General features: G+C 43.2%; 1 protein-coding gene and 2 long non-coding RNA genes across 4 annotated transcripts; 1 reads left to right on the top strand and 2 right to left on the bottom strand.

The window, feature by feature from the left end:
• Positions 1 to 46,870: 46,870 nt before the first annotated feature.
• Positions 46,871 to 80,929, top strand: LOC142830774 (uncharacterized). Its single transcript, XR_012906244.1, has 2 exons — positions 46,871 to 47,186; positions 80,560 to 80,929. It is a non-coding gene; the product is annotated as an uncharacterized LOC142830774 (long non-coding RNA).
• Positions 80,930 to 98,083: 17,154 nt separating this feature from the next.
• LOC142830860 (uncharacterized) lies at positions 98,084 to 111,388 on the bottom strand. Its single transcript, XR_012906391.1, has 3 exons — positions 111,295 to 111,388; positions 99,353 to 99,503; positions 98,084 to 99,221 (listed from the first exon to the last, which is right to left on the bottom strand). It is a non-coding gene; the product is annotated as an uncharacterized LOC142830860 (long non-coding RNA).
• Positions 111,389 to 135,334: 23,946 nt separating this feature from the next.
• P2RY1 (purinergic receptor P2Y1) lies at positions 135,335 to 138,599 on the bottom strand. Of its 2 annotated transcripts, none has more exons than XM_025181167.2 (2): positions 138,443 to 138,599; positions 135,335 to 136,896 (listed from the first exon to the last, which is right to left on the bottom strand). In XM_025181167.2, the coding sequence occupies exon 2, from the start codon at positions 136,824 to 136,826 to the stop codon at positions 135,735 to 135,737; it is 1,092 nt and encodes a 363-aa protein (XP_025036952.1). In that variant the 5' UTR covers positions 136,827 to 136,896; positions 138,443 to 138,599; the 3' UTR covers positions 135,335 to 135,734. The 2 variants fall into 2 exon arrangements, with proteins under 2 accessions (XP_025036952.1, XP_075793859.1); XM_075937744.1 differs by lacking the exon at positions 138,443 to 138,599 and adding an exon at positions 137,992 to 138,403.
• Between the last annotated feature and the right edge of the window lie 5,580 nt (positions 138,600 to 144,179).

Here is a 144,179-nt window from a genome sequence, read left to right as displayed (position 1 = left end):
CTGTATGTAACACTTAATGATGACAGCTCTTTAGAGAGTTCCAAACTCACATGCTAAGGACATGTGTATCCAACAGGTATGTCTCTGTGCAGACATTCTACTTGAGATATAGCTCCTAGTAGACAATCTATTTTATTTATAATTTAAACTGCAAAATGCTGACAATATCAGTGGTTTTTCCTTAGAATTTGTTAGGATTTTTTTCTTAAGTCTGAAATGAACTATTCACACATATGTTGAATTTTCCCAATTTCATACTTATACAGTCTGCAAAACTGAGAAGAGACAAAAATACCCAAGTCAGGAATTATCATGGTATATGTTGTGAAAGGCCTGATGAATTTTTAACTTTAATGAAATCCTTTAAATATCGCATCTTTCTGCTAAAACACTTTCCCCATTCCATATATAATCTAGATGTTCTACATTTGAGAACAAATGCAGAGACAACCCAGTACATTTTCAACCTGACTATATGAATCTGTTAGTAATTTTGACTGATGATTGTATTCTTGGACACGTACCATGAAGTGGCTGAAATGTTTTGAATAACATGCAAATATGCTGCTTTTGGGCAATTATCCAGGAACAAATGAAACCTCATGTATTCAACTGTACTTAAGATATCCCCAAGGACAGAATGAATTGCACTAGAAGCACTTTAATATTCAGTATTATTGATTGAACAGACTAATATTATTTTAATAACTAATAGAATGTTCAGTGCTCTATCAAACCATTATAAGTGTTCATTTGATCTACTTAAAATTTTTATCAGTGCAATATTATACATCTATTTACATTTTAAAAATTGCATAAGGTACCTATCCTCATTCAGGGCACTTTTTACATAGATTTAAAACATAGTCACACAAAAGAAAATCCAGCAGCTTCTCTTCAGCCTCAAATCCAGAAAATGGTCAACAGTATAGTCCAGCCCCAAGCGTAGTACTTGCTTGACAAGCAGAGTGATGTAAAGATAAACCTTTTATTATTTATTATGAACAGAACTATATACAGAACCAAATCATCGAAACTTCCTACTCTGTGTAGCTGAAGTCTGGAAATCCTGTACGGGGTTTCTTTGTTGCTGTCCCAGGAGGAAGTATCAAAGGCAATTAAGGACTGCATAAAGTCACTGCCCTATGCTTACTCTATGCAGTGGTCACCAACCATTAGATCAGGATCTACTGGTAGATCTTAGAGCCTCTGACGGGTGATCCTGTCTAGTTTGGCTGGGAGGCTGTCAAGTGCTGGCACTTCAACTGCCCCTCCCCCCACTGCTCTGCTGTCCCTGCCTAGAGCCTCAGAGCTACCCCCTGGGGCCTCCTGCTTGTCGTGCAGGGTGGGAGAGACAGAGGCAGGGGGATGCCAATGTCACTCTGTCCCCCTCCCCTGTACTCCATCTTCACAAAGTAAGGAGGGCGGGGCCTCAGCAGAAAAGTGGGGCAAGGCAGAGCCTCGCAGAAGGGGCTGGGCAGGGGTATTTGGGTTTGAGGTAGATCCTGGACCGACAAATTTAAAAAGTGATCTTGTGCTTAAAAAGGTTGGAGACCTCTGCTCTATAGCACACCAACAATAAACCCCCTTTCCCACAAATACCAGACCTTATTGTCCCTCACCTTTCCCATGATCCTTTAAAACAGCCAGGCCTTCCTGCATGCCCAGAAGATCAACAAACACCTCCACTGACCAAAGCTGTGGCAATATTACAGTGAGAGGTACCGTCACTCAAATAGGTTCAAAGAGCTCAACCTATTTAGTTCATCAAAGAGAATATTATGGGGTGATTTGATCATAGTCTATATACACCTACATGGGAAGCAGAAACTTGATAATACAGGGCTTTTCAATCCAATAGACAAAAAAATAAGAGAAGCCAGTGAGTGGGCATTGAAACTAGACAAATTCAGACTAGAAATAAGTTGCAAATTTTAAACAGTGAAGAAAATTAATCCATGGAACAACTCAACAAGGATTGTATTGGATATATCATCACTGGCAAGATTTGATTTTTCCTCCTAAAAGATAGGCTCTAATTCAAACAGGATTTAATTCAGTGAAGTCCTATGGCCTGAGATATACAGGAGGTCAGATTAGATTATCAGAAGTGGTTCGTCCTAGCTTTATAATCTCTGAATCAGGCAGATTTCCAAGTAATATAGGACAAAATCCAATACCTTAAAGGTCTGGAGTTTGACAGGCTACCAATGCAAATAACAGCACTAGTACAAGTGCTGTTGTTGAGATAAACCACTTAGCAGGTCTGATCCTGCATCCAAGGAAGCAGATGGCTTGGTCCAACCTCACTCAGTTTTTTTTAAATAAATTAACAAGAAGTGTTTTAAAAACAGGAGGAAGTTCTCTCACTGCCACTAAGTGAAAACAGCTTGAATTAATGTAACTTGAGTTAATGGGTCTGATGAAAAAGGGAGCCAAGCTTGTTGCTAGGTTGATGAGAGATGAGAGGAAGACTGCAGTGTATTCAAATCACCTTGCCATTAAGGGGTGAGGTTGGATCTTGAGCCTTGTGATTGGGTGAACACTGGGGGATTGAAGGCTGACTAAGCCAATCAGGAGTGTGTGCAGGGGATCTCCCAGCTATTTTCAACTGTTTGGATTTAGAAATGCTACAGACTCCCCCTAGGTCATGGAGATTCGTTCCTCTATTGCTGATGCAGAGTTAGTGCCCTGAATGAATAAGGACCCTCAACAATTCACTATACTCAAACATGTTCAGGCCTGCAAACCTTATCAATCTACGTGTGTTCCTCCATATTATGTAATCAACTAGCACAGAATAAAGTGGATTCAAGAATCCAGGGAAATCTTACCCTGCGGTAGTTTTATGCAGGGGTTGTCTATCTGTCTATCTGCCCTTCCTTTTATGATGGCTGTGTCTATACTTGCCAGCTGTCTATACTGGCCGCTTGAATTTCCACAAGAACACTGACTTCCTACTGTCTGCAATCAGTGCTTCTTGTGCAAATACTATGCTGCTCCCGTTAGGGCAAAAGTCCTTTTGTGCAAAGCTTTTGCGCAAAAGGGCCAATGTAGACAGCTCAGATTTGTTTTGCGCAAAAAATCCCCGATCGCGAAAATGGAGATTGGGGCTTTTTTTGCGGAAAAGTGCGTCTAGAGTGGCACAGACGCTTTCCTGCAAAAAGTGCTTTTGCGGAAAAGCATCCTGCCAATCTAGACGCTCTTTTCGGCAAATGCTTTTAACGGAAAACTTTTCTGTTAAAAGCATTTGCGGAAAAACATGCCAGTCTAGACGTAGCCATTCTCTCTTCATATTTTTCACTATGGAGGTGTCAGCAGAGTACACATTCGAGGTACTGGACTAGTCCCAAGAACAAGTACTGGGTTGGAGACAGAAATCACAGAGAGGTAAGGTAGGGTTTCCTGAGTATTTTAAACAATCAGGTCAAGGCACAATCAGTTAGCAGATAAGAACACAGACCATTGGAACCCACTGCAGCTGAAGCAGAGGGACAACACCCTCTGCAGCCTCTGTGGAAGATTAGTTGCCTGGAGGGGTATGGTGACCAGTGTTCCCTCTAAGCTGTGGGGCACAGCTGACTGGCTGGGTGGGGCTGATTAATCACCTGTGAAGCTCTGCTGCCTTAGTGGGAACACTAATGGTGACTCATAAATCCCCCTTACATTGACCATGCTGTCCAGTGCTCAGAACAAATCTATTGAGCAGCACTTTGCAGATACTATGGCAGAAGCAAAATTCGTCCTACACAACCACAGCCTTGGATTAAAAAGCAAATTATGGTACATTTAATGCTCAAACCATCTTCTTCATTCCCCTGTCTCAGATTATTTAGAAAGCCAGGTGCTCTGTAATGCCAAAGCTGCTTAAAGGAGTTCCTAGAAGTCACCCTATTAATGGCTTATGTCACATGCACAATTTCTTCCAACATTGTATATATTAACCCCCAAAATTGAGGAAACTAAGTTACCAACCATTTCTTCCAAGGCTAACACTGGACGTGTGACTTCCATTTACTAACACTACATAGTCCCATCTGACAGCCACATGCCAGGAGCCATTAAAGGGGGTGCAGCCCAGTGCCAGGCAATCAAAGTAGTCCCACACACCCACCCATTCCCCCTGTGCTTCTGAAGCACAACATTTTCCAGTATCATTGCAATGGTATTCCACCGAAAAATTTGCAGGTTGTCTATTCCCTTTTACCCTACTTTATCAAATCCAGTAGCAGAGTTACCAAGCATTGCCGGGGTCCTTCAGGGCAGGATCTTGGGGATATGCGGATGTGACAGAAGCTGGGGGCTAGGGGCATGTTCACTCCTTCTGGCTGCCAAGGGCCTGTTCTCTCCCTCCCTCTGCCACCCTCTCAAGTTGCTCGGGGCCTGTTCTCCCCACCTCCTGGCCACCCACCCATCCTGCCTGGGGCCTATTCTCCTCCTAACCTAGGCCACCCCAGCCACCAGGAGCCTGTTCTTTCCTCCCCACTTCTTTCCCCTGGCACTGTGGCCAAGGGCTGGGAGGGAAAGGGTTTTGGGCAGGGAGGCTATTTACTGGGGTGCTGGCATGCAAGATGGCAGAGTTCCATCCCTGCTGGCCACTCGCTGGGCGGTATGACTGTCCCCAGTGGCCACTCTCATATTGCGTCCCTCAGAAAGCAGCTCCTCCTTTTGCATGGCATGGAAAACAGTACTTTCTCCAGGGCTTCCGATTGTCCTGACACAACCAAACGCTGACCTTGCTTTAAGTTAGGAGACGAGGAAGCTGCCTACTAAATTTGGTAGCCCTAGCTCTTACCGTTTAGGAGTTCTTAAACAAATAGACTTGCAGACAGACAGACAGATGCAAATATATATAGTTATATAGATAATGTTTATATAGATAATTTCTGTTTAAATAAGCGTTTGTTAACATTTCCAGAATGATCTAAGATTTCATTATTAATAGAGTAGATTCCAAGGCATCTTGTACACCAGAGTGAAGAAAAGTAGCAGTAAAGAAGCAAAAGGAGGAGATTTGCTGTAGCAGGTGAAGAATGGGGAAATAGGGGCAAAACATTTTCTGATGGCTCTCTCTAATGAACTCAAAGGAGGACTTTGAGACTTGAAGATTTGAGATATAAGAGTGGATGGCCAGGCCTTCTATCCAGCAGATGACAAATGGAGCAATGGAAAAGGTGAAAACTGGGCTTGCCAACAAGAAAAATGTCAATGAATTTTCAGACCCCCAAGTTCTGTAAAACTTGTCAACAGGCAATATGTAAATTTACCTTCGTTCTACACAAACCTGATGCTCTTTCATTTGTTCAACCATTAAGTATTTACAGATTCATGAAACTGAGGTGCTATGTATGCCTAAGAAATCAATTCTTTACCATTTTAAGTTCTCTGTGGCAGATTGAGAGGGACAGGCCAGGACATTTTAACACCATTTCTACTCTTAGTGTGCAAATAAAACATGTTTAAAGATTGATACTCTGAGATTGCATATTATAAAGTCTATGTAGATATTATTAATCTCCTCCTCCTAACTCTGTAAGACAAAGGGACCATCTGTACCTCAGAACAGGTTGCTTTACTGCATCATTAAGCTCAAAAACCTTTCAAGCCTTTGCCCCTCAGATCAGACCTCCCCACCTGCCTGCTCCACAGCAGTCCTTTGATGAGGCTTTTGCTTACTCATCTGTGGCTGCATCCAGGTATTGTAGGCTTTAAGTGGCTTGGGAAGAAGCGATGGCCACTTCTCCAGATGGTCACAGACAGAAAGGCCAAATGCCAAGCTGTCATGGATAAAACCTGATGTGTGACATATCCGTCAGTCTCACAGGTTCTCAGAAATCCAGGAACTGGAAGCTCCTGGTGTTTCAAAGTCATATCTAAATACATTGAGCGTCTTGAAGCATGAGGTCTGGTCTGGCCCAGCCAGGCCCACGTCAGCTAGCAAAGCAACATCTGTGGTGAGAGCATATATTGTGGGAATCTAGGGCCACTAAGAAACAGATGGAATGTATGAAGCAACTTAGGCTATGTCTAGACTGCAGAGTTCTTTCAAGAAAGTGGGCCCATTCTTTCAGCATCCCTGTATTCCTCTTTTTATGAGGACTAAGGGATGTTCTGAAAGAGGAGGTTTTTCTAACATTTGGCCCAGTGTAGACGGGCCAAATGTCGGAAAAGCCTTTTCTGAAAAAACAAGCGGAAAAAGATACGCAAATTGCAGTTCGAAATTTGCGTATCTTTTTCCAACCCCTCCCCCCCCCCCTGCGGTGTAGACATAGCTTTAGCAATTTCTCTGTAGAAAACAGGGAATGGGGAAAGACAGGAACATCTTGAGTGACTTGCAAGGTAAGGCAGCATAAAAATATGTTGCACCAAAGTATTAATAAGTATTGCCCGCCTTTCTACATCCAATGTATAAACAAAAGTCTTTGACAAGCTGCATGTTTAGGAAAACCAAGAACGTGAATTAAATCCACTAGGGGATCACCACTACGTTCTTTTCTTGCTTGATACATTTCACTATAGATGGGCTAGGATTGAACCAAACTGCAGCTCTCAACACACACTGACACTGGTGACCTGGTTTTCAGACCCAAACCTTGTGGCCTAAGCGTATTTTAGAAGAGAAACCTCTGCAAGAAGATTGAATGATGCAAAACATCACACTCCTGCTTTTTGTTTTTCTTCATTAGCATGTATCTCAAAGAAGAGAAAGGAGGCTTTTCCCTAAACTTTTTGAGAGAAGTTTTGGGCAGTCCTTGGCTGCACTATGAAAGAAAAGTACTAAGAATCAGGTCTAGTGACACCTGCCTGGATTTTCTTTCCCTTCTTCTCTCTGTCCCCAGTTACTCATCTTCCGTTCTCACTCTCCTTCAGTCTCTTTTTCAGGGTTTCCAATGTTTTCCTGTTTCTGTTTTCATTCGATTGAAAGAAAACCAGATGCCTTTGGTGCCATCTAGTGATATTTTTGAAGACTGTTTTTGATAATAACACTTTGCTCTGCTAGCACTAATTAAAACACCCTTTTCTGAATTGCTGTCCGTTATCTTCCTGTACCTGGCATTGAAATGAATGCCTCCCTTATCTCTTTTTGGTTCACTGGGGTTATGGAAGCTGGATCTGTACATAAGTGTTTTTCACATTCCCCTCCTCCCCCCCAAGAAGAGCAATTTTTAAAAAGTCCAGTTCTGCCTCCCTGCTGAAATGTATTTTGAACATACAAGAATGCAGGGGCAACACAGTCAGACTGATTCTGCAATAACAAATGAAAGCTTGCTGGACAGTGTACACACATTTTAACTAAAGATAAAAAAGAGTTCTATGCACTGTCATATAGGAACGTCAGTATTTAGGAGATCATAGAAAGGGAAAATACAGATTTTAGAATTACTCAAAGCAGAAGGCTTACAATACTTAAAGGCCTGACAAGGTTACTACCAAAATCATTGGCAAAACTCCTATTTACTTAAATGGGAGCAGGACCAAGTCTGCTGAGCGAAACTGGAAAGCTAGCCTCAACGGAACAATGGAGGCAATAGGGTGACTTCACAATCAGAAACGCTTTTTCTCCCAAAATGCTAGAGCCAGCATAATTTTTTCTCTTTCCAACTGTAACCCTTCTGCCAGGTAGTGCCAGCAGCAGCCAGGGCCGGGTTCAATATCTAGGGGTTCCATTTTATCCATCTCATACATAATCGTCTTGAACCCCCCCCAGTAGCTGGGAAATTAACACACATCTGGGTGCCTCTGAGAGGCAATGCTTCCCCACTCGCAAGCACAAAGTGTAAGCGTAGAAAAGAAACTTTTAATGAAAGAGGGAGAGAAGTCACATGGCATTAGCTTGGGGAAAATACTACAAACAGAGTTCATAACCAACCCACAAGTAACCATCCCAGCTCAAATGGTTTGAGCAATGTTCTTCCCCTTTCAGTCTCACCAGTCCAACAATGTAAGGGTCACATTCGCATACCCAAACTTTCTCTGTACCCTGCTTCAAACGCCCTACTTACAACTCTATCCAGTCATTGCAGACCCAGACAGATCACCCTAATGACTTTACTCATTGAGCCTGAGGCAATACCACCTTTGTGCTGCTCCTGTGGTCCGCTTGCTCCTGCTCCTGCCAGCCACCCCACTGGCCGCCTGCTGCTGCTCCTACTGGCCGCCCACCAGTCGCTCCCACCAGCTGCCCTGCCACTTATCCTACTGCTCCTCCCCCCCCCCCCACTGGTTGCAATGGCTCTGGTTCCAGGCCAAACTAGTGACTTCAGCTCTTAGTGATTTCAGCTCTTAGCCACCACCTAGGCTGGCCAAAATATTCCAGCTTCCACTGGAACAACAAAGACACTCCTTATGGAGTCTGTTTTAGGTTTATCGTTAGAATGGGGGGGGGAAGGATACAGGTTAAACCAGTCTTATAGCTCACACCTGGAGGGCATATAGCTGGCTGGCTCAAGCCCCTTCCTCCCCTCCTCCAGGTCAGTCCACTCAAATCTGGAAGGGGGAGGCTTGTTCATCTGAGACCCTAAAGTTTACAATGACTCTCTCCTGAAAGCACTGGTGTTGTATTTTACAGTTCCTACATATAGTGATAGCATGGTTTGTGACCCCACATCAGCCAAATTATTTACAATACACCACATTCCATTCCAACAATTGACCATCCATCAGGTCTAGCTGAATTGAATTCATAACCACACGGTGGACTCCTTTCCCATTCCAGCGTGTATTTATATATCAACAGTTAATTATCTTGCAGGGCTAAACAATTTGAGTGAGCATACCCACACCCAGGGCTGCTCTCCCCTTTCAGCTGGCTGCACTGGAAAAAGTGGCTCAGACCCTGCTTACAAAACATAACATGGAGACAGCTTAAGCAGTAGTCATTTTAATTAGGAGTGAGGGATAGGTCAGAAGAGGCAAGCGGTCCCCTTGGGAAAAAACCCACAGGAATATGCAGGGATATTGTGCTAATGAGATACTGATGCAAAAGACATAGATGAACTAAATTCACATGTAGTAAATCTACCAGGTCCAATACACAAAGGTTACATCTAGACTGGCCCCGTCTCTGGAAGAGGCATGCAAAGCAGGCAAGTCAGAATAGGGAAATCCGCGGGGGATTTAAATATCTCCCGCAGGATTTAAATAAACATGGCCGCCGCTTTTTTTCCGGCTTGGGGAAAAGCCGGAAAAGAGCGTCTAGTCTGGCGCGATCCTCCGGAATAAAGCCCTTTTCCGGAGGATCTCTTATTCCTTGCAAGTAGGAATAAGAGATCCTCCGGAAATGGGCTTTATTCCGGAGGATCGCGCCAGTCTAGACGCTCTTTTCCGGCTTTTCCCCAAGCCGGACAAAAAGCGGCGGCCATGTTTATTTAAATCCTGCGGGAGATATTTAAATCCCCCGCGGATTTCCCTATTCTGACTTGCCTGCTTTGCATGCCTCTTCTGGAGAAGGGGCCGTCTAGACGTAGCCATTAGGTATAATTCTGAAGCCTGTCATTAACAGTGGCTCGTTTGAGGGGCAAATACTGGCTCTGACGTTGCTCTAGCATATCTCCTGTTACGTGTATTAAGATAGAACTATTCCAGTATGCACTACTGTTCATTCTATTTCCGCTGCTTTTCCTCATACATGACACAATCCACACCTTTCATGGAAGAACAATTTGAAGGGGGAGGTCATACAGTAAGTGGCAGGCCATATATTCAAAGACAACCTGAACATGGCTGGGGACCTAGGCTATCCCTGTTTATAGATAGAACTCTCCATGAAGAAAAGATAGTGCTGTAATCCCTGGTCAGAGAAATCAACATTGATTTTGAAGATTAAATTTGTCAGAGTCCAAAATACCAATTCTGAACCCTTTGGCTAAATAATTATTTACATTTTTATGATGCTTAATCTGGCTAGGAAAAAAGACTGATGTTTTGTCTAGAATGCAGGCTTCTTTTGGAAGTAGCTTTTTTCGGAAGAGATCCTTTGAAAAAACTTCTTCAGAAAGAAAGAGTCCACACAAAAGAGCATCGAAAAAGAAAAGAGCTTTTTCGAAAGAGAGAGTCCAGACTGATTGAATGCTCTCTCACATAAAAAGCCACTTAGAACCTCTTTAGCCAAGCTGGACCACAAGATCATCCTGGGGACCTCTCCCTGGGTGCGGGAGCTACACTCTGGCAACCGCACCCTACAGTGGAGAGGCATTTTTGGAGGCTCAACACCAGTTCGGACTGGTGGGACTAGCTCGTCATGGAGCAGTGGGACAACCAGCATTGGCTCCAAAACTTCTTCATGCAGAAGGCCACCTTTTTGGAGATATGTGCCTGGCTTGTCCCCCCCACCCTCCGGTGAAGTGACATCCACCTGCGGCCTGCCATCCCCCTGGAGAAGCGGGTTGCAATAGCCCTCTGGAAGCTTGCCACCTCCGACAGCTACTGGTCGGTGAGCAACCAGTTTGGCATGGGGAAGTCCACCATCGGGGCCCTCCTTATGCACCCTGGACTGTCCCTCCATAATGGACTCCTGCACCCTGGACTGTCCCTGCTCGGGGAGAGGGGAGTCCTGGAAAAGGGGGACCTTAGGGAAAAGGGGGTTATGGGTTGTGGGGGGGTGGAGTGGGGATGGTGGGGAAGCCCCGTCCCTGGGGGATTGTGCCGTCTCACCCTCACACAGCCCTGCTGCTGGGGAGGCAGCCTCATAGGGGGTGGCTCCTGGGGATTTGGGGGGGGAGGAAATGCGAGGGGGACAGGCACCTCCTAAGGGCTCAGGTACTCCCTCTCTCATTCTCTGTTTTGTGTGTTTGTTTTGTCTCCTTCTGCAGGTGGTGAGGGCCATCAACTCAATCCTGCTGTGGGGGGGTCATCAACCTTGGACACCTGGACCCGATCGTGGCTGGATTTGCTGCCCTGGGATTCCCAAACTGTGCCGGAGCCATTGATGGGACCCACATCCCATCGAGTGGCTCAGTACATTAATAGGAAGGGCTACTTTTCTATGGTGCTGCAGGCCCTGGTGGACCACCATAGGCAATTCACAGACATTTTTGTTGGGTGGTCGGGCAGGGCACATAATGCACGCATGTTTCATAATTCCAGCTTGTGCGGGAAGCTGGAAGCGGGCACATTCTCCCCCCCCCCCCCCGTGAATTTGCAGCTGGGAATGTACAGATGCCACTGTGCATCATGAAGGATTCAGCCTACCCTTTCATGCTGTGGCTTATGAAACCCTATACCAGCCACCTGGACCCCAGCAGGGACCAATTTAATGCCCGCCTGAATTGGGCCCGGATTCAGGTGGAGTGCACTGTCAGCCGCCTGAAGGGGCATTCAGGTGCCTGCTGACCCACCTTGATGTGAAGGACCACAATATCCCCAAGATGGTCGAGCCATGTTGTGTCCTTCACAACATTGTGGAGAGGAAGGGGGAGGCTGAGAACAGCTGCCATCCGCCAGGCCCATCAGGCTGGGGTGCGCATCAAGGACCCCAGTAACTCTCCCCAGGGCCTCCCCAACAGGGGCCTCTCAGTTTCTCCCCTATCCCTTCCCCACCACCACCCCTCCCTTCATCCCTTCCCTGACCTCTAAATAAAAACATGTGTTTGATTTCCAACAAAATGAACTCTGTATTTATCTTTCATTACAAACAGGTGGGCGGCGGGGGGGGGGGGGGGGGGGGGCTCGGAGTGGTGTTGGGGCTGCTAGACGTGCCACCTCGAGTGTGGTGACTTCGTCGGGCTTGTGTAGCTCCGGGGACCACAGGAGAGTGGACAGGAGGGGGTGGGTCTGGAGCAGGGGCAGGGATGAGGGATAGCAAGGGGCAGGGAGAGAGGGCATGGGCATCACCTGGGGAGTGGGGCATGGCATCTGACGAGGCCTGGGAGATGTCCTGGCTGACCGGCACTGGCTCCAGGGACAGGGTGATGGTTTCCATTGCTTCTGCCTCTGGATGGGTGATGACAGGGGTCTCGAGGCTGGAGTCCATAACGATGGGTGAGGAAGACGTTTCCACACCCCTGAGGATTAGGTGCAGCTCCTGGTAATAGGGGCAGGTGTGGGATCCCACCCCTGAGTGCGAGTTGCTCTCTCTTGCCCCGACTTATCCCTGATGGAGCTCTTTTACCTTACTCCAGACCTGTTCCAAGATCTGGGGTGCGTGTCTGTGCTCCGCCAGGCACTCGGCTATGAGCTCGAATATTTCTGCATTTTGGCGCTTGAAGCAGAGATCCTGCAAGGTGTCCTCCTCACCCCACAGCTCGAGGAGGGACAGGATCTCCACTCTAGAACAGGAAGGTGTGCATGTCTTGGTCCCCCTGGGTGGGTCCTGGGACCCCTGGAGCTGCTCCCTGTGAGGGCTAGGGGAGTTGCGGGGGGCTGGAGGCTCTGCCATGGGTGGCAAGACCTGTAGCAGAGAGAGCCGCGTGGTGAGGTGCTGCTCTCAGGCCAGCTTCCTGCCACGAGGCTTGTCCAGGGTGCCTGAAGCATTAAGAGGTGCCAGGAGACAGAAACTAGAGTCCTGATTACTTTGGACAGAATGTCCACCAGGGCAGCTGTGTTATTTCCTGGAGGCCTCCTCTTTTGGAAAAAAACCTTCCTCCCCGTCCAAGCCCGCCTTTTGGATAAAGGCTTCTTCCTCGTAGAAAGAGGATTACTAACACCAGAAAAACCCCTCGGTTCTTTCAATTTACTTTAAGAAAAATACAATTGCAATGTGGACGTAACACAGGTTTTGTCGGAAAAACAGCCGTTTTTCTGACAAAACTCTGTAGCGAATACATACCCCGAGGGTGCATCTAGACTGGCAAGATTTTGTGCAAAAGCGGTTGCTTTTGCGCAAAAACTTTCCAGTTGTCTACACTGGCCGCTTGAATTTGTGCAAGAGCACTGACTTTGTAATGTACAAAATTAGTGCTTCTTGCGCAAATACTTTCATGCTCCCGCTCGGGAAAAAGCCCTCTTGTGCAAGAATACTTGCGCAAGAGGGCCAGTGTAGACAGGGAAGAACTGTTTTGCGCAAAAAAGCCCCAATGGCTAAAATGGCGATCGGGGCTTTCTTGCACAAAATCGCGTCTAGACTGGCCACGGATGCTTTTGCGCAAAAACGCTTTTTGCGCAAAAGCATCCATGCCAATCTAGATGCACTTTTGCGGAAATACTTTTAATGGAAAAACTTTTCCGTTAAAAGTATTTGCGCAAAATCATGCCAGTCTAGACGCAGCCTGAGTTTTTCAACTTAGAAAGAGAGAGAGAGAGATGTTCTCAGCATAAACTTTTATAATACATCTGGAAAGGTTATAGCTAAGTTTGTTATATCAGATTAGAAGAACAGGAAAATGTGAATGAATTTGTCTCTTGTAGCTTCAGAACTAAATGCTGACAAACCTGATCTTGTTCTCTGTAGTAATTATCAGCAGTCTGCGTTCATTCTTGTCAATTTGTCTGAATTTGACCTTAAAATATATTTCATCAATATTGATTTTGAAGTTAGCATTAAAGGAGGATTATTGCACAAATTCTTTAAGGGTACATCTACAGAGCAGGTCTTAATTCAAAATAAGCTATACAAATTGAATCACGTCAATTGCACAGCAATTTTGAAATAGCTTATTTCAAAACTGAGAGTATCTACACAGCACTTATTTTGAAATAGAGCACTCTTCTCTGACTTCCTTGAATAATGAGGGCTACAGGAGTCAGAGTAAGAAGTCCTCCATCTTGGCAGTATTTCAACATTATTTTGAAATCACTGCGTGCTGTGTAGATGCGGACTAAGTTATTTTGAAATAATGTTGCTGTGTAGATAATGTATAATTCCCTCCAGGATTCCAAAGATTCACTTAGGGATTGAATGGGATTATTCAGTTGATAAATCTTGTAAGGCCCCAGGTTCAGACTCTACATGATTTGCTCAAGGTCACAGACTAGTTTTGGAATACCTTGTTAATAGCCCAAAGTGTCCTAGCTCCCAGGCCATGCTCTGGTCATTATAATGGATAGCTGTCAGAGTAAGAAGGTGAAATTCTCCTTTTACTAAAGGTCATAAGTTTCCCTACTATCTTCAGCAAAGCTAGGATTTCACCCATCCTGTCTCAAAGTCAGTGGCAAAACAGCTAAAAAAGAATCACTAAATTAGGCCACTGGAGAAGTTCTACGAGGCGTACAGCTAGTTCGGATTAGAAGCCTAATCCGAAGTAGCTAGTCCGTGCTGCGTGTAGCCGCGCGGCACGGGGTCCGACCTAGCCGGCATTTAAAAATGGCGCCGGCCGGCTTCATACAAATGAAGCCCTGGAAATTCAAATCCCGGGCTTCATTTGCAACTGCAGATGACTACATTACCCCCGCTAGTTCGAACTAGCGGGGTAGTGTAGACATACCCTGGGTTTTTTATTTGTACTGTTTTTAAGAGAAGCTGGAATAGTTAAGGGAGTACCAAATCTGCTGCCATCTGCTTCCTCGTGCCTGATAGATATGGCTTGGTCCCTGCCCTCATGATCTCCTTTCTCTCAGATGTAATACTTGCATAGGTCATGATATAAAATGTTATAAGAATAATTATCATATGCAGCAATAGAAGAATCATTGATAAACTTTCCCAGGACAAAAACTATTGTAGCATAGGTAAGAGATGGTCCATAAGTTGCCTTCCATGGTTTTTTGCACTACCCATTAAGTGGTACTGCATCTAAACTGGTTCCAAACTGCCCTTGCAGTTTATGAATCTCTCTTGATCCCTTCCCTGTCATTGGCAGCATTTTTAAAAATTATATTATATTAATGCCTTCAGGATTCACTGTGCTAGACATTGTGTAGTGTAATGGATAGTCCTACTCAAAGGGTTTACAAGGCAAGTAAGATTATAAAAGCTTGGTGGTAGCACATTTTTTTTCATCCCACTTGCTCTTCCTTTACAGACACTCGGTGGGTCATATCTATCCTAGGTAACTCTGCCCATCTGTCCCATTTTCTCCTCAGACTCTCAATATAAGGTCAGAAATCTTCACTGCCATTTTCTTCCCCATGCCTGAAACATAAGGCTAGGTCTCTGCCCTCAGGATATCCTTCCCTCCTCCCAGAGTGAAATTTCTCTTTGGTTGAGGAGATGTCCTACATCACTTTTGCCTGCAGGCAGATCTAGTCCCAGGAAAGCATCAAGTCCTTTACCTTTTCTCTTTATTCAGTGTTTGGAGTACAGTGTGTGATGGGGTGCAGTCACAGAAGACCTCTTGGGATTGTTCTCCGGTATGCTGATTATTCCACGGACACCCACCTTCTGTCTCTTTGGTGCTCCCCACCACTCTGGTCTGCGGGCCAGATTCTCTGGTCTCCTCCAACCAAGACACAGAGTTGTGGTTACTCCTCCCCTTCCCCAATCCCCCCTCAAAGAGCAATGAACCACTTCAGCTTTGAGAGAATGTAGTTCCAGAGCACAACATCTAGGAAACCAACCTTTTAAAGGGATCAAATAAATCCATCTTTCTTTGAGTAAAAGTTTTACACCAACAAAGCTCAAGAGGATGTTCACTCTCTTTAGCAATGAAAAAGAAACATGCACACTGATCCATCCCCACCTCCCGGTAAATAGTAAACAAAGTGTTTTATTAAATACAAACAATCCACGACCTCCGCACTAGGCACAGGAAAGTGGCCGTCTAGGGCAGGAGAGCTGCCAGCCTGGCCACCCAGGAGCAGGTGTGCATGAAAGTCAAGGTGGTCCACTGAGACCACCGACCCTGAGCCCTGACCTTACAATGGCTGTACTGGGTCAGACCAGAGGTCCATCTAGCCCAGTAGCCTGTCTGCAGACAGCAGCCAACCCTAGGGACCCTGGAGGGGATGGACCAAAGACAGTGACCAAGCCATTTGTCTCGTGCCATCCCTCTCCAGCCTTCCACAAACTTTGGGCAGGGACACCACTCCTACCCCCTGGCTAATACCACTCCATGGACCCAACCTCCATCACTTTATCTCACTTCTATTTAAACTCTGTTCTAGTTCTAGCCTTCACAGCCTCCTGCAGCAAGGAGTTCCACAGGTTGACTCTTTGCTTTGTGAAGAACAACTTTCTGTTACTAGTTTGAAGCCTGCTACCCATTCCTTTCCTTTGGTGTCCTCTAGTCCTTCTATTATGGGAACTAATGGAGAACTTTTCTTGATGCACCCTCTCCACCCCACTCATGCTTTTATAGACATCTATCCTATCCCCCCTCAGTCTCCTCTTTTCTAAACTGAAAAGTCCCAGTCTCTTTAGCCTCTCTTCATATGGGACCTGTTCCAAACCTCTGATCATTTTAGTTGCCCTCCCCTCTCCCACCCTCTCTCTTCCCCTCTCCCACCTCCTTTTCCCAGTCTCCCCCAGTTTTGTTCAATAAAGAGAGATTCTATTTTTGAACACACATTTTCTTTATTTTGTGCATCAGGAAGGGGGGCTAGGGAAGGGTAAGTGGAAGGAGGTGAGGGAGGAATGGGGTACGAGCCCCCGTGGGGAGGACTGGGCTGGCTCTGAGGGCTTCTGGGGGTGGAAGCTCTCCTGCAGCCCCCCAATTGTCCCCTCTCCCCAGATGGCAGCCTGCGGCAAGTGCAGCCAGTCTGATGGCCTAGTGCTGTGATGTGCCCAGTGTGGGCACTCAGGGCACTCCAAGCCAGGACTGCTTTGCAAGCAGGGCACCCCTGAGAACTGTCTGTCCGGGGTGGGGGTCGGGTCCCTTTAAGCACAGCCCTCGGCTAGCCTGAGGCAGCAGCTCCACGCTCTAAGTCCTCATCTGATGCCCTGCCGGCACTGCTTCTGGCCATCCTTAACCCCGGTTCAGGGTCCACTTAATGTGGACATGCTAGTTGGAATTAGCAAAACGCTAATTTGAACTAGTTTTTTAGTCTGGATCCGTTAGTTCGAATTAGGTTAGTTCGAATTAACTAATTCGAACTAAGTTAGTTCGAATTAGCACTGTAGTGTAGACATACCTCCAGAGACCTACATCTACAAGATCTTCAACAAGCATTCTGGAAACTACGATACCCACATGAGGAAGTGAGGAGACAGATTAACAGAGCCAGACGTGTACCCGGAAGCCTCCTGCTACGGGACAAGCCCAAGAAAGAAACCAACAGAACACCACTGGCCATCAACTACAGTCCTCAGCTAAAACCTCTCCAACGCATCATTAGTGATCTACAACCCATCCTGGACAATGATCCCTCACTTTCACAGGCCTTGGGAGGCAGGCCAGTCCTCGCCCACAGACAACCCGCCAACCTGAAGCATATTCTCACCAGCAACTATACACCGCACCACAGTAACTAACTCAGGAACCAATCCATGCAACAAATCTCGGTGCCAACTCTGCCCACATATATACACCAGCAACATCATCACAGGACCTAACCAGATCAGCCATACCATCACTGGTTCATTCTTCTGCTCATCTACTAACGTAATATATGCTATCATGTGCAAACAATGCCCCACTGCTATATACGTCGGCCAAACTGGACAGTCCCTACGTAAAAGAATAAATGGACACAAATCAGATATTAGGAATGGCAACATACAAAAACCTGTAGGGGATCACTTCGATCTCCCTGGACACACAATTGCAGATCTAAAGGTACCCATCCTGCAGCAAAAAAACTTCAGGACCAGACTTCAAAGAGAAACTGCTGAGCTACAGTTCATCTTCAAGTTTGACACAATCAACTCAGGATTAAACAAAGACTGAATTGCTAGCTAACTACAAAAGCAGCTTCTCCTCTCTTGGTATTCACACCTCCAGATCAGCTACTAGAAGTGTTTTTGTCCTCCCTGATTGGATCCACCTCATCATCTCTAGCCTGATTCTGGCCTGCATATTTATACCTGCCTCTGGAAATTTCCACTACATGCATCTGACGAAGTGGGTCTTTGCCCATGAAAGCTTATTCTCCAACACTTTGGTTAGTCTATAAGGTGCCACAGGACTCCTGCTTTTGCAGATTCAGACTAACCCGGCTACCCCTCTGATACTTGAAATCCTGTAGTTATTCACAGAAAAAATAAGGTTGTAATGGTGGGCATAAAAAACTTCAGAGCCAGCCTCTTTCAACCTTTACCTCCAGGAACCTTTTCCTGTTGCTGAGAGGTACAATTCAATCATTGTTTTCTCCTTTTGAAACCTCCAATTTTTATAAGTGATTGCACCCTGTAAGCTAGATTTAGACTTCCAGTGAGTAGCTGTTTGGGATTCCATTTGAAAAGAGTGCCAAGAGTTTTTTAATGGCTTTGAAGTACTTGTTTTTTCTTTCAAAAAGGGGGCAAGTCTGGTTCATCAAGAACCTGCCTACAGACATGAAGGATGTTCAGCCATTTTTGGCAGAGAAGATGGCAGCAAGTCTGTTTCTACAGAAATGGGATTTAATACTAATTTTCTGTGTCAGTTCAGAAAAGTGCTCTGTGATTAGATTTAAATCAGTAGTAGGATTAATTGCAATCAAGAGGTACACTGATTAGGTGACTTCTCTCAGGTATTGTACATTTCCATCCATTACAATGGGGGTTACAATGGACTGATGCCTAGCTCCCACATTAATAGGTAGCAGTGTAAAATCCCCAATAAAAATAAAGTGCCATTTGCTAGTACACTTTACATTCTTTAAAAATACATATTAAAAGAAAAAGAGTAAGTCAGAAACAAATACTTGTGTATAAGGCAACAGATCAAATCAGTGTCAAATAGTGAAAGAGATAGGTGCCTATGATATCTGCCCATTACATGTTACAGTTTGCTGAGTGTGCTGCTAGAAAGCATATTTAGATTCCAGCAAAACATCACAACTCCTTTGTTAATCTCCTTAGACCCACTTTGTTCTGTTTCACAGCAAAAATTGCTCTATTTATTGTACCTGTATGACAACAATATTGTGGCCTTGCTCTTTGCTACGTGACTAGCCTTTGAGTGTTTTTAATCCTGGCTGTCTCATCTGGTACTCGGACAATCTCTTCTGCATTTTTCCTCTCCAGTCACATCACATTATTTCCAACACACTCAAGACTTTTTGTCTTTCCAGTCCACTGATCCAGAAATAATTTCTCTATAACATTACCTTTTTCTGCTTTTTCATTCCCACTGAAATAGGCAAATCAAAGTAAATGAGTTTAAGAAGTTGTATAAATTTATTTTGCATTAAGATCAGCATTTAGATCTTTAAGACAGATCTATACAGCAATTTGTAAAGCTTGCGTGACTTGCAAAATTATATATTTAATTACTATGATTAAAATTGGTATGTGTTTGTAATACCTCCCTGAATGAGAGTAAATCTCTCCTTAATCTTAGTATCAGCTAGATATCTGTAATTATTAGTTAAATATAATAATAGCTAGTATTGCAGAGGGGAATGCAAATCTAACGCACATAAATATAAGTATGGTTCTGGAGCCTTAACATTGCAACTAGCCACTATGGAATAGGCCTTCTGCCCTGCAGAGTTAATAGCACTGAGTAATACTGAATTCATGTTAGAAAAGGAAGGCTTTAAAAAAATCCAGGTAATCAGCATTATTCAATTATATTCACCCTGTGGGCAGAAGGCCTGTCCCACACTGGCTAGTTACTATTTTAAGGCCCCTAAACTATCTTAACAAAGAGACCTATTTATCTCTCCTGCCTCCTAATATATTTTTGAGCTTTCATTTCCCCCTTCACTTGTAATAGTGCAATACCTTACAGTTTTAGGAGCTTATAGTCTTCGTCCCCATATCGATAAGCCTTTGCTTACTAGCTACTCTTTAAAATCTTTAGGCTAGACCCTCAGTTCATCATGTTTGACTTTTCCTATTTGCAATTTTATTCAGCCCCTGGAAGTAAAATTATGTGCAAAATAGCTATCCACGAAATTTTCTGTTCATTTCAAATTGTTCCAAAAGAGCAATGGCAGAAGGCAGAACAAGCTTTACAAATTAAAGCAACAGCAATGATAATGCTGTCTGTAATGGTTCTGTTTATTTATGACTATTTTTAGTACTTAGCACAGAAGAAATCAAATTAATTTGCACCTATACTTTTTTAAAAAAAGCTATCAATGACTCTAGGAATGGAATATGGGATAGAGCTTTTACTGTCTCGGTAACCCATTTGAATCTGGGTTGGGTTGGTAATGATTTGAATTAATTTCTATTTGATGCTTTTTCAATGGTGTTAATGAAAACCATAAGTAGTTTCAGTCCATTGGCTGGTGAAGAAGGGTCCAAATCCATGTTAGGTAAAGAACACCACCATAGTTGCCATTCCTATTGTCAGAGAGATCAAGCATTAACTGAGCCACGGATACTGCAGTACTCCTAGAAATCTCCTCTTTGGGTAAAGGATGAGATATACATCAATAGGCTGATATAGGGACAGCTTGCTCTGTCACTGCCCATACTGTGTAGACAAGGATTTCCATTTTTCACTGACTGGATTTGCCACACACACATTTTCCTTCCCCCTGACCTCACACTTCAATTTTTGGTCCACTCACAAGCATTCCACTATTGGCTGCTAGTTGCATGCAGCGATGGGCATTGTGGCTTTCCAGACACATATGTGAAATCAGATATCGGAAATCCACTCTTCATTGCAATGCAGAAAGTCTCTCAAGGATGCCTTTGCCAGTCAAACATCAAGAAGGAAATCTACTTTGAACAGGTAGAGAACATGCCCATTGCTGCTATGCAAGTTAAGAGAGCAACTCATGTTGACTCAGTACTTTCCCAAATTATGGACCTAGTAATGCATGGACGATTTCTATGGAACTCCAAGGTCTCACCAGACCTTGTTCCCTACATGTCCAAAAGGACGTGGTTATTGATCCATTCTGGGTGCTTGTTGTAGGTAATGCATGTCATTATTCCAAAGATATTGAGACAACAAACAGATGTTAGAACAGCTGCATCCAGGTCAATGTGGAATAGTGCACATGAAAGAAATTGCACAAAGCTATTTTTGGTGGCCTGTCTTGGACTGTGCCATTGTAGAGAAGGCAAGAACTTGTATTTCATGCCACAGTGTGAGGAATGCAGCTGAGTTGGCACCTCTATCCCATGGGACTGGCCTGAAAAACTGTGGCAATGTATTGCTACCACCAAAATATCCTGGACCTTTCTAATGATGGGATGTCAGCTATGCACTTGCTTTGATCTTCTGAACCACAACAAATTGTGCAATGTCAACTGCAAGGTCGAGTCCTCAGGTGTGCATCCAGAACAAAAGACTGAACCTTTAGTCCTGGACTGCTGGCTTTGGCTTGGAACTATGCTTCTGGAACTGAATGGGTCCCTGTCACCATCATCGCTCAAACAGGACCTTTTCCTATATTGTCCAGACTGCAAAGGATCTCATCCAGCTGCAGCATGTAGATTAGTTGTTGCCAGGCAATGTTTGTCCCCAGGACACATCTCCAGTTGACTTGCCTGACCTCGCCACTACCAGTGAGTTATCGAGTCAAGAGCTGTCTGTTCCTGACTTGCCTTCTCCATTATCGCCTGCAGTGAACACAACCCCCCTCCCTGAGCGGGCTGATACAACAGCTTCACCTGTTGATGCTTCAAGTCTCAAGCCCATTGTCAGGCCCACACCCATAACACCTTTGGGTGCAAAAACACCAGACATCCTCTGTAATCCACCTAGAGAAAGAAGGCCTCCTCAATGGCTGTAACCCACAGTTACAGGGCAAAATAATCCCCGGGGTTAGCTGCGAACTGAGACCCTCATAGTTTAGTGTTTGTCCTGTATTGGGTTGTTGTAGTGATAGATCTTGTTGTTATAGTAACTGAGTTAGGTCATTAGGGGTTAGCCCAGTTGGTTTTGGCTGGTTCTAGCTAGCTCTATGTTATGGAATAAAATGGAAACTTGCAATTGCTGCAGCTCTCTGTGTTTTAAGGAATTTCTTCCTAAGCTCTGTAACTTCAAACAATATAACAATCTGTGTGACCATTCTCCTTAATAGCCATATTTACACTTAATCCTTCCAGACAAAACCTCTGCCACAATATAGGGAAATCAGTTTTCTTCCTTCCTGGTGTGCAGGAGAACAAAACTCAAAACAACCTGCAGGAATAGTATGGAAGGAACAGAAAGGGAAAGCGGGTACATGGAATGGCTCCCTACACCTTCCATGTAGCTGAACATGCTCACACCTCACTATGTCCATAAGCCAGACATCGTGCGGTTTGACAGAAGGTGTCAGAATTAGAGCTGGAACTAGTCGTTTGCTTAGACCATACTGCCTCCCGCACTGTTGAGCTGCCTTCCTTGTGACCCAGGGGTCATTCTGGTTGCCCAGTGGAGGACCAGGCTCTAAAAGATCATTGTTAGCGCTCTGTTGCCACTGAGTGATAGCCTGGATGGTACCGTGCCCTAGAACTGACTTCAGGAAACAATTACTTGCAAGCAGTCTCCTTTTCCTTTTCCCACCAGTAGTGAACTGGTTAAAATAAATTCACAGCCGTTGCCATGACACATGGGGAAAAAAAGATCTTTGCAGGGCAAAGTTCTTAATGATAGACACACCTATCATGTGCAAGAGAAACGGTAAATCTTTGAATATATACAATAGCAATACTTTGACAGAACAGCTAAATTTCTCCTTCTCTTTCACAGATAAATGCTGTTAAAATTACAAGTGAAGGTGGTACATGGGGAAATGAGGACATTTCTGTGACTAGAATTTGTCAGTAAAGACAAGGAATTTTGTAGAAATCAAGAAAACCAATGAAAAATTAAAGGCTTATTCAATTTGGAAATGCACAGGAAAGAAGCACAGAGACTGACAATTTCTGAAAGCTGTCAGCTGATGGGATTGTTTGAAAATCTCAGTTTCAGATGTTAGCTGGAATGAGTTTTAGCTGGTACCACAGACATAGCAAAAATGACAAAGCAAAATAAGCAGCAATAGGATAGAAATAATTTATTCAACAACTCAAGAGTAGTTGAGGAAATGAAGGTAGAAATATTAGACACTGAAATACTTGTATTGATAATAGTGCTAAGTCCCAAAAACAATATATCTATTTCTAAAAACATCAATACTCTGACATGATGAGAATTTCCACTACTTACTGAAGTAGACTTGATAATAGAGGACACCTAGTGGTGGTTACGGATAATTGTATAACTCACAATTGTACTTGTGAATTCATAATGGAATCTGCTTATACTAGAACAATGCTGGAGATATTTTGCTGCATCAGCATTTGTCCTTCCGATAACTCTAAATACACATAACAAAGTGACCAGAAAAACATATACACACATTTTCACGGATCATGGCATCTGAAGAAGTGGGTTGTGCCCACAAAAGCTCATGATACCATCTACATGTTTTATTAGGCTTTAAGGTGCTACTAGTGTACTGGTTGTTTTTTAAGTTTTTCCTGAAAACTATTGTTAGGCTTAGCACAGAGTCATTTAAAAAATTCATAAGCAATAGATATAAACTGACAATGAAGACATTTAATCCCAAATTGTACAAATTATCCTGAATTGGGGATGAGTGGGCACAAAAAAAGGGACCTACCAACATTCAAAAATTACTTGTGTGGTTGAATTTCATCAAAATTTCACTTTTATGTATTTCACAGAATCACAGAATGCTAGGACTGGAAGGGACCTCGAGAGATCATTGAGTCCAATCCCCTGACCTTATGGCAGGACCCAGTACTGTCTAGACCATCCCTGATAGACATTTATCTAATCTATTCTTAAATACCTCCAGATATGGAGATTCCACAACCTCCCTAGGCAATTTATTCCAATGTTTAACCACCCTAATAGTTAGGAACATTTTCCTAATGTCCAACCTAAACCTCCCTTGCTGCAGTTTAAGCCCATTGCTTCTTGTTCTATCCTCAGAGGCCAGGAAAAACAATTTTTCTCCCCCCTCCTTGTGATACCCTTTTAGATACCTGAAAATTGCTATCATGTCCCCGCTCAGTCTTCTCTTTTCCAAACTAAACAAGCCCAATTATTTCAGTCTTCCTTCATAGGTTATGTTCTCTAGACCTTTAATCATTCTTGTTGCTCTTCTCTGGACCCTCTCCAATTTCTCCACATCTTTCTTGAAATGCGGTGCCCAGAACTGGACACAATACTCCAACCGAGGCCTAATCAGCGCAGAGTAGAGCAGAAGAATGACTTCTCGTATCTTGCTCACAACACACCTGTTAATGCATCCTAGAATCATGTTTACTTTTTTAGCAACAGCATTACACTGTTGACTCATATTTAGCTTGTGGTCCATTATAACCCCTAGATCCCTTTCTGCTGTACTCCTTCCTAGACAATCGCTTCCCATTCTGTATGTGTGAAACTGATTGTTCCTTCCTAAGTGGAGCACTTTGAATTTGTCCTTATTAAACTTCATCCTGTATAACTCAGACCATTTCTCCAATTTGTCCAGATCATTTTTGAATTATGACCCTATCCTCCAAAGCAGTTGCAACCCCTCCCAGCTTGGTATCATCTGCAAACTTAATAAGTGTATTCTCTATGCCAATATCTAAATCGTTGATGAAGATATTGAATAGAACCAGTCCCAAAACAGACCCCTGTGGAACCCCACTTGTTATACCTTTCCAGCAGGATTGTGAACCTTTAATAACTACTCTCTGAGAATGGTTATCCAGCCAATTATGCACCCACCTTATAGTAGCCCCATCTAAGTTGTATTTGCCTAATTCATTGATAAGAATATCATGCGAGACCGTATCAAATGCCTTACTAAAGTCTAGGTATACCACATCCACCGCTTCTTTATCCACAAGACTTTTTTTTTCCTATCAAAGAAAGCTATCAGATTGGTTTAACATAATTTTTTCTTGAAAAATCCATGCTGGCTGTTACCTATCACCTTACTATCTTCCAAGTGTTTGCAGATGATTTCCTTAATTACTTGCTCCATTATTTTTCCTGGCACAGAAGTTAAACTGACTGGTCTGTAGTTTCCTGGGTTGTTCTTATTTCCCTCTTTATAGATGGGCACTATATTTGCTCTTTTCCAGTCTTCTGGAATCTCTCCTGTCTTCCATGATTTTCTAAAGATGATAGCTAACGGCTCAGATACCTCCTCTATCAGCTCCTTGAGAATTCTAAGATGCATTTCATCAGGCCCTGGTGACTTGCAGACATCTAACTTTTCTAAGTGTCATATGGCCTCTAGCCTTTAGCCTTACCTGTACACTACTTCCCTCTGGCTCCGTGACACAGGTAGAATTTGCTATGGTGATGTAGCATATGTTTTGCTTGGAAATCTACCGTTAGTTCCAAGGAAGAATCTTGCACATTGCTAACATCAAGCTTCAAGCTCCCCAAAATAATGAGATTTTATTAATAAAAAATGTTCAGCCCTTTTTATTTGCTTTCTGGGCTGATGTTTTCAAGTTTTTCATTCCAACTACAACAGCTAGAACTTTCATTTTGCAAAATGAAAGCTGACCTTCTCAGCCATTTGGCACTAGGAGGTTGGGCTAGAAGACATATACCACAAAGTCATTATAAATTCAAAAGCTGGCATCCTTGTATAGATTAAGTGTTCTGTGGTACAGAGCCACATCTGGACATTATGAGGAATATTTAATCAGAGAATTCTCATTGATTATGGGGTGGGATGATGGAATGGTTTATAACCATTTTATAATCTTAGCCATTATATTTCTAAAGCATTTCCAGACTCTAGTGTCTCATAGCAGACAGAGTTATAGAGCAGATCTAATTCAAGATGGCTGCCACTACAGACTGAATCTTCCTTGTGCCCTCTGTAACAAGGAGACTTTGTATTTATTCATTCATGGGGTCTCTCCCATATAAGCTAAAAGTGATTCCATATGAAAATATGTTTTCTCTTGTCTTGTACATAGTGTTGCCAATCCCAAGCATTTAACACAATCCTTCATAAAGTAAAAACTTAAAAAACAACTAATGGTTCTGTTGCACCATAGAGACTAACCAAAAATGTAGATAGTATCATGAGCTCTCATGGGCACAATCCACTTCTTCAGATGAATGGAGCAAGGGGTCCAGAAGTACAAATAAATAGCAGAAAAAGAGGGGATGGGGAGAGAAAGACAAGAGGAAAAAACCTTGTCAGTTAGAGGGTCTGTGCTAAATGAGGCTAATAAAGTGGGCTGTAAGTGCCCGATACTTAACATTTGATGTTGTAGAGGCCTATCCAGTTAATATCTTTATTCAAACCTTGATTAAAGGTGTCAAATTTGCAGATGACGGCAATTTTCACAGCTTCTCTTTCCAGATGGTTTTTAAAATTGCTTTGTAATAGTATAGTCACTTTTAGATTCATTAATGAGTGCCCGGGCAGGTTAAAATGTTTCCCCAACAGATTTCTGTGTGTTACCATTTCAAATATCTGATTTGTGTCCGTTAATCCTTTGTTGTAGAGACTGTCCTATTTAGCCATTATACATGGCAGAGGGGCATTTCTGGCACGTGATGGCATATATTACATTGGTGGATGTGCAGTTATATGAGCCTCTGATGTGTTGGTTTATATGATTAGGTCCTGTGATGATGTCACTTGTATAGATGTGTGGACAGAGTTGGCACCGGAGTTTATTGCTGTATGATGAGCAGGGTTTGACAATCTATGTAATCTACTCACCCGTAGTGAGTAGATTACATCCCGGAAGAGCCGGGTTCGTGTGATCTGCACATGCGCAGAACGCCGGACAGCGCAGCTGGCGAGCGGAGTTCGCCGCGGATCGGTGAGCCCTGATGATGAGTATAATGGAAGAATTTGTTTCAAGTTCAGGGATTGTTTGTAGGTGTGGACTGGACTGTCCCCCAAAGCCTAAGAGAATGAGGGGTCATTTTCCAGGATAGGTTGTAGATTGTTAATAATGCACTGGAGGGCTTTAAATTGGGAGCTGTAGGTGATGACAAGTGGTTGCTTGTTGGGCCTGTCTTGAAGAAGTTGATGCCTGGGTACTCTTCTATGAATGTAAAGTTTTAACTTTAAAATGATGAATGGTTAAACAGATAATAGACACTGGATTTTAAGATACAAATCAAACCATAGCTACATCACTTAAAACTGTCTGCATATTTGCTCTTATCTCTGTGGCTCATTTTGGGATTTCTTCTATAGTTTCTACTATCTGATCCTACACTATACTCGAGAACACTAAAAGGACCCTTTGAAAAACTAGTTCCATTTGAGTCCCATACTGTTCCCACTGAAATTAATAATAAATTAACAAGTATCAGGCAAGATCCTACTGGCACATCTAACATATTTCCTTGGAGCCCATTTAACAGGCGATAGCTCCTGAAGATGTGCTGTTACAGATTAATTTCATGTATTATTAAACTTGAGTGCTGCCTCAGAAAGAAGTATGCAAATGATAAGCTAGAGTGCTGAATGTTGATCTAACAAGTCAGGGCTGGACCTAGGTTTTGAGACTGCACTGCACTACTGAGCTGTATGTCTTGTTAGTGAGATGACTATCGATACTAACAATCCCTTCATTGGGATTGGACAGCTTTGTGAACAGAACATCACATGGATATCAAAGTCTAAGCCAACCATCTAGCCAGGTCTAGGTCAACCATTTGATGAGGTAATTATCAAAAGTTTAGTGGGGCCTGCCAGTCTCTTTCTCTGGCTTCCAAGGAGAACCCCAGGTCACTCAATGTCAGTGAAGGAGAAGAACATCCCAACAATCAGCACTAGCACTTTCAAGCTTACTTTAGAGGGGAGAGAAATAAATGGAAGACAACAGTGTGAAAGGAGATGGAGGGAGAGAGCATGAAAATGGAAAGAGAAAGAAGGGAAAAAGCAGAAATCAAGATGATATTAGAAGTTAGAAACTCCACTACCATTTTAGATTCATTTGATTCTTCAGATGAACTTCCTGTATGCCAGCCAGAAGGAAGGAATATGCACCTTGCAACACTCCTGCAGTTTTGCTATCTTAAGGCTGTAGATACTTCTATCCCAAACTGAAAGGCTACGTCTAGACTGGCCCCTTCCCCGGAAGAGGCATGCAAAGCAGGCAAGTCAGAATAGGGAAATCCGCGGGGGATTTAAATATCCCCCGCGGGATTTAAATAAACATGGCCGCCGCTTTTTTTCCGGCTTGGGGAAAAGCCGGAAAAGAGCGTCTAGACTGGCGCGATCCTCCGGAATAAAGCCCTTTTCCGGAGGATCTCTTATTCCTACTTGCAAGTAGGAATAAGAGATCCTCTGGAAAAGGGCTTTATTCCGGAGGATCGCGCCAGTCTAGACGCTCTTTTCCGGCTTTTCCCCAAGCCGGAAAAAAAGCGGCGGCCATGTTTATTTAAATCCCGCGGGGGATATTTAAATCCCCCGCGGATTTCCCTATTCTGACTTGCCTGCTTTGCATGCCTCTTCCGGGGAAGGGGCCAGTCTAGACGTAGCCAAAGAGTCAGTTAACAGGAAAAAATGCTGGGAAAGAAAAGGTTCCTGTCAGAGGGTGAACTCGCAGCAGGGAAAAGTTAGTCAGAGAAAGGACTCCCGAGACCCAGGGAATACTGAAATGAATTAACTCAAGTTTTATACTCCCAAGACACTTCTGAAAATCCTACTCTGAGAACTAGTCATACAGGTGTGAAATATCCTGAATTTTCCAAATCCCAAGCCACGGGTATTTATAATATGTCCATTTGTTTTACTTATGGCATTACTAGAAGACTTACCCAGCATTGCCCGGGTCCAACCCAAAGCAGAGGTGGGGCTATGCACCCTGTCTGCCGATTTCTTTCCGGTGGTGGCCAGGTGTGGGCCATGCACCCCAGCAGCTGGCTTCTGCCCAGGGCTGGCTTGCAGTTGTGTGTGGGGGAGCCATGAAGGCTGCTTACTGGAGCTCTCTGAGCCTGATCTGGGGGTGGGGATGAGGGGCTGTGAACTATCCAGGCCAGAGGCAAGGGGGAGGGGCTGTGCAGGCCAGCTGCCGGTGCTCTCCGGCCCAGGGTGAGGGTGGCTACCAGCAATGGGGGCCACGCAGTGCCCAGGACAAGCCGGGGTATTGAGTGCTGACAGTCAGCGGCTTCTGCCTGGGATGCTTGCTATCCCCTGAGGTCATTCCATAGTATTATTGTTCTTCCTGCCAGTCCCCTCCCTTTCCATTTTATGAGAAACAATTGAATCCCAGGCACATCCCATTGTCCTGGAACAACCAAACTCTGACTTTGCTTTAAGTTAAGATAAAAGGAAGCTGCACGCCAAATTTGGTGATCCTAGCTCTTATGATTTAGAACATTGGTCCCCAACCATTAGAGGCTGCCGGGTGTCAGGGGGCGTGGCCGTTCGCCTGCTGGGCGCCAGAGGGCGGGGACACATGCACGCCCGGGGGTGGGCCCCCCCATAGCCGCGAGCTCGGGGGCGGGGCCCCCCCACAGCCACGTGCTCGGGGGTGGGCCCGCCCCGCAAGCGCCGTGCTCCCGGGGCCGGTGCTCCTCCCAAGCGCCGTGTGCCCAGGGCCGGCGCCCCCTCCAAATGCCGCGCGCCCGGTACCAGCGCCCCCTCCAAGCGCCGCGTGCCTGGGACCGGCGCCCCCTCCAAGCGCCGAGCGCCCGGGACCGGCGCTCCCCCCCAAGCGCCGCGCGCCCAGGGCGCAAGCAGCCAATTCGCGGCGCTCCCGGGGCCGCTGCTTACCATGCACCTGGGCCGGCTCTGGCACCATGCATGCACCATGTGCCCGGGGCCAGGCCAGCCCCGAGCACTTGGCGGGCGCACACAAATGGCCCCGCGGGCGCCATGGCGCCCGCAGGCACTGTGTTGGGTACCACTGATTTAGAAGGAGTGCTTGAACAAACTGACTCACAGACAGAGAGATGCAAATTTTTTAAATATATAGATAGATGATCACTCTGGATCAGAATGGGGTTTTAAAAATGCATTATGCATTGGAGGTGAAATTGCAGGGTTAACCCAAACAAGCAGGTATTTACTACGCCAACTGGGTGAACATTTCTATAAACAAAAATCCAAACCACCTTCAACTATTTGTTAGAATTCTTTTAAACACATATTTTTGACTGTTTTGTGCCTTTTTTTTTTTTTGTCTTTTTATTCTACAGATAGTTTGGTCAATTATATCAGGCAGTCATGGCTGAAGAAAGAGTGATTATATTCAATGTTAAATATTCACAGCATTCTGAATTCATTAATGTATTTGTTCACAAACTATTTATGTAGGAGCTATATTCCCCCCATCTGGGAACAGTTTGTTATATTTTTCTGTGTTCAATCTCTCCTAACCATTGCAGCTCAGGTATTGAGTATTTGCAACAAACCACTCACAAATAATCTCAAAATCAGGAATTGCTTAAAGTTTGGCAAATTTCAGATAGGGACTATATTCAAAGATAGTTCATGGAGAGGCAGGAGAAGGAGTAAATGTTATAAATTATTCTCCCACATCTATTTAGCAGAAAGGGTTAGTATTGTTTCATCAATTCAGCTTACTAGCCAAGCATTCGGTACAGCTTAAGACCCCAGTGCTACAAAATACTACACACGTGCTTAACTATATGCATTGTGACTAGCCCTGTTGAAGGCAATGAGACAACTCAGTGCAGACAACATGTAGGCAGGCCTTTGGAGGATTGGGGCCCAAGTTTTCAGAGTTTGGATGGGCTAGTTTGGTTCTCTAAGATGGGACTCAGCATTCTTTCAAGTGTTTGGCTGGCTGGTTCATGCTCATGTGCCTGGAGACTGTGTTCATCATAGGTGGGGTTAGAAAGAAATTGTACCCCATGTCTGACTCGCAGTAAATCTGGGAGGTTTTCACCTGAAAACAGAAGCATGTAGAGCTGGGTTCATCAGGGTAAATATCTCTCTCTCTCTCTCTCTCTCTCTCTCTCAATCAACTCCATGCCTTTGAATGGATCAGAAGCTCTGGTGCACCTCAATCCCTCCTATTCTTATCTCGTGGCACATAAAAGTCTAGCCTCCTATGATCTAATTCCCATTGTTGGCTTTAGTGTGTGGGTGGTGATGACCTGTGATATATTGGTGCTCAGACTGGATTATCTGGGCCCCCTCCTCGTCTTAAACTCTATAATGCTATCATAATTTGCAATACAGACGGATTTTGGCTTATTTCCCATTAGTATCACAATTCTCATATGCTGTCTGAAGTCTCATAATTCTGATCTGTAATGAGGGCAAGTATCTTCATTTCAAAGCACTTGAAAGTCTTTTACTTCAGAGCTTTGCTGCAGCATAATCAAGTGGATTATTATAGTTTACATCTTCTCCCAGAGGTAATTGTTTGATTATAATGAGAACTGTTTTAATTATCACTAAATTCATGGTGGCTATAATCAGAGATATCACAATGAAAAAATGATATGCCACAATCAGAAAGTTCATAACTATGGGCAATGTTTCTATTATTTTGTGAACTGTAACTGTTTCTGAGTCTCATAATTATAATAGGAAATAAAACCCTATTAAGGAGTAAATTACTTAGACACTGTTCACTGTATCTTCCCATTAGTACAAGCCATGCTGTCCTCTAATGGTTTCAAGCAAAAAAAAAAAATTAAACAATAATAAAATTATCAGTATACTACTATTGTAACACCTCACTCGCTCTCTTCATTCTGCTGTGTTAAATAATCAAACCGTCTAACTGGGTAATTAGCACATCAGCTTAATGTTGGAGCTCTATAAAGGCATTTACAGGTGGCATACTTACTAGATAGCTGGAGCTGTGGTTTGTACATGTGGCAATTTCGAATCTAAAACAGCACTAGAATTGCTTCAGCCTAGTATACATTTCACCTGGAACTCTGCAGTTGTCACTGCTGAGAGCTGAGTGATCTTTCCTTTTATTTCTTTATTTATATTTATGATCCATTTAAAGCAATGAAAATAAGTGGCTAGACTGTTTCAAAAAGTATTTAATATGCTGAACACTTTTTGTAGAATCTGGTCATAAGCCACCTGAGCTGAAAGCCTGCTCCCACATCCCATTACCTCTTTAGGGTTCCAATCCTGAAAGTAACTTAGTACACCTGTCTTCAGGTCAGTTCGTATAACCTAGGATTAATAAAGTAACAAGAATCTGTTTGCTGTTCTACAAAATAAATGTCATTGGGCTGGATTAGAAACAACAGATTGAACTGGGAATTTTGCCTGTTTTTGCTCCCCTAATGTAGTTTCATCTTGTTTATTGGCTGATTCTCTGTATCAAAAGTAAACCTCAAATACTACCTATCTTACAGGGGAGGAATCACAAAACCGTTCATTTCAGACACTTTTCCTATGAACTCCTTTCATCTTAATCAAATGTATATGGGAAAGCAGGTTACCACCAAAGTCGTAGCTCTGCTGTTGCTCTCTCCTGTGTTAACAGAGAAGCATTCATTAAGAATGACAATTGTGAAAGCTATTGTTATCGATCAGGCCTGGAAAGGGCTTGCTGTGGAAGGAACAGCAGCAGCAAAGCTTTCCTTCCCTTTACTCCTCTGCCACTAAAAATGGGTCAGTGCAGGGGGAAAAATTCCAGAACCTGCTGTCAAGCTGAAGAGACTTTAAAAGAAGTGCTACTACCTGAGTATATCTAATTGAAGCCAAAACAATGAATTATCTCAGTGTGAGGAAGGAAGGGTAACCTGTTTTCATCTCATTCATGAGAACTAAAAAGAGAAACATGGATCTACTGTGGGTCACAAGTCTGGCTGTGCTCATTAGAGTTATGAAGGATTATTTTATTGAAGTTAATGCCAAAGAACCACTAATGTCATTCTCCCTTTCCCCAAAAATATGTAAAACTCATCACATATTTAATCATTAAATATGAGTACATACATAAATTGTCATTTGGCTTGGCCACCTCGATTAATGGGAAGCTAACAATATTTTGACTTTTCTTACTCCACTTGGAATAAGGAAGAGAGAGCTGACTGAAATTTCACTAAGGGCTGTCAAAGATGGAAGGTTAGTGGAGTGAGAGGAACATAGGCGTGTGCAGGACATTTCCTTAGGGTGTGCACCCAAAGAATTTTTAAAAAATGTACTTTGACCCTCTTTAGCCACACCCCTGACCCCCATTGGCCACACCTCTGGAGGTAATACTCTTCTGGGAAGATGGACACGTGACCAGAAGTAAAAGGTGTCATGTGACCCCCCTCTCTAAGGACTTTTCCCACCAACCTCCTACCAATAGGGATTAATTTGCCCCCTCCCCCAAACTCCCCTCATGCAACTATCGTGCGGTTGCATTACCCCAATGTGTGTGACATTAACTCAGGGGCAGAGAGGCTGGGGGAAGTGTTTCCTCTAAGAGTTTCCTCCCACGAGCAGAATGAATTTTGTGTTGTGCACCAGTACTGAGTTTGCATGTGCCACTGTGGCACCCGTTATTAATAAATATCTCATAAACCTCTACATTTTCCCTCTGCTGCCATGTCTCCTCCCCTTGCTCCATCAGCTCCCCTGGTGCCTGCTGCCCCCCAACCCCTCACCCTCCTCTGCTGTCCTGACTCCTGCCCTTCTCACTGCCCTCAGCCCTCCTGCAACCTGCCCCCCTCTACCAGCCCTTCATTTCCCCTGTACCCACTCCTCCAGTAGCCCCATTCTGATCATGTGAGCTATCCCTCCTCATCCCCTCTCCTAACACCTCCCTCTACACACCTGCCCTGCCTCTCTCCTCTGGTGCTGGTCCCTCTCCTGCAGGTGTCTGCCCTTCTGCTTCACCCCAGAATCCCCTGGCACCTGCACCTTCCCTGACCCCTGCACTCTCCTGGTGCCTCCCCCTTCCCTCACTGCCCTTGCCCCCTTTGCCCTCTTTTTCCCTGATGCCCACCCCCTCACCACCCTCTGCCCCTGTTCTCCTCATGCCACTGTACCCTCACACATACCTTGCTCCATCCCTACCTTTCTCATGCCCACCCCTCCTTTCAAGCCTTCTCACAGCACCTCCCCTCCATCTCCCCCCTCTAACCACCAATGCCTTTACTCTCTCCTCTCCCTGCATCACCCTGTCCCCCTCCCACTGACACCCTCCCCTCCTGCCCTTTTCCTCATTGTCTCCACTTGGCCCCCTGTCATTTGCCTCTCCTCTATCCTGTCCCTTGGTGCCTTTGCCTTTCTTCTCCTGACCTGCCCCCCTCCCCTCAGCACAAACCCCTTCCTCTTATTTTTCCCCGCTCCCCTCCCCTCCCCTACCTTCGGCTTCTCCCTTCCGATTCCTGGGGCTGGAATCAGAGCTGGCCCAAGCTACAGGCCAGCCAGGCCCTAGCCGGGTGCCCCCGGGGTGCCGCGCAATGCTGCCAGGCCGGGCAGGGGCGTCCCTGGGGCACCTCAGGGGGGCTGCGCAGTGCCGATGGGCCAAGTGGGGATGCCTCAGGGGCGCCGCACAGTGCTGCCAAGCCGGGTGGGGGTGCCCCCGGGTGCACAAAGGGCGGTGCTGCCGGGCCCGGGGCGCAAAAATGGCTTGGGCCGGCCAACATTTGTAATCAGGCCCCAGCTCCTTCTGGAGCTGGGCCACATGGTTTGAAAGTCCCAGGCCGTGACATCATGCCATGCCTGGGCGTCTCCCCTCTCACCTCTTGTGCAGTGTTTGAGCACGCCGCGCATGTGCTCTCTCTGCCTCACAGTGCCCTGTTGATGGCCACAGGGAATTTAAAGTGAGGGTCTGTGGCACCCTGTCACAAATCCCTCTCTTCCTCCAGCAGCTGCTAGCTAGCCCGAGACATTAGGGTGTGCCTGGGCACACCTGGCACACCCCGTGCGCACGCCTATGGAGAGGAATGACTGACTGACTTCACAGCTTTGCCTTCTACAAGAGACAGAAGCAGAGAAATTGCAGTTGTAAAGAGTACTCAAAGACTAGACTTACATCACATTTTCACTTCCTGGAAGATTGACACTGTGGAAATCGATCTTCCAGAGTTTAATTTAGAGGGTCTAGCAAAGACCCTGTAAATCAAATGCTGAGGGCTCCCCTGTTTATGTTGGAACTTCTACTTCTCACAAGAAGTAAGGGAAGACAACGGGAGCACTTATTCCATTGAATCCCCCCCCCACACACACACACAGTGAGGATGGTGCTGAAACTCAGCTTTAAGTATATCAACTCCTGCTATATTTTTTATGTAGCTGGAATTGCGTACCTTAAGTCAACCTTCAGCTGTAGTGTGGACCTGGCCTATCTGTGTTAGGGGCACATCTAGTTAGTAATGTATGTTTTAATCATTGGATACTGTTAGGAAATTTACATGGGCGAGGTGAGGGCAGGGGCTTGGTCAGCTTCAATTGCATTTTCACTTAAGTTATTGAGCAGCCCCTTATGGGTAACTGTAAGGGTCAAATCATATCCTGTCATTAGCTTCACTGAATAAGGACTGACCACAAAATTTTGATTCTAAAATATAAAAAGGTAACTTAGACTGGGACTGAGGGCAACGCTAAAAGTAAATTCCAGAACAGTCTGTGTTCTTTGTTGACATAATTCAGTCTCTATTTTCATGGTTCATTTAGTTTGGAGTCTTTTCTTTGACCATGATGAGTATGGGATATATAATTTATGATAAAGATAGAAAACACTGATGCACCGAGCTAGTTATGAAACAGGGAAACAAGAAAATAGCAACATAGCAATACCTCAGAAAAAACAATTGAAGATAGTTGGCAGGTTTTTAAACAGACATTGTTAAGAGCAAAAGAGCACACTATTCCACTGCAGAGCAGAGATAGGAAGTATGATAAGAGACTACTCTGGCTTAACCAGGAAATCATGAATGATCTAAAAATAAAAAAGGAGTCCTACCAAAAATGGAAAATAGACCAAGTTACAAAGGATGAATACAAACAAATAACAAAACTATATAGGAGCAAAATTAGAAAAGCCAAGGCACAAAATAAACTCAAATTAGAGCTCAAATTTAGAGACATAAAGGGTAACAAGAAAACATTCTACATGTATATTAGATGAGGAAGACCAAGGACAGGGTAAGCCCATTACTCAATGAAGAGGGAAATACAATAACAGAAAATGGTGTTTAATGACTTCTTTTTTCATCAAACCAACCCAATAGCTTTCTTTGATAGGATAACAAGCCTTGTGGATAAGGAGGAAGCAGTAGATGTGGTATACCTAGACTTTAGCAAAGCACTTGATGCATTATAGTATGACTAGAGAAATACAACTTAGATGGGGCTACTACAGGGTGGGTGCATAATTGCTTCCCAGAGAGTAGTTATCAGTGGTTCACACTCATGATGAAAGGTCATAACGAGTGGGATTCCACATGGATCAGTTTTGGGGCCAGTTTTGTTCATCAATGATTTAGATAGTGGTCACCAACCGGTCGATCGCGATTGGCTGGTCGATTGTGAGGCCTCGATCAGTCGATCGTGAGGCGTTCGGGCAACCCCACCCCCATTTTCTCCCCACCCCCGAGAAGCCCCACTACCTACCTCTAGTGTAGTACCGGCTTCCCGTGGGGTGGACGGAAGTCCTGTCTGAAGCCCGTGTCACTTCCAGGGGTTCCGGAAGTGCACGGGCTGCTCCCCTCCCACAGCTCTTTTGCGTGCAGGGGGAGAGGGTGTCGGCCCTGAAGGAGGAGTGCGGAGGCTTCCCTGCGCCGCCGGCGATGGAGGGGTGAGTTGAGCGCAGGGGTTTTCCAGACCATGGGAGCAGGGGTTGGCCCTGGGGTTTGGCCACGCTGCGGGAGGGGAAGGAGTTAGCTGGGCTGGGCCAGGCTGCACAGTGGGAGGGGGGGTTTGGCCCCAGGGTAGGTGCCTGCAGGGGTTGGCCGTGCTGTGCCGTGCCGTGGGAGACGGGTTTGACCCCGGAGCAGGCACCTGCTGGGGTTGGCCATGCTGTGGGAGGAGAGGGGAAGGGGGGGATGGGCCGTGCCGTGCCGTGGAAGGGGGGTTTGGCCCCAGGGCAGGCTCCCACGGGGGTTTGGCCCCGCCGCGGGAGGGGGGGTTTGGCCCCGCCGCGGGAAGGGGGGGTTGGCCCCGGGGCAGGCACGCGCAGGGTTTACCTGCGCCACGGGGGGGGGGGAGGGGTCGGGCCCGGAGGAGGCATGTGCTGGCTTCACTCTGGGGAGGGGGAGAATCCTGGGAGGAGGCAGATGCAGGGGACTCTCTGCTGCCACTGGCACCCTGTCCCCACTCCCCAGACCCCACTCCCCTGTCCCCGGCTACAGAACTCTGTCCCCATTCCCGTCCCCACTCCCCGAACTCTGTCCCCACTGGCACCCTGTCCCCTGCTGCAGAACCCTGTCCTCTGCCCTCCCAGCACCCTGTTCCCTCTCCCCTGCCCCCAGCCACAGAACTCTGACCCCACAAAATGTGTAATTATAAATGCTTCATTTTAGATTTAAATAGCATGAATAAAAACAGACCATTTATTTCATAACTATAAACATGTGATTTTAATTTTATATATTGCATAATTTAAAAATAAACTGTTTATCAGAGTGTGTAAGTAAGGGCTGGGGATAGCAAGTGATGGACAGGAGGAGAATAGAGAGGGTGGGGCTTCAAGGAAGGGGTGGGGCTTCAAGGAAGGGGTGGGGCGGTAGATCTTCGCCTGTTCTGAGATTTAAAAAGTGATCTTCGGTGTAGAAAGGTTGGAGACCACTGGCATAGAGAGTACACTTATAACACGCTAGGAGGGGTTTAAAGGACTTTGGAGGATAGATTCATAATTCAAAATGATCTGGATAAACTAGAGAAATGGTCTGAGGTAAATAGGATGAAGTTTAAAAGAACAAATGCAAAGTGCTCCACTTAGAAAGGAACAATAAATTTCACACATACAGAGCTGTTGCTACACTTCAAAGGTGAACGTACTCCATGGAACCCAGGGTCAGCTGGAGACTCTACCACATGGCAGCACAATGCACATCTTTACCCTTACTAATCCACATGGGATAACAAGGAGAAACGCAGCTATATGTATTCTGACTTGTGGAAACTACAGGTCAATGTGCATCTAACCACAATGGACTACACTGAACAATTAGTTACATGCATGAATGTATATGTTCATTGTTTCCTTCCATTTTCCTTAGTTCACCTAAGTTTAAAATCCCAAGTGTTGTAAGATTTTTGTGCCTTTGTATGTTTATGTTTTAATTTTGTTAACTGCTGTTTTGTACACAATGCTGTTTTGTTTTTGGAGAGTCAGAGTATCTTTTAGTTCACCCAAAGTATTGCAAAATATATAATAGGAAGCAAAACCCCAGCCATATTTGTAAATATACATCAAATCGAGCTTTGCAAGATTCATTGTGGCAGGCAAAAGACCCAACCAATATATAATCTAAAGCATACAAGACAGAGGCTATTTCATGAATGCAACTGAGCCAAAGATTCAGCTACCAGTTCAGCAGAGGAAGAATCACTTAATGTGCCTTGGTAGATAGAAGGGAAGCCGGTACTGGTTTCCACTAAATTGGAATGCTTTTCTCATGGAAAGACAATGATTATAGTTGCCTGTTGCGTACTTCAGAATATGTGAGACAAAAGGGGGAAGAACTGATACCATATGTCTGGGAACTAGGGGTAAGGGAGATGACTTGGTTTCCATTTTATACAGAATTTACAATTTGGTGGAAATTATCATCCACCCTTTAAAAATTGTTCCAGCATCTCTGGCTGCCACAAAGGCCTAGGGGTAAAATGGATCACCTGTCTGTTGAATTTGAACAGCCAGAAAAAAGAGCTATTAGAAAACCCATCAGTGGATCCATGTGGTGGAGGGAAGCTTTACAGAAAAGTGCTATCAGTCAGCAAAGGCAAGGACTGGCATTTCAACATCATTAATGATAATCCATTGGTCAGGAAAGCACCTCCATGGCTTTCTAATAAATCTTGTGTTCTTAGAGATGCATGCATCCCAGCACTCTAGAGACACCACCTCTGCGAGGGGAGTAGCTAACAGGGCTGGGAACATGGCTCACAGTGCTGCAGCCCGGTCTACACTGCTACTTTACAGCACTGTATTTTGCTGGGCACTGTATTTCAGGGGTCAGGCGTATGTTTTTCACAGCCCTGAGCCGGAAAGTTGCAGCACAGTAGTGCCAGTGTAGACTTAGGCCAAAATGCACTACTTTGGACTGTGTGCATGAAAAATTATGGGATGGAGAAAACAGCATCGTGGGAACTTGATTGAGAACTCTCAGAAATCGCTAGGTGAATTACTTTTCTCTCACAAAACACTGCTAGCATGCCCCAATCAGCACTGTGCCAGACAACAGCATGGGGCACACCCTCCTGCAACGCACCAAACTTAATGCTGGTGCAAGCTAGGGATGTGAAAGTTTACCCATGTAAACAGTTAACCGATAAGCCTAGGCTTTTCAGTTAATGTTCACAGTTACATGCAGGCTCCCACCCCACTCCTGTGGAGCCGCCTGCTGCCTGGTGCTGCTGCCTTTCTGATACAGCTGGCTCCTGGCATGCACTGGCTCCCAAGGAGCCTCCTGCTGCCTTGCATAATTTTCAGTGGTTGCCCAGTTCCTCAGTTACATGCATTTAACATCCATAGTGCAAATGCTTCTGGTGGGTATAGCACAGTGCCTATGCAAACCATCATGTGTCCAAATACCCAAGTGATACACAAACTTTGGTGCCAACTGAATTTTGTCGTGTAGACCTGGCTTCTGTGCTTGTGGAACTTTGCAGAGGTTTTCCCTCTTTAAAGTGGCCTCTGTACAACTCAGCAGTGTATTATGGAAGCATCACTCACTGTTCCATAATGAAGGCTGAGTTGAATTTTACACACCATGCAGAAATTCAACCTTTTTTGTGTATGAAGAATGTAGTATATTTGCCCCAAAATTGAATTTTCTGAGACTTGACAATTAAATTAATTCAAGAGTAAGAGTGAAAACTATTTTAAAATTGGGGCCTTCACAAAGTTTGAGCACCATTTTTGTCCTAAATGATGTTCCAAAAATCTCTTATAAAACTCACTGACATCTTATCCATCAGCTATATTTGAAGACTTTATTTTTTTAGAAAAATAAGTAAATTTTCCTCTACTTTTCATAACTGAAAGCTTCGTCAGCAGTGCTGCTGAATAACATCCTAGAAGAGAGAATGGCACAAAGAACTGCCCTCTCTGAAAACGGTTGCCATTTCCCATTCATCCCAAGAGACTGAGCAACCAGGCTGCTCTTAATAAAGGTGGCTGCTTGCTTCACGTTCATAGTAGAAAACAGTAGGAGGTGGCTACCATTTTCAGAGGGCACTTTAAATGAGGACAGCCGTGACTTCAGTGCCATTGAGATCAATGGGAGCTGGCAATCAGTTTGAAAGAATATTCCCGGAAGGAGATTTTAATGTGCAAGTCTCTGCTGACAAGCTTTCAGTTATGAAAACTAATGATAAAAAGTGACCCTTAATCCTAAATAGTTCTTTTCTAAAAGTTGCTTGCTGCATCAGATCTACTGAATAGGGAATGTAGGAGCAGGAAACGAGGGGCATGAATTTAAAGGAGGGTGGAAGAAACTGGTGCACGTGTGCGAGGCAATGTGTGGCATGTGTGGATAGAGAGAAATGTGAAGGACATGGATGAGGAGAGATTTGGGGTGCATGCAGCAATGCTCAAGAGGCAGTAGGAATTTGGAGGACAGGAAAAGGGGGAAATCTGAGATGTTTTATACTGACTTCAAATGAACAGCAAGACTGAAGAAACTGATAAGCTGTGTTATTTATGCTAAAATTATAGGCTAAGTCAAGGGAAAGAGCCCTAGTTAGTGGCACAGAAAAAAAATTGCCCTGGAGCCCAGCAGACATAAATTTGTACATATGGACTAGAAAACCTGTGTGGTTGTCCTAAACCAGTGGTTCTCAACTTATTCTGGGCTCCAGACCCATTTGCCTACAGTAAATAGAACAGTGGAGGCCTTGGGGCAGAGATGTTGTAACTAGACATGTTAGTACCAGAAGCAAACAAGCATATTTGCACCTCCTACCAGAAGTGAAGCAGTGAGAGGGTTTGCAGGATCATGAGCCCTCTTGTTTTTCAGTTGCACCCTTCCACAACTGAGAGAGGCTGGGTGGTGCACCAAGGAGGGCTGGGGGCAGAAGTGGCCCCCTGAGCCCTGCTGCCTGGGACTGGCCCAAGCTGCCTGGTGTCACTGGCCTGAGCTGCCCCTGCAGCTTTGTGCCCTGGGCAGCTGCCCCACTCACCCCATCCTTGTTACCGTCCTGCCCTGGGGTGGTTTTGGTCGGATCCAGTTTTGCATTCACTCCTCAATGGCAGCTCCTGTGCTATGGGATGGGAAGAGCTGTGCAGCCTCTGGAGTTACACTGCAGGTTTGGCACCGCCCTTCTGATTGGACCGAATTTGTATGAGTGGACTTGTGACCTAGCTCAAGTGGTTGCTATGCCACTTGTTCAAATTTTTCCACCAGGTCTCCCATCATTGTGACAGGTGGGCCAAACCCGCAGGGCACTGAATCCCCACAAGTCGCATGCCTGGAGCAGGGAGGTGAACCCAGATGGTAATGTGGGACAGGAGCTGTAGGAGACTCTTTGAAACATTCTGGTAACCTGATCTGAGGGCCTGATCCTGTCCTGACTATTCATCTTACTTCACTGAGATAGCCTTGCTAGAACATACTACAGCTCACCAGGTGCTCGTAGACAGAATAACTTTTAAAAGTTTGCTACAGTGTAGCGGGCACAATTTTAAATAATTTGCCATGGAATATGAATTTAGACATGTAACCACTGGTCCACATTGCTACCAATCTATCAGAATAGAGAATATTAGTGTCAAAATAAGAGGCTGCGGAGTCGGACTCTGACCTATTTTTAGCATTTTTAAATTACAGAACAGCACCTGTGAAGCATGGGTTGTCACCTGCAGACATTTTGTTCAACAGAAAACAGAAAAGAATCCCTGCAAACTGAAAAACAGTGATCAGAGTCACAGATCCACTGCATGTATGCCAAGGATCAAATAATACAAACCAAAAAAAATCTTAGTATTACTGGGGTCACAGGAGCTGCTACCAGTTCATGAAAATGACACTTTGTCTCTATGATGGGAAACAATAGTCACAACCAGCAATAGTGGTCTATACATTTCTGAGATTATCACCCCAACTCAGGGGTGAACAATAATTTTTGATGGGAGGGCCACGTCAAAATTTTGGAAAGTGGTCAAGGGCCGCACTTCTCTATGGATGGGGTGTGGTGTTTGGGACAGAATTTGGGTGCAGAAGGGTGCTTGAGGTAGGGGACGGGGTGCAGGAGAGAGTGTAGGCTCTGAGAGGGAGTTTGGGTGAAGTAGGGGTGTGTGGCATGGGGCACGGGATTGGAGTGCAGGGTCCAGGAGGGAGTAGGGGTGCAGGAGCGAATATTGACCTGGGGGAAGAGGTATAGGAAAGGGTGCAGGATCTGGGAGGGAATTGTGCCCTGGGTGGGATGTGTGTGCTGAGGATTTGGGTGGTAACTTACAGCAGGAGGGGGTGGTGACCTGGGGCAGAGAGTTTAGAAGTGGGGGGGGGCTAGGGCAGGAGCGGCCTGAGGCCGGCTGCGGCAGCTGGCACCCCAGGTGGAAGGCGCAATCGGCGCCCCCGCCTACATGGCCGTCAATGGCCGTGATGTAATCATCGGGCGCTCGGATGCCCCGTGACATCATCATCGGGCGTCCCAGGCCGGCGGCGCCCTAGGCGACCACCGAGTTTGCCTATGCTCATGGGCCGCCCCTGGGCTGGGGTGCCAGAAGCAGTGGCAGGCAGGCTCTGGCCCGGAGTCACTTACCCTTAGAGGCTGCCGGCCAACAGCTCAACAGGGTCCCCAAAGCAGGCTCCCTCCTGCAGCAGCCCCAGGCTGCTCAAGGAGGTTTTCTACATGAGCTGATCAGGCCCACACATCCCTGGGGGGGCAAGAGACTTCATGCACTGCCCTGCCCCCAGGCCAGTCATTGCAGCTGGGAGCAGGGTCTGGGGGTGGGGCAACATGTGAATTCTCTCACGCTACCCCCCCTCCCACACACAAACACACATCCCACCAGGGTTGCATGGCATCTAGATCAGTGGTTCCTAACCATTTTTATACCGAGGACCAGCAAACCCATTCACAAACTTTTGGCGGACTGGCAGCATTCATTTGTATATTCATTATGCAAAGAACAAATATGCAAATACAATTATACTGTTCCACCAAGGGGCTACCGCTAACAGCTATCTTCAGCTTCGGCAGCCACACGCCAGGTGGTGGATGCCAGAGCTGAAGCCGGCTGCTGTGCAGCGTCTCAGAGGACTGAGGTTTACCCCAACCTCTTCCCCCTGGGCCACTGCAAACAACCAGCTTCAGTTCTGGCAGTTGCCATGGCCTGGCAGCCAATGGTTCACAGCCCAGAACCAATCTGTGGACCAGCACTTGGGAACCGCTAACCTAGAGAGAATGGCCAGCTGTTTTGAACAGCTGTCAGATCACTCTACGCTAGTGGTCCCCAACCTTTAGAGGCTTCCGGGCGCCTGGGGGCGGGGCCACTCTCGCGCCGGGCGCCCAGGGGGGTGGGGCTACTCATGTGCCGGGTGCCCGGGGGCGGGGCCACACGTCCTGGGGCACGCCAGGGGCGGGGATGCCCTTGCACCCGGCGCCGGCATGTGCTCCAGGGCCGGGGCCGGGGCCGCCAGAGCGCCTTGTGCCGTGGGCCCGGGGCCGGTGCCGCCACCCAAGCCGCGCGCCTGGGGCCGGCACCGGCGCCGCGCGCCCGCATGTGCCCCGGGACTGGGGCCGCCTGAGCGCTGCGCACCAGGCGCCGGTGCGTGTCACGCGCCTGGGGCCGGCGCCTCCAGTGCACCGTGCCGGGGGCAGGGCCAGCCTAGGTTGTCGGCGGGCGCACACAAATGGCCCGGCAGGTGCCATAGCACCTGCGGGCACCGCGTTGGGGACCACTGCTCTATGCACTGCAAACCCCTAGCTGGTGGGGGAGGACTTAGCATGCTCCCTGCCCCCAGGCCATTTGGAGCCCGGGGAGCACGCAAAACCTCTCGCCCCCTCCCACCCGCTGCCAAGGGCACACTTCATGGTTTAAAAAAGCTGGTGGTTCCCTCTAGGTGCATGCACCCCTGGCAAAGGGGACCCACCAGCTGTTTTGAACAGCCTCAGGGTCTGAGCAGGAGGGCCATGGGCTGGATAAAATGTCTTGGCAGGCTGAATCTGGCCTGCGGAGTGTATCCTGCCCCAACTGGATACCCACTCCAAAGAAACAGGTGACAGTTTCTCTAAATCCCAGAAGAGCTGTAGGTATGGAACAGGTAAGGGCAACTGACACTAACACTGCCCTTTTGCCCAAGAGGCCATAGACAGGCAGCTATCACAGTAGGTTCAGATAAAGACCCAGGACATGGAACAACTACACAAGTGGACATGCCCCCTGCTGTCTGCAATGGTGCCAGTGTCTCCTAGGAGACGCCCCACAGGCATATGTGACAGCACAGGGGACCTCAAGGACTAATTAAGCACTTAGCTTAGCAAGCAGGTGGATTATAAAGATCTGAAACTCTATTATGCTAATGTTTATATATCGTTATATTCAGAGGCGCTACCAAGAGCCAGTGGCCATTATTTCACTGAGAGGCACCACTGATCAGTTAGAATTCAGACACTAACTAAAGCAGATCTCTGGCAAGCATGAGTAATGATTGAACACAAGCAATAGCTTCAGTTTCTAAGGGAATTTCAGATGTATATCCATATAGAGCCCAGGAAGTAATCTAATCCCTAGGTAACAACATTGTTTTTGACAGCAGGTTGCTTTTAATCTTTGCAACATGTAGAAACTTGCTACTTTTCCTATTTTGTTCAATGGTTCAGAAATGCTGGTAAGAGAATCAGAACCAGACTGAATATGGCCCTTAATAGTGTTATAGCTCGAGCAACCGAGGATTTTTTTATTATAAAATTTGCACATAATCTAATATTGAAATGCATTGTAGAAAAGACCCTGATTGAGTTTCTTACATGGTCAAGCACAAGTCTAAAACCAGTATAAATACTGCTGAGTGGTATCAGTGCTGCAAATCATAAGGTCTTTTCTGATTGTGTGATCGTTGCCTGGGATTTGGGCACTGTAAAACACAACCAAAAGTCAGTTCCTTCCCTGAAAATGTTACAATTTAAATATCATCTCCAGGTTTGTATAAGTGTTGGTGGTGGCCAAAAGGGGTCCAAGCAGTGCAGTCCCGTCCATAGGATGAACTGGAGCAACTACCCCAGGCCTCATGCTTTGGAGGCCCCACATCTCTGGGGGATGCATGGTCCAAGACAGTCTGAAGGGTTGGGGGGCCAGGCACCAGCAAGCAACCTGGCTCCGACCACCCCACTTCACTCAGCCTCTTCCCACCTCTGCTCTGTCCCTGCCTCTCTCCACAAAGCCCTGACTCTTCCTGCCCCTACCCTTTAGCTTCCCCCAAACCTCCTTTCTAGCTTCCTCCAAGCAACACTACCACCTGGCAAGGCAAAGCAGAGCAGGCTGGGGCTGGGTTGCTTACTGCTGCTGGCAGCAGGCTCCTCACTAACTCCCCAGGCTGACCTGGACCCTGTGTCTCCCTGAAGAGCAGATCCCTCTCAGCACAGGACTCAGGGCAGCTGCCCCAGTCACTCCTATGTATGGGATGGCTCTGAAAATATAAGTCCAAACATTTCTGGAGCCAGGCCCACATTCCTGTATATTGGTGGAGCTCGGGCATATATAGCTCATTGCCCGTGATAGTTATAGCATATTAAATGCTGCTGTGTCTCTTCCAGCTATAAGAACATAGCAAAATATTCATTTCCAATAGCACAATAGATCTTACTTATATTGTCACCATCCCACAGCAAGCAAACAAATAAAACAGGAATCCTTGTACAAAGAAGGGTATTGGAGAGGAGGTATCTGTAGCATACAGTTGTTTTCAAATGTCTTATCTGTACATTGGACATAGTGAGTATAAATAGATTTCATGTTGTGTCTAATTTTGTCCTTAGCAGGTGCTACCTTTGCATGCTGAACTGTCCTTTGGGAACAAGTTGATACAGTGAAAAGGAATTTCCTTCACCATAAAATGACTCAGCATTAAAGGAGGGCAGGATTTTGCGCCAGCTCCCTTCTTGGGAGTGAGTAGCAGATTTGGGAATACAAAAGCTTTGCAAAAACACATCTCACTAATTATTTTGGCTTAGGGCGAGAGAAAAAACCAACGAATTCTGGAGTCTAAATATTTCATTTTCTCCTTTAAAAAATAAATTCATCAATATTTTGGTTTGAAATTATTTTTAAAAAAGTTCTTTAAAAAATCCCTATACATGCTCAAAATCAAATCACAACATTTTTATTTTGTTGAAACCCACTGTTTTATACAAAATTGCCAGTGAACCAAAAAGTCAGATATTCACCAAGCTCTAGTCAGCAAGCTCTCCCTTCAGTGGCCGCCCTGTCATTTCTTGCCACTTTTGATACAATAAGGTGCAGTCCTTGTGTTCAAAGCACAGGGTGTGTGTACTAGGTCCCTGTGTCAAATATGCAAATGGAAAAAACTCTTTGCAACATCTCAAGGGTCGGGCACAATGGTCCTAAATGAAAACTTTTTCCAGTTAAACAAGTTGCTACCAACAGCTCAGATTGGAAAACAGAAGGCAAACTATAAACAGGATGTGCTAATTCCAGAACTTGCTCCTGGGAACCTTCCTCAGCCAGTGTTTCATTGACTTTTGACAGTTCAATAACTTTGATGTACAATCCAATTATAGAGAGACATGTAAAATTGCTGTTTTGAAAGCAGTTTGGACAGTAATTGGCACACATTTGATACGTTTATCTTTTGTTTAAATGAGCAAAGCCAATCTGTTTATCATTGCCTGAGGTCTCTGGTTTTCCCCCCACATTTCTGAAAGCCTGATCCTGTAGTCCTCTTGTATGCTGAACTTCAGTTGAACGGGAGTTTTGCATGAGGAAGGACAGCAAAATCAGGTTTCTGAATAACAAGGTTTCTCTCTAAAATGTAATCCCTCTTTCTTGTGAAGAAGGTCTATAATTGCTCCATATTCTCTACTAAAAAAAAAAAAGTTTTATGCTAGTCCATCAGCTGTGTGCTGCTAAAGATCTGAGACTGATTTTTCTTCGTATGTGTGTGTGTAGGTTTAATCTTCATCGTCAATCAGATAATTTCTTGTGGGCTGCAGGACTGTTTCTAAAAGCATGCAGAATCTCTGGTCACAAGAGGACTCCAGGCTTAGACAAGGTAAGGTGGCAGAGCACTTTCTAGAGAATAGATTATATGCATATTTCTTATAGGAGTGGGGAACCTTTTTTGGGGTCGGGGGCTGCTGACCCACAGAAAAATCAGTCGGGGATTGCACACAAGTGAGAAGCAAAAAACCAAAAACTACAAACAAACAAACCCCAGACCAAACCCTCACTGCCATGGTTCCCGACTGAGAAGGAGAAAGACACTTCCTACATTCCCCTCAGGCACCACAGCCTAGGGGAGCCCAGGCTAGTAGATTTTGTGTGCCCCATGGTGGACAACAGAGGGGCTGGAGCACCAGCGTGGGCTCCCCAATCCTGGGAGGAGCCCCAAGGGCCGGATGCAAGCAAGCCAGGGGTCGCATCCAGCCCCTGGCCCTTAGGTTCCCCACTCCTGCCTTACTCCTACACACTCTTGACCTTATTGCCCTTCTCAGCCTCCACTCCTTCCCCAGAATGTCTCAGCATGTAGTTGTTTGTTATGATGTAAATGTACATACACAAGGCACTGTTAATTAGTGCTGGTAAAACCCTTGTATTTGTAGTAATTTTGGTTTTGAAAGTTGTGTGTGAAAGTGTTCAGGTTTTTCAACAAAATGTTAGGGCTTAAATAAGTGATTTTGGTAATTTGGTTTTGAAAACCAAACACTGAACTGGAAGACAAATTTTACTTACTGTTATTTGTTAATTCATGAAAAATTCATCATAGTCTAAAATGCACAGTTTATTTTTAGAAAAGGTTTCATCAGTTTTTTAAAAACCATACCTAGCTTTAAGCACGTGGGAAGGGAAAGGGAGTTGAGAGATTGGGGACTAATAAATAGAGTAGCTCCATAGGAGAGCATGATTGTCTCTTTTTAGGGAGCTGGATTAGGAATGAGAGTAAGGGTTAGTTAGTGGATTTATACTTTTACCTGATTCCAAAAAATAGCCTTTTCATTAGCAGATGCTCATTTGCATGGGCAGTTATGATGGAATTTGCCTACACAAATATGCTAGGCATACCCAAAGTTGCATGCACAAATTCTATTTCATGTCAGTCTGCCTGATCTGCATGCATAAATTTAGAAACCATGATCAGACTGTTTTAAGAATGTAGTCTTGCAAATATTAATTAAAAAAATGCATGACCTCATGGAAAATTATGGGGAGAGAAGGGCAGTTCTTATAACATCTGAAAGTGATAGTTAAACCCAAAGGGCACGTCTTCATTCACTGCACTAGCAATTTGCTCCTGTTGGCCTACCGTGGTGGGGACGGCGCCAAGCTCTGCTTAAGGTAAACCAACTTCAGCTACATATTTTTCTATTTCTGATCTTCTGTTGTTTGAAAGTCTGATTTAGGAGCTATAAGCAAGGGATACAACTGAGACAACCTGGGAGTACTTTACTGTCAGAAAGAAAAAAACTATTATACAGAAGAATTTTGAAAATGTATTTGAGAAATTCTGGGGTTAATATCTACCCCTCTTCAAAAGACTCTTTAATAACTTGCTCTTCCATTGATCTAGAGTGTGGAGGAAAATATATATTGTTTAATTTACAATATCTTAAAATATATTATCTTATTTTCACCTTGCTTATGTTGAGCATGACTTTTAAGCAATTTGAAAGCCTTTTTTGGATTTGGGGGTTTGTTTTGATTTTTGGTACAGCCTACAAAATTATTTCTTAGGACTGTTGCTCAAATAGCCACCTCTTGGATGAAGTAAAACTCCAAGACAAAGTAGAATGTCATTTCTGTAGCATCTAGTCTCCTAACTTGTGTTTTCAATCAGTTTCTCCATAAGTCTGAACACTGTATAGCGATCATGCTGTAAAGCAGGGGTGGGGAACCTCAGGCCCAAGGGCCGGATGCAGCCCCTGGGTTGCCTGGATCTTTCTCCCAAGGCTTAGGGCCTTCCCCCACATTGGGGAGCCCGCGCAGCCCCTCCCCACAGCCACCAGCCCCCGAATGATTCTTCTATAGGTCACCGGCCCCCAACCCAAAAAAGTTTCCCCACTCCTGCTGTAATGCCTGTTGGCCTTAGTGGATTCAGTTCCCTCATAATCTTTATTCCCCTTGGTATATCTGTCACATTCAGAGTAGGCTTTATTGATCACAAAGGGAAAGAACAACAGTATTTATAGTAGTTTTCTGATTAAAAGAGGAGTGATAGAAGTGGACGTTATTAGTGAAAAGCAGCTTAACAAGGAAGAAAGTTTTAAAAAATGCCCCAAATTAAGTCATTTCAACAAAACAATCCTGCCGTTAACAGGCAGGTTTCCAGTTCAGTCATATCACATAAATCATGAATATGACATGCTCCTAATAGTTAATCCTTTCTAATCCTATGATTAGTTCTAATTCTTAGTCTCTGTCCTTCGGGAGCTGTCGAAGGAAGGGAGAAAGCACTTATTGGGAGGGGGCAGACAAGGTCAAGATCTCTAGCTTTTGATGAGCTGCAGTGAAAGATTAAAACATTGCACACACTGATTTTCTACCTTTGATACCTACAGAAGTTGTCTCATGCAAATATAAATCGATTTCTTCAGGATTAACAGAGCTGTCTCTGCTTCTGCACCAGGTCACAGATTGGATTTTCTGATCTTCAAGAAAAGCTGGTGAAAAATAGCTGGAGGGGTGCCAGCCTTCACAGGCCCCTGGCCTCTGGGCAAGGTGTGAGTTGGCCCTGCTCCACGCTCCCAGAAGGAGCAGGATCTCGGGTGGAAGGGGCAGGGCAGCCAGCCCCGAGTACCTCCAGGGGCACACCACATCAGTTCCCAGGCAGCTCTCAGCACTGCCCCCTCCCCCACCCTCAGTGCTGCCCAGAGTGTACAGCACAGCATTTTGGTGGCAATTTAAAGAGCCCAGGCAGTAGCAGAATCAATGACCGGGAGCCCCAGGACCTTTTGAATCACCAGGCCCCGGGGCAAGTGCCCCCTGTGCCCCTCTGTGAGCAGGCCAGGGTGGCTGTTAGCATCAGAGGTCTTCTCCGACACAGTCACCAAAAAATGCCAAAAGGACAATCCATGCACTTCTGCAGTTAGCATCTATTCCCACTGGGTGCTGTTTCTTTGTTTTGAAAAACAAAGAAACCTGTGACTTGGCCTTCGGCTTGATGTGACTAGGATTTCATTTCACTTTTCCATTGCCAAATGTTTAAATAATCATATTTTTGGAAGTAAATTATTGCTTTAGAACAATTGCCTATTTAACGCTTGCCCTTGGCACAAAATATGCTTTGATCAAGTAAGAATTGGTCAAATGTATAATTTTACTGTGCTTTTCTCTGAAACATTTTTCCTGCTTTTCTATGATCAGAAATGCCATCAAATTCTGCTGGCAGCATTTACCTCAGTATTTTTCCATATTATTTTTTCTGTTTTTTTTTTCAAGTTTCTCCTAGTCCTAATGCTGCTCAAACTCTCAGCACTGGTCTTATTCCTAAGCAATTACAGTAACAAGTTTTAAAAGTCCCAGGATAAATATAAAAGAAGCCCAAATGACTAGTATTATGCTTGATTGATAAATGATCTATAACAGTGTTTCTCAACCTTTTTTTATAAAGTACCCCCTTTAAATATATATATATATAAGTACCCCCTTTAAAAAAAAAGTACCCCCGGTACCTACAGTTTTCAGACACACACAATTTTTTTCTATCATTGCAACACATTTGTTTATTAACTTAATTGTAGCTGAGTGGGCAATGAAATTTTTGGCTGTAAAAAGTACAAAAATAATGAAGCACTGTAAAACTTAGAACAAAAATTCAGCTTTCTCCAAATTTCAGTTGTGTTGATTTACCCCCCGGACTTCTCTCGAGTGCCCCTAAGGGAACTTGTACCACTGGTTGAGAAACACTGATCTATACAGTGAGTTTTGATAGATTACTGACAATATAAATTAAGCTTCAGGGGATAGCTGAGTTAGTCTGTATAGAAAAAAACAACAAATGGTTTGGAACCATTTCATAGACTAACAAAACATGTTAGTTGGTCATCTGAAGAAGTGGGCTGTGCCCATGAAAGCTCATGATACCATCTACATGTATTGTTAGTCTATAAAGTGCTATCAGACCATTTGTTGTTGTTGTTTTTAATATAAATTAAATGATTCCATGCAAGGCTAAACTTGGCTATAAACCTCTCTACAGACCTCTCTCCCTCTCATTCATATTTATGAATGTATTAGTATGTGAGTGAGCAAGTTTGTCCATCTGTCCATTTGTTTTTTCAAGAACTCCTCCTAAAGTACTGTTAAGAAGGATTTGGGGAGGTTACAGTAGGTCACAAATTGAATATGAATCAATAGTGGGGTGAGGGTACAAACTAGGCTAATATTCTGAGGTGAATTAGCAGGAATATTCTACTCTACTTGGACCTGGGGCAAGGCTTAATTCTGTCTGGTGCTGGATGCCACACTTTTAGCAAGATGTGAACAAATTGGAAAAACGAGTCCACAGGCAGCAAGAAGAATGATAAAAGATTTAGAAAATATGACCAATGAAGAAAATTAAAGAACTGGCATGGCTAATCTTAAGAAAAGACAACTGAAGAGGAACCTGATAACTGTCTTCAAATATAGTAAGGGCTGTTATAAAGAGGATATAGACAAGGGGGAAAAGGGAGGAGGTGTTGCTTTATATATTAAGATGTATGTACTTGGACGGAGGTTGAGATGGACGTAGGAAACAGACTTGTTGAGAGTCTCTAGGAAAGATTAAAAGGGGTAAAAAAACAAGGATGACATCATGGCAGGGGTCATTACAGAACACCCAAACAGAAAGAAGAGGTGGATGAGGCCTTTTAAAAACAACTAACACAATCATCCAAAGCACAGGACTTGGTGGTGATAGGGGACTTCAACTATCCAGGTATCCGTTGGGAAAATAACACAACAGGGCATAGATTACCCAACAGGTTTTTAGAATGTATTGGAGACAATTTTTCTTTCAAAAGGTGAAGAAAACTGCTAGGGTATGTCTACACTACCACCCTAGTTCGAACTAGGGTGGTAATGTAGGCAACCGGAGTTGCAAATGAAGCCCAGGATTTGAATTTCCCGGGCTTCATTTGCCTATTGCCGGGCGCCGCCATTTTTAAATGTCCGATAGTGCGGACACCGTGACCCGCGGCTACACGTGGCACGGACTAGGTAGTTCGGATTAGGCTTCCTATTTCGAACTACCGTTACTCCTCGTTCCACGTGCCTAGTCCGTGCCGCGTATAGCCGCGGGGCATGGAGTCCGCACTAGCGGACATTTAAAAATGGCGGTGCCCGGCAATATGCAAATGAAGCGCAGCTGACTGGTGGGACTAGGAGTCACTGGGGCTGCCCTGCAAGGCCAAGAGCCCAACCACAGGCTGCCTGGTGGTGGGTCAGGAACCCAGCTTTGGGGCCAGAAATGACCTTCCCTGGTCTGGCAAAATCCCTCACCCGGGACCAGTCTGATCCCGAGGGTGCCGGACCAGGGAGGTCCAACCTGTACCCATCTGTAAAAAGGGAAATAAGGACAACCCAGGCAACTACAGATCAGTCATCTTAACTTCTGTGGCAGGAAAGATAATGGAGCAAATAATCAAGAAATCCATCTGCAAACATCTGGAAGATTGTAAGGTAATAGTCAGCATGGATTTTTCAAGAACATATCACGTCAAATGAATCTGATAGCTTTCTTTGATAGGATAACAAGCCTTGTGGATAAGGGGGGAGTGGTAGATGTGATATACACTTTAGTAAAGCATTTGATACATTCTCGCATGATCTTTTTATTAATAAAGTAGGGAAATACAACATAGATAGGACTACAATAGGGTGAGTGCATAACTGGTTGGATAACCATTCTCAGAAACCTTTTACAGTCATGATGAAAAAGGGCATAACAAGTGGGGCTCTGTGGGGAACAGTTTTGGGACCGGTTCTGTTCAATAACTTCATATATGATTTAGATAATGGCATAGAGAGTACGCTTCTAAAGTCTGCAGAAGATATCAAACTGGGAGGGGTTGCAAGTGCTTTGGAGAATGGGGTCATAATTCAAAATCATCTGGATAAACTGGAGAAATGGTCTGTGGTAAATAGGATGAAGTTGAATAAGAACAAATGAAGTTGCAGTAGGGGAGGTCTAGATTGGATATTAGAAAAAACTATTTTATTGGGAGGTTTGTAAAGCACTGGAATGGGTTAATTAAGGAAGTGGTGAAAGTCGGCACTAGCGGACATTTAAAAATGGTGGCGCCCAGCAAGATGCAAATGAAGCTCAGGAAATTCAAATCCCGGGCTTCATTTGCAACTCCAGTTGCCTACATTACCACCCTACTTCGAACTAGGGTGGTAGTGTAGACATACCCCCACTGTATAAGTTTTGGCAAATATATTGTTAAAGGGCTAACACATTTCCCTGACCAACTATTCTAAAACTGCCCAACCAGCCAGTCACTTTTTTTTTTTTTTTTTAAATGGAGATTGCCTATCTCCTAGAACTGGAAGGGACCTTGAAAGGTCATTGAGTCCAGCCCCCTGCCTTCACAGCAGGAACAAGTACCATCCCTGATGAATTTTTGCCCCAAATCCCTAAGTGGCCTCTGCAAGGATTGAACTCACAACCCTGGGTTTGAAAGGCCAATGCTCAAACCACTGAGCTATCCCTCCCCCTTGTGCAAGCTATGTTTGTTGGTGCCTGACAAAGGAATTCAACTTCTAAAAGAGCATGTGTGTTGAACAGTACATCAGGGCTCTGCATATTACAGTTCCAGCTTGATCTAATTTTAGCATGTTCAGTTAATCGAATATTAATGTTGGTCTTTTTTCTCTTTACTCTGAAACTAAGGCTCCTTCTAGACTAAAAGCCTCTTTTGAAAGAAAGTGCCTAAACTACAAGCAGATTTTTTGAAAAGGTGAGCCACTTTTTCAAAAGAGTCTAGACGCTCTTTCGAAAAAGCACAGTTTGCATTCAATAGTGCCTTTTTTCGAAAGAGTACTTCCGAAAAAAGGCATTATTCCTCGTAAAATGAGGTTTACCACGATCAAAAAAACTGATCAATCGATTTACTTTCAAAAGAACACAGCTGCAGTCTAGATGAACTTCTAGGTGACGTTTTTTCGAAAAAAGGCTACTTTAAAAAAAAAACCTGTAGTCTAGACACACCCAAATACTCACTATTCATCCCATTTGAGTAAATTAAAAGTTACACACAGAATGAGAGGACAACTGCCTTGTTTCTAATTAGCTCTTAACATTCACACGTCCCCCTCCCCCCGCCCTCCTCCAACACCAGCCTGCAGAGCCAGCCAACCACAGAGAGAAATGCACATTACATTATCTTAGGGTATGTCTATACTTGCCCCCTAGTTCGGACTAGGGAGGCAAATGAAGCATACCGAAGTTGCTAATGAAGCGCGGAATTTAAATATCCCGTGCTTGATTAGCATATTCGTGGCTGATTGGCATTTTAAAATGCCAGTCGCCCGAATTAACTTGCCATGTGTATACATGGTAGTCCAATCCCGAGGAGTAATAGTTAATTCGAGGGAAGGGTTTTGGATCGGACCACCGCGTCTACACACAGCAAGTTAATTCGGGCTACCGGCATTTTAAAATGGCGACCGGCCGTGAATATGCTAATCAAGAGCAGGATATTTAAATTCCACGCTTCATTAGCAACTTCAGTATGCTTTCTTTGCCTCCCTGGTCCAAACTAGGGGGCAAGTGTAGACATACCCTTACTGCATCAGTAGGCATGGGTCTGGATGGAAGCTCCCAGATGAGATGCTGCTATTTCCATTAAACACAGCATGCATTCCTCTCTGTGGTTGGCTAGCTCTGCAGGCTGGTGTCGGGCGGGCAGTGGTGTGTGTGACCACTCACTCCCTTCCTCATGCACCCATTTGTGACTTAATCGTGTTAGTCAGGACCAGTCCTTCCACTCAACTCATATCCCTAGTGGGGCTCTGCAGGGCAGGCCCAAAGAAAGGTGGCCCCTTTAGTTCTCACTTTCCCATCAAAGCAGGAACTGATCCATCTCTGACTATGCTAGTAGCATCTCGCTCACTAAGTTTACTTATCTCTGATTTTTTTCAATCCCTGTCACTGTCTTAATCCTGTTTCTTATACTTCATTACCTATGAACAGTGTCCCCTGAAAGCTGTGAGCTTGTGAGGTAATTCAGGATTTTTAAATGCTACCCAGCTGATTAGCAGAGCAGCCTCAGTTGGTTTTTGTTTCTACTGGTGTTGCACATTCACACATGCCTGGGTGCACAAAGAAAAAATTATTCTGGAATGGGTAGAAGAAGATTAGAAGGAACATTGCCTATGAGTTGGCTGCCTTTCTTACCCCTAGCCTGGAAGTAGCCACAGAGCAGACCTGATTTCACACAGAATATAGAAATTGTGAATGGTGACCCAAAACACAGCACGAGAACGTTCACTCACTGGCAATTTCTCTTAACTGCAGCATATGAGGAGGCAATGGCAGAAGACAGATTTACTTGTCTAAACCACGTCTAAGACTTGACTCAGATGTAGAGCGATCTGTTCACTGCTGATTTATTTGAAATTTGAGAGACAGAGCAAGCCATCCGTCACAGGAACATACAGATTGCTGAGTACATAAAGAGGTTGTTACAGAATGTTTTTGTAAAGGGATTACTAAAAGATGGAATGAATAGTCTGATGAGATAGTAATTTACAGCAGTAGAAATTGCTCATTATAACTGAAAATTCTGAGGCCTTGTCAACACAGAAATTATGCCGGTTAAACCTCTAAAATCTGGGATTCTCTGGTCTGGATATTGCTGGACCAGGGAGCCCCGGCTGGCCAGGTTCAGAGGCTGGGCTGGTAGGGGAGGGAGCACAGCCTGGGTGGGTAGCAGGATTAGCACAGTAGGGAGCATAGCCTAAACTGGGACTGGCAGCAGGGAGCACAGCCCTGGTGAGGAGTGTAGCCCTGGCTGGGGCTGGCCACAGGGAGCACAGTCCTGGCCAGGAGCATAGCACTGGTGATAGCAGGGCCGGCACAGCATGGAGTGCAGCCCCACCCGGCCAGAGTCAGGGCGGATGGCAGCACAGCCCTGCTTGGGGCAGCACAGTTGCGGAATGCAGCTCTGCCCAAGCCAGAGGCAACAGGGCTGGTGCCCGGGAGCAAAGTCTGGACTGGAGCCCGGGAATTCAGTCTAGGCTGACAGCAAGAGTGCAGCTCCAGCTGGGGTTAGCATGCTGGGGAGCATAACCCCATCCCTGGCAGTGCTGGGGGCAGCTGGCCTATGACAGGAAGCAGGACTGATGGACAGGAAGGGAGCCTTTACCTCCCCTGGTCCGTGACTCAGGTCCCAAGGATGCCAGACCAGGGAGGTCCAACCTGTTCCAGTTTAAATTTAACTCAGCTTTTAAATCAGTTTTGTAAAGTTCTGTGATGACACTTAGTATTTGAGTGGCTAACTTCGATTTAACTTAATTCACTTCAATATTTTAAAATAAAATAAATAAGTACAGTAACAAACTGAATGAAGGAAAATTATTTACATTAAAATCACAACTTTAGTTACAGAGGTGTAAAAGTTTATGTGGAGACAGACCTAACTTCTTTTACATATTCTTTCCATATAAATCACTTAAGAGTATGTCTGGACTACAGGCTTTTGTCGACAGAAGTTTTGTCAACAGATACTGTCGACAAAGCTTCTGTCGACAAAGAGCGTCTAGACTACATCCAATTCTGTCAACAGAGCAAGCCGCTTTGTCGACATGATAGTGTAGACTGATAGTGTAGACTCAAAGGACAGTGTAGATGCAATAATGCCTTCTGTCGACAGAACTCTGTCAACAGAAGGTGTTATTCTTCATAGAATGAGGTTTACAGCCGTCGACAAAACTGCTGAGTTCTGAGTTCAACAGAACTCAGCGGCAGTGTAGATGCAGGTATAGTTCTGTCGACAAAAGTCCACTTTTGTCGACAAAACCCTGTAGTCGAGACACACCCTTATACTGTTACTTGAACAATAAGAAATTGGAAAAAGGGTCATTGATTGCCAATGAGTTGAAGCTTACTTTTTTATCAAGCATGCTAAACAGCACTTGGGTGAATAATGAAGCTGGAGTGCACTTCAGAAGAGGTCTTAGGAAGATCATTCACTATGCCATTCAGACTGATAAACAGTTAAGCCATTCCTGAGTTTACTTTCTTATGTAGAGCTTGATCCTCTAGCCTTACTCACTGAGATAGCCCTTCCTTCCCTCTTAGGTCAGTAAATTACAAGAAGACTACTTGTAGGAGGACAGATGATAAAAGGTCACAAACAGAACTGGGAAGGAGGGGCAGAATTTTGAATATAATTTTATTCTTTGTGGAGGACTTTGGCGGTTTAAAATTTCAGTGACTGCAAGTCATCCAGGAGTATCATACAAAAGGAAAGGAGACAAGCTGGGGAGCTGCTGCATTTCCTTTTAGCCATCTGCCTATAGGAGATAATGAGGGTGTGGGGAAAGAAAGGAAAAGAGAGAAGAACATTCTGACTTCAGATACCCCGGTATAAGACTGGAACTACTCCATTAGCTTAGATGGATTTACTCGAGCTATACACCAGTTAGAGATCAGAACCTAACCCTAGGTCAACAAATATTCAGTTATTTTCATACAAACAAAGAGGATATTATACAGCAATAGCCACATTCTACCCTCAAGTCCAACCAGTTACTCTTATGTGTTTAAAGGCAGAATTCAATCTAATTGTATCTTTACAACCCCCAATCAATTTTTTACCAGTTGGAGGAGAGACACAAGACAAGCAGAGGGGAGTGCCTGTTGTTGACTGCAGCCACCTGAAGAAATTACTCTTTGCTTTCTCTGACAGCTGCCAAATATCTGATCAGCAAGGAGCAAGCTGCAAGGAAGCCTCCTGCCAGCAGGGGGCAATTATTTCCTGTAGGAAATGTTACTCTTCTGATTATTACATTCTACTATAGAAGCTTTGCTGAAAAGTGGAATTAGACTAATCAGGTTTTAATTGGGATAATATGTTTGCAAAGACAAATGAAGATCTGCAGTAGCTTTGTTAAAAATAAATTGTACGTCTGAGAATAATAAAGTAATAGTTTAGGACTGTACTGTCTGAGAAAGAAAACATGGTAGAGTTTCTTCCAAACTGATCCATTGATGGAGGAAGGGTTGGTTGAAGAAGCAAGTTATCCAACCCCTAAGTTATTGGGATCTCCAAGGATACATTCCCAACGGCAGATTTCTCTATAGTACCATTTGCATGGATTCTCCATAGAACTGTGGGAGTAAGAGGAAGGAACATTATGTCCAAGTCAGCCTCTTCTGATCCTTTGTTTCCTCACCAACACTTGCAGACCCTCTGTTAGGGGGAGATGGTGCCATGGAATCAGACAGACCCTCTCCCTTTCTATGTAAAAAAGCCCTAAAGAGGAATGATTCCTACTTGTCCCCTAGAAGTTAAATATGGAAAAGGCCTTTGGGATCATTTAGTGATGGGCAATAACCAGCCCATTGTTCAGATGCAGTTAACCAGGGTTAGCATCTGGTGGGCAGTCGGCACTTTATTTACCTGGTATGGCTGCCTAATACAGTAGACTTCCGATAATCCGGAACCTATGGGATTTAGGTGGTGCCGGATTATCAGATATGCCGGACTATCAGGAGGTACTATAAGCAGGTTATATATATACACTGTATACATTATAGACTGTATATAAAGTGTTCTTAACCCTTTTTATTGTACATACTGTACTGTATACTGTATGTTTTCGTTTTTTTAAGCCTTTTTTACCCTTTTTGCTCAGTTCAGCTGCTGCCGCTGTTACCTTGTGACTCATTTTTTGCCGAAGCTCACTCACTAGGCTCTTTCCATTTTGATGCCGGACTATCAGGAGTGCCTGACTATTGGATGCCGGACTATTGGAGTTTTACTGTACTCCTTTTCACCGAAGATTTTTTTCCCTGTCCAATAGAAGCTGGGGGAAGCAGCGTGGACCAGAACACTACTTTCTGTAGCTCTCATTGGCCAGGAACGGTGATCCACACCCAATGAGAGCTTCAAGTGGCCGTACCTGCACAGGTGCAGATAAATAAATTGCTGGCACCCGCTAGGGGCTAAGTTCTCTCCCAGGTTATATTTGCTAGTGCTTTGTCAGGTTCATTTTAAAGTGTCCCAAGTAATAAGTTTCTATCACTTCCTTTACATAGTTATCTACATCAACTCATGCTTACATTTCTTTTTCACTTCCTGCTGGCCTCTGCGCTCCACAGCAGATACACACTAACTTCTCTATTGTTTTTTCATTTCTAATATCCTTACCTACAGAACTTTGACAAGGCATGTTTCACTGTCAAATTGCGTCTTGCTGACATTGTACATTCTTTTGCTGTAAAGCACCACCTCCTCCATCTCTTTTGCCCATTCTGTCACTGCTGTATATATTGCATGTCTATATTTATAGTCAGATATGAAAATCAGCCTTCCACACTGTGCCCACATGGCTATAGTCTTCATCATTCAGAAAAAGTTCTATCTTATTGTGAACCCTTGCATTGTGAACTGAAATTTCAGTGCATTACTCTTCATCTTACCTTATCTTCTACCTTACTTTTTTATATTGGAAATATGACAGACCATTTATATTAGACAAGAGCTCCCATTTTTCCCGTCACCACTTTGTTTAAAGTTAGCCTAACACATCAGCAGTTGTAAAAGGCTGGTGCCCTTCTTTCAAGTATAGACCATACAAGCAAACAAATACTTAATGAATCCATGCTCAGCTGTCTAGGGACCCATAGTTTGTTCCATGGTACCTGCTTATTTTGTTCCCAGTTTCACGGGGATTATAGTACAATAGTTATTAAATGCTAGGACTCATTAAACATTAATGCTGGGATTGCAAAATTACTCACTTGTTACATCTTCAGGCATATTTGACATAAAAGCAAAACAAAAAAACAAAATACATGAAAAGGTAACATCTTCCCCATCTAATTTGTCTGAAATATTCTAACAACACTTTTTATAATGATTTTTCAGTTTAGAGGAAAAACCTAATGAAAACAGACAGAGATCTGGGTTCTTATAAGCAGACATCTCAGTTTGTAATCCAGATCTTTGTCAAACTAAAGTGATAGATTGACATACCTTTACAAAATAGTTCTGGGCATGCAGTGTCTCTTCATGTAGGAGCGTCCTACAGGCAAATGGGGCATTACCATTGTCAGTTTGCTTTGCATGGTGACAAAAAAAGAAATAATACAGCCCAGTGGCATAGTGGAAGAATTTCTATCAATCTTATGCCTCCTTCTGATATTATTTTAAGTTAAACTAGTCAGATGGATTTCCAGGAACTATCTCCAACTTTGTAACAAGAGGCAAGTGTTTATGGACCAAAACCAAGAGCGGAAACTCTCAGATTAAGTGAACACTGTAATTTTTGCTGAAGAAGTTGTGTCAACCATTTTATAAGCTACCATTTCAAGGATTTCTGGCTTGCAGAGATAAATTTGAATCAGAATTAACTATTGATAGTTAGTTTGTCTATTGATTTTTTTAAGTATTTTAAAATTATGACTGAACAAAACAGAAGTTTACTGACTTTCTTATGGCTTGTGCTTGTATCATCCAATAATCTGTTTGCATTAAAAAGCAAGTATTTTTGTATAAAGTCTGAGCATTAATTATATTTTTCAATGTCCTGTAAAGTGCCAAGCATACTTTAGTCACTATATATATAAATAATGTTTCTGTATTCTGAATCTTTCTAATCTTCTGCAGTACTGTATTATATATTTTTAAATAGCAAATGTGTATATGCAGTAATTGTTTTCCAAGTATATTTTATAAAGATTTTCAAGTCACATGCCAATATTTAATGTCCACAGGGGTAAATAAATTATTCAACAGTTAAACATATATAAATATTTAAGTAACAGAGCAGAAAAGCCCTGGGGGAATTATTCTATTTTTTTGGGAAAATAATATGCCATTTAAAATATGCTCCATGCACATTTATATGGAGGGATTTTGTACTGTCATCTTACAGCAGGGCAATACAAACTCCTCAGTATGCTCACAGTTATAAAATCTTTAGGATCCAATTTTGCTTTTATGCCATAGGCTGAACTCGTGAGGTACACAGAGGGGCTGCAGAGAAATGGGACTCCACAGTGGAATTCCTGCTGATTCAAACAGGAGCTAGAAGGCAGCAGACATATGGCTACCATTTTGCACAATAGGGACTGAGCTTTTTCTCCCATTCACTTCCAGACACACACACACACACTAGGTCAGTGGTCTCCAATGCGGTGCCCACGGGCGTCATGGTGCCCACTGGAACATTTATGTGCGCCCGCGGAGCAATCTGGGCTGGCCCCGCCCCCAGGCGTGCGGCAGGTGCCAGCCCTGGGCGCATGGGTGGCCCCAGGGTCGCGGCGCATGCCAGTGCTGGCCCCGGGTGCGCGGCGCATGCTTGGCCCCGACCACAGGCCCGTAGCCCATGAGCAGCCCTGCCCCCGTACGCGCAGCGCGTGAGCGGCCCTGCCCCCGTACGCACGGCGCATGAGCGGCCCCGCCCCCAGGCACCTGGCAATCCCAAAACATTGGGGACCACTGCACTCGGTTGATCCAAGTGTGGTAGGGGCTTAGTCATCGTCCTGCCTTCCTTATGCCCCATCCCATTTGGTGTGGCTAATGCTAGCAGCAGCACTAACATAATACAAAGCCTGTACTTCCCAGCTTGATTATCTAAGTGTAGCCCCTCCTTTTCACTAGCCCAGTATGAGGTTATTCAACATAGCCTTGTGACTTTACACAGCTTGAGGGGACTAGGCTTGAGGCTCCTGTGTATGCTCTGTGTTGTGTGTCAAAGTGTGTGAGCACCTCAGACCAGACTCACTGAGACAAAACAGCAGGAACAGACTTTATTCTGTAAGGTACATACAATACGATTGCAGTTCAGCAGTTTCTCCTCTGCTTGCAGACTACATGATCCTAGCTCAGCCTTGGGGTTGCTAGATGGTTTCAACAAAAATACCAGACACCCTTGACATTACATCACAACAGAGTTGTTGACTCGAGTCCCACGACTTGAACTTGAGTTTGACTTAAGTCGCCTAGGTGACTCGACTTGAGACTTGACTCAGGTTCATTGTTTGTGACTTGAGACTTGACTTGAGACTTGCTAATTTTGTTAAATCGACTTGGTGAAAAAAATGTCCGAAAATGCCGATATTGATGGCTTGTACAAAAGTGATTTGACTTTTTTAAAATTAAGACTTGAGACTCCACTTGGGACTTGACACGAAAGTGACTTTAGTGACTTGAGACTCGACTTGGACTTGACAATGACGACTTGAAGACAACACTGCATAACAATCTACATTACATCTTATTTAGAAAATACCGGACAGTTATATTTTCTCATTTATATTTTTTTCAATTTGTTTCCCGAACAGAGAGCTCAAATACTGGACTGTCCAGTTCAAAACTGGACACCTGGCAACCATACTCAGTCCCTGCTCAGACCCTGCTGGGCAGGGGAGAGGAGAGCGGATAGAGGGTACATTGTATAACATAATCCCCTTTGCAAACATGCTCTAATTCCCACAACAACTAAGCCCCAGAACAAACAAACCCATGTTTTCCCTTTGTGTCACTTAAACACTTCTGAGGGTGCTCTATAAGTCCTTTTTGGTCCTACATGGAAAGAACATAGGATTGGATTACAGTTCAGCAGCCTTTCCTCTGCTTGCAGCCTAAGTGCTCCCAGCTCAATTAGTGCTGAGACTCTGCTGGGGGGCAGAGGGTACATCTTGGCTGGAAGCAGGAATTTCTCCCAACATGCCACAGTATGTAGTCTCATAGACTCATAGACTTAAGGTCAGAAGGGACCATTATGATCATCTAGTCTGACCCCCTGCACAATGCAGGCCACAGAATCTCACCCACCTCCTCCTAGAATAATCCTCTCACCTATATCTCAGATATTGAAGCCTTCAAATACTTTGAAAACCCCAAGATGCAGAGAATCCTCTAGCTGTGATCTGTACCCCATGCTACAGAGGAAGACGAAAAACCTCCAGGGCCTCTGCCAATCTACCCTGGAGGAAAATTCCTTCCCGACCCCAAATATGGCGATCAGCTAAACCCTGAGCATGTGGGCAAGACTCACCAGCCAGACACCCAGAAAGTTCTCTATAGTAACTCCTATCATCCCTCCATTGACCTATTTACCACTGATAATGAATGGTCAATTAGTTACCAAGTCCACATCTTGTAGTTCCATGAGCTGCTCCTGATGCACACTGGACCTTGGGCTACATAAGCACCAGCCACAACAAAAGGGTAAAGCTGCTGGTGCCTTCTCCCTGACCATCTTACCCTCTGTCTTCTCTCCCTCTCCCCCACCACCTTTCCCTTCCAAACACACAATTAACCTGCCACAAACTTGTGTTAAATGTCAATTATCTATGTCTTATTCTTAAGAAAGCAGATAAAAAAATTCCCATAATGCATCTAGGCCCTTATCCTGCACCACTTAAAGGCAATAGGAAGTTTAACACCAACTTGAGTGGAAACAGACTCTTAGCCAAGTGACAATACTTGTGGCAGAGTTAGAGCAATATAAAATCAACATGGCACACATTAAATGGATTGAAAATTGGTTAATTAATGTCTCAATATGTAACTGCAAAAGGGGAGTCCATCACTGAGCAGACGCATTCCACATGGATTGATTCTGTACCCTCCACTATTTTATATGCTTATCAATGACCTGGAAGAAAGAAAATCATTGATAAAGTTTGCAGATGACACAAAAATTGAGCTAGTGGAAAACAACAAAGAGGACATTCATGCTCATTTCTATTTTCCTCACTGAGACTTAACTTCCACTTCTTTCTAACAATGTCTTTTTGCCTCTCACTGCTTCTTTTACTTTGTTGCTTAGTTACAGCAACATTTTTAAATTTTTCTTTTTTCTTTTTTTCTTTTGTAGTATACATTGAAGTTGAGCCTTTATTATGGCTTTTTTTTTTAAGTTTTTATGCAGCTTGAAGGGATTTCACTTTTTATTTCTGCTTAACCACCTCATTTTTGTGTAGTTCCCCTTTCAGAAATTAAGTGCCACAGTGTTGGGCTGCAGTGGTGTTTTTCCTTTCACAGGGATGTTAAATTTAATTATAGTATGGTTACTTTATCAAGCACTACACCTGGTTCCTCTTGGACCAGATCCTGTGCTCCACTTAGGACTAAATCAAGAATTGCCTCTCCTCTTGTGGGTTCCAGGATCAGCTGCTATGACAAAAACAGTCATTTTATGTCTCAAGAAACTTCAGCTCTAAATCCCATCCCTTGAGGTAACATATACTCAGCCAATATGGGGCCAGTTGAAATTCCCCATTATTAAGTTTATTTTAATGGCCTCTCCAACCTTCCTCTGCATTTCACAGTCACTATCACCATCCTCGTCAGGTGATGGGTAATATATCCCTACTGCTATATTTTTTTTTAGAGCATAGAATTGCTATCCACGGAGATCCTTTGATACGGTTTGGCTCATTTCAGATTTTTACCTCATTTGATTCTACACTTTCTTTCATATAAATTGCCACTCTTCTACCAGCACAACCTGTCCTGTCCCTCTGATATATTTTATACCCTGATATTATTCCTTTTTCACCAAGTTTCTGTGATGTCTATTACATCAATATCCTTATTTAATATGAGGCACTCTCAGTTCACTATCTTATTATTTAGACTTCCAACATTGGTATATAAGCACTTTTAAAACTTGTTCTTTTTTAGCTGTCGGCCATTACATGGTGTATTTGAATGGGACTCTTTTTTCATTTGACTGTTTCTGATCAGATCCTGCCAGTATTTTATAATTTTCCATCCTCTCCTCCTTACTAGGACATTAACAGATCCTCCTCTTAGGGATGTCTCTTCTGAAACGTGCTCTTTCGCACCTGTTGGCTTTTTCCCAAGGTCTTAGTTTAAAAACTGCCCTATGACCTTTTTAATTTTAAGTGCCAGCAATCTGGTTCCATCTTGGTTTAGGTGGAGCCCATCCTTCCTGTGTAAGCTCCCCCTTTCCCAAAAATTTCCCCAGTTCCAAATAAATTTAAGCCCTTCATCGCTACACAATCATCTCATCCATTCACTGATACCTTGCAGTTCTGCCTGTCTAACTGGTCCTATGCAGGGAACTGGAAGCATCTCATGGAGGTCCCAGGCTTCAATCTCTTACCTCTACATCTAAGAGGTCTCATGTAATCCTTGGATGTATAAACAGGGGAATCTCAAAGAAAAAAGGAGCAGTCATTTTACCTTGGTGTTTGACACAAATGCAACCACTGCTGAAATACTGTGTCCACAATTCAAGAAGGATGTGAATGAATTGGAAAGGGTTCAGAGAAGAGCCATGATTAAAGAATTAGAAAACATGCTTTATGGTGAAACTCATGGAGCTCCATCCATTTAGCTTAACAAAGAGAAGGTTAAGAGGGTGACAGTCTATAACAAATATTAGATAAAAGGCTCTTCACTATAGCAGAGAAAGTTATAACACAATCCAAATAGATGGAAGTTAAAGCTAAACAAATTCAAACTAGAAACAAAATGTAACTTAAACAGATAATTAACTATAGGAACAAAAGGAATCCAGCAGCTCCCAAAACATTCCCTTTATCTCTGAAGTTGATTCTGCACAAGCAAGTTTTAAAATCAATACAGGATTTCTTTTTCTAAATCATCTGCTTTAGCAACTATTTTTGGGGAAGTTCTATGGCCCGTGTTTTACTGGAAGTCAGACTAGAGATGATCACAATAGTGCTGTTTGGATTTGCAGTCTATGAATTAGCACTGCTGTCTTATAAATCAAAATATTTATATAGGGCTCTAACCTGAAATCCACACTATTCACTAATTACAAGTTTCAAATACTGAAGTTTCCTACAAATTCTACTATTAATGGGGTGCAATGTTCCTTGGAAGCCACGGTCCTATTCCCTTGCCTGTGGCGCTCAGAGGAGCCTGGAGCCAAGGTAATCCTCATTGGTCCCACCAGATTGTGCAAGACCCAAAAGAGCATAGCAGCAGCTTCATGCTTCCAGAAAGTATCCCCCCAATGGAGGATACCATAGTATACAACAAGAAACAGGCCAAAATAATATGGTCTCGGGCTGTTTTCATCAGCACAGGCTTTTCAAAGTTAGTAAAGGAGAAGGCAGAGTTGTCCAGCAAGCTCCCCCAACCATCACCCTTCATCTCTGTGGAACATGAATCACACAGAAGCTTCCACAGGGTCTTGGTCAAGGTGGTATGCGGTCTAGGCAGAATTCACATGGTTGATGGTTTCTCTCATGTACGTGGAGAAGGAAGCATGGGGTTCTGTGAGAGGACTGGGCCATGTTGCTCTCAGAGAAATATTCAGCAAAGACAAAAAGACTAGCAGGCTCTTAAAATGAGTGATTGCAGCTCCTGCTAGCTGCAGATCACCATTCCTGGCCAATGGGAACTGCAGGAAGCAGCATGGGCACTGCTTCCTACAGCTCCCATTGGCTAGGAACAGCAATCTCTGGCCAATGGGAGCTGCAATCCCCCATACCTATGGAGATGCATATAAATATAGCAGTGGCAGACGCCTAATCCTGAGGAACTGGTGTTTGCCCATCCCTGACTTAGTAACACCTGCTTCTCAAAAAAAGAAAAAAAGTCACATCATAACTGTTCACAAATCAAACTGACCTGAAGTAAATGTGTGTAATTTAATCTGTGAATTCATGGCTAACAATGGATGGAGAGCAGATGCATACATAACTGAACAGGCATAACACTTTTTAGTGACCCTATCCTCCCCCCCACAAAAAAAAACACACCACAACCCAAAACCCACACACAAAAAAACCCACTGATTTCTATGTATCACAATCACACTGTTACTGTATTTTTCACAGTTCTTTCCCTGAGTTTTTCATAGAATCATAGAACTGGAAGAGACCTCAGAAGGTTATCAAGTCCAGCCCCCTGCTCTAGGCAGGACCAATTCCAGCTAAATCAACCCGGCCAGGGCTTTGTCAAGCCAAGACTTAAACACCTCTAGGGATGGAGACTCCACTACTTCCCTAGGTAACCCATTCCAGTGCTTCACCACCCTCCTAGTGAAATAGTTTTTCCTAATATCCAACCTGGACCTCTCCCACCACAACTTGAGACCATTGCTCCTTGTTCTGCCATCTGTCACTACTGAGAACAGCCTCTCTCCATCCTCTTTGGAACCTCCCTTCAGGAAGTTGAAGGCTGCTATCAAATCCTTCCCTCACTCTTCGCTTCTGCAGACTAAACAGACCCAAGTCCCTCAGCCTCTCCTCATAAGTCATATGCTCCAGCCCCCTAATCATTTTGGTTGCCCTCCACTGGACCCTCTCCAATGCGTCCACATCCTTTTTGTAGTGGGGGGCCCAGAACTGGACACAATACTCCAGATGCGGCCTCACCAAAGCTGAATAAAGGGGAATGATGACATCTCTGGATCTGCTGGCAATGCTCCTCTTAATGCAACCTAATATACCATTAGCCTTCTTGGCTACAAGGGCACACTGTTGACTCATATCTAGCTTCTCATCCACTGTAACCCCCAGGTCCTTTTCTGCAGAACTACTACTTAACCGGTTGGTCCCCAGCTTGTAACTATGCTTGGGATTCTTCCGTCCCAAGTGAAGGACTCTACACTTGTCCTTGTTGAACCTCATCAGATTTCTTGTGGCCCAATCCTCCAATTTGCCTAAGTCATTCTGTACCCTATCTCTACCCTTAAGCATATCTACCTCTCCCCCCAGCTTAGTGTCATCCGCAAACTTGCTGAGGGTGCAATCCATCCCCTCATCCAGATCATTAATAAAGATATTGAACAAAACTGGTCCTAGAACCGAACCTTGGGGCACTCCGCTAGAAACTGACCGCCATCCTGACATCGAGCCATTGATCATTACCCGCTGGGCCCGGCCTTCTAGCCATCTTTCTATCCATCTTATCGTCCATTTATCCAATCCACAATCCCTTAACTTGCTGGCAAGAATATTGTGGAAGACCGTATCAAAAGCCTTGCTAAAGTCAAGGTATATAACATCCACTGACTTCCCCATGTCCACCGAGCCAGTTACCTCATCATAGAAGCTAATCAGATTGGTCAGGCACGACTTGCCCTTTGTGAATCCATGCTGACTATTCCTAATCACTTTCCTCTCATCCAAGTGCCTCAATATGGATTCCTGAAGGATCCCTTCCATGATTTTTCCAGGAACCGAGGTAAGACTGACTGGCCTATAGTTCCCTGGATCATCCTTCTTCCCTTTTTTGAAGATGGGCACTACATTTGCCTTTTTCCAGTCATCCGGGATTTCTCCCGATCTCCACGACTTTTCAAAGATAATAGCCAAAGGCTCCACAATGACATTTGCCAACTCCCTCAGTACCCTCGGATGCACTAAGTCCGGACCCATGGATTTATGTACGTTTAGCTTTTCTAAATAGTTCCTAACCTGTTCTTTACCCACCATGGGCTGTCCATCTTCATCCCATCTTGCGTCACTTAGCGCAGAAGTTCAGGAGCCGACCTTGTCCGTGAAGACAGAGGCAAAGAAAGCATTGAGTACTTCAGCTTTCCCCACATCATCTGTCACTAGGTTACCTCCTTCATCCATTAGGGGCCGCACACCCTCTCTGATCACCTTCTTCTTGTTAACATGCCTGTAGAAACCTTTCTTTTTATCCTTCACATCCTTAGCCAGTCGCAATTCCATTTGCGCTTTCGCCTTTCTGATAACCCCCCGGCATTCTCGAGCTATACCTTTAAACTCCTCCCTGGTCATTTATCCAAGTTTCCACTCTTTGTAAGCTTCCTTTTTGTGCTTAAGTTCACCAAGGATTTCCCCTGTAAGCCAGTTCGGTCTCCTACCATGTTTGCCTCTTTTGCTACGCGTCGGGATGGTTTCTTTCTGTGCCTTCAATAAGGCTTCTTTAAAATACTGCCAGCTGTCCTGGACTCCTTTCCCCTTCATGTTAACATCCCAGGGGATTCTGCCCATCAGATCTCGGAGGGAGTCAGAATCTGCTTTTTTGAAGTCCAAGGTGTGTATTTTACTACTCTCTTTTCTTCCTTTGGTCAGGATCCTGAAATCTACCATCTCATGAGCAAACTGAACTTGAATATGAGTTAAAATAAAAGAACAATTTCTAGATTATATTATGTTTGACTTTAACAGGAAAAAAAGGCAAATGTGAGAGTATGGCATTTCTGATCATTTGGTTATACAGGCAGTCCCCGGGTTACATGGATCTGACTTACATCAGATCCCTACTTAAAAACGGGGTGAGGCAACCCTGCACTAGCTGCTTCCCCCCAGCAGACCAGGGAGACGCGAAGCTAGCGCCCCCCCACCCCAGCAGACCAGGGAGACGCAGAGCGGCTTTTCTCAGCAGACACCTCAGCTTGAGAATAAAGGACTGAGGGAAGTAAGGTGTCGGAGAATAAAACTGAGCTCTGGAGAAATGTTTGGCTAGAGTTTCCCCTACAATATGCACCAGTTCTGACTTACATACAAATTCAACTTAAGAACAAACCTATAGTCCCTATCTTGTACGTAACCCGGGGACTGCCTGTAACAACTTGTTTATTTGACATTATCAGTATCATTATCAAATCTACCCTGAATTTTTACTTCACTGTTACCTTGAAAATCAGCAGTGAAAACCAGTCATACCAAAATGCTACTGGATTGAAGACTTTGTGATTTGTTTGCCTCCATAGGAAACATATGGCTCTGTTGGGGTTGATGCTGGGGATGTTTTCTATGACTGCATTGACTTATTTGGTTGGCAATTGGGGAACAGAATTTCTAGGTCCTACCAGTAGGTTCTCTATCACAGAATAAGCAAAGGAGGCAGTTTTTCCTGGACAGGAGGCATGGCTAGACTGCAAGCCAAATTACATGAATGTCAGCTTGAATAGTAAGCAAAAGCTATGAACATGCTGAAAGCAACAGCAAAAAGCACCCCACTGAGCTCTGCAGCTTGGTCTTGTGCTTAACGGGGTTCCTTATTAACTGGATATAACACACAGCTATCTCTACTTCTTTCTGAAGATTTACTGATTTCCTTCCCAAACCAGAGCTCATCTTTGATACTGAATAACCCTTGCTGCTTGCTGAAGGAATGGAATGTGCTCATTTAGGCTTTCTTCATAAAAATTTAAGAGGGAATTGTCATTTTATTTTTGGCTGTACTTAGCCCTCTTTCTCTATTTTAATACAATAAATTATTGTAAGACACAAGAGATCTTTGTGATCTTTTTTAGAATCCATTATTAGTGGGCATTAAATTGGTTCTGTCACCCTGGGATAAATCAATAGTAAGTTTAGTCCTCTGTACCCATGAATATTGGGGCATCTGTAAGGTAGCTTATTAACTCTGCAGTATCACCTCCCCCATCCCATCCCACTACATGGCATGTGCCACCTTGATAGAAAATCTACTTTATGAAGTTTGTTGCTATTGGTTTCCTGGCTCCCACTGCCCTTAAGCCCCCCACCCTTAGGAGTGTTGCACCATACAGGAGGATGCTGCACAACACTGCATATGCAGTGATTGTCATTGGTTTCTCCTGAAAGTTTGGGAGAATAAGAAAAATCTGAACATATGAGTTTCTTCATTTGTAAAATGGGGTAATATGCATACAGATGTGGTTGCTCATCTCAAGAAAAAAGGGAAAAGAAAAGATATATTGGCATTGGAAAAGGTTCAGAAAAGGGCAAAAACTGATTAGGGGTTTGGAATAAGGATGTTAAGCACTAGTCGACTATCCGATAAGCAAATGCTTATCGGATAGTTGACTAGTTGCTAACCACCCTTTGCTGCTTCTATCAGATTTGGGGGTGGGGGAGAAACCCGGGCTCTGTGCTGCACTGCCCCTTTGAAACACTGGATGGCATTTCAAAGGAGCAATGCAGCATGGAGCCTGGGATCAGCTGTGCGGCGCTGCCCCTTTGAAGTGCCACATGGAACCCGGGATCAGCTGGGTCCCCAGCTGATCCTGGGCTCTGTGTGGTGCTGCCCCTTTGAAATGCTGCAGAAGCATTTCAAAAGGGCAGTGGTGCCCCATTGACTAATCGAATACTCACTGCAAAAATGCATTGACTATTTGATTAGTCAATTACACAATATTTAACATCCTTAGTTTGGAACAGGTCCCATATGAAGAGAGATTAAAAACACTGGGACTTTCCATCTTAGAAAAGAGGAGACTAAGGGCAATGTTCCCTCTAAGCTGTGCAGCAGCAGAGCTCCACAGGTGATTAATCAGCCTCCGCCACTCAGAGGCTCAGGGCTCCTGACTGACTGGGTAGGACTGATTAAGCACCTGTGAATCTCTGCTACCATGCAGTTTAGAGAGAACACTGATAAGGGGGAATATGATAGAGGTCTATAACTGGTGTGGAAATACTGAACAAGTATTTACTTGTTCCCATAACATAAGAAAAAGGGGTCACCAAACACAATTAATAGGTAGCAGGTTTAAAACAAACAAAATGAAGTTTTTCTTCACACAGTGCTTGTGGAACTCCTTGCCAGAGGACATTGTGAAGACCAAGACTTTAATAGGGTTCAAGAAAGAACTAGATACATTCATAGAGGTTAGGTCCATCAATGGCAATTAGCCAGGATAATTAGGAATGGTGTCCCTAGCTTCTGTCAGAGTCTGGGAATGGGTTACAGGAGAAGGATTGTTTGAAGATTTCCTGTTCTGTTCACTCCCTCTGGAGCATCTGGTATTGGCCACTGTTGGCAGACAGGATTCTGGCTAGATGGACCTATGGTCTGACCCATTATAGCTGTTTTTATGTTCTTATGGGTAATGATACATGCCCTTCTACCTCCAGGGGTCTTGTGGGATTAATAAATACAAGTCATATTGAGAACTTCAGAGGAGACTCTAGGACTTCCCTAAAAGTCATTCTTATGGCCTTTGTTATACAGGCAGTCAGACTAGATCAGTGTTTCTCAAAGTGGTTCATAAAATCACGTTGAGAAATCGTTTAGCTGGCTTTGCCAGTTTATTTACTGGTGCAGCAGCCACAGAGCGCATGGCTCATATTGGCGCCGTTTAGCTGTTTGCAGCCAAGGTGAGCTGTGAGAAGCAGCATGGTCTGAGCTGACACTTCCCATGGCTCCCCTTGGCTGCAAACAGTGAAAAGGAGCCAATAGGAACTGAAGGCTCCATGTCTGCGGTGCCAGTAAATAAACAAACTAGCTCAGCCAGTTATCAGCTTTCTCAAAGGGGTTTCATGGACCATTTTGGGAAACACTGGACTAGATGAGTATAATTATCCCTTCTGGCCTCAAGCATCTATTAAAATGATTGAAGTTACATTCTAAGTTTATTTACCCTTTTGAGCTTTGCACCACAGACCACTTTTTTCTGTACTTCTATCCTTATTTAGAAATAGTTTGAAGAAATGATGAGAACTCATCAACGTGGACTATGATAAAGAGAAAGCCAGAAGAATTCACATTTCATTTCTTTCGTACTCTAATGACAGTTCAGCTAATAACTGTATAGAGCTGTCCTAATACTTGATATTATGAGCAATGCTAGTCCAGACGATTTACATGAAATGACATTGCTGTGGCTTCTTTATGGCAAAAATTGACACTGAAATTATCTTTCTCCTTTTGCTAAGGGTTTTGAATTACTCTGCTCTCACTTCCAGGCAAAGTATTACCGGTAATTTATTAGGACGTTGCGCTCTGTTGGCCTGTAAAACCACAAACACATTTTTACATTGAGCAGGTTCATTATTTCGATAACTTGCCATCTGTGACAGTAGTTCAACAAGCATTCCCAGATTCGTTATTTAGATAGTTTCCCATTAGCTAGAAAAGGTGAAAGTGCAAGATTTTAAAGAGATCAGATGAGTTAAGGATACACAGCCCAAATCTGCAGCACTTGCTCATCTTGAACAACACTATGAGAGTAATTCAATGCATCTAGTAAGAGATTTTCATTGGTAGTAGGGGTGACAGATTCAGCTCCTCCATGGCCAAAGTTAATGACCAAAACCTATGCCCAGGGCAATCAAATTCAGGCTATGTCTATACTACAGACCTCACAGCAGCACAGCTCCTGTACAGCCACTCTATTCCAGCAGGAAAGAGCTCTCCTGCCAGCATAATTAAATGACCCTTAACAAGCAGTGGTAACTATGCCAGCAGGAAAGTGTCCCCTGCAGACATAGTGCTGTCCACACAGCCACTTTTGTTGAAGACACTTTTGTCAATCCAGGGGATGTTTTCCTCCCAAACAGCTAACAGATTTAACCAACGAAAGCTGCAGTGGAGGAACCTGACAATCTTTTGCCAAATTTCACCCACTCAGAAGAATTTCAGTAGTTTTAGAGGGAAATCTGTCATTTTATTTTGGCTGTACTTTGCCCTGCATTTTTTCTTTAATATCAGAGACCATAGTAAAACATGAGATTTTCGTAATCTCTCTTTGAAGCCACTGTTAGCAAGAATATGGACGTTTACTGCTGCCTCACTAGATTTTGATAGAGAGCACAAAATCCGACAAGCTACACCATGTACAAACACTTTGTACATTGTCCACATGCAAATCACGTTAGCCAATGTTTGATTATGGGACTCTTCAGTCTTTTGTCTAATCAAAATATCTATTGGATAGTCACATGCTCAGTTATTGGTGTATCATCTGCCACAAGAGATACAGGTTCTGTTCCTCTGCCTGATACCGTAGTCCCCTTAGCTGGAAGTACTGCAAAGACTGTGAGCAGTGCTTGTCAAGGCAGCAGATTATACTGCCCAGAAACAATCCCTGTAGTTGAGTGCGAGGGAAGGAGGTAATAGTTAGAACAGAGGGCTCTCAAAGGGTACCCATCCAGTCTCCTGTGGCGAAAGATGGCCAAAGATGAAGAGATTTGACAAGTCAGAAATGGTTGGGCATGGAACATGGAGGGTAGTTGGAGTCAGAGGGTGAGCTTGTCCTATAATGTGGGTAGCAGCTAGAAAAAAAAAATCATTCTCCCTAGTTCATTTGTGTTTCAGTATTAAATGTTCTGAATAACATGTTCAAGCCATTTTTAGCTCCATGTAACTGTGAAAATGTGCCATTACAAACAGACTCATTACAAAAGATCATTCTTCACTAACCCAAAGCAGAGCTAAGAATGGCATATTCAAACAGAATGTCCAAGGAGTTCTTAATGTTGCTCCTATGGCCTGACCTGATGGCCAATATTCAGTTGTTTGCAGGGCTGTCCTTAGGATTTAGGGACCCTATGCACATACACCCTGTACATGCTGCCCCATGTGACTTGTTTTCACCCCCAGTCCTGGCCACCCTGCGCTCCCCCCATCTCCTCCTCTCCACATGGCATGACATGTGGTGCCAGAGAGCAGGGTAAGTGCCTGGCTGCTGTAGAAGCTGCCACTTGGCTCTGCAACTCGCTTGGAGTGGTACCAACAGTAACCAAGTAACTCCCCCACCAGCAGCATCACCCAGCAGGAAAATTAACTTTATATTTACCTTCCAAGGTAGCAGAATCTTTCTATATGGTACAACATACTCATTAAAAATACTATGAAATATCACATTTCTGCAGGGCTGGCAACTGCAGGCCCAGGGCAATGGTGGGGGAGAATTCAGCTCTGGGCCCCTAGAAGCCAGCCCTCAGCACCACACAGACTGTGCCGCGATTTCACCAGCCAGCCCTTTGCACCACTGGGACTGCATTAGGAGAGGGTCCAGTTGCAATTTAAAAGGGCCTAGGATTTTGGCTGCTGCCTCAGTCAGAGCACCAGACCTTTTAAATCATCAGGCCCCAGGAAACTGCTCCCTTTCCTTGCCCTCCCATCAGTGGCCCTGCATTTCTGAGATATTAGTCAGTCTTTGAGCTTGGGCAATTAAAGCAGAAGAAAGCTAGGAAGCATCTGTAACCCGACCTGTTCACTAGCCCAGTGTGAAGTTATTCAGCATAGGGGAAGCCTTGTGACTTCTTACACCATTGTGGGAGACTAGGTCTGAGGCTCCTTGGTGTGCTCTGCCTTGTGTATTAGAGTGTGTGCACCTCAGACCAGACTCACTCAGCCAAACCACCAGGAACAGGATCACAGTTCAGCAGCCTCCCCCTCTCTGCATGCAGCCCGTGTGCGGCTTCCAGCTCAGTCCCTGTTAAGATCCCGCTGAGGGCAGAGGGTACATCCTGGCAGGAAGCAGGAAGTTCTCCCAACATGCCACAGTTTGTAGCCCACAACTTTTAGTTCCCAGGGCTGCTGTTGAAGCACACTGGACCTTGGGCTACACATCTGTAAGCAGGGTTGCCAGATACTTAAAAAAAAAAAACCAAACATGGCAGGGGGAAAATTGGTTGAGCAAAACAAAAAAAAAACACAACCATGGGACTAAAGTTGTTGAACAAAAACAAACAAAGGGCACAAAAGAAAGAGGCACTGCGCCTTTAAATCCCCACGCTCACAGCTCTCTCCACCCCCGCCGCCAGACGCAGCAGGGGGAGGGAGAATGTCCCAAGCGGCCTTCCATCTGAGAAGAACAGAAAATACAGGACATTTTATGTGTCGGGTATTTTCTGGTTTTTTTACCGGACAGCGGCCACAAATACCGGACTGTCCGGGCCAATACTGGACACCTGGCAACCCTGTCTGTAGTTTTTATTCATTGTAGCAATACAGTCTTGGTGGACACTTATTTGACAGGCTTCTCTTCATAAACAAAACAAATGTTGTTAGCAAGCGTGTGCACCAATGCCTGAAGCAAAGACGCACTAGGGAAAGTCAGAAATAATGCCGTTGCTCTCCCACATTTCCAATTTGGGAATGTCATTGTGGTTAATTGAGTCTGAACACATTATCACTGATGTTCCAGTCTGTGTTGATTGTTTTTAACAAGTCTGTGTCCATTTAACACCAAACAAGAAAACGGAAAAATGGGCTGGAATTGTGGGGTCCCAAACTATGCTGATGGCAGGTAGGCTAACTGAAAGTTGTGAGAAATTCCAGAAGGGTCTAGGAGCACATAATTAGTCAGTACAATAGCAGCTGTAGTTTCTTGGCTGGCTTTCCTTCACGCCTGCTCTCCTTCTAGACACTGTCACTAACTCATTAATTTTTAAAAAGTGATAGAACACTTGCAATAGTTATAGCTATCAGGCTTTTGCTATAGTTGCCCCTTCCTCCCATATTGCCTTTCCATGTATTTTAAAGAGATCCTTTACTGCATTATGTTGTTAAAAAATTGTGGGATGCTGGATCAAAGGGGTTATGTTTGTTAGTGGTCTGGTCTGCAAAGCATTAGGCACACCTGTGACACTGTATCAGAGTATGAATTCACTGCATAGAATCACAAAGTGTTCTATACCAGACACCTGATCCTGCTTTCCTTCAGCACCCCAAATTCCCCCTCATATGGCTTATTGATATTAAGGTAATACCACATGGGTGCATACATGCATGCATACAAAACGAAGAGAGCTGTTCTTGCCTTAAAGAGCTTATAGCCTAATCAATGCAAGTAGGAAATGCTCACAGGACAAGGTTATGGATGACACAGTTTAAGTTACATGTACACAGGAAGCACTGACTTGTTTCTAAGCTCTCAGGAAACAGGACATTGTGGACATTTTCATCTACCATAGAGGACCTGTGTAGATAAGTGTTATAGGAAACCTTTCTTTCTCCACAGGGATGTCCCTAGCCTCTCTCTCTCAGTAAATGGGTGACAGGGGACGGATCACATGAGGATTACCTGTTGTGTTCCCTCCCTCTGGGGCATCTGGTATTGGACACTGTCGGCAGACAGGATACTGGCTAGATGGACCTTTGGTCTGACCCAGTATGGCCATTCTTATGTGATGCCAATAAAGTGAGGCATCTTATGTGATGTCAATAAACTGGACTAGTCATATTCCTAACCTTATGAAATCACTGGCACCTGGCACTGACTTGCATATACTGCCTCTCAGCAAGTATCAATCATGGTGTACAGAGAGGAAGTTGAACTCATCTGGGTCATCACAGGCTCTGACATGCATAGAGCACACGGTCCACAATTTTTGCTACAGACCTAAGAGGATTTCTCCAGCATAGTCAGCTCCAGTACCTATTGGCAGAAGAGTTTTCTGTTTGTAGCTCCTTACTGATGCTCAAAAAGTATAATGAAGACAACTAAGGGTATTCCCACAGCCACTAGCTTTGCAATCCTACTTGATGGCTCTGGGCAGGAATCAGTCCCTATAATTCATCAGTCTTATGCAGGTGTGGAGGAAGGAAAAGGGAATAAGGGAATTTGTGTGCAGCCATCTTGGTCTTGTTAACAAGAGAGCAAGAGTCAGGCTAAGTCTGTGGCCTGACAACGAGAGATCTGTAATTAGATGCTGCCTTTGCCTCTCGCCTCCATACAGAGATAAGGATAGAATGCTGACTCTGGCAGGGACCTTGAGATAAGGAGCATCTGGGTGGAACTAAATAACTGTTAGCCCTTGGTGTTTGTAATGGGAAGGAGACTAATTGTTATTGTTATTATATCTAATAGACAGTATATAAACTGCTTCATAATTGCTTGTATTCGAAGATCTGCCTCAGGGGGGAGGGGCTTCCCCCCTGTCCGAACCAGTTTTTCCCTTGCTGCAGCTCGTAATAAAACTGCCTCTGGCTACTTGTTGCTTACAAACTCAGAGTGAGGACAATGTTTTCTTCCACAATTTGGTGCCGCGACTCGGATGGCAACGCGCGATTGAAGACAGCGACAGCGGCTGCAGACCATCCCCCTTCACCCTCATGGCGCCAAACGAGAGGTAAGAGACCTTTTGAAATCTCTACTGGGGTGTGGAGGAGGACTGCCTGTAGGGTCGTCTGCTTCTTGTGGGCTCACGCCATCCGAACTTCTTGAATCTGCAACAAGGTCAGACGCAAAACGGTTCCGGGGAGGTTGTTTTGTTATCCCCGAGTAGGCCTAAGTTTATGCAGTGCTGGGAATTGCTGTGGTATTGGTGGTGCCGCCCCGGGTACGGGAAGAAGGTTGTATTGCGTCCGGACATAAGGCACCTAGGTTTATGCAGTGCTGGGAACTGCTGTGGTTCTGGGGGGAAACGTGTTGTTTGCCACCCCAAATATGGATGAGGTCCATAATGAGAGATGCATCTAAAAGTGGGAAAATTTCTGTGTGAAAAGCATGCTGAGTGTGAATATAATAAGTGGAGTGTGAATGCTGCTGCCCAGGTCTCTGAAAAGTAAGCTGATTCCAGCCGCACCAGGGCTCTCCCACGAGGGAGTTCTGAATGCAAGGGGGGGGTTAGCCGAACCTCGAGACCGAGCAGATATGTGAGGGAGTGACGACTCCCCTTATTTCATGAGCTGCTGATAAAGTCTGACACTCTAGACCCAGCAGACCCCTTCTTTGGAGTGTGTAGATTTAGTTTCCTATAAGCCACTGAACAGACGGGGAGTGAACAGGATACTCCCCTGAATGACTAAAATGGATGGGGATCAGTCTAAGCATACCCCCTCACCACCAAAAGGCACCCCTGCGTACTACATGTACGTGCATCATGGTCCAAGGACCTGTAAGAATTTGACAGATTGACAGAGAAAGAATTTAAAGCCCTGAGGGATGAGATTGAAGCTCAGAAAAGCAAAAATCCGCCCTGCAGTGAGAAATGTAACTTACACGCAATTACACTGCCTCTCCCAAGCTTAGGGGGGAATTTGGCCCAACATTACCCCCTCTACTCCTCTCTATGCCCAGCCCTATATGGCCCTTACCACACATTACTGAAGATAGAGAGGAGGCACAGAAGATAATTGAAAGGTATCAGATCTTCCCTTTAGAAGAATGGGCTCTAGTTACAAATCTGTCCGATCCAAAGCAAAACACTGAGTTTTGGAAGAGACTTAACAGCTTGTGGGAAGTATTCCTCCAAATTCTCAAGGAAGGAATGCCTGCCGACCATCAAGCCATATTGGCCCTAGGCATTTTGGTTGGAAACATATATACAGAACACAACGCAGGAGTAGGAAAGGGCTGCCAAGCAACTTCAGGAGATTCTCAAGCCCTTGTTAGCGAATAGATAACTACAGCCTCTCTGGCTGGAATCGCAGGCTACCCAAGGATGTTTCACAACGCACAAGTGGGGGCCGTCCAGAAAAAAAATAAACAGTTAAAACCTTTCCCTCACACACTGTTATAATTAGCTTGAGGGCGTGGGAGGACGTAACCTAAAAGCCACCCTAAAAGCCAACTAGTGGGAATTGAATTTGAAGATGTAATCACTAGAAGCTAAATCTGCCCTAACAAGGAGACACATTCTGCAACATAAATCTCCTTACAGAGCATGGTGGAGTGATCCACCCCAGAGTCAGCAGCATAGATCAACTGCTGCAGCATGGATGTTATGAAAATCCTATACTGAGAAGTTTAAAATTAGTAATAGCTGACTGCAGTAATACACATTTGGATTTACCTATTGAAAAGAATTAGGAGGTGTGGGGGCTAATGGGAAAGCCCATCCTCCTTACCAAATTAATACTGGACAAACCTGTGTCATTGAAAAAAAGGTCATTTAGCAGGAATCAGGACAGATCATAAGAAGGAAAAAGCATGTGAAAGGGGAAGGCAAAAGGTTTGGAGCCCTATGGGCATAGTGGAAGGAATAAGGAAAGTAGGAATACAGTCACTGGAAAGTTAAATTAATAGGAATGAGAAACGTTTTCTTTGGAAGGACAAAGCAAATGATTTGAGGGTATGTGAAGGTGAAAAATGGACTCTGTGGGAGTGTAGAAGGAAATAAGCGATTGTTGTAATATATGAAGGGAAACCTGCTTTAAAAAGTGACTCCTTGTTTCTTGCAGCCTTTTTCAATAATCCAGGCAAAGAAACAATCAAATTTAACTATTTGGCTACAGACACTTTTGTTAAATCTGCAAAAGGAAAACAAGGAATTCTATTTACACTTAACTGGTTAACTGTATAAAAGAATGAAATCTATACATTCAATCCTTAAGGTTAAATTTACTCTTTAAGAAAACAAATCTTTGTTTTAAGAATCCAAGCCCTGAAACTTCACTGTGTCTCTGTTCAAGGCTGAGTTGATAACACTTTTGACTTGCTTTCAAATCCAACATTATATGTGAATACAGGCTGCCTGGCTATTTCAAAGGAATATAAAACACCTGTCCCCTCAAGTAAATTGTCCAAATACAAAAAAAATATTTATAAGCACCCATTTAACAAAATTTAATGTCAATATTATTATTACTATAGTCTTAATAAGTAACACTGTATATGATTCTTTTCAGGAAAAGAAAAGCTTTTTGCTTGCTGGAACAATAACTGACCAACACCTTGTGCTAAGGAGAAGCATTATAGCTTCACACATTAAGCCTGATCTGTAGTACAAGAGGGAAACTGAGGCATGCCACTGTGGGGGAGGGCTAGCAACTCTAGAGGTAATTCGAGGGAGTGGAAGGTCACAAGTACCGATGAAGCGCCCTTGTTCTCGTAAAGTTATAGCTCACTCGCCCATGGAAGTGGTAAGGAACTAGCTGTAACCGGTTCCCCTAACAGATCTTAGGCAGTATTTTAAGTTATAATGGGCCACCCCGACGGGGGTAGAAATGTTTTTTGTCTTTCAGATCATCAGAAAGCGCTGGTGCCAGCTGAAGAAAACCAACAAACAACAACAACAACAACAAAAAAACATGGTTCTGTGTCATGACAAAATAAGTTTGTGTTCTGTCCAAGTTTGTCTTGTGTGTCTTAATTGTAATACGTATTGCAAATAGTGTTGTGTGTAGGATATTGTTTTAATGAAAGGATAATTTGAGTAAAGCAGAAACATTAATTTAAACCATCAAAATTAATAATTGGGCCCAATCAATTGGCAACTTTAAAATTCAGTGAAAGGATAATAGTTTGGTAATTGTTTAGGCTAGGAGAATGTTAATGTCTCCACAGGTGAACAAAAAAAAAGGAACTGGAAAGAAGCAAGGAGTGCATCACGTGAACAGAAGGACTGGGAGTGGGGTACCAGCCCTCTCCCCCACCGGATTGGTTTTGCTTTAATGGCTACACAAATGAAATATTTAGCTTCTGCAAATTTGCACACCAACCATAAAAGTGGTTAGGCCAGAGATAATAAGAAATCTATAAGAAACAACACGGGCAAGTGAGACATCAGCATATTTAAGTAAAAATGCCCACAACAATGAGGAAACTAGTAACCTCACCATTGCATTAACAGCTACTTGACCTGCTACTCATTGGTGCCTGATGCCTTAAAAGGCCTCAAGAATTATGGAATTGCATGGGTTCCTATTAACAATTAAACATCTGTGAACCATGCTTGGTCCTATAAGAGAAACAGTGACTCTAGTCAACGTAACCTCCTTCAAGTCACATACATAGAACAAATGCACGCTAATAGCAATGGGGAATACATGGCCTTGGGCCTCCCCTCATTCACACATAATTGTTTTGTTTATTGTAACAACATGAACACTACGAGGACAAAGAATACACAGTCCTCTGAGTTAAAGTTTGTATGGAATATTGTGGGAAAGAAGCTAAACACTAACATCAGGCCACTGAAGTTGGACCTACTGACTCCCACTGGGGCTTACCACTTAAAGCCCAGACAAAGGTAACCCCTGAGGCATGGCTGTCATTTGTTAAACAATGGCCATTGCTAACTTGCCCTCATTTGGATATTATTAATCAGGTCCTTAAGGACAAAATAGAGCCTCCCAATTGTGCATCATGCCCTGAACAGACCCATCTCAGAACCAGGACAACTGTCACTGGTCCTTACCTTGGTGATGTTCCACACTGGTATAGACTAGCTGTGTGCTAGACTGGCTAATCAAATTGGCAAGTGCCTGATTAGGCAACGATGGGGCTTAGTAGATACCATCGCAGATTGGTTTGGGCCTGGAAACTCTGTCAGCAACACTTATGTCATAGCCCAGAAATTGTATGAGAATCCAGGCTGATAGATGCAGTAATATCCAGTGCCCGTAAAGGCCTAGACACCAGCCAAGCTAATCAAGTGATCCTAAATAGTTTGAAGGATCTGTCCAGCTCTGTGTCCACTTCCAGATATTTGGACCAGAGACTAATTGGATTGCTAATTAATGGAACTAAATTAAAGAAATTAGAAGGCCAGTATTGAAGAATAAGATAGCTTTGACCATCTAGCCCTTATGGTGGTGAGTCCCCATCTCCCCTATGCCTACCCATGGGAGTGGGGAAGTAGAGAATCCATGAGGACCCAAAGGCCCACCTGGACAGGGCATAGTATAACCTTTTGTTTTTGGCTCCTCTGGGGATTCCTCCCTCAGATCAGATCAGAATGGTAACCTCCCTGCCTGTACCAAAGCAGGAGCATATAGATAGATCGAGGGCATCGCTTATTCTGAAGGTGTGGGAGCCTTCCTATACCCAGGGATTGTTGCACCCACTTTGATAAGGAAATTGTATGTACTTGCCCATTTAACATCATGACGAATCTGCCTAGGTTTGATGTGGTTGTCTCAGACAAACAAAAACATCGAGCTGGTCCAAATAAACGGTACCTACTGGTGTTTGACTACCCAGACAGATCACTCCATCCTGCCCCTCTACATATCCGTCTGTGTGCATAACAGCCCCTCGCTGAATGATCCTGACCGTTGATGGAGTGTAGCTCTATCGCATTTCGGCAGTGATGAGTAAGCTAACATGAGATCCTGAGTGGCATGGCGGAAATAAGTACCTAGAGGAGGGTTTACTGGCCCTGCAGGCAAAGATCGAGGAGTTGGTGGCAAATGCCCAAAGATATATCGGGGCTGGCCGTCTGAGGTACACACAGATAGGGAAACACCGTAGACCATGCCAAACACCTACTTCTGCAGCACTCAACCAGGCAGTAGAGGTCAAACCTATAATCATGGGCAGTGCCAGTAAGGCGATGAAATATCTTAAAGACGGAGTTGAATAGTGTTTGTCAAATTATGTGGGAAGTTTCGATTATAACATCTATAATAGTCCTGGTGCTGTACTCGTACTTCCAGAGTAAATTAAAACCCCTTAAATTGTTGTATTTAACCTTGTGGGTTAAGGAAAACCCCAAAGTCAAGAGCAAGGAACTATAGGAGTAAACTGAGGCAATCCATGGTATCTTGCTGAGAACTGACAACTCAAACCTGAAAGTATTAGGCCAGCTTGGGAAGTAAAACAGTTCAACAGTTACTGTGAACCTGATTCCCCTGGCAACCACATTCCAAAGGGCCTCACTTTGATAAGGCTGATACCAAACAACTGCGCAGGATTGTTTTTACGCTTTGCTTTATTCCTAGGAAATAACCTTGGTTCCAAAGGAGCTAGCTGGATTTTAGCTCAGAGAATAGAGACTCTTATGTCCATCAGCGAAAGACCACTCTAGAAAGACCTTTACCAAGTTTTGCTAGCCATCAACACCGCTGTGATTTGCCAAGAACTGATTGTTGGCCAATGCTTCTCACTGCAAAAAGATCCCTCCATCTCAAAATGATCCTACCCCGATTGCTGATAAGCCTCTCTCTTCTGGTCCTGCTTTCCTACCTGCTGGACACCAGAAGAACCAAAATATTACAGGGTGATGTGCTGGTAACCTCTCCCCTGCATGATGCTGAACCACGACTGTTTCAAGGAAAAAAAGAGGACAAATCCACTCCTCTGACACGGTCAAAGCCCAAAGATTTTTGACTACAAAAGGACATTAAAACTGACATTGGTGAAAGAAGCGAAGTATTGTATATTGCCAAGGAGAAACTTGTGGGAGTGGTTTGGGTTTCTCCCTTTGATCTGGACTCTGTGCTTATGGACAGGTACCATCAGCATGTACCTGCCCTCCCTAATTTGGTTACTAATTATGATATGTTGTATGATGTTACTAAAATTATAGAACAGCCCCATCATAGAATTATATTGGGGATATTAATGATTATATTGCTTTTGCTTATTAAAAGTTTCATATTTGATTGTTGTTGTAAAAGATGTAGTAATAGAAATAGCTTTTATGTTTGTACTAATTATGTAATGTTTAATGAAAATAAAGGTTTAGAAAGATAGTTGTGCTGTAAGCACAAAAGGGGCGATTGTGGAGGCAGGAAAAGGGAATAAGGGAATTTGTGTGCAGCCATCTTGGTCTTGTTAACAAGAGAGCAAGAGTCAGGCTAAGTCTGTGGCCTGACAACGCGAGATCTGTAATTAGACACTGCCTTTGCCTCTCGCCTCCATACGGAGATAAGGATAGAATGCTGACTCTGGCAGAATAGTGATAGAGATGTAGCCATGTTAGTCTGGTGTAGCTGAAACAAAATACAGGACTATGTAGCACTTTAAAGACTAACAAGATGGTTTATTAGATGATGAGCTTTCGTGGGCCAGACCCACTTCCTCAGATCAAATAGTGGAAGAAAATAGTCACAACCATATATACCAAAGGATACAATTTAAAAAAATGAACACACATGAAAAGGACAAATCACATTACAGAATAGAAGGGGGATTGCATTCACCTTCCTTCCCCCCCCCCCCCCCCAAATCCCCCTTCTGTTCTGTAATGTGATTTGTCCTTTTCATGTGTGTTCATTTTTTTAAATTGTATCCTTTGGTATATATGGTTGTGACTATTTTCTTCCACTATTTGATCTGAGGAAGTGGGTCTGGCCCACGAAAGCTCATCATCTAATAAACCATCTTGTTAGTCTTTAAAGTGCTACATAGTCCTGTATTTTGACTCTGGCAGGGACCTTGAGATAAGGAGCATCTGGGTGGAACTAAATAACTGTTAGCCATTGGTGTTTGTAATGGGAAGGAAACTAATTGTTATTGTTATTATATCTAATAGACAGTATATAAACTGCTTCATAATTGCTTGTATTCGAAGATCTGCCTCGGAGGGGGGGGCTTCCCCCCTGTCCGAACCAGTTTTTCCCTTGCTGCAGCTCGTAATAAAACTGCCTCTGGCTACTTGTTGCTTACAAACTCAGAGTGAAGACAATGTTTTCTTCCACACAGGGAAAAGCTGACTATGGCACCTGTCTATAACAGCTGTCAGTGGCAGAAGTGACATTTCTGTACCTGAGAGGAGGCAAATAATGTAGACGGCATTAGAGTTCTTATCCATCACCTCTGAGTGTCTTTGGCATTTGGAGATTTTATTGCATAAAATAGGATGTGGTGGTGCACTGAGACTGAGAGGAAGGAAAAATACAAATAGGGCAGTGACTATGATCCTGCTGATCTGATTTTTGTGCTGCTTTGGCTTTGATGGATACTTAGCCCCATGACAGGCATGTTAGAGTTGCTGATTGTAGCCACAGTATAAGAAATAGAGTGGCTGAGGTGCCATCGTTTATTGAACTAACTTCTGTTAGTCAAAGACACAAACTTTCAAGCTCCACAGAGCCTCCAGAGCTAAGTAGACAGAACCATCTTTACTCATAGGCAGGGCACCCGAAAATTTGGAGCACCACTGGGTCTTAGTGTCCATTCACCCACCTCTTCCTAGCTCCACCACAGTTTCACTTTCTCTGGAGAGCATCCAGTTAAATTAAAACTGAAAAAAGCCTGACAGACCTATTAGCAGCACATTGAACCTGCGAAAGAGCCATTCAGGTGGTAATGAAGCTACTTAACCTTAGGTGTTAGTTTCTGAATTTACTATGTCAGTCTACAGGAATTTAGTTTAAATTTTGTTTTTAAAATATTTCATTAGTGCGTTGCTGAAGATTATAAAAATCACATCTCTAAATATTGTGTCCTCCCCCTAGTGCCTTCGGGCATGGGGCGCCAGTTTAATAGTACTGAGCAGGACTACATAAATCCTAAGGACTACCCTGTAAGTAGAGCTTGACAGCATGTCTCTTAGACTGACAAAAGTTGGTTGAATAAAAGATGCTGTCCCACCCACCTTGTCTCAGTTTTTTACAATCGCAGTTTAGAGGAAAGGAAATAAGGTCTAGTTTACATTCCTCAAACTTCTCTATTTAAGCCAGTTTCTGCCAATTTCCTAAAGCCTTCCAAATGCAACTTGTTCAAAACAGTGCCATGGGAGACATATGTTCACTTTGCTGCTCTGCCACAGACTTCTTGTGTGACCCTGGGCAGATTGTTTAGTCTCTGTGCTAAAAGGGGGGTTATAGCACTACACCACCTCACATGTTGAGAGGATCAATATAAGCACTCAGATACTGTGTCAGGGAGGGATGTGAGTATCAAAGATAGGTACACAGACCATGTCGGGGGTAGGCGGGGTACAGATATCCAGCCAGAACTACCTCACACCAAAGCAAGACTAATGACAATCTTTGAAAGAGTGCAGTCAATGTGTTAGCAGGACTATACTTGGTAGTGCACAAATTGAGCCAGCTCTTTTGGGCATGGCTGTATTTCAGAATTCATTGTGGAATTTGTTCGTAAGTACAATTGTGATCAAGGCAGCTAACAGAGTTGGCCATCACTTGCTGGACACCGTAGAACAGAAAAAAGTACATTCATATTATGTCCAATAACCAGTGTTGTCTTCAAGTCATCATTGTCAAGTCCAAGTCGAGTCTCAAGTCACTATAGTTCAAGTCTCGAGTCCCTAAAGTCACTTTCAAGTCAAGTCCCAAGTCTTAATTAAAAAAACCTCAAGTCACTTCTGTACAAGCCCTCAATATCGGCATTTTCGGACAATTTTTTCACCAAGTCGATTTAACAAAATTAGCAAGTCTCAAGTCACAAACAAAGAACCCGAGTTGAGTCTCAAGTCGAGTCACCTAGATGTCAGACTTGAGTTCAAGTCGTGGGACTCGAGACAACAACTCTGCCAATAATCAGAATTGAACCCTGGTCCCCAGGATCATCTCAGCTAATTCAATGTTGTGATTATTTTGCAATACAGGAAAGCCCTTCAGGTTGTTTGGTTTTGTTGTTGATATGATGCACCCCCATGGCCTTGTGCAGAGAGAAGCCCTTCACATGCAGTGTGGAAGCTCCTTTCATCTCTCCACACAAAGGTCAATCTTACACAAGCCCTTAGTTTGCAGAAACAACTTATCTCTCAGTACAAAGTGAATTCCTGAACACATCTCACTTATTAAGCAAGATTTACTGGAACCCTGTAATGAAGCATTCATAGTCACCTAGCGTAGACAGAGAAAAGCAATATGAAGTTTTTGTGCAATAATTTCAATAAAATGAGTTCAGCAGCCCCCAGAGCCACATTCTCTCTCATAATCACACACAAACAAACACACTAGTAGAAGTTTACATACCTCAAACTTCTCTCTTCAAGCCAGTTTTCTGCTAATTTCCTAAAGCCTTCCAAAGGCAACTTGTTCAAAACAGCACTTGGCTACTATCTCCTGGAATCCAGCCTTTTCTAATGATTAAGAAATGCATTGCAGAACTTCACTGAGCTGACAAAACATTTGTAGAATCTGTCAGAATTTTACCTCAGACACACTAATACTGTGTGTTGCAAACTATAATCCTTCCCTTTCCCTGTTCAAAATGGGGAAAACCAACTTTCCCAAGCATAAATCCCAATCACAGTTAGGGTACGTCTAGACTACATGCCTCTGGCGACAGAGGCATGTAGATTAGGCTACCCGACAGAGTAAAATGAAGCGGCGATTTAAATAATCGCCGCTTCATTTAAATTTACATGGCTGCCGCGTTGAGCCGACAAACAGCTGATCAGCTGATCAGCTGTTTGTCGGCTCAACGCGGCAGCCATGTAAATTTAAATGAAGCGGCGATTATTTAAATCGCCGCTTCATTTTACTCTGTCGGGTAGCCTAATCTACATGCCTCTGTCGCCAGAGGCATGTAGTCTAGACGTACCCTTAGATTAAAACATTAGGCATCTGTAAACTGGGGGCTGACAGAATTGCTTGGTCGCAGAGCAAGGTGAAGGGAGCTACCTTGTGCTCCCAGACAGGGCTGGGTTGGGAACAGCCAGCCCCCCAGCACCACCCAGACAGTACTGTGCCCCCCACAATCAGCCCTTTGTGCCACCCAGGGCTCCAATGGCAATTTGAATCACCGCGCCCTGCGGCAATTTCCCCTCCACCTGCTACCTGGTCAGCAGGCCTGTCTGTAAATGCTAACAGAAATCCTATCTCCTATACTAAGGATGAGCAGCCTGACTTAGTGCAAAGGGCTTATGGGGCAGGCAGGTGAGGAACCTTTCCTGTCCAGAAGATTGGAGCTGCTCCACAGTTGGTACTGAAACTCCTGCTCCAGTGATCCAGGGAAAATTCATGCACTGGCACATTAAATAGCCTTCCTCCTCAGACATTTGAATGATGCAAATCTTTAGGATGGCTGTGTCTAGGTGTGAAGAAGGTTAAGTTGATCATGACCCTTTGCTGTGTAGGTGGAAGTGTAACAGTATTTGTTCCTGCAGTTCATAAAGTTTGCTTTTTCTCCTTGGCTATGTCTACACTCACGGATTCTTGCACAATAAATATTCAAATGAGGCTAAGCGTTGAATATTGCCAAGCCTCATTTGCATACCTAATGAGCTGCCATTTTTGCAGAAGAGGCTCTTGCACCAGAAGGAGCTATCTACACTGCCCCTTCTTGTACAAGAAAAACCCTCTTATGCAATGCTGTTATTCCTGAAAATAATCGGCGTAGCGCCATTGTGCAAGAGGGCTTTTCTTGCACAAGAAGAGGCAGTGTAGATAGCTCCTTCTGGCGCAAGAGCCTCTTTTGCAAAATGGCGGTGGTTCATTAGGTATGCAAATGAGGCTCAGTGATATTCCACGCTTAGCTTCATTTGCATATTTCTCACGAAAGAAGCCGCAAGTGTGGACATAGCCTTTGTGTCTGACTAACAGAAGGCTAGTAATTATAATGTTAATGGTAATTACTCTCGTACCCTCCATAACCATCAGTTATTGGGGATTCTAGGGTTATTATATATTTTGGTTCAGATAGTAATTCTGGCCCAGTTTTAAAAAGGAAAGTTGTTAAGATATGACTTTGTTTCATGAATAAGAGGTGCCTCTGGGCATTCCCACAGAGGATGATATATTCTTCCTGAAATTATTCCAATTAGTGAGAACCATCTCATTAGTGTTCTATGCATTGTTTGTGTCCCAGGGTCAGCCACCTCCCAAGCAAGGTGGCTCTATAAAATCCTGACTCACTTTCCTTTCTTTCGCTTGGCTCCTCACTAACTCACATCGCAGTGCAATATGAACTAAGAATGCTTCCCTCCTGACCAAATAAAGCAATCTGGCCATCTTGCACATGGTCCAGCCATGGCCTGTGATGCAGGAGACAGGATTAGTAAATCAGGAGATTTGGAGGATATCAATAAGGTTGCCAACTTTCGGACTAAACAAAACTGAACATCCTTGTCCCACTCCTTCTCCGAGGCCCAGCCCGGTCACTCCATCTCCACGCTCTCTGTCGCTCCCTCTTCCCACCCCCACTCACCCATTTTCCCTGGGCTGAGGAGGATCCCCCTTTGACCAGGACTTCAGTTGATAACTGGACACCTAGTAGAAGTTTCCCTGATGTACCAGGCAACAAAGTCCGTCTGCCTGCTGGCCACTCTAACTCCTTAGAGCACTCATTTGCAGCTACTGCCTCAAGCCAACTAGAACTTTGCAGGCTTCTAGCCTACCTGGGCCTCCTCAATGAAGTGTTAAGAACTCTGACTTCAACCCCTTTCCTTCCCTTCATTATCTCCCATACGCCTACCCAGAGTTAATCACCTGCCTTCATTATTGCCCACTTGGGGAAGTGGGCTGAACTTGTTATAGGCGGATCAACACCTCATTTCCCCTTAAAGGATACCGCGACTCTATGACACTGTACACTAAGGTTGGTGCCCCATGTGTATGCAAGAAGTAAGCCGAGGACAACTAGCCCTGCCATTTCTGTTAGCTCCAAATGGCTGAGTGAACTGGTGGCTCTAGCTTTCAAGTGGCTTAGGTATCGATGGGTGGGAAATGGCTACACTTTGCAAAAAGGTAGCAAGTTTCAATACCCAAGACACTCTCCTCAGTGCCCAGAAATCATTAAGCTTTACATATGCACTCAGCTAACCTGGGGCATCGGGGGCAACTCAGGAATGTAGATGAATATTCTTGACCAGACCCCTAGTGAATTCCCTCAAAAAACAAAGACATGGAGGGTGAAATCTGTTCACATAGAAGAACTCTATGCTCCAAGAATTCCCTTTTGCACTGGGACTGAAGATGAAAGAGTTCCAGCACAGGCAGCTGGTAGGAGACTTCCTTTGCAGAGTCCTCAGGGCAAAAGGCAGCGGGATAAATCTTTGTTTGTATAAATCAGCATGGTACCATTGAATTCAGCAAAGCTAGACCAATTTACACCAGCTGAGATCTGGTCCAAGATTCACCGTCTTGTTCTATTCTGATAAGTGATGGTGTAAAAATAGCTCTGTGTGATGCAGCACATCTGTTCCCCATGTCTGCTTAGAGCCCTAGTTACTCAAGTACTGAGAAATGGTTTTCCTGTATGTTACTTTGGCTGATCCAGTTTCTCATTCCTTCCTATGCATCGGCAAAAGCAGTATACTCAGTTCCAATCATTTACCCCAGAGCAACCCCTCTGAAAGAAAGGGGTTTGCACAGATATAAATAAAAGACTAATTTGGCCTGTAGAACTTTTATCAGTGGGAATGAGCCCAATAGAAAGAGACCACTCTGACTTTCAGATCGTAGGCTAAATTTACAGAACTAGCAGGGAGAAAAAATTATTCATAAACAGTGAAATGTGAAGAGAAACACAGAGAACCAGGCCCTATAAAATAACTACAGCAATCCCTCTCTTCAGGTCCTGCACCACATCCAGGTCCTGTCTGGTGGGAGTGGAGGAACAGGACCTATAGAACCATTCCACAAACAGAATATATTTAATCTAGTTCTGAGACTGTAAGGATGGAGTCCCACATCATCACCAGTTTTACAGAGTCACTTTTAGAGTAGAAGAATACTTTAAGGCGGAAGTTGTGCTAGAGTTGTCTTTCCCAAATGGTAGGTCCCAAGCCACCATTGGGTCATGTTAGGAAAATTCTAATCCAGGGCTGAATTAGCCCATTAGAAAGCCTTGGCCCAGGCAATACTATACTTCTTCCAAGCCAGTGCAGAGGGAAAGACCCAGGGAAATTGGAGAACAAGCCAATCCCACAGCTACAGCTCCTGTCCTAGAGGCTTGGGTCCAACTCCCTGATCCGGCCACTGCAATCTGGAGCACCTGTTTGTATAGTCTCCATTTGGATCAGCCACTCTTCCCCTGTAACAGAGCAGTAACTGCACCCAATTCAGAGTAATGCTCAGAGTTGCAGTTCCAGGGCAGGTGGGGCATGTATGTATTGGGGAATCACCTGAGTAAAACTTTGAGAACCAGTATGCTCGAGTCTACCTCTGTTTTCAAGCTCTTTTTTTTAATTTTATGACAAATGTTGAGTCTTTATTTAGCTATAAACTTTGGCCTTAAAGCTTCCCCATCTTGTACCTTGTCAAAGTGGAACGAAAATATTATCCAAATTTCGATGCCATTTTCTCTTGCTTTATACTCACTTTGCATTGTCACAGATGTATGTGGTAATACAAAGAGAAAAACAGGGGAGAATCACATCTCATGTCTAACGTTTTTGATGGTCTTAGAGCAGGATTCGTACACATTCCCTTCTTTGCTATATAGAATTGTATCTTTCAACATTGCATCCAAATAATTTGACATTTTTGTCTGCAACTGACAAATTGCAGCCTCTAGGAAAGAAGTAGTCTTTTGCATGAGCTTGTTGTTTGAAATCTGACAGACTCCCAATAGCTCACGGTCTGCTGGAAGTGAAATGGTGCCAGCTCTGATGAGTGTTTCTTGTATAAAATTAAACAGTGTTATCGGGAGTTTTGCTGTTGCTGACATCGCTCTAAATCATAGCAGTGACATCAAAGATAGCAAACATAGCTGGTAATAGGCAAAGACATTGTAAAATGATGTGCTTTATGCATGGAGTGTTAGTTTGAAAGACTTCATAACAAGTCTATCTGCATTATATTTCACCTCACTGGGGTGAAACATGTTAGCAACTTTATAGGTTGCCACTCTACAAAAATATATGTCACTTTCAAAATAAGCACTTTGAAAACACTTTGGCTACGTCTATACTGGCATGATTTTCCGGAAATGCTTTTAACGGAAAAGTTTTCCGTTAAAAGCATTTTCGGAAAAGCATGTCTAGATTGGCAGGATGCTTTTCCGCAAAAGCACTTTTTGAAGAAAAGCGTCTGTGGCCAATCTAGACATGCTTTTCTGCAAAAAAGCCCCGTTCGCCATTTTCGCGATCCGGGCTTTTTTGCGGAAAACAAATCTCTGCTGTCTACACTGGCCCTTTTGCGCAAAAGTTTTTAGGAAAAAGACTTTTGCCTGAACGGGAGCAGCATAGTATTTCCGCAAAAGCACTGACAATCTTACATGAGATTGTCAGTGCTTTGCGGAAATTCAAGCGGCCAGTGTAGACAGCTGGCAAGTTTTTCCGGAAAAGCGACCACTTTTCCGAAAAAAGCGGCCAGTCTAGACACAGTCTTTGGCTATATCCACACTGGTGAGTTCTTGCGTAACAAAGGCCATTCTTCTGCAGAGCATCCACACTGCCCACCCACTCTTGCGCAAAAAGGTTTACAGTATGGTGTCAGAGGAGAGGTGCTTCTTGCACAAGAGCTACGCTCTTTTCTAACAAGTGTTAGCTCTCTTGCGCAGGAGCTCTTGCGCAAGAATGCTGTGTGGATGCGCGACAGGGATTTCTTGTTCAAGAAAGCCTTAAGGCTAAAATGGCCACCAGAGCTTTCTTGCACAAGAGAGTGTCCACACTGCTATGGATGCTCTTGCGCAAAAGCACATAGCCGTGTGGACATGTTCTTGTGCAAGAGTTCTTGTGCAGGAACTCTTGCACAAGATGTTCTTGCACAAGAACCTGCCAGTGTAGACATAGCCTTTGAGTAAAATTGGCTGATTGGCAAGCCCATCTACATCACAAATATCAAGTGTTAAGTAGAAGAACCATGTTCATAGCAAGACTGGTTATTTCATGAACTTGTAAAGCTGATTATAATTTGTCACTAGATGATGAATAGCTGGATAAGCCATTCTGAGTCATACCATATTCTCATTTATACCCCTGAAAGATTAACAGTTGATTTGGATAAATCAATGAGATTCATGTAACAATCCACCCAATCTGGCCCTGCCTCAGTAACGGAGCCCAGATCACATTGTGTTGAGTGTTAATCTGTTGCCCAGCATTACATTCTAATAGCATGCTGTGGCTTGCTTCAGCAGGGCTTCCTTGTTAAGGCTGCCCCCGTGAACACATTGCTCCCAGGAAGCCACAGATTTGACAGGATCTAAACCTTTCAAGGAGCTCTATACATATTCGACCTTCACATCAGAGGAAGCCTCAAACAGTAAAATTGAAGCGGGAAAGCCAGGTTTGCTGCTATCATGTGTAAGGCAGTAGCACTTCTCACGTGAGAAGCACTGCAAGGAGCAGCCTGAAGAAAAGCTTCTCTCCCAGTGGGGAAAAGGGTTTGAGCCCTCTGCTCCACCACATTCCTGCTTTGGGAGAAAGGCTCACTAAACAAGGATGTACAGGGAGAGGCTCCTGTGAACGCCTGGTTAAAATTCTGCCTCGGACTGGTGGGAGAGTTGGAATAGTTTCCCACCACTGACAGAATTGCTTCCCTCCAAGGAACATCCTTACTTATGGCTTATAAGAACACTTGTATCTCATTTGAGAGATATAAGTGAAGCAGCTTGCAAGGTGTCAGAGACTAAGGCTTTGTCTACACTGGCAGGTATAAAGTGCTGTCAGTTACAGCACTACTCAGGCTATGTCTACAGTGCACAGTTATTTCAGAATAAGCTATTCCAGAATAATTATTCTGAAATAGAATAATTATTTTGAAATAGAATGTCTACACTGCAGGGAAGCCTCAAAATTAGCCCGAGGCAGGTTCCTTAATATAGACGTGCTATCTCAATTTAAAACCCCAGGAGGAATAACTTAGAATGGCCCTAGTGAGGGGCTATTTTGAAATATCACAAGTGGAGTGTTTCAAAATACCTATTTCGGAATAGGTGTTATTCTTCATAGAATGAGGGTTACAGAAGTCGGAATAAGTTGTCCGTTATTTCTCAATTATTTCAAAATAACAGAATTGCTATGTAGATGCTCACGTAGTTATTTCAGAATAACGGCTGTTATTACGAAATAACTTTGCTGTGTAGACACCTCCCCACAAAGCATGGTAGTGAAACCACTGTTGTTTCTTCACAGTGTTAGCTGCTGGCACAGTAGCACCATGGCACGTGCAGCAGCATTGGAATGGTGCACTCTGGGCAGTTATCCTACAGAGCACCTCTTTCTCTTCTGCTGCTGAGGCTTGTGGAAAGGCCAGGAGGTGTTACAGTACATCCTGGGTCTTGTCCCAATGCCCTGTGATGCATCCCTTCATATCCCAGCAACCCTTGTGCTTCCATCCATATTTGTCGCCATCTTTCAATAGCTTTTGGGCTGGGCTCTTCTGCCTCTTCAGTCTGCAGGAATGGATGTAAAACTGTTGAAGAAAACTCTGATCGGTCTCACTAGCACATCACGAATGGCAGTCAAGTTATTCCTTCAGCTGCAAAGTAACAATGAGGAGTCAGACACTGAGCTTGCCACACATCGTACCTAATGATACAAGATTTTGCAGAGGTGCTGATCGCAGAGGAATGCCACTTTTGGAATTGTGAAGCAAGCACCGAACAGCGAGATCACATTGTCATGCAAGCCTGGGGTAGCAAGCGGTGGCTGCAGCATGTTTGGATGAGGAAAGCCACTTTCATAGGACTGTGAAAGGAGCTTGCCCCCACGCTCCTGTGCAAGGACACCCGAATGAGAGCTGCCTTGCTGGTGGGGAAGCATGTGGGCATTGCACTATGGAAGCTGGCTATTCCAGACAGCTACCAATCAGTCAGGAGTAGCAAAGTCGACCATTGGACTCATATTGATGGAAGTGTACTGGGCCATCAGTTGCGTACTGCTCCCAAAGATCTTGACTCAGGCAATATGAGTGAAATAGTGGATAGCTTTGTACGGATAGGCTTCCGTAACTGTGGAGGGGTGATAGATTTTCCAATTCGGGCACCGGACCACCGAGTCTCTGGCTATGTTAACCAGAAGGGATATTTTCTATGGTTCTCCAGGCATTTATGAATCACTGTGGGTGTTTCACAGACATTAATGCAGGCTGGTCCAGAAAGGTGCATGCACACTCATCTTTCAGAACACTGGCCTATTCTGGAAGCTACAAGGTCAGATTTTCTCACCAGACCAGAAGATCACGGTGGGGGGAGCCAAAATGGCCACTGTAACATGGGAGACCCCACCTACCTCTGGATGTCATGACTCATGAAGCCCTACACTGGGAGCCTTGACAGCAGTAAGGGGCATGACTGCAGAATGTGCTTTTAGCATTTGTATGGGAAGCTGGGCCTGGCTGATGACAACCCTCCATAATATTTGTGAAGGGAAGGGTGAAAGCTTCACTCTGGGCTGAACCACTGAGGCTCAGCACTTGGAGGCTGAGTTTGAACAGTCTACGACCAAAGCTACTAGGGGAGCGCGGCCCAGGGTCGTAAGGATTAGGGAAGCCTTGAGGCAGCAGTTTGGTGCTGAGGCCAATAACTTTTGTTGCCAACATAGGAGCAATGTGGCTGCGCTGCTGGTAGAGGACTATGAATAGTCCCTGTCCTGCACTTAGTGCCTGGTGCTTGGCTGGGGCGTGCTTCCTTGTTTTCGTGTACTGGAATAAAGGATGCTTTCAAACCCAAGAATTGTATTTATTAAAAGCACCAAACATTGAACAAACACACACAGCCTCACAGAGAGCAGGAAGAGGAGGCGAGACTGCAGCACATTTACAGATTTATGTATGTCTAGGCATCACGTGCACCATGCAGTCTTCTGCGCTGTGCAAGAGGTGCTGTACTTCAGCAGGGCTAAACTGCACAGGGATGGAGATGACATGCATTGGGTGCCTGTGGGAGTATGCAGGGCTGGACAGTGAGGGGGCAGGTGTGGAGTGCAGTGTGTGTTGAGTCGGGACAGGATGATGGGCAGAATATGCTGGAAGTGAGAGGGAAGTGCACGGAAAACAGTTTTGGAACACCAGCTGCAGTAGGACGTTCATGGAGCTGCTCAATCTGCAGTGCCTGGAGCATGGCACTCCATAATGTTTGAGCCACTCTTGCCTTCATTCCGGCACTCAACATTCTCCTTCTGCTCCCTCCTCGCCTTGTCCCTCCACTCCTTCAGTTCTTTCTTTGCAGCAACAACCTTATCATAACTAAGGGTACGCCTACGCTAGGAAATTTTGAAATAACTATTCTGAAGTAGTCTGTGCACACTACAGAGAAGCCTCAAAATTAGTCCAAGGCAGGCTCCCTTAATATGGATGCACTACCTCGACTTAGAGCCCCAGGAAGCATGGGGGAATAACTACTTTGAATGATGCTGAGGAGTAGTTATTTCAAAATAGCAGCATGGAGCAGCTATACTATTGCTATTTCAAAGTAAGCATTATTCTTTGTGGAAAGCAGAAGTTATTATTTTGAAATAACCAGACTTGGTAGGATGGACGCTCTGCTTGCTATTTTGAAATAACTCCCTAGTGTCGGCCAGGGCTTAGAGAACAGGCATTTTGCGGGGCCAGGTAATTTCCAATAGGTCATTTGAAGTGGAAAAATGAATTCCAACCACAATTGACTCATAGCATTATATATACACACAATGGCTTTTATTTAGTCACTACCTTAATTGATAGTGTTTGTGAGCACTTTAATTACTTGCAAATATTGTTGATATATATATCCATTAATATAATCTTTTGGCCGAGAACACTCTTCCTCCAACTTCCCTTACTCCTCGTGAAATGAGGGTTACAGAAGTCAGAGTAAGAAGTCCTCTCGAAATTATTTTGAAAAAACAGCTTGCTGTGTAGATGCTCACTTTGTTATTTCAAAATAACGTCAGTTATTCCAAAACAATGCTGCTGTGTAGACGTATTAGAAAGGAATTTAGAAGTAGTCTGTGAAAAACTGCTGTGTCTATTTATTTCTAAATGCCCTCCAGGACTGTTGAACATTTTTCTAAGCAAGCAAAACTAACAACTGAGTTGTCATATTAAATATTTTTCTGGGTGACTGGATGTTCTATTGTACTGGTACAGCTAGGACAGACTTGACACTTTCTTTACAGTGTGATGCTGTATAACACATTTACTTATTTCACTTTCTGAGTTATTAAAGGCCATCCCACTTTATGTGATCTGCAACTATTGCAATATAGTCGGTATCAGATTTGAATACAAATTACTAGAGCTTGGCTCAATGATCCAAGTTATAGAGGAGACTAAATAAGCATGATTTTGTTAGCCAAACTGCCTGGCAAAGACACAGGGCCTATGCTGTTTAAATTTTGCAGCAAGCAAGGGGAATTTCAGATTTTCAGTAAGGAGTTTGCATTGCTAACTCAGCTCTGTGCTTACCCTTCCTCCCTCTGGCTCACCCAGGTGACGGAGCCAATGAGAGCACTCTTGCCTCAGGAGCCATGCTGCTGGGAGGCTAGCGGAGAAAGGAGAGTTTGAAGGACAAAGGGCATGACTCTCAAGATCTGTCTAAGCACTCCTCTCCCCCTCCCCCCCCCCCCACATCCTCAGTGTAGCTGTAAATCCCACTTTATACAGGGGGACGATGGCTAGTGTTTTCTATAACACACGTGCTTTTCTGAGCAAATGGGGAAACCTGGACTCCAGAAGATGGTTATTTCCTTCTCAAAAGAAATATGATTCAACACAAGTATAAGATACTGTATCCTACTCTACTCAATAACAACTTGGGTTTTTTTTGAACAGGAACATTAATTGGCAAGAGCAATGTGTGGTTTGAAACTTGCCAGAATAGCACAGGAGATCTGCACAAGGAACCAGCCCTCTGTCGGTCCATCAGCCAGACGGTGTTCTTATCCACAGCTCTGTTTCCCTCAGGATGCTACATGCGCCTGACTGAAAACTCAGAAAATTACCTTACGTGCTGTTGAGTTGTCACTCACACTCAAGCACACTCCTCTAGTTAGGTGGCTTGCAGTCAATATGCTTACATCTGTGGATTAGACACATGGTTACCCACTCTAATCTGAATAGACTTGAAAGGAATTTCCAACTCAAATGTATTTTAGTGATGAACTGTGAACCCAACTTATTAGGGTGTTGCAAGAGTCTTTTGTATAATGATTTTAGTTAAGCCCATTCATGAGGTACCTCATTTCAGTAATTTAAATTTGGTGATCTGTTTAATATGTTCACCACAAATATTAAGAGCAAGAAAAACTTCAGAGAGGGGATAGAGATACTGTAGGGATGAATAGTGGCACTGCTCTGGAAACAGCCTTCCAGACAAGGAGTTTATGGGAGGAAAAATAAAGTTGAGGATTTCTAGTCTTGAGAGAAAAACTAATGAGTGAATTCAGGAGAGTTTTGGGGAAGTGAGAGACATGGTTCTAAAAGAATGGCTTGGATAATGGTATATGCTCTTTCAGGTGGCCATTTATAGTCTGGGAAATGTTATTACAGAAACACCTGATTATTTTATACTGACTAAAATGCACCTCTGCTTACATAAAAGTTTATGGTCAATCTTCAACCATATTGTGATAAAAACCCAGTCCACAAATTTAGGAGAAAGAGTTAATTAGTTTTCAATCTTCTGCTTACTTTTCAGTCTTGGATTAATTATACTGTGCACTAGAGAAATGTGTGTAAAGTTGGTTACAGCAACGTTAAACATTGTTGGTATGATAGCAATCTTGCCAGAAGAAAGAAAACAAAAATGTTTTTCTTAGCAGAGGGATTTCGTAGTTCCTTCCCTGTGTGGGAACGAGAAAGAGCATGTTCACAGAATGAAATTAAAAAAAAAAAAAAATACACTTCTGTATAGAAGGAAATCTAAAGCAAATCATCTTTCCCTCCTCCCTTATGGTTTTAGTTTTTAATTTACCTCTACATTCCTGTCCTTATCAGTTTCCAGAGAGATTATAAAGCCATGATTGTCTTTTAGTGGTTTTACCCCCAATCTTCTTGTAGTAAATCATTACTTTTGTACTTTCATCATTTTGTACTTCCTGTACACAGCATGAATGGAGAATAATCTGTGTATAGAAATAAATTAATTGTGGTGAGGACAGAGCTATCTTGGCTGGAGTAGCAGCAAGTCCACATATTTCTGACTTTTATTGAGAATCTGGAAATTAAACAAAAACAACAAGGATACCAACATATCTTGACTTTTTTGTTTAATATTGGAAAGCAAGCTCCATCAATTGCAGTCTCTAAATTACAAAAATAGTTACTGTCTGCATATCTTTCTAGCTGCCTTCCTACTCTGCTCTGAAAATTGCAAACTTATTTTACACAAAATGGCTCTGATGTCCCCTGACGTAATTCCACATAGTGCATGCATAAATCACACACAGTTACAGTGATATACCTGAGAAAGGGACCCTTGGACTTCAATTTTCTTTTTTCTAGCAATTATCTAACATTAATTTGTTTTAATTTAATTTGATGAGTGTTTATAATAAAATTTTATGCAGGAACCTGAAACTATTTGTATACATAGAGGATTTACCCAGCATTGCTCAGGTCCTTGAGGGGGCTCAGAGCTGAGGGTGAGGAGTGCAGGAGTCAGGGCTGGGAGGACTGGGGTGGGACTCACTATGGTCATTCACAGAAGTGAGGATGGTGCTGCTCTGGTGACAGCAGTTCCCTGGGGCACATACGGTAGGGCCATGCTGCCCAGCCGGCAGTTCCTCACAGGGGTCAGGGCTGCACTGCCTGCCCCTGACCTGTGCAGCTCCTCCACAGGGAGGGGGCGGGGCCAGTGGCAGCCCCAGCCTGCAGTTCCTGGGGCGGGAGCACAGTGGCAGGCTCACTGGCTGGTGTGCTTCCCCTGTCACCGTGTTGGCTGAGGACCAGGGTGGTGGTGGAAGTAGTTTGGGACAGGGAGGCCACTTACCTGTGGCTGGTGGCCAGCAATATGGAGAGCCCTAGACCCAGCTGGCCAATCTCTTCCTGGTATGGCCATCGTCCTGTGGTCATTATTCAGTATAACTGTCCCCCATGCTTGTTATCCCCTATGGTCATTGCAGAGCATAACTGTCCCTGCTCTCAGACCCTCCCTTTCCATGTTGTGGAAAGCAATTGGATTTCAGGCATTTCTCTTTCTCCTGGCACAACCAAACCATGACCCTGCTTTAAGTTAGGATAAGAGGAAGAAGTCTACCACATGTGGTGGTCTTTGCTTTTATAGTTTAGGAGGAGTTCTTGAACAGATGGACAGACTCACAGAGATTCTTTGTGATATATTATTGAATGGTACTGCCATAAATTCCACCCAGGTAAGGATGAGCATTTACAACTATTTTTCAGGAATACTCTACTCTTGAGTCTCATTTATCTTAACGCAACTACTACCCTTGCTAGACTGGGAACTTCACCAGGAAGAGTCGTGTTTCTCAGAGATAAGAAAACTGCTGTCTATAAGCTACATTTAATGTGAGATTAAGCTACAAAACCATCATCCCATTTGTCTTGAGACTTTGGGTCAGACAAAAATAGTTTCAGAGGTGGAATTCCTTTTGTTAGTGCACTGGAGGGTAATTTATTTTTGTGATCCATAGACCTTGTTTAGAGGGTAGCAAATGACTTATGGTTTGATTTTGTCTTCCTCAGCCTCCCACATTATAGAAAAACAAAAATGTGTTTTTTCTTGCAAAATAATTAAATAGGATACCATTACCTATGGGTAACTGTATGCAGATGATTTACTATCTGATTTAAATAGTTTTCATTACAAATAGTCTTTGTGCAGAAGCGTGGGAGAAGATACTATGTTTTGACGTAGGTGCCACAGGACTTCTCGTAGCTTTATAGATTAACAAATGTATTGGAGCATAAGCTTTCATGACCAAAGACCTACTTCCTCAGATGCATAGATACTACGTTTTGACTTGTAAGTGAAACTATACATTGAGTAGAAGAACAATATTTTTAATAACTAAATTTAGATTTAAAAATTAACACATGGTCAACTTAATATCAAACAGCAATGCCACAGCTATAGTTTTTTTTTACATCTATCAGTATTGCTCAAGTATAATAAACAGTTGAATATAAACAAACTTATTTTTGATTTGAGCAAAACTTGTCCTGACACATTCTGGAGGCAGATGAAAGTGATAGTTCAAAAGAATGCATAAACTAAAAGTGACCATATTGCTTCTGTGTTTAGTTAAGTAATTATTATAAAAATCCTTAAAGTCAATATTTAATTTGTTTATATATCAGATGTTGCTTTTAAATATAGGCTCAGCTCATTCCCTTCTATGGAAATACCAGTGGAAATGGGTCTAGGGAGAGTAAAATTCCACAGATGATCTTCTTACCAAGTTTTCCCCAACTCATTTCCAAGGGCAGAGGGGAAATGTGTTTCCTCTATCCTTACCTTTCCCCTAATGCACCAACTTTTGAGTCTAGAACCAATGATTCTGTAGGAAGGAGAGCCAACAGTGACCAGACCCTATACATCTGCACTGGGATTGTTGCTTCTGGCCTCGCTGATATCTTAGCTCCAATGGGGTTCTACTACCTACAGCCACTGCTGTCCCCCTCTAGAGCTCTTAATAAGTGAGACGTTCCCCCCCACCAAAGTATTTCATACTAATGGGAATGTAGCCTGGAACTGAATGACCTCTCTCTAAGTCAGCTATCTACACAGATCAATGGAGAGATGATGAGACTTTTCCAGACAGTGTGATTGGTGCCTTCTCATTCATCCAACATGGCCCAACTTTCTCTGGATCCTAGGGAAGGATCTCTGCAAAGGAGAGCTGGCCATTCCCTCTGCCTCATCTCTGCAAAGAAAGGGGTAGATTTCAGGATATAATTCTTCCCCATAGTAAGTTTGGTGTATAGTCTCTATTTTACAAATGTGCTTTTGACTAAGCAAAAAGTCTGGCCCATTCCCACTGAAGTCAGAAAATGTTTGCTGTTGATTTCATTGTGAGGCTTTAAAAGGTCCATCCTCTCACTACAGCATGGACTAGGTGATCTCTCATGGTCCCTTCCAGCCCTCCCTTTCTATTATCTAAGGCTGTATCTACACACAGTTTGTCTGGGATACTGAAGGTATCCCAGAAAACCCTCTCTGCCACATCCAGGCAACACATCCACTTTTTTCAGATCTGTTTCCGAAAAGCGGGTGCATTCTTTCAGAAGCCCTGCATTCCTCATTTTATGAGGAATAAGGGCTCTTCCAAAAGAGGAAGTTTCCCCCACATTTGGCCCTGTGTAGACGGGCCAAGTCAGAAAAGACTCTTCTGAAAAAAAGGATTGGAAAAGGTACGCAAATTGCAGTTTGCAATTTGCGTACCTTTTTCCGAAAAAGAACTGCAGTGTAGACATAGCCTTAGTGACTAATAATCTAATCCAGCTCCAAGTATAGCAAAGATATTGTTTGCATTTATAAATAGCCTAAAATACAGAGATTTTGGAATCTCTTCAGATAAAACTCTAGATTAGAAAGACAACATTAAAACCAAATCTGAGTGGTTGATATTTAATTATATCCTCAGGCCTTTCACTTTTGCTAGAAGAATTATTTTCTAATGGAAAGTAAATATCTCCGGTCCAGTGCAATTAGACACACTGAGGGCTGGTCTACACTAATGCTGTAACTTACATAACCGAAGTCAGTATTATTTAGATCAACTTACAGCAGTGTCTACACCACACTATGTTAATGGGAGATTGTTTCCAGTTGACTTGGCGTGTCTTCACCAGATCCACTAGGTTGACAATTGCAACAGTGCCTATTTAGTGCCTAAGTGTAAATGTAATGCCGACAGACTTTGGGATTTCTGGAGCTTACTTCATGAGCCTTTACCACAGGAGCCAAAAGGCAGTTTGCTGATAGCTAAGGCTGTAGATCAGACTCATTAGTCAATCCGTACATGGTGTCAGTGCCACTAGATGAGTCAGTACACGACACCCAGAAGGTGTGTGAGTTACATAGATATGGCCTCAGTCTCTACACTGAAATGTATCTCTCAGGTGAGCCTGCCAAAGCTCAAAAAGAAAAACAAAAGCAGTACAATAATTCCTGACATTTAAATGGCATAGGAGTAATAAAAAATAATAATAATAATAAAAAAGGGTAAATTATATTTCCTGTAACCTCATTTTCATGATTCAACCATTTCTCAGGTCAATAATCAAGTGCATTAAAAAAAAAAAAAGCCACCACCAAGGTGACAGCAGTGGTAAGACCATAAAGACACAAGACCTGAATTCGGAGAAGATACTATGTTTTGACGTAGGTGCCACAGGACTTCTCGTAGCTTTATAGACTAACAGATGTATTGGAGCATAAGCTTTCATGACCAAAGACCCACTTCCTCAGATGCATAGATACTACGTTTTGACTTGTAATTGAAACTATACATTGAGTAGAAGAACAATATTTTTAATAACTAAATTTAGATTTAAAAATTAACAGTCAACTTAATATCAAACAGCAATGCCACAGCTATAGTTTTTTTTTTTACATCTATCAGTATTGCTCAAGTATAATAAACAGTTGAATATAAACAAACTTATTTTTGATTTGAGCAAAACTTGTCCTGACACATTCTGGAGGCAGACCTGAATTGACTTTTCTCCTGAATCATCTGGTCTTGAATGAAATAAAATTGATCACTAGTTAACTGAATTCCTCTGTCTCAAGGTTCAGGCATCTTTTATTAACTCTTTGGTTCACCTTTCAGGAGATTACCTAGTTATTTTAAGACTTGTGTTTTAACAAAGAATTCTTAATTTTCTGCTTCCATTTCCTGTAAAGGTACAGATTGAAATGCTCTAGCTGGATGTTGCAGGACTAGAGTCCTATTGGAAGGGAAGCAGCAGGGGGCTTTTAAGTTTTAGCAAAACCTTATATTTTTAATGCCAGTTTTACTGTAGTTTTAGTCACCGATGTTGACAAGTTTCCTCCAGAGGTTATGGTTTGTTTTCCATAATGTGGCAAAAATAATTTGAAGCACAAAGGTGATACCATTAGTTGAGATTCCTTCAGTGCTGGGAGACTGAAAACCATGCAATTAACCAAATGCTTTCAGTGGTTACTTGAAATACATTAATCGATTTGTGCTCCTATTGTGAAGCAGCATTACTAATTTAGTTTTAATTATACAGGGTGACAATTAAATAGCTTTTCCATTTTGAAAGAAAGATTCTACTGTTTTGAATGAGGTTCCCTACACTCCTCACCCTGGTTATAGCTTTCAAAGAACAATAAATATTTCAGGAGACACTGGTGCATAGCCTCATTGATGTGCCTGGCGCCTGCAGATGAGGATGGTCTCCATTATGAAAATCATGCATTGCTGAAAGCAAAATGTCAGTCACAGGGACAGTTAAACTAATAGCTGAAAACTGTTTAACTACAAACATAGCCAAGGATGAATTGAGTTTGACAGACATCCCCAGCCTCTAAACGGTTTGCATCTAGTGAAAACTTGCTCAACTGCGCCCACTTATTACAGCTGTGGTCAGCAAGTGGGTTACTACGAAAAATTACCTCAAGACATGATTTGACCCCCCCCCCCAAAGAAACAAGGAGACTTAGGGTACATCTAGATTACAGAGCTTTCCCAGGATACTGCTGTCCAAGGAACATGTCCGCTTTTCCGAAAAAAATGTTGGAGAAGCGGACGCGTTTTGTTGGCATCCCTGTAAACCTTATTTCATGAGGAAGAAGGGATGTTCTGAAAAAGGGGTTTTTCCCCTGACATTTGGACCCGTGTAGATGGGCCAAATGTTGGAAAAGCCTCTTTCAGAAATAAATCGGAAAAAGATATGCAAATTGCGTACCGCAAATTGCATTTCTTTTTCCGATTGATCTTTGTAGTTGATATATAGTCTAAGTTTTTTTACCCCATTAACCTTTTTGCTCTTTAAACCAAAATACACAGTGTTCAGATTTACAAAAGCTTCAGAGGGGTAGTTGAGTTAGTCTGTAACAGGAAAAACTTAAAAAACAACAATAGTCCAGGAGCACCTTAAAGACTCACAAAACATGTAGATGGTATCATGAGCTTTTGTGGGCACAACCCACTTCTTCAGATGACTGGAGTATTAGAAGTCCAGATCTAAGAATAAATAAGGGAAGGGGAAGGGACCGGAGGGGAGGGGAGAGAAGGAAGGAGGAAAGAAAGAGAGAAAAGGAAAAACAAAAAGAGAGAGAGAGACTGAGTAGATCAAGTAGTTATAAGAGGCTGATAAGAACAATTGGATTCTCCATTGGTTGGTTACGTTGTTAGGATGTGTAAAGTAGTGTGCAAGCCAGCTGATGTCCCTGTTCATTCAATTTGCATAAGAATTAAACTTGTAAATGAAGTTTAGTACCAATCCTTGGCTGTGTATTTGGCTTGTGGAATTGGGCCAAAACAACACGGTGACTTGGAGATCCATTAATGAGTGTCCAGACAGGTTAAAGTGTTCTCCAGCAGGTTTCTGTGTATTGCCTTTATAGCTATCTGATTTATGTCCATTAATTTTTTCCTGTAGAGACTGTCCAGTTTGGCCAATATACATAGCAGTGGGGCATTGCTGGCACCACATTAGTGAATGTGCAGTTAAATGAGCCTCTGATATGGTGGCTGATGTGGTTGGGTCCAGTGATGAAATCACTGTCTCTCTTCTTTTTTTCTCCTCTTCTCTCTTTCCTCCTTATCGCCCACCCCCTTCCCTTATTTATTCTTGGATCTGGACTTCTAATACTCCAGTCATCTGAAGAAGTGGGTTGTGCCCACAAAAGCTCATGATACCATCTACATGTTTTGTTAGTCTTTAAGGTGCTATTAGACTATTGTTGTTTTAGTTTTTCATATTTATATTTATGTGCATGTTTGTTGTGCCATTTAGTGGCTCCATATTTCTGTGTTATATTGTACAGCTGATTAACCTTAAAGTTAGGTATTTTAGGTGTATCAATACCAATATAATGATTTATTATTTAGGTCATGCTAGAAATGTAGACAGTGAAACAATAGGTGAATACCAGTGATGACTGAAATTGCACCCTTTCTCCTTTTAATTCACATTCTTTTCACAGCCAACTGCAAATCAGCTTCCAGAATCCTGTGTAGGAGATAGTTGGAAGCCACTGCTTCCAAGAGGAAGTGAAACAATGGAATGATTATATTCAGGTCACTTGGCACAAGCTGGTTCCTTGGCTGCGTCTAGGGTTGACAGCGACGGAAGTGCTTATGTGGTGGTCTTACGATCAGACTGCTTTGCGTCCGATTGAACGACTTTGTCTTTTCTGGGAACAGTTTCCCTTTCATTCACTTACTGCAAGTTCAGAGAAATTTTCAGTACAGACTGTGCTCTGCTAGAGAAAAATCCTGCAGCAGAGGCACTGTCCTTTCCCAGAGGCCAAACAGAGCCTCTTTTCTTCACAAATCTATCCACTGTCTGCACTGACCCTGGCTGTTCTGCTTTCCGAGTCATTTCTATGCTGTTTGCGCCTTCTCAAAATAGAGCATCCATACCAAAAAATGCACAATTTTTGTTTCTACCCAACTACAGAATGCTTCAACAAAATTTAGAGGAGAAATGAAATCAAGTTTCCTAGACTCTTGCATCACAAAATTAGTAACACAAACTATGGATTTGATTGTAGAAAAGTTGAAGGCTGTAAGTCTGGACCTTGCATTTGACACATTAAACATCTGGACTGATGGAATTATTGTTGGCCACAACTAGTAGTACTGACATGAGGATTGTAATTTTACTTAAAATGGCAATTAGTGAGATTTAAGGAAACGGCTGCCCATCCCATAATTTTAAAAAACAATATAGCTCTGTTTTAAAATTTGGTGGTGGTGAAAATTCAATCACATAAATAAATCATAACTTCTCTCATACAATTAGGAAGTGAATACATCCTGGTGGGAGAAAGGCTGATGACCACTTCCTGGCTGGTGAGCATCATGTCCAGGCTGGTCTGCTTCTTCTCCTCAACCTCATTATCCTGTAGACCAAGGATGGGCATGATCAGGCTGGAGTCCACAATGGAGGAAGGGGTGGAAGGAAGGGACCAACCCTCCCCCTCCCAGGATGCCATCCATCTGCTGGTAAAAGCAGCAGGTCTGGGATGTTGCTCCAGACTGGGAACGTTGTTCCCTGGCCTTGGTATAGGCTTGGCACAGTTCTTAAATTTTCATGCACACCTGGTTCAGTGCATGTGTGTGGCCATTCTGGGCCCAACTGGCTGCCTGCCATACACATTGACATTCCTGCAAAAGTGGCGAGGAGTCCTGTGGCACCTTATAGACTAACTGAAGTGTTGGAGCATAAGCTTTCGTGGGCAAAGACCCACTTCGTCAGATGCAAGTGGGTCTTTGCCCACAAAAGCTTATGCTCTAACACTTCAGTTAGTCTCTAAGGTGCCACAGGACTCCTCGCCGCTTTTGCAGATTCAGACTAACACGGCTACCCCTCTGATAATTGACATTCCTGTGCCTGGTATGGAGATTAAACTCCTTGTCCAAGACCTTTATGACATCCAGGATCTCCACATCTGTTCAGGATGGGGCCCTCCACCCCTGGCCAGGGCTTCAGAGGTGGCTGCCGGTGTGCTTGCAGCCATAGGTTGCTCAGAAGGATCACTGGGGTCTGCCGTGGCAGCAGGAAAGGTAGAGCAGGGTACTGCTGTGCAGTGCAGTGCTGGCAGGGCTTACATTATGCCACAAGCCCTTTCCTTTTTACCTGCAGCTTTACAGGCTGCAGGGGAAGGGAAACTATAGAGTTGAGGGGTGTGGACAGAGTGACCACTAGGGCAGCTGTGAGATGCCCTGGAGGCCAATTATTTCAAAATGAGCACAGCTGCACCATCCACACTCACCCCCTTTTGAAGAAGCTATTTTGAAATAGGCATTATTCCTCATGTAATGAGGGTTCATTATTCTGGAATGAGAAGCCTGTTATTTCAACATAATTTTGAAATAGTAGATTTGCTATATGGATGCTCGCCTTGTTATTTGAAAATAACGCAAGTTATTTTGAAATAGTACTGTAGTGTAGACATACCTTAAAAGCCCAGCCTACCTTAACCAGACATTCAGTAACTTGAGTTTAAAAAAAAAAAAAAAAAAAAAAGCCAAAAAATGAAAACAAGGTCAAATTAAAAAGGATGGATATTTAAAACCTCCCCTCCCCCCCACACACCGCAAGCATGAAGAGATCAAGTTAGAAAGGCCAAAGCACAAAAGAAGATTAAACTAGGAAACAATTTACAAATACATTAGAATCAAGAACAACAAAGACAGGGCAGGACCATTATTTAATGAAGAGGGAAGACAGTAATAGAAAATGCACAATACTCCTGGCTAGAGCACCCCTGGAGAAAAGTTAGGGGTGCTTAACACCCACTGACAGCCAAACACCTGCTTTCCCCAAGGCCTCCTGCTCACCAGCAGCCCTGCACCTCAGCTCCTCCCCCTTCCTCCGGGTGCTTTTCCAACTGCTGTGAACAGCTGTTTCATGCAGGATGCTTTGGAAGAAGTAGGGCTGGGCTGGGCTCATTATTCAGGGGAGGGAGAGAAAAGAGACTTGTGGTAAGAGGTGAAGTGGGGGGCAAAGCCTGGGGTGGGCAGGAGTTGAGCCTCCCCCTCCAGGTAGAGGGGAAGTCTGCACCTATCACTTATGTATCAAGCTAATTTAATATCCTTTCTTGGCAGAATAACAAGACTTGTGGATTTGGAGGTGGGAACTTAGTAAGGCTTTCGATACTGTCTCATGTGACCATCTCAAAAGTAACCTAGAGAAATATATAAGTTACATGAATCTGCTGTAAGGTGGGTGCACAAATGATTGAAACACACTCTCAAAATAGTTATCAATGTTTTACAATTAAGCTGGAAGGGGAGATTGATTCCTCCAGGACCTCACCCAGTCTTGTGTTTGATTCTATTCATTATCTTCATAATGAATTTGGATAATGACAGAGAGTACATGAATAAATTCTGCAGATATCACCAACCTGGGAGTGGCTGCAAATGCTTTGGAGGACAATTTGAAAGGATCTTGACAAGCTGGAGAAATGGTCAGAAGAAAATAAGATAAAATTCAAAGACAAAAGTAAAATACTCCACTTAGGAACAATCGGTTGAACAAATACAAACATGGGAAATGACTGCCTAGGAAGGAGTACTGCAAAAAAAGATGTGGGGGTTATAGTTGATCAACTACTAAAATTAGTTAATGTAATATTGTTAAAAAAAACAGCTGCAAACATTCTAGAATGTTTTAGCTGTAAGGTTATAAGCAAAACTCAAGGGGTGCGTCTAGACTGGCAAGATTTTGCACAAAAACGGCTGCTTTTGTGCAAAAACTTGCCAGCTGTCTACACTGGCCACTTGAATTTGAGCAAGAGCACTGACTTTGTAAGGTACAAAATCAGTGCTTCTTGCGCAAATACTTTCACGCTCCCGCTCGGGAAAAAGCCCTCTTGCGCAAGAATACGTGCTCAAGAGGGCTAGTGTAGACAGGGAAGAACTGTTTTGCACAAAAAAGCCCCGATGGCTAAAATGGCGATCGGGGCTTTCTTGCACAAAATCACGTCTAGACTGGCCACAGATGCTTTTGCACAAAAGCATCCATGCCAATCAAGACGTGCTTTTGCGGAAATACTTTTAACGGAAAAACTTTTCCGTTAAAAGTATTTCCGCAAAATCATGCCAGTCTAGACATAGCCAAGGTCTGTGTCTACATTGGCAGGATCTTGCGTAAATACTCTTTAACTCAAGAGTTCTTGCATTAAAGTATTTGCGCAAGAGAATGTATACACTGGCATGTGCTTTTGCACAAGAGCATCTGTGCCAGTGTAGACGCTCTCTTGTGCAAGAAAGCTCCAATGGTCATTTTAGCCATCAGGCTTTCTTCATGTTGCCTGTCTACACTGGCCTCTTGCGCAAGAACAGTTGTGCAAGAGGGCTTATTCCTGAGCGGGAGCATCATAGTTCTTACGCAAGAAGCACTGATTTCACACATTAGAACATCGGTGTTCTTGTGCAAGAACTCCCTGCCAGTGTAGACAGGCAGCATGTTTTTGCGCAAAAGCAGCCGCTTTGGCGCAAAATCGCGCCAATGTAGACACAGTCAAGAAGTAATTCTTCCACTCCACTCAGCACTGATATGGCCCAGGGGTGTACTGTGTCCAGTTCTGGGCACCTCATATCAACAAAGGTGTGGACAAATTGGGGAAAGTCTAGAGGAGAACAACAAAGATGATTAAAGATCTAGAAAGCATGACCTATATGGAAAATTAGGGGTTTGTTTCATCTGGAAAAGGGAATACTGAAAGGAGACATGATAAAAGTCTTCAAGAACATAAGAGGTCTTTATAAAGAGGAAAGTGATCAATTATTCTCCTTAAGCACAGAGAACAAGGTAAGTAGTAACAAGCTTAAATTTCAGCAAGAAAGATGAAGGTTAGACATCAGGAAAAACTTCCTAACTATAAAGGTAGTTAAGCATCAGAACAAAAGACCTAGGGCTCCTCAACTTGGGAAGCCCCGGGGGCCACAATGATACTCACAGCACATGCCGAGGGCTGCAACTTAAGTGTGGTTGCAGATATATGCAAATAGCTTTTCACACGGACAGGCATGAATACAAAGATTAAGGCAAGACTACACAACACACATGCCCCATTTAAGTCAGTTCTGCTATATATATATATATATATATATATATATATATATATATATAAATGGAATATTTACCCAGTTTCCCACCCATATGACAGCACTTTTAATGAGCAATGACAGTCCAGGAATTTAACTACTAAAATGCATATCAACAGAAGACCATTATACTGACTCGCTGTTGTGGAGTGTGTTCCCTGTGGAAGCCATGTTCGAAGGATCCACATGTTGAGCTCTGCATAAACCTTGCTTGCTGAGTAGCCCTGACCTAGGGAGACTGTGGAATCTCTAGTACTAGAGGTTTTTACGTTAAGGATAAGGTTAGGTATTTACTCTGGCCTCAGTGCAAGGGTCTGGACTAAATGACTTACCGAGGTCCCTTTCTGTTTAACATTCCTAGGATTCACAGATCCAGTTGAAGATTTGCCAGATTCCTTCATAATACACAAAAGAAGTCTTCCTAAGCCTTCTTCCTAATCCTTCCCACAGCTGATGACTGACATGTGCAGATGGACCATTTAAATAATAATTGGACTAACTTCAACTGCACATGGAATTGAATTTGTGTCACATGTCAGTGAAACAGTGCAGAATTCTTTGTCTCTTAAATTATGTATATTACTCACCTCACGTATTATAATGTATTGGGCATGATTTTTTCATCTCATTACTTAGTTTGGGTTGTTGTTTGTTATGTACTTTAAATGCTATCAGACTCCAGTGGGTAGGCACTAGCCTAAGAAAACTCAGATTTAAATCCCTGATTCTTCACAAACTTTCTATGGAGAGCTGGAGCTAGGCAGGCTCTGTGCCTCCATTCCTCATGTGTAAAATGGGGGGGAGTGACACTTCCCTACTTCACTAGGCTATCATGACAATATACTGTGGTGATGGGGGCCATAAAAGTAACATAGATAGGACTAAAGAACACTAGGAATGTGATTTGCAAGATAGCTCAAGGCTACCTTAGCTGCTCCCATGGAAGTTAATGGTAAAATAAAGTAGATGTAGGGAATCTGAACATGAGAAAATCCTATCCTATAGCTCTAAGATTAATCTCCTAGCCATACGGATCTTGGAAAATCCAGAGCTACTTGAACACCAAATTCAGCAGCCACCACCACCACCTGCCCTGAACTCCTCATCCCCCTCCAACTTGCTGCCCTAACTCATGCACCCCAACACACCCTACGCCTCTCCTCACACTCTGCTCTGACTCCTGTACTCCCTGCCCTGAGCCCCTCCACAACCCAACCCTGACTCTCCCCACCCTCACATTTCCTGCCCTGAGGTGGGGGGGGGGGGCACATCCCCAAGTTCCTGCCATAACTCCTGCATCCTCTCACTCCATCCCTCTGTGCTGAAGGGCCCAAGAAATACCAGTTAAGTCTTCTAGTACAAAACATAACCCCTTCAACAGTAGACCCCCCCTCGAGCACATTATCTCATAGGCCAATTCCCTGCTGTGCAAGAGTCAGAAGGGGGAAACTGACCTTGAATCTCATACTCCCCAGGTGAGGACCTTAATCTCTTGGAAAAAGTCATGGGGAGGGAAAGGAGAGGAGAAGACAGGAAACTGCTTCCTCCCTTTGCTGTTTTATGAATCTAGCCCTTCATTTCCTTTGCTTGTATTTTAAGCAGCACCTGGAAACACAACATTTCATTCAACTTGAAAGTTATCAACCTTTTCTAATTTGCCAACTTTTTTTGGATGTTTGGTGTCAGTTTGGGCTAAACTGATTTTTTTTTTTAAATTTGGGAGAACCTGCCAGCAACCTGTAAAGTCAGTGATTTGCTCCCCTCCAGAACAGGCTTCCATGCAACATAGCTCAGGCAGCTTATACATGTGTTTCCACATACACACAATTTGGGGAGATGTGGCTACTCAGAAGGAGTGAGGTAGAATCCATTCTGTACATAAGCTTGTTCATGTCATGAAGCTGTGAAGAAAACAATGCTAACTCACCGATACGATAACGTTCACTGAGCTGGCAGTACAAAGCGTTTTCAGTTGTCTAAAGCTGTTCTGGATTCTCTGGCACTGTATATCTGTCCATTAGTGGAGCTTGGACAGAGGTTGCTGTAGCATATTGCTACACCTGGGGCTGTGTCTACACTGGCATGAATTTCCGGAAATGCTTAAAACGGAAAAGCATCTGTGGCCAATGTAGACGCGCTTTTCCGGAAAAGACTACTGGGCTGTCTACACTGACCCTTTTCCAGAACAGTGTTCCGGAATAAGGACTTATGCCCGAGCGGGAGCAGAATAGTTTTTCCGGAATAGCGGCTGATTTTGTACAGTAGAGCATCGTTGCTTTTCCGGAAATTCAAGGGCCAGTGTAGACAGCTCGCAGCTTATTCCGGAAAAGCGGCTGATTTTCCGGAATAAGTGGCCCAGTGTAGACACAGCCCTGGTGCATGGGTGCACCAAACTCCTCTTCCCTCTAGCAGCAGGTCTGTGGAATTGCAATGTGCTTCCACAAGTTCTCTGCTGTCACATCATGAATTCTCCCTATCATCATCAGATTTTTTTATGCCAGGGATCTGTCTATTGTATCAATCATTTTTCTATATTACCTATCACCAAGCACCACAGGAGGCCTAGAAAGCAATTTGAAATTCTGGGATAAGTCTATTAGCTGCATTTTTCTGCTCACATAATTCTTACACCACTAATGATGAGGGTTTAAAATGTTAAAGTGTCAGAATTAACAATCCAGAGTGAGATAGCTGTGACAAAGTTAAACTATTTTCTGAGTTCCTGCAAAGTAAGCCTGCTTTGGCTCATGCTTCATTCCCATTTTCAAAGTTATCTTCACATTGAAAAAAGGGTAAAAAAATCAAGTTTTTTTTTGTTTGGAGGGTTTGGGGTTTTTTTTTTATAAACAAAAGCTTTGACTCTAAAGCACATTCCTGCATCACATGGGGGATTTTATAGCAAATGCCAAGGCTGTAGAGTTGCAAACCACAGAGGTTCCTGCCTGTCATTGTCACATTTAAGCAGAACTATTGTTAGGCATATGCAGAATATGCTGCTGTGTGGGGCAGTGGCCACCACTATTCCCCATATTAATAGTGCCCCATGTTGCATATGCCTCGTGCTGGCTGTAGGCAGTGCTGGCTCAAGTAGCCCCAATCCCTTGATCCCTCAGGCCACCTCTCTGCCTCCCCAACCCTGGTGGCCAAATACCCCAGCGCTCCCACTCCATGCTCTGAGCATCTCCTGGCCCCAACAGCCGAAAACCTCAGCCCCTCCAGCTCCCTGCTCCACCTCCTGGTTGCAGTGGTGGAATCCCCCTGCTTCGCCTCCCAGCCCAGCAGTCAAATCCCACAACTACTGCCCCATACTCTGGCAGCCCTCTGGTCCTGGCAACCAAATCCCTCACCCCCCCATGCCCCTACTATGACTCCCACCACATCCTGGTTTCAGTGATCCCAATGCTCTGCTCCACCTACTGCCACCTTTGGCTTCAATCCCCCACCCCTACACCTCCTTCCACCTGTTTCCCCTCACCAGTCTCCCTGTCCTGTTCCTGCCCCCACATTCCTGAGTGCACACACCCTCCCTGCAAAGTTGCTGCCCTGGTCACTAGAAGGGAACAGGGTGGTGCATGTGCTCAGGCTGCATAGGGCACCAGCATTCATAAGGATGGCCTATATCTATAGTCCACTGCTATTTAATCCCACTTGCAACTGTGGCTGCACAATTTTCAGTGGAATCCAAAGCATGCCACAGTATACCCTGTAACTTCTAGTATTTCTCATACTTTTCACATTTACTCAGTACAATGCAAAGCCATGCTACTTTACAAAGTAGTATTGTGAGATTCAGTATAACAGTCCATTGAGTGAACAATGTTATACTGGTAATTTCTGAGTCAAAAACTAATTTGAGTCCAAAACTCTTCTGATGCTATTGAGTAAGTGAAGAGGCCAGCGTCAGGGCCCCTGCTAATAGATTTTATGCTGATTTTAAAAGAGCTTGTGGAGTCTTCAGGAGGGGAGAAGATATGACTGTATCCCCCTTCAAGTTTTCCCCTTCACCAGGCACTGGGAACTCAATAGGCTTCCATGACCTTCTCTTAGGTTTGGGAGTGGGGGGAAGGGAGAGAAAGATTCTATCAGTTAAGTGAAGTTACAAGCTTTTTACTTCTAAACTAAATGGAAATGGCAGGAAAGCCTAAATAGTTTCATTCAGTCACTTTAAACAAGGAGATCCCATGGTGGTAATTTGGTAACTGATTATTGGCTGCTTTCACAACAATCTAACCCACCAGAGGAATGGGGGTTGCTTTTTGGATATTTATACAAACAGGCAAATACAGCATTTTTCATTACAGTTGTCCCGGCTGGTAGCTAGGAGACTATATTCAGTCTTCAGCACAAACCACTGCAGCCCTTATACTGCCATCACAACCCTCTGATAGGTTGCCAAGAGCAGATAAGCTAATCAATCAGGATTGCCAAGGAGAGGGATAAGCTAAGGCACCTGGTAAATCTGAAGTAATACGCTAACCTATATCCACTACGTTAAATGGTAACACCAGAGACTTAGATGAGACTTTGGCCCACCTGTTCTTAAAATGGTTGTGTAGGTTAACAAGCCAAGCAAGTGATAAAGTGAATCAAAAACTATTTTTGTTACCTCATGCAGAAATTTTGTCAAGTTGTACAATCTATACTTGAACACCACCAGCATGCTGGAAGATCACAAGGAGGAAACTGAAGAGGCTATATATACACACAGGTTTTCAGCTACTTACTGACATTGCTAAAAAGACATACTTAATATATATGCTTCCCTACCAGGTAAGTGAATCATCTCCCAGCTGAGGCTCATCCAAAACTCACAGTGAGTGACTTCCCTGTAAAATGCTCAGGAGCCTGATTCACACAAAGCAAAGCAAGAGATGACTGAACAGAACAGAAAAGGGTTCTAGCAGAATTAGAGAATTCCAAATTCATTTTCCCTTTCACTTTCTCCTTCCTCGGGGCACATTTTTAGAATACAGTACTGGAGCTACACAGAAACATCTAATTTCTTTCACACTGGTGGACACATGAATGTTGTCCTGATAATATGAAAAGCTCCTAGTCCAGAAAAGATCAGTACAGGGAAAACTCTCTAGGAGCTGCAGACCAGCCCCATGCTGATGATGGAAAAGCTAGCTTATTCCTGAGCCCAGAGGCATACGGCTCATACAGCCTGGTAACTTCAATTGTGCCTTCATTTCTGAGATTTCTCCAACAACATATAACAACAAACAAAATATTTTAAATCCACTTACTCTGTTAACTACATGCAAGTGTGTCTCAAGAGAGGTCGCCTACTCTCTTTCCTGATTTTGACTGGAGATGGGCCTGGTAGTCTAGGTTTCCGTAATGGGCTCATTAAGGCAATGGAGTATATCTGCCCTGAATAGCTGGCTGACTGACAAGCCTCAGCTGCTTTCCATTAGCTCTAGACAAGCTGGAGTGAGAGTATCATCTGCCCACGCACACTTCAGGCATTCCAATTATAGGTAAGACCTGGCTAGCATGGGGAACACTCAATTTAAGTCATTTTAATTCCCCAGGAGCAATAGATGAATTCTGAAACACCACAAGTGATTGGTATACACCTAGTTGTAGGGCTGGGTCAGCTGGTAGCCTTTAATAAGAACAATGAATGGCCTTTCATTGATGAATATGGCCAGTGTTCTTGCTGTCTTTTTCTGAGCCCTGGACACCGGGGCTACATCTGCACTGGCGGCTTCTTGTGCAAGAAAACTGTTCTTGTGCAAAAACTTGCCGGGTGTCTACACTGCACACGTGTTCTTGCAAGAGCTCTTGCACAAGAGGGCAGTGTAGACCTGCAACATGAATTTCTTGTGCAAGAAAGCCCTATGGCTAAAATGGCCATCAGAGCTTTCTTGCACAAGAGAGCGTCCACACTGCCATAGACGCTCTTGCGCAAAAGCACATGCCAGTGTAGACGCTTTCTTGTGGAAGACTTTTTGTGCAAGAACTCTTCCGCAAAACAGTTCTTGCGCAAGAAGCTGCCTGTGTAGACATAGCCCAAGTGGTTCCAAGGGACAAAGAAAAAGAAAACAGGGACAGGCATGAGGGTCAAAGGGCTAAAATGAAAGAACTGGATGGGGACACTGAGCAGAGAACCCCGGACAATACCCACTGTCCCTCGAAGGTCTCGAGAGAGCCAGTGGACGCTGCCCAGAGGAACTCTGCCTGGATGCATGAATGGATGCAGGAGCAGAAATAGGCCCCACAGTCACAGAGCCCTCCTTCAGCCCATCTCTGCTCCTTGATTTTATAAATTGCCATCTTAGTTATAGGCAGGAGGAGGTTGACGAGGAGGTCCCACACGGATGGGGTGTGCATAAATTAATAGGTGAGGGGAGAAGTGCAGCCAGAACCTCAACAAGAGGTTCTGGAAGAGCTGAAAGAGGGGCTGTAACCTGGCAGACTCCATGTAAATGTGTGCCAGGGTCTCCCTCTCACCACAGAAGGGGCAAGTGTCGGGGACAGGGGTGAACTACGTCAAGTACATGCCCATGCTCACAGCACCATGGAGGATTTTCCAGCTGATGTCCCCGGCGGGCCATGGAACCAAGGTGGAATAGTGACTGACCCACCAGGGCTCCCCACCCTCTATTGATGGTAGGAGGTCCCACCACTTGGTATCTGGGTGGGTCGCAAGGGTGGGGAAGAGGAGAGTTTGAAGCACGAGCATGTACAGAGGACTTGTTGGCACAGTTTGAAAGGGGACCAGATGCAATGTATTCAGCCAGCTTAGGTGATGAGGGGGAGGTGGTTGGAAAGGTACACAGGGCTGGGAGCCAATGGAGAGATCAGGAGAGCTAGGGGTGAGGGGCAGGCGGGGTGCACCTTCTCACAGGACTCTGTCAAGATAAACCCGAGCAGTGGGTGGCAAAGCATCCTTCACCTCCTGAAGTACACGCTGGGGAGTACGTAGGGTGGAAAACCCCATGTGCTGGGGAATATGGCCAGTGTTTCCGGGATGATAGGGTTCACCCACTAAGTCATAAAGCATTTGTACAACTTACCATAGAGATTTTTCTCAGTCATACAGGGCCAGATTAAGGGCACTATAAGGGCTGTAGCCTGGGGGCCCCCTTGGCCTGGGCTACAGCCCCTACAACGCCTGTGTTCTACACTAGCACTTCCTAGCAGAGGCAGTTCCACATGCTGCTGCTTTTCCTCCCACCTCACCCTGGAGTCCCAGTTCCAACCCCATGAGCACAGGAAGTGCTGTCCCTTCAATTCCCATTGGCTGTGAATCATAGCCAATAGGCAATATGGCGGCAGAGCCTCTAGGTGAGTGCAGAGCAGTATGGAGCTGCACCATGTAAGTGTCCCACACTCCAATCACCTATTCCAGTCCTGATCCCCCTCCTACACCCTAGCTCCCACCCAGGCCCTACACCCCCACCTCAACCTACTCTGAGTTCACTCCTGCACTCCAAACCCTTAGCTCCAGCTTGGAGTCCCTTCCTGCACCCCACACACCTGGTCCCCGGCCCCATACCAGAGCCCTCATCCTCCTCAACAGAGCCTGAACCCCTCACTCACACACCCTCCTGCCTTAATCCATAGCCCCCTACCACACTCTGAACTTCTCATTTTTGACCCTATCTCAGAGCCTAGGGAGCCCATGCTATCTAATAGCCCAGGGTCCCTAAAAGAGTTAATCTGGCCCTGCAGACATACATTTTGTTGTAAAGGTTCTCATCCCTTCGTGGATGGATATGCTCATGCCTGTAAGAGCCTATGGGCAAGGCAAGGCAGAACTTCCTGACTGAACTTCCTCAGGGCAGCCGGAATATTGGATTGTTCAGGTGGCGGTCTTAAGGCCTAGATTCACTCTCAGATTCAGAACTATCTTTTTAAACTATGTAGCTGTTATCTGTCTCACTCCAAAGAAAGAGGCATCATCCCAATACTCACTCTGGAAGAAGGAACCATAGACATCCTAGACTGAAAAGACATTTAATTATATAATCAATCTTCTCTCCACTGAAGATTTTTCATTGTTTTCTGATGCTTTGTCCAAACTATCTTTTTAAAAGAACATTTCTCTGGGATGATAACTCTGTTTTTTATCAAGTTGCTAGGAAAATATAATCCCAGCTCCAAGGAAACCAAAGCAATTTCAGTTCTAAACTGACGCAAAAAATGAGGTCTCCAGTGTGATAACTGTAACAGCAGCATGACAAGTGTGATGAATTTCTTTGCTGAGCCTCTGCTTTCTGCCAAAGAACTGAGGGGAATCTACCAGACCATCCTTTTTCCATTTAATTTTTCTTTACTAATAACTTGAGTTCATCAGTATAAATGTGTTTCGGTTCACCTTACATCAGTTTTCTAAATAATGTTGTATAGAGTTTGACTTTACTTTATATATAAATTCTTAATGTATAATCTTTTGACTACCTATTTCATTAGTTACATACCTTTCTGTAGCCAACCAAGGTTCCAACAGGGGAGGGATCACGTGAGGATTACCTGTTGGGGTCCCTCCCTCTGGAACATCTGCTATCGGCCACTGTTTGCAGACAGGATTGGATGGACCATTGGTCTGACCCAGTATGGCCATTCTTATGTATGTTCTTATGTCCCTCTAAGCTGCACACAGCAGCACGGGACTGCAGCTGCTTAATGAGCTCTGCCCAAGTAGGGAGGGGAGGTGTCCCTACCAGCTAGAAAAGACTTGCTGCTCTGTCCTCAGCAGGGAGCTGCTTTTGTAGCTGAGGGGAAAGTGGCCCTCCCCCAGCTGGCAGCTCTGTGTACAGCAGTCCTGAGTCCTTGGCTGGGGTTCATTAAACAGCTGTGAGGCCCTGCTGCCATTCAGCTTAGAGGGAACCTTGTAACCAACCCTTTGAAAGCCAGAGAAACATAGATGCAAATTTAAAATCTTTCTTTGGGGGAAATAAAGTACCAACCTAAAAACTCACAACATTGACAGCTCCACAAGATATGGGGGAATAAAATTACCCAACTTGGAGTTGCCCTGTCTGTCAGGCTCTCTAGCTTGTTGATCTCTTTTCTTTTCTTTTTTAGCTGAAAGAATTCACATTTGAATACTAATATTCTTTACTGGAACAACTGATGTATGCGCTTCATCTTCTTACATTGTATTTTTTATGCTTTCTTGATGCTTCTTAAAAACATCTATTGTATCACCTTGTTTTAATTCATTTCTATGGGTGGTATTTCATGATGTTTTACAACTTCAGTCAAACTACTTACTTTATGGACTGTAACAGAGTTTAAAGAGAAGCTAGATAATTTCCTGGAGGTTAGGTCCATAAAAGGCTTTTAGCCAGGGGATAGAAGTGGTGTCCCTGGCCTCTGTTTGTCAGAGGCTGGAGAAGGATGGCAGGAAACAAATAGCTGATCATTGTCTTTGGTCCACCCTCTGGAGCACCTGGTGCTGGCCACTGTCGGCAGACAGGCTACTGAGCTAGATGGACCTTTGGTCTGACCCAGTATGGCCATTCTTACGTTCTTATGTTTAAAATAAGAACATTACATCCAAGTCTACTCCCACTGAGATCAAAGAGGATAGTACTTGGATGGTGAAAAGAGTACCATCAATCGCAAAATAGAGAATAAAGATGCATGCAGTACATTGAATGTGACAGAGCAGAGGTGATGCTTCTGGAGATTCACATTCTTAACTATTTTCTCATCCTTATTTCTCTTTAATAGGAAAGAGATGAAAGAAGGAAAAGAGAAAAAGTAGCAAACATCCATGCCCTGACCTTGCATAAGAGGAATCCTGGAACACTAAATACTGTTACAAAGCTATAGCCCCTAACTAAATATTATGACTATTTGTTTAGTATTTGTATTGCCTAACCTAGGCTAGGGAAACTGGGAATCCCAATCAAACAGTCCATGGTGTCAAGTGGACAAACAAGTAAAATATGACAGTTCTGCCCCAGGAGTTTACAAGCTAGTTTTATAATTGATGGTCTCATAACCTTTTCACTCTATTAAAAATACATTTTATATTTCTATTTTATTGTAAAATAGAAATATCGGTTGAGTTTTAGCACTAGCTTCCTATTGGCGTCAGTATAGAGTTTGAAACTATTAATAAGCCGCAAGACAATAAAGTATTGTTCCAGTGATTAGCAAAAACTAATACAAATTAGTAAAATAACAGTACTGAATAATAAAACATCTCAGTAGAACACAACAAATTCCAATGCACTTCCACTCATGTGCACAAGTGCTCCAGGCCAACAAGTACCAGAAAGATGTTCTGTGAAATTCAGGAAGTACAGAATTTGCTGGTTCACATTGATCTGTTCTGACTTTATGAACTTAAACAATTTAGTGTAAGTTCTGCATTGTGCATCACAAATGAATCCAGATGAATTGTCAGGTTTCTTAAATCCATGGGGGAGAGACATAACGTATCTATCACTGAAGCCATCATCAACCAAGAAACATGCCCACCTCCTGTTTGTACAGAGGAGGATGGCTGTTTAGTATCAGAATCCCTCAACAAATGTTGGAAGGGAAATTAAGAGGGCAAAGGAAGGAGAAAACTGTCATGAGACAGTGGGTAACAGATATGGCAACAGACTGATGTAGCAGCAGAATAACTGTGAAAACCAGAGTATGGTTTTTTAAGGTGTTTGTTTAGTTGTTACTGCCTTTTAACCATATTATACAAGACAAAACATATATGCCAGGAAACTCACTACAACCTAAAAAATATGGTTGTGTTCCTCATCTTCAGTTCCTCCATGAGACGGGTTACCTCCAAGTTACCTGAAGAACCATCTCACTATATGTGATTGTGACCTTTCATAACAGCTGGGTTCCACTAGAACAATGCAGCACCAAACTCAAAAGTGAGACTTGTGCATACAAGAGACAGATTCTGGCCCTTCACTGTAAACTCACTTTCAGAAGAAACTTGGATGGCCACCATTGTCAGCACCTTCTGAACAAAATGAATCCCCCATTGACGTAACATTTCCACAAAACCCCACCAAATCACACAATTAAGAAAAAACAACTCCTGAGAATAAGCAGCAAGGAGAAAGAAAGTTAGGCTTCCTTGCATCCATCTTAGTACATTTCCCCAAATTCTCAAATACAATGGCAATGAGGACATACAGGAGACCCTAGATAAATAAATAATAGGTCTGATATAAATCCTTCGAAAGTGAATGGTGTCACCAAATGAAATTAATAGGTAGCAGGTTTCAAACAAAGAAAAGGAAGTTTTTCTTCACACAGAGCATGGTTGGTCTGTAGAACTCCTTACCGGGGAGGTTGTGAAGACCAGGACTTTAACAAACTTCAAGAAAGAACTAGATACATTCATAGAGGTTAGGTCCATCAATGGCAATTAGGATGATTAGAAATGGTGTCCCTAGCCTCTGTCAGAGGCTGGGAATGGGTTACAGGAGAGGGATTATTTGAAGATTCCCGTTTCTGTTCACTCTCTCTGCAGCATCTGGCATTGACCACTGTCGGAAGACAGGATACTGGCTAGATGGACCTTTGGTCTGACCTAGTATGGCCGTTCTTATGTTCTTATGAATAGAAGTCTTCCCAGGCCCTGTAAGCTATGTTTGGAGCCCTTGCCTGGAGATCAGTAGAGAGCTGACTGATCACATTGTGCTGGACTCTGTTACACGCTTCCATGTTACACTGTAAAACAAAATACATTAAATATGTTTTGAAATATTGCTTTTCCATGGAAGTAATTGCTGTAGAAATAATAACTAGAAACAAAAATGTCCTGAAATTAATTAATTAAAACATCTATTGTAAATCCAGAAATAATTTATGGAAAGCAGGGTGTCTTCCAAACTGTATATTCAAATGAAATGCTGTAAAAAGAATAAAACTTGCTATAAATAAATGTTTGTTATACTTATGCAGTGATTAAATAATACAACTAATTTTATGGCGCCAATTGAAAGTAACATTTTGGTCAGGCAAAAGAAAACTTTGGCATTTTTAAGCAGAAAGTTAAGGAAATCGGAAATGAGTATGCAATAACTCCAAGTTTTGCAATACATTTGCAAGCCCTAAATTATTGTGGCTAAGCTGTAGAATAAAGCCCTCGGAATTTGTTTAAAAAACTCAACATAACCAAGGTTTTACAAAACACAGAAAATACAATAGAAAAAATATCAAAAGTGTTTTGCATTTAAAGATTTCCTTACTGAATAGATACAAACAGCATGAGGGACAGATACAAACACTATAGATTTCAGCTTGGCTTTACAATGCAGTATTATTTTTGATTCTTCCACCACACCTTTTCTTTTAATGTGGATGCACTTTGGCCCTGCATTGGTTAAGACTCAGACACCGTAGCATTATGCATGAGAAACAGAAAGTGAAAGGAACTAATCAGTTATAATCCAAGTTGGGAGGCTTGTTCCTATTCACTCCACAATACCCAATCCTCTGTCATGTGGCAATGGAAAACACTCACAGAAAAGAATCAGCTTCTTCTAGTACTGGATGTGGACTTTTAGTAGAGCAAGGAAAATAATAATTTCCCCTCTGATATTATTCCAAAATAACATAATGCGCTTCTACACGACAAGGTTTTACTTCAAAATATTGTTGAGCTGGAGGACTTCTTACGCTGACTGATGGTAACCCTCATTTTACAAGGAGTAAGGGAAATTGAAGGGAGAGTGTTCTTCCTTTAACTTCCCGCTGTGTAGACAGCACCTAAAGCCAAGTTAAGCTATTTTGAATTAAACTATGCAACTGACGTAGATCAAGTTGCGGAGTTTAATTGGACTTTAGCCCTGCTATGTAGACATACCCTTTCAGTATAGACCTTCACCCTAGAACTTCTGCCTAGAGTCTTGCTACATCTTCCCATTGGTTTCAAAAGGAATTGAGGGCTGAGCACCTTGTGGAATCAGAGGTATGTTGCTGGCAAGAGTAAGTCTCAGGTCCGACACTGGGTTCTCAAAGTACAAAGGACACTACACAGGTATCTGTCAAACACAAGTAGTTTATTTCCTGATAGCTAACAGCTGTGCCCCTTAACTAAAAGAACAACATGATAGGAAAAGCGGCATTGCTTACATCCCTTCAGCTAGACGGAAACCCCATTTCATTTGCAGATGAAGTGGGAGACTGCCTCAGCTTCTGAGGTGCTGGTACCCAAAGCCCATCGGTGAGGTCCAAATTGCTGTGCTCTGGTGCAGCTTTAAATACTGTGTCTTTACCTTGTATGTGCCAGTTTGGAAATATCCAGAGGTTACTCATTGCTTGTTATAGTATGGCTCAGCTGTACCGCTTGTCCTTTGACTTTGTTTACATGATCAGTACATTTAGATAAACAAGATTGTTATGTTCCCACCTTTATCTACAATTCGTTCTTGCTACAATGGCATATGTTCCTAGAGGTTTGCTTCTGGCTCATCTGTAGTAGGAAAAGTGAAGGGAGAATGTGAAAGGGGGGGCGGGGATGCAGGCCTCACCACCCCTATTCTTCACAAGTACAGAGTTCTTCTGCAATTGACCCCTATAAGGTACTAAAAGACTTAAGTGTTTATGGTCATCAAGACAAAACTTTGCTGGACTATAGAATCAGGCCCCAACTGAAAGGGATCTTTCCATGCTAAATAGAGAAGCTCATTTTAATTTTTTGTTTTTGTGTTAAAATGTCTTTATAGGCAGACAATCCACTTTAAATTTCTATATTTTGTTATGAAGGAAATTCCAGCCTCCCATTTGTACAATGTGTGCGTGAGTAAATAATGGAACTCCATGGGGACTGGAAAGGATGAAATTGAATGCATCCTATGAACAGGACTTGGGGTATTTCTGCCAATGCTTGTCTAGTGCCAAGGCTTTAGTAAGAGCTGTACCCCACCTCCACAAATGGAGACTGCATCTACTGGAGTTTTATAGCTTTTTAACTAACGGTAACACGCATTGGTCCTCTACCCTAGCTCCAAGTCCTTCCCTGTACTGACTTAAGTAGAAATAGCACAGGCCCCATCGTGGTAGGTCTATGCTCATCCCATTGCACAACTACCCCATTGCTTAGCTGTGCAAGAGAATCTTTACTAGTGTTCCACTTCCTTGAGGGCTCTGTAGTCCCTACTTTAAACCTAAGAGCATTTTGCCATAGCTTTAATCATTCGCATCCCTCTTCTCTGACATTCCTTTCCCATCTAATTCTGCACTACCTTGGTCTCAGAGAAGATACAGCAAAGTTAGAGGTACTTAAGATAACTAGATACTTGAATTGGTGTTGTTAAACTCTACTTGTCTTCAAACTAATGTTTATTTCACAAGTGGTTAATACATAGAAACTAGAAAATGAGGGTACTTGATCAGTTTGCCAAGTATAATCTTTTCCAAACTTTTTTAAAGCTGTCTTCATGGGTAATAAATTAAATTAATGGAGATTGCCTATCTCCTAGAACTAGAAAGGACCTTGAAAGGTCATTGAGTCCAGTCCCCTGCCTTCACAGCAGGACCAAGTACCATCTCTGACAAATTTTTGCCCCAAATGGCCTACTGCAAAGATTGAACTCCCAACCCTGGGTTTAGTAGACTAATGCACAAGCCACTGAGCTAGCCCTCCCCCCAATTTCACATTAATGTGAAATGTCCACATGGGTCACCCTTCAATTACAGTAATTAACATTACAATTCCAGGGTCATAATGTCTTAGTGATCTTTGACAAACAGTCTGAAAAATATAAACAGATTGAAAGTGCAAATTAGTTTGGTTGAAATCTCTAGAAAAGTCAAGCCTTTTCCCCTAAACTCTATAGGCAGCAGCAATATATAGATGGACTCCTGGTGAGAAAATCCTTTAGAGTATGTGTACTATTATGTTACTCAGAATTAAATTCATAATTAGATCATTCATAATTTTATTGTATTGCATGGTTTATAATAATAAATGTGAGTTTCCCATCTTGTTAGCATTCTTATCCTTTAAATAGCCTAGGATAGTTTAGCAGACACAAGTTTTTATATGTAAGAAAATACATGATTTTTAATCAATTCTCTTTAGCCATTTTATTGTTACTTCGACTATGTGAGAAGCCAGAAAGAATTATTAGTGTTAAGAATGTAACATTATTTCACATAACAGAGACTGCTGTTGATAATTACTTACTTGTTCCTATTAAGAAAATAATCTACTATATATTTTAGAGAGTTTGTCTCTTTGATCAAGAACTCCTCCTAAACAGTAAGGGCTACCAAATTTGGCATATAGCTTCCTCTTATTGTATCTTAAAGCAACATAAGGATTTGGTTGTGACATGAAAATGGAATGTGCCTGGAATAGGTTAGCTTCTCATAAAACCAAACCGAAGAAAGACAGACTCACCAGATCAAGTATAGTCCTCAAACTTGATATAATTGAGCAAATGTTCAAAGAGACTGAACCAAGATGAGCCAGAAAAATAGAATGAACCTGCTAAAGGAATGCTTTTCAATAGATCTAATATCTACTTTCTTGTTAAAGATAATAGATGAAATCTTGACCCTGCTGATGTTGGCAAAACTCCCAGTGAATCCTATGGCTCCAGGATTTTGCTCTATTTGGCTAGCTGGTCAGATTATAAGCAGTGGATCCAAAAGAAGTGCAAAGAGGTTGCAGGTAAATGGCAGACCAGCAGGTTAGGCAGTATTCAGGAGCATTATTAGTACGTTAAACTGCAAGCTCTTTGGGACAAGAACCATGTTTTTTTGCTTTGTACAGGGTTACACCTGGCGCTCTGAAGTGATACAATATTAGAAACAAATAATAATAGCTTGGATTTGTAAGTGATCTGATAGCAAACAGCAGAGAAAAACTATGTGAAAGCAAAGCTGCTCCCTTTAACATAGTACAATTTCAACAGCAATACATTCACGTACACGAAGAAATGTTCTTTCTTCATTGTATTCCTTTGTTATATATGGTCATGCCAATTCTCTTTCAGAACATGATCTGACGAAGTGGGTCTGCCCCACGAAAGTGCATCACCTAATAAACTATCTTGTTAGTCTTTAAAGTGCTACATATTTTTCCTTTTGTTTTACCAAGATCAGACAAACACGGCTACTTCTCAATTACTAAGAAATTGTAGTGAGTACTAGTAAAGTCTATATCAGCCAGTTAGTGTGCAGCATGTGGTGTGCTTCAGAATTTCACATCCCTTCAGAGTGCATTGCTATGCAGTGTAAGACGAGTTCACATTCAAACACAAGGTATAATATAATTTCACGTTGTTGGATAAAGTCAAACCCTAGCTGTGTCTGAACAAAGGAGAAACATAGTCTTTACATACAGTGATAGTACTAAAAAGCACATAGAAAGTGGGACAGGAAGTACAGAGATGGTGATTTGAGGTAATAAAGAAGCACAGATTTATAACATCACAATATTTTATTTTGCTACTATTTCTGGTTCCGCTCTTATTGAAATCTCATGTTCCTACTTTTCAGGCCTATTTGAATGTTAGATGCATCCAAGCTGCTCATTTTTTTTAATGGACACAACAATAAAAAAATATAGCACTAGATGAACAACCTCCTCTCCCTCACCACTATTTGTAAACATTTATCTTATCTCCCACATCACCTAAATCTATATTTAGTATTGAAAATTTGAGCTCACTTTTAAAGATGCTACTCAGTTATGGAGGGAGGGAAGAAAAAAGTTACAAGTTTAGTTACATGTAGCTAAATATGTTATACAAATACTATCAAATTGACTTGAAATAATATGCTTTTCTAGTAAAAGCCACACCACTTGTTTGCCAGAAGTTATACTATTATTACAGATAGATAAGTATTTATTACTATTATATAAAGAAAAGCAGGAATTGATTTACATCATATTTCCACAGCTGCTTAAATATCCATGTAATCAGAGATGTTCCTGAACCATAGCGTTCAGCTCCAAATATAAGTTCAGACTCCAACTTCCCATGAATTCAGAAGCATACAGATCAGGATTTTTGATCCGGACTCATCTATGCAAGTATCGCATCAGTAACTATGATCTATTGCTTAGGATCCAATCCTGAAAATAATCATGTAAGTCACTTCATTCACTGAGTGGCTGCATTGAATTTAATGGGGCTCCTTGACTAATCAAAGTTACTACTGTGCTAAGTGTTTGCTGAATCAGATCTAAAACAATCCTATCAAAAGTCCAGAACCCAGCCCCCAGAGGGCACCTTTGCACAGCCCTGACTATAAAGTTACTTTTACTAGATCCTCTTCTGGCATAGATCTGGCATTTGAGGCCTTCTCAGGAGAGGAGAAACAGTCATGAAAGGACACCACTGCACTCTAGTGCCACCTAGCTTGTGTAATGGCCACTTGGGAGCTGTTGCTTGTCAGCCTGAGTTAGAGCAGGTCAGTGTCTGCTCAATCTTATCTCCGAGGTCAAACAAGTGCGTAGTATCTTCAGGAGTCATGAGAGTGACAGGAGAGTATATACAGCTGTAACAGTATTTTAAACACATAATATACAGTTTTTGCATAATATAGGAAGTTATATTATCTTTTACTGCTGCCTCCTGAGAATAAAAATATCGAATGACATTATAGTAAGAACAAGAGCAAAAATATTGAGTAGTCTGCAATGAGACCAGTACAGCAAGATATTTTTGCTGTCGGGTACAGTTTTCCTCAAACATTTACTATATTGGAGGGTTTTTTTAATTTTAAGCTACCTAAAAAATCAACATGTAGTCACCCTGCAGCAGAATCAGCATGTAATAGCTATCCACAAAGAGAAAAGAAAAGGAGCTATAGGGATATTTGAGCCTTTGATCTTAATATATTGGGTGATATACTGTAGAGTGTTAGATAAAGGTTGCAATACTGGTAGAATACATACCTCAGGCTGAAAGGGAAAAGGTTAACAAAATGGAAAGAAAGAGGAGAGAGAGAAATTTTGACAACAGTTGTTGTGGTAGGTGAAAATAGAAAGTGATGAAGAGGTTTTGGATCAAATATATAGTGTGTAAAATAGGTAGATATTCAAGGTATATTGGGCCTGGTTTGGATCTCAGTTGCACTGTTGTCACCAACTGAAATATTTTCCTTATTATAAAGTAGATTAAACCATGACATGTTAAATTGAATAAATTATTGTAACTGACAATCATGCATAATAATAATGTATTCATTGTAAACTTCATTGGATCAGACATGAGCATTTCAAGGCATTTCTTAATATATATATTTTTGCAAATGACAATTATTCTCACCCATCCAATTGTGTACCTCTGTTTTAGGAATAATGTGTGAATTTTATGTTATTGTAATAATATAGAAGGCAGCAAAACATTATTTCATAATTTTATTGGGTTTTGTTCAGTCTGAAGTTGATAGGTACAATGCCAGTAACTCTGATGATTGCATTGCAATTCTGTTGTCACTAAAAATTGTTACAATTTCTAACACCATGCCTTACACAAAAACTGCATGCAAATGACACGGTGCTTTATAGAAAATAAACAATTATTTTATTCATGAGTTATGCACAACTAGGTTTTTTTAGTTAAAGCAACTACAGAACCTGAGAAGCTTAAATATTGAGTAACACTCTCTCCATAGGCAAGTCAAAGTAAATGGCACTGCTAATCACAAGTATATTAGATGCACTCACCGATATTAATCACATAGAATTATAGAAAAATAAACATTTTCACATATGCACTTGAAACACAATGTAATCCAAATTCACAAAACATTTTAGCATGTAAATCTCATTGTATTCCTTCATAATAGTTTGAAATGATGATGCCAATACAATTTACACCCCAGATACAACACTAAGTGGTCAAATTCTCAATGGTGACTAAAACATCAGGAATTAAAAATAGTACAGCAAATATAATAGTGATAAACACTGGAAGTCAAGCTACTATATTATATTTAAGGATTTTTAGTGGGTCTAAGACATCTTCCATTTGAAGGTCAAATTCTGCCCTCAAATATGCATGCAAAGCTCCCATTAATTACATGTACAAGAAGTAGCATGGTTATATGAATGAATACTGGGGTTGGGAGTCAGAATCATCCAGATTCTAATCCTGGTTCTGTTGTTGATTAACTGTATGAGCAATTTGCTTCACCTCTCTGTGTCAGCTTGTCTGTGTATAAAATAGGAATAATGATTCTTATCTTCATTAGAAAGGAGTTAATGTTTGTATAACATCACACTGAACATGTAAGCTATTATATAAATGCTATATATTATTGGTGCTGGAACTTCCAGATACATTTCTGGGAATTGTGCCCACATGGGTACTCAGAACCCATGCTCATGAAATGAATGTCTAGAGAGAGAACTGCAGGTAGAATCCAGCAAAACTTTACTCAAGATAGAAAGTGGGCACTATAATGATTTTGACTAGGAATAACAAGTATTAATTACATTTTTGGAAAATGGGCAAGATGTTAGAAATCATTGCTTCCTTTGGGTACGAGGTACACACCAGACCAAATAAAACACGAAAGCAATATGGACAGAAAAAAAAAAGCCCCAGAAGCAGTGGGAGTAAGCCAAGCCAGGATGACATGTTTTCCTCTTCTTTTGTGCTGTGATCCAGAGGATCCCACTTTTGGAGTAGAAGATGAGTGAATAAAAGGAACAGCCAATTTATATTTCATGTGCCACTCAGAATCCATTGAGATGCAATGGGCAATAGGAGCAGGAGTTAATGCTCTTCCCTGTAGTGTGCACTGTATCCTCCCCACAAAGAGGGAAACAGTACAAGTTCAACTGGAATGACCAGTAGCAAGACCACATCTCTTTAAGGCAGGAGTGGGCAATAAAATGATGGCGGTTCACCAGGGTTAACTAGCTGCCAGATGGAGGAGTGCTGGCCCTTGACAGATCTGCAGCCTACAGGTCCTGTGTCCCCTGCCTCCATTGTTTCTCCATCTTTTCTCATGAAGGAAGAATTCAGTGGCATCTTGGCGAAAGGAAAATCCTGAAGTTTCCCTACCATGGGTTTTAATGTTGGGAATGCTGTAATGCAATTATTAATGCTTATTATGTGTCCCATACAAAAACAATAACTGAATCCCAAATTCTGTCCTTAAATGTACATGAGAAGTTGTCCCTAAATTCAATGGGACCTACTCATGTTCATCCAGTGGCAGAACTTGACACTTGCTGTCTTTAAAATGTAATTTTAATTAGGCTACTAATGCATAAACTGGACTCAAAACTACTAGTTTAAAAAACAACAAATTTAAATAGATAATATATCAAGCTACTGAAATTTCTAAAGTGCCCACTGCCATACAGTAACTAGATTACAATTGCTTCATATTGTACTAGACATTATGCCTCCTGGGAGCACATGAGCATAAATGAGGTAGATTTGACCCTATCGACCTATAAAATGCAAATATACCATGAACAGTCACTTGTTTCTATACAGATCATTATAGCTCTGTTTAGATCAAATATCTATTTCTTTAAAGGGTTTTTTAATAAAAGTGTTTATCCTAAGAGCTTTTATGGATCTTTAAATAAATAATGTACATTTAGAAGATTACCAAGCAAAGATGCCAAGAGAAAATAGCTGGTTCAAGTCTGGTCAAGCACACTAAAAAGCAAAGTCAGTACTGTTAGGCAGCTTTTGTGTAAGGAGGTGATTGCCTGTGTCCAGGTCCTAGTGAAAAAGTCTATAAAGTCTACTATCACTAAATGGCCTCATTCTCAGCAGTGTCAGCAAGGTCTGAATGGAAATGAACACTATATACACCTCACAGGCTTAGAGGTGGTTTCTTTAGGTCAGTTTGGTGAGGCAAGTTTAGGGGATTTTCTCTATTGATGCTTGTGTTGTGAATAAATGGGGGATAGGGGACAGCTGTCCTCAAGGCCTGTCAGGACCTCAAGGCCTGTCAGACCTTTCACTAGTATTAAATTCATTTTAATAAGATTGAATACCAAACTGGTATTTACCAATATATCTGGTTAATTCCCAAAGGAGTTACACCACTTTGAGTAAGAAAACAATTTATTTCTGGTCCCACATCATCCAGCCCTGCCACCGTTCACCAGATCCTCCTCAGATGCTATTGCCCAACACACACCATGCTGTGATGCTGCAGGTAGAAAGTAGCCATGCTGGAGCACTGAGTTAGAGTCACTCTTATTATCCTGTGACTTGATTTTGCAGTGGTTCTATCTACTCTGAGGTACAGAATGTGTGCAAAACACTGTCATGTTGTAAAAAGTGTGAACTTAACATGAGATTTTTTTGGACCAGCTCCATGTTCCAGCTGCATTCAGTGGTAGCTGCGACATCTCAGTATGGTGCATGTTAGGGACTCACATCAGAATAGGATGGCAGTGTTGGTAGTTCTGAATGTCACAGGACCTGAAAGAAAGAAAACAGAGTACGTTTTAAGATTAAAATGTGATTAATACCTCTCCTAATTGCACCATGGAGACTTCTAGGACATAACTGATGTAAAGTTACTGGAAAGAGGTGTCTTGCCTCTGCAAATCATCTTTAAAAAATAATCTTGTTTACATAAAATATTACCACAATGGCCCATAATGAGTTATTGGGCCTGTCTGTTACATGAGTTTAGACAGACAAGATGATTAAAAAATGAACTTTCCACTGTTTTGTGGCCTGTATATGGGGAAGGCACAATAGCATTCCATGTTTGGGAACCAATATGCTGTAGGGAGAATGTTGTACCTCACAAAGTAGCAGAGTGGTGGACATTCTACCACTTAATGAGAGAGAACATTGGCTTCCTGAGTTTCCCATGGATTTGTGCAGATCCTTACTTCCCCTATATGTACCCCCTAATATTTTGTTGCTGCTGATTTTTTAGATTTAATATACATTAATGGAGAGCCAATATGGCTTAGCATAGCATCGATACACATTAAAAAAACAACAACAGTGGGTTGATACTTTTATTTAAAAACGTATCTAAATAAAAAATTATGTAAATCTATTGAGCACATGTGTTTCATGTTTCAAAATTTTCTAATTGAAGGAAAAAAATAGATCATAAAACTGAAAAAATCCAACTTGGAATTTGAACCCTTAAAAACAGATATTCAAAGCACAGTCTACAAGTCCATTCTAACACTATCCTTAATTCATCTGCCAAGCCTATCAATGCATTTGTCAATTAAGTATGGTCTCAAAAGTGCAGTTACGCACCATGTACTGTTGGGTTGATTCTCTTTCTCTGGTAGCATAAAGGCGCCTTAGGCTTTGTTTACACTAGCTTTTTTGTCAGCAAAATTTTTGTCAGTTCAAAGTGTGAATAAACACACCCCAGATGACATAAATTTTGCAGAGAAAAGCATTGGTGTAGACAGAGCTATGTCAGAAGGAGCACTACCTCCCACCAGCACAGCTACATGGACACCTTACAACAGCACAGCTACATCCATACATCTGTGCCGTTGTAAGGTTTGTAGTGTAGACTTTGCCTTAGTGTTAACGAGAACCAAAGTCTATACATTTAATTATGTTTTGTCATAAAGAGTTTGTCTTGATTTTTTGCATTGCATCTACATTTTTTTTGATTTAGAGGATTATGTGAGATTTTGAGCATTGTTATAAAATGTTATGCTTGCTAAAGAGTAGCTTAAATTACATACAGACTGTACATCAACAGCAAATGGTAGTCCAAAATGTATTGCAGGGCTCTGTCTGAGAGTTTAATATAAAAGATGTTCAGTTAGAGTACAAGGTATTACAACAGTTCAAACATGCTGTTCTATTTTTCCATTAATGCCCAATTCTGAAAATATGAAAAATATAGAATTAAAAATGTTATTAAACAATACTTTATAATTGTACTTAGTATTGCAATAAATAAGTTAAATAAATAGTTTGTGCAGACAAGTAGTTTTATATTTCTGAGTTATCAACCAATATCTAGAGCTATTCATTTTCTGCATGTACTCAGTCCTTGGAAATTAATAAAATGGAAATATTTTATTTTAATCTCTAGTATAAAGTTTTTTGGAAGTTATTAAAATCATTTACTTGATTACATACCACACCACTTTGTGCATCAAACTGAATAATACTTTGAGACATTTCCAACGATATCCATATGAAATAAGGCTATGTTCCCCACAATACTGCCTGTCCTCAAATCTTCACTGACTGCTGCGTTATAGAATGTATTATTTTGCCAAATTTTAGGTGACCCTTGTACACATTTGGGTGAGACAATTTATGAAGGTACCCACTCCTCAGCATGAAATTATTTGCAGTGGTTTACAACATTCTATTGATACAGTAATTCTTTATTCACAGTTAAAACATTAAATGTATCTTTTTTCCTGATTCCAACAAATATTGTTCTTTAACCTATTTTGATAAGAATTTGCCGGGGAAACAACTTGTGTTATCACAAGATGATAAGCTAGTGAAAAATGCTTGTACTAAATGAAGGTTAAGATAATTCAAATATCTCTGACTTTTATGTGGATAAAAATTAAAGTATTTTCAATAATAGAGTATGTTACCTGTAAGATAATTCATATCAGCTTCCAGCATCTGGTGCCAAGTGTGAGAGCTGCAACAAAGGACTGGCCAAGATTTGTAATCCTAAATAGCAGGTTTCTTCCAAATCTGTGAATTTGGTCCTGCTATTTGCCCCAAACCATTCTTGCAATCATTATTTAGGTCCATTGTTTGGTTCTTTCCACTGAGGATAGTGAGGGTTTTACTTCAGCAAGGACTGAAATATTGAATATTTAGATATGCAGGTCCATTTTTTTTCAGAAGTAAAGGCTCACCCGTACTCAGATTTGTAGGTGATATCTACATAAAATGTAGTGTGACTGTGCATGCCTTGGTAGCTGCTTGCATAAAAAGCTAGACATCCGTCTGTACGCAAACACCCATATGAAATTCTGGGCCTTCTAAAATCAAAAGCATTGACATCAACAGGACCAAGATATCACTTTTAGTTTTCATATACAATAACAATAATTTGTGTGAATCATGATAGACATGGACCAGGAACTTATCCTTATAAGAATCAAGCCTTTAGTGAAGATACAATCAGAAAAGACACCACTAAGCTACCAAAATTGTATCACTTGCTCCAGAAATAGAAAATGCAGAAATCACAAGGTAACATTCAAGATTCCTGCATCATAGTCTTAATGTAAACAACTTTTAGTGTGAGTGTAAAAGAAGAGGCTATGGATGGAAGTATTTTTATTTTTCTTGGAGATTTATTTTTTAATCTGTTGTTATTAATGGAGAGAGAAAAGAATTAACAACTGCAGCACGTTTGAAGCTATATTTTTCCTCTATGGGATTTGCTTTGTTTCATTTTATCTGACACCAGTCAGAAAGATATACTGATGTGAACATAAAAAAAAAGATAAAAACAGAACTCTGATGTGCTTTTCCTCCCTTAAGATTTTTTTAAAAGCATTTACTTTGCTTAAATTCTCCCTGGACTCACAAAATGAGACACCCTTTCACCCCTCCAAAACAAGTTTGCCAGCTGGCTCACTAGATTTTTCCCAGTTGTGGCACTAGAGCATTCTACTACATTAAAAACAGAGGGGTTTGTTTTGTTTTGTAAATGCTTGCAAGTCTTTTGCATTCACAAACTTGTGTCTCCATTCAGTTTATACTCTGCTAAAATGTTAAGAGTTACTTCCTCACTTTTTGATTGTACATGGAGCTCGCTTCTTTTAGACACTTTTCTGGTTGCCCTGGAAAGTCTTCTTCTAAAGGTATCACCTGCCAAAAAATACAGAATAGGGTCTACACAGCTGTTGAGACTAGCTAAACCCCTTGTCACTTGGTAAGTAGCATACACTTTGTCATTGAAGGCACACATTTGTGGAGTCTGAAAATCCAGTCTGGCTCTTAGATTCAAGGTCTTCATCACATGAAAGGGAAGATAAGATACAGCAAAGACCATCAACACAATAATAACAAGGTAAATTGATTTTCTCCTAAGAGGAGAATTGTCCAAATCCTTATAAATCAAAGCTTTCACTATTAGCCCGTAACAACCAAGAATCAATATGAACGGGATGCAGAATATAAACACAGTGGTGCACATGCTATAAATGAAGTAACTTCTCAGATAATCATCAGTTGTTGTATCATAACATGTAATAGTTTTATTTTTCCTTATCCCAGTTCTAGAGTAGAACAAAATAGGAGAAATCCCAGCTACAACAATGACCCAAACAAGGGTACTGATGTAAACAGCATTCTTTTTCTTCAGTCTCCCAAGCGATTTCAAAGGATACACTACCCCTGTGTATCTGTGTACACTGATGCAAGTCAGAAACAAAATGCTGCCATATAGATTTACATGGAAGATGAACCTTTGCAGTTTGCACATGATATCTCCAAAAATCCAGTCAGTTTTATTGAAGTAATAAAAGATGAGGGCAGGGAGTGTCAAGACATACAAAAAATCAGCTAATGCCAGATTGAACATGTAAACTGAGATGCCACTCCATGGTCTCATGTGGAAGACAAACATCCAGATTGCCACACTATTACCTAGGAATCCAGTGATAAAGACCAGAATGTAGACAGTGGGCAGGTAATAGAACTGGAAGCCGGTTTTGGTTAGGGAACATTTGGTTGTGGCATTTCCCAGAGTCCAGCCAGTGTTTGACAGAATGTTGGTTTCAGTCCCATTCAAAACAGCTGAAAAGAGGACTTCAGTCATGATCTCTTCACTAAAGTCAGACAGGTCTGAGGGTAAAGCACCAATTTTCTTTGAGGGGACAAGAAAGCATCTAAAACAAAAAAGCAAATAAAGATCCAGTTGAAACTTCACTTTTTTTCTTTTATTCAAACATTGTCAGCTGAAGAATCCATATACACTTGTTCAATTGTATGTATCATTCAATTATTTTTCTCTCCACTGTTTAGTTCAGCATAGGGCATGAACTTTTGCCATTTAAATATTCATACCTGCCAAGGCATCCTCCCTTACCCCCAGCGAGGTCTGCTCCCATCTCTGCTGAAATGTAGCACATCCAGGTGGGCTTTTGGGAGTCAACAGGGTCCCCCTACAGATTCTTTCCTTCCTCCCTGCCATCAGGAGCTACAGTAGAGCAGGGGGTCTTCAGGGAGCCAGATCAACTCTCCTCTCCCACCCTGCTTACCCCCCTTGCTAAACCCCAGCTGACATCAATCTGGCAGGAGTACAGAGAACAGTGAGGGAAAGGAGAACTGGTAGTTTTGCCAGTGCTCCAGGGATCAGCATCCGTGGTTGATAGGGGGAATGGAAGAGGGGTGCAGATTGCATTGGGAGTAGGAAGGGGCAGGTATGAAAGAGGAAAATGAAGCAGGTAAGAGCCACAGTAGGAAAAGGGGGCTGAAAAAGAACGGGAGGGGGGATCAGGAAGTAGCAGAAGAGGGTCTGACAGTGGCAAGGCTTGTGGGGCGAGATGGGAGGACGCAGGGGCTCCACACAAGAGGGAGGGAATAGGCTAGGGGCTGGGAGTGGCCCAGGAGGGGGACACAAGTTGAAGCAGCCTAATGGGGAGAAGGGCAGAAAGGGCAGGCAAAGGGGACGGCGACAGAAGCGGGCGCGACACCCCTCTTCCTGCCCAAAGCAGTGACTGATATTGGTCCCCGTGCAGGCCAGCCTGAGGGACTCCCCTCCCCCTGGCAGTCTCCGCTCTTCAGCCCTCCACCCCTGGCAGCAACCTTCCAGCCCCACGGGCCGCCCGGGTCCCCCCCCCCCCGGCTTCCTCACCCTCCGAGGGGAGGACGAAGTGTCTCGGCGCCCGCTGTGGGGCGCACGGGGCAGCCGCGCCAAACTCGCGGGCGCCGAGCCAGAGCTCCCGGCCCCGGGCACCGCGGCTCTCCCGGGGCGCTCCTACCTTCCCGGCAGCTCAGCGGGTCGGCTCCTCGGAGACCCGGCCCCCGCCCCGCTCCGGAAGGCAGGAGAAGGGGCGTCGGGCGGGCGGCATGTGCTTCTGGCTCCCAGCGCCGCCCGGGAGCGCAGATCCCCACCGTGCCACCGTGCAGGCTCCCCACTAGGGCGAGGGCGGAGGGAACAGGAGGCGGGAGCGGGCTGAGGAGCAGAGTTCAGCCTGCTGAGGCAGCGGCAGAGCCGGGAGTGGCCGCCACCCACTCAGCCAGCCCCAGCCCAATCCCCGTCCCCGCTCCTGCCCCGCGCCCGGGCTGGGGACGGGGAGAGCGCGCAGCAGAGGCTCCGAGGGAAGCTGCTTGCTCACGGGCGTGGGTTAGCTCCGCTCCGCGCCCGACCCCCTTGTGACACCCACGGCGCGCTGGGGCGGGGGGAAGGGGAGGGAGGGACCCAGCACTTACTGTGGTTAGTTCCCTCCAACAGCTGCATGTAGGTTTCGCAAGTGGGAACAGCCTAGCGAAGTTCCTGACAGCCAGAGAGTTGTTCTGCCAGACCAGCCAGCCCTCCAGATACCGAGCTGCACCTCGACAGGCAGAAACCCAGCAGACGCGCCAACAGGTCACACAATCACATTAGCAGAGAAAGAGAACTGGAGGTTGTGTGTACACACACACACACACACACACACGGGGCACGTCTTTACTAACATCTACCGCATTTTGGCGTGGACATGTGTCATTTTATTACATCTCTATTAAGGTGATTACACACGTAATTATCCCATAGCCAGACCAACTCACGGGTATGTGTTAACACCCTCACGGACACTGACAGCTAGCTCTCTGACACTCATTCACGCTAGCATTCATTTACATACACACAGGCACAGACAGAACTACTCAGACAGGCGGAGCCAAAACACCCCCTTTCAGGAGGCAGATATAGAGAGAGTACATGCAGACAGCGGTTGTCATTGCTGCCCCTTTTCTCCCCCTCTCCATTTTCCCTGCCCTCCTCCATTCCTTTAAGAGGGCTTCATTATAAACAAATTGAGTTTTGTCTTTTAGATTTGACCATCCGAATCACTGCATTAAATTTAAAAATTAATTGGATTTTGTTCATGCCTCGGTTGTTTGACAGTCCGGGAAAGATTCAAACCCAGTCTTACCAGACCTGTAATTCGAATATTTCTAAGAGTATCTTCTTCAGTGATCTTAAAATATTTGTAATTTTTGCCTCTAGTAAAACTTTCTGAAATAATACTCTACAATAGAAATGACTGAAAAAATAATTTAAAGGTACTTGATGTAAATAAAACACAGTACAGGCAGTCCCCGGGTTACATGGATCCAACTTACATCGGATCCCTACTTACAAACGGGGTGAGGCAACCCCGCACTAGCTTCTTCCCCCCAGCAGACCAGGGAGACGCGAAGCTAGCGCCTCCCCCTCCCCCGCCCAGCAGACCAGGGAGACGCGGAGCGAGTTTTCTCAGCAGACACCTCAGCTTGAGAATAAAGGACTGAGGGAAGTGAGGTGTGGAGAATAAAATTGAGCTCTGGAGAAATGTTTGGCTATAGTTTCCCCTACTATATGTGCCAGTTCCGACTTACATACAAATTCAACTTAAGAACAAACCTACAGTCCCTATCTTGTACATAACCCGGGGACTGCCTGTATTAGCAGCCCTACAAATAAATGACGGGTTGCATTCCAGTTTAGTTTTGTGAACTAAGCATTTAATTCACTTTTCCAAAGTAACTTGCATTGTATTTTCTAAGTCAGAATGTTATTTTGCTTTGTAAAGGAAACATAACTTTCTGGTTTCAGCCCTCTGGTTTCATGCTTATGTTTTAGTGAATTGTGGGATAAGTGTTACATACTACAGTGACATCCCTGCTAACTTGAAATAAAGGCATGGTTTAAGGCTATTACTATTTCTTGCATTGTTTATGTATAACATTTTCACACTTTAAAATCTCTCCACACTACACAACTAATTTATTGGGACTCCTTATTAGGAAACCATCCAAATGCTCTATGCCTCCACAACTATACAATGAACATAGAATAATTTTAAACTGGACACTTCTTGGGATAAGTTGCACAAAACTCAGTATTAAGCAATTTTTTTGTTTCTCAATTATGGGACCTTATGTTTCCTGTATACTTTGGGGTTTTTGTTTTCTTTTGCAACAGTTCAGTGGCTACAGACTTACTGTTATAAAGGGTTGTTGTTGTTTTTTTCTTCATTTTATCCCCAATAAGGGGACATCTGAAAAGTTTGTAACATAGTTTGTAATATAGTCTCTGTTTATAGAGTTGTTCATTGGTGTCCTCTCATATTTAAAATGTTAGCAAAAATCCTATCATAACCTCAGTGATACCACAAAAGAAAATCTCTTAAAAACAGTTTTAAGACCACCATGGTGGCTTATGAAAGCAGAACTCTCATTTCTAAGAGGATAAACTACAAGGCTGAATACTTTAGTTTAATGAAGACTCGAACTGTTGTTTTAGGAAAAAATCCAATGCAATGCTATTAGCATGCTAAAAAAACTTTTTAAAAATGCTTTACTATTCACTATTGTTTTACTATTCATGCTTTCATTAGTCACACTAGTGATAGATTGATATTAGTATTTATAGTAAAACATGTATTGAGCCTAGTAAATTTACACACAATCCATTGTCTATAGTCAAGCCCTAAAATACAACAGGATTTGCTCCAGTCCCACAGATAGAGACAAAAATTTACAAAGGGAAGTAAGGAAACAGATTGACAGAGACAGACAAGTACCCAGAAGTCAACTACTTCAAGAGAGGCCCAACAAAGAAAATAAACCTCTTCCTTGCATAATTGACAATCTACAATCTATTCTGGAAAACAATCCTTCACTCTCTCAGGCCTTGGGAGACAGGCCATTCCTCACTTACAGACAACCCCCAATCTGAAGCAAATACTTTCCAGCAGCCACATCTTTGATACACTCACCCAGTAACCTGCTCATTCAGTTTCCAATTTTGTTCACATATCTATAGAAGCAACACCATCGCAGGACCTAACCACATAAGCCACAACATCAGGGCTGTGTCTAGACTGCATCCCTTTTCCGTAAAAGGGATGCAAATTAGACACATCGCAATTGCAAATGAAGTGAGGATTTAAATCCCCCCCGCTTCATTTGCATAAACATGGCTGCTGCTTTTTTCCGGCTCGGAGCTTTGCCCGAAAAAAGCGCCAGTCTAGACATGGATCTTTCGGAAAATAAAGCCTTTTCCGAAAGATCCCTTATTCCTTTATTTTAAGAAACCCATGAGCAATTCAAGCATTCGGCCCAACCTCATCAATAGCCCAGCAAAGAAGGAATGACAATAACAAAGACTTGAGTTCAGTATGTCATAAAATAAACCAAGGACACAAATTATGTAAATTGCATAGCTGAAAATCACGTATCTTAATGAGGTTCAATGCATGACTTTCCATGGACAGGATATGGTAAATAATGCTACAGTTTTTAGCTTGACTCATGACCTGCACATGAGCCTCTCAGCAGAGACATAGAAGAGGAATGAGTTATCTGATAAAAATGATCCCTGGCCAATAATACCACTTCTGTCTTTTCAGGGTTCAGGACAAGAAGCTTGGACAGAATAAATGTGTGAGTATATTTCAGGTCTGTATGCAGATGTATGAAGGGAGTGAATACACTCCTCTTTTGTTCCCCAAGTTGCCTCCAAGTTGCCATGCTTTGGCGGGCCAGGGGAAGACTTGAGCCACAACCTGGCCAGACAGGGGCTGATTCTGTACCAGCCCTCCCTGGCGAAACAGACTGCCATAAGAACATAAGAACAGCCAAATTGTGTCAGACCAAAGGTTCACGTAGCCCAGTAACTTATCTGCTGACATTGGCCAATACCCGATGCCCCAGAAAGAAGGAACACAACAGGTAATTCTCACATGATCCCTCTCCTATCACCGATTTCTAGGCAAACAGAAACTAGGGACACCATTTCTACCCATCTTGGCTAATAATATTGATGGACCTATCCTCCATGAATTTATCTAGATTAACCCTGTTAAAGTCCTAGTCTTCACCACATCCTCTGGCAAGGAGTTCCACAGGTTGACTGTGCGCTGAGTGAAGAATAGCTTCTGTTTGTTTGTTTTAAGCCAGCTGCCTAATAATTTCATTTGGTGACCCCTAGTTCTTTCTATTGCAGGAATAAGTAAATCACTTTTCATTATTCACTTTTTCCATACCAATTGTCATTTTATAGACCTCTCTCATATCCCCTCTTAGTGTCCTCTTTTCCAAGCTGAAAAGTCCCAGTCTTTTAATCTCTCTTCATATGGGACCCATTCCAAACCCCTAATCATTTTTCTTTCCCTTTTCTGAATCTTTTCCAATGCCAATATTTTTTTTTCAGATGAGGCGACCACATCTGTATGCAGTATTCAAGATGTGGGCGTACCATGGTTTTATACAGAGGCAATAAGATACTCTCTGTTTTACTCTCTATCCCTTTTAAAATGATTCCTAACATTCAGTTTTCTTTTTTGACTGCCGCTGCACATGCCGGTCTGCTTTGTGATCCACTGGTTGAACGCTTGCAATCAACATCTTGGGCACCCCAGATATAGGCTATAATGGGCTATAATTTTGGGCCCTGCTTGGTGTCCCACAGGCATAGGGTGATTAGTCCTACTTGGGAACAGACTCTTGTTCTTTTCATTGCAAAGATGGCTACCAGTTAGAACACCAATATAAAACAACAGTAGATGAAATGATTAAACGTATGTGTTAGCGTTCCATCGCTGACAGTTTATTTTGAAACGGCTGTATACAGGAAATTTCAGCGCAACTGGGCTGATTCCTTGTATTACTATTATTCTAGTTTAAATTGGTATTTATTTTTTAAATTGGTTTTTAGGCACAACTGAAATATTACTGGAAAATAAGGGACTATTTTACATTTAAATACAAATTATTTATAAATAAAACTCTTTATAAAAATGATACCTTATATTCCAGTTGTGCCATTTTTAAATTCAAAACAGATTTAAATATCACTATGGGGAAAGAAGAGCTGCAGGAAATATATAGTTTTAAAATGTATATTTAAAAATTGTGGTTCACATTTACAAAAAAAGCACACCCACACCCACAGAAATTCCTGCATTTGGGCCTGTATTGCACTATGCATCAAGTGTATCATCAGGTTTGTTATTCATTTAAGAATTTGCATGCGTCATCTCTACCGACAAGAATGTAGTATGGTAAAATAATGGAAAAACAAATTGTGAAACTTGTTAATTTTTATCTTATTTATTCAATAAAAATTCCATTGTTCATGAACATTCAACATTTTGAAATTTGGAAAAATCAGCCTGTTGCAGTTAAATGTTTCTATTGTACTTGCATTTGTATTTGTTATAAAAATGTAATAATACTGTTCATGGCTAGATTTACTTATGGGAATTGTGGGTGAGTACTGAATGTAGAATCAGACTCCATAAAGATGAAAACAAAGACTATATAAGAAATGAAGAAAAAAAATGGTAGGAAAAGAACAACCTGAATTACTCCAGCTCACTCAGCACAATCATTACTAATCTGTTGTATTTATGATTTTGAATACACGTGTTGGTGTTGTGTCTGCCATTTGGTGACATTGTTTCATATAAACTGAAACATGTCATCCCCATTAGTAGTTTGGTTCTATAATATTTTCCAAAACAGCAGTTTCAGATACAGCTAAATAGAAATGCATACCATTACAAGACTTGCTTTCCATTTGCAAAAGAGCCATTTCTTAATGTCATTTGTGCTTTTGGGGGCCTATCCAATTTCTTCGGAACCAGCCTGATTACTTGGAATCCTTTCAATCCCACCACAAAGTGGTAGTGCCTTCTTGAGCCATGACTGGGATTGTTGCCTGATCTTTAGGGGTTAATGTTACTCTTTGATAGGATATGGGTTGATCTGAGCAAAAGAAAAGGTTCTTGTCCCAGAATCAGATGACAGAATCTTGTAAGAGCCCTTGGGATGTACGGGACACTAACACTAAGGACAACATACAGACTTAGAGATTTGTATTAAAATAAGCAGAAAAGTGTTCCAAATCCCAGAATTAAACCGAAACAACTGTTTTAAGAGGTACGTGTGGTATTATTTTTAAGAAAGTTTCCTAGAT

This window comes from Pelodiscus sinensis, chromosome 10, assembly GCF_049634645.1.
Source record: "Pelodiscus sinensis isolate JC-2024 chromosome 10, ASM4963464v1, whole genome shotgun sequence".
Lineage (NCBI taxonomy): Eukaryota > Metazoa > Chordata > Testudines > Trionychidae > Pelodiscus > Pelodiscus sinensis.
The sequence above is the reverse complement of the archived record's forward strand: the minus strand, read 5'-3'. Positions and strand labels throughout refer to the sequence as shown.

Coding starts and splice junctions, on each gene's coding strand:
- P2RY1 (XM_025181167.2), bottom strand. CDS start 136,826: ATGACTGAAGTCCTCTTTTCAGCTGTTTTGAATGGGACTGAAACCAAC.